The sequence below is a fragment of the Vicugna pacos genome, chromosome 2 (genome assembly GCF_048564905.1).
Source record: "Vicugna pacos chromosome 2, VicPac4, whole genome shotgun sequence".
Classification (NCBI taxonomy): domain Eukaryota; kingdom Metazoa; phylum Chordata; class Mammalia; order Artiodactyla; family Camelidae; genus Vicugna; species Vicugna pacos.
This window is the reverse complement of record NC_132988.1, coordinates 9,556,377-9,671,829: the sequence shown is the minus strand read 5'-3', so window position 1 is coordinate 9,671,829 and position 115,453 is coordinate 9,556,377. Positions and strand designations below refer to the sequence as shown.

Genomic DNA, 115,453 nt, shown 5'->3' with positions numbered 1-115,453 from the left:
GGTGCTGGGTGATCCCACCGTGGTGGGGGGGATGCCGGCCAAGCTGGGGTGGCCTGGGAGGTCTGAGGGTGGGAGGTGCTTACTGGATTCATTAACAACAGACCCTTGCCGGCTGCTTGGGTGATTCCCTGTGTGCAGAGGAGGACGGGGCTGGGGGAGGGAAGCTCCAGTGTGGGTGTGGTTGTGGCCTGACCCCTGCCTCTCACCTGGACCACGCCTGTGGGAGCCCCGGGCCACTCCCAGGGCCTCCTGCCTGGGGAGCCTTGTGCCAGGCACCGTGCTCACTGCTGTTCTATTTTCTTTCTCAATATGTGGACTCACTAGTTAAGGTTTTATGTATCTACATGTGTGGTTACTTTATGGAACAGAAATACTTGCTGGCTTTTTCATAAGGACATATACACACAGTTTCCTTTATGGTGTAATGAACTTCCTGGAATTTCTTTTTGTGATAATCATGCTAGATTTTAGGTATCCCAGGGAATTCAACGTGATTTTGTTCACTATTAATTTAGTTTTAAAAACTGTGTTGAGAATAGTCAGGAAATCTATAATTAAGCAACCCAAATGAGGACCAGAACTGATACAAACACCCTGAAATTCTGTGTCACACCAGTTTCTTGCTGTTCAAAACCAAACTATTCCAGGAGGCCTCGTCATATCTGTCCTTATGCCCACACACAAATGGAAGAGAAGATGAGGACGGTTCCCCGTCTTCCCTGTGTCCCTGAAAGGGTGGGGGACCCAGGAAGCGCCCTGGATGGCCCCGGCTCTGAGACCAGGCCTGGACGCTGCCCCCCAGCATCCGAGCACATGGACCCTCTGCTGCCTCCATCTCCCTTCAGTCTCAACCTGGGAGATTTGGGGAGGTTAGTGGAGTGGGCGGGGGAGGGAAGGGGGTTGGAATGGGAGGAGAGCCGGCCAGATGTGGATCAGCTGTGAGGAACAGGAGATGGATCCTCAAGGATCAGAGATCCCCGACATGGAAGGGAAGCTCAAAGAGGAGGGGAGAGAGAAGTGGAAGCCAACCCCTGGCATCTGAAGATTCATCTGTGAAGATGTCCTTATGTGTCACCTGAAAGATATTTTTCAATGAAGATGTCTAATACTGTGGTTGCCACTTAAGATAATTACCTAATATTTTTATAGCATCAGATAGACACCTTCCAAAATGGAATTGTTACTAGACCCTTTCCAGATTCTTGGAGAGCAATACCATAAAAATGAATATCATTTCCACAAGACTCTTAGACAAGCAAAGGTTTTTATTAGAAGAGATCACTTCTGCACAAGAGGAAGGCAGGGAAAACATGTCTACTCTGGTAGGAGAAGGGGTAAGAGTTGGTTTTATAACAAAATGGGTGGGGGCTGTCTCATGATCAGCGATAATTTCCAGAAATAATCAAAGCTCTTTGCTCAGCAGTAGGTGGCTCCCGGAGACCATCAGGACCAGGGAGCGCTTCTGGGAGGGGAAAGGAATGCGTCACAACTTTCTCCAAGAAAACAGGAGCAGACAAGGTTAGAAGTTGCAGTTGAGCTTCTGGTCTTGTGGCAGTTAGGTACAGTCCTGAGTGTCACTGAGATAAGGTTAATCTTTTAATCCTTTTTTCTTCTTCTGGGACTCAGGCCCCAGGGCCTGATTTTTAGCCTGCAAAGTGGGTTTTTCCAAGACCAATCCGGGGTCCTTTTCCAAAACGGCTGTGCTCTGACTTCCTGTCTCTTTCCCCACAGACTTTATGTCCTGTCAATTTTCTTTCCATTCTTAAACTGTATTTATGTATTTATTTTACAATATCATATTTTTAAATTGAAGTATAGCTGATGCATGACATTGTATGTTACAGATATACAATATAGTAATTCACAAGTTTTAAAGGTTATTCCCCATTTGTAGTTCTTATGAAATATTGGCTGTGCTCCCCATGTACAGCACATCCTTGTGGCTTATTTTACACCTGACACTTTGTACCCCTCAATCCTCCACCTCCATCTTGCCCCTCCCCTTCCCTCTCCCCACTGGTAACCACTAGTTCCTTCTCTCCATCTGTGAGTTCTTTTCTGTTATATTCACTAGTTTGCTGTATGTTTTTGATTCCACATGTAAGTGGTATCTTACACTATTTGTGTCTCTATGTCCCCTCATTCTTAAGGGATCGTTGGAGGACGCAGGTGGGTCTTCTGCAGGGGTGTCAAGGCTGACTTAGGGCCTGGGTGCTACCTGACAGGAAGCAGACAAGTCTCTAACTACCTGGCCTGGATGAGGCCAGGGCTGGGCCACATAGATGTTTGAAATCTCCTGGGATTTCTTTGGCAAAACAGGCCTTGTCTATATCCTATACAACATTTACACCTAGCTCTACAAACCAGGGCAACTACACAGAAGACAAGAATCCTAACTTCAAGTCCCACTGACATGGCTCCTCGAGTCGGAACACCCAGCCCAGCCACCCAGAGGGTCCCCTGCCAGCACTGTCGTGCTCTTTAATGAGGCCAGTTACATGCTTTCCCCCTTGATTTACTGTAAACAAGTGGTATTTCTTGTGTTATTTCTGAACAGTGGTGGTGTTTCTTGGACTAATAACCTGAAGTTTATAAGTCAGAGAGCACCATGGTTTCACTGAGCCTGCCTTCCCAGCATAACTGTTCTTTCCCCATCACCAGATAGCATTTTGTACTGGAGTCTCCACGATGGGCCAGGCTGGGGTGTCCTCTGAGCCCTACTGTGTTTAGGGTACAACCAAATACTGCTTTTCAGGGTGGAGCTGAGCACTGACTGGCATCCAGATTTGGGGTTCAGTCTTACCTAACAGGCCCCAGGGGCTCCCCATGGGGAGTATGCATTGTTTTTGAACTGTATTTCCTGTTTCAACCAACAGCACCACTGGGTATGGCCGCTTTTGACTAATTCAGGGAACTGAATTACTCAGGGCGCAAAAATGAAGGTTCCAGTTGCCACTTATCCCATAGTCTTGGGGGACAGTAAGTCTCCCAGGTGAGTCTCTGGCCTTCCGAGGCTGGTAGGGTGGGCCATTGTTTGGGTGTCACTTCTGATGTTATAGGTACCTTGTGGCCATAAGGTTGCAGTTGGCAGTTGCTAGCAGATACTATTCTGAGAACAGTTCGTGGTGTCCTTAAATGTGCTGTAGCTGAGAAATTCAGATTCTCGGTAATACCAGAAATGTGTGTGAGACCTCGTCCACAGTGGCCATCAAGCTCTATTTTGAATGTTTTAGCCACAGTTACTCTGCTTTAATTTTTAAATGTACTTTTTCTTTAAATGGTTAAAGCAGATGTACAATGCATGTTTAATTAGCCACAAACAATCTGTTTTGGTTAGTCTAAAGTGACAAAAGATTTGAAAAGCAATTATAGATCACTTAAAGGCAAAGTAATTGACAAAATCTGTTATCAAAAGCATTTTTCTAATAAAACTTTGTTCTTTTAACAGAAAGATAAAACCAAACTCCAGTCTTCTATCAGCTTACTTTTAAGAACACATTTCATTTACTAATTAAATGCAATCAAATCTTAACCAACGTTGACCATGTACAGAACTCTTCTCTCAAGGCTCCTTTTCCACACGCTTTCCATCACTTTTATCCACCTTTGGGATAAAACTATTCCTCTTTTTCTCCAACAAATGTATTTCCACTTTCCACGTCTTCTACCATCAACAATATTATTTCCTACTTTTTTACACACTGAAACGCTTCCTTTATTATTTTCGTAACTTCAATTGCACATTATAATTTGTAACCCTTAAAAAACCCACCTTAATCTCTAGTGAAAACCAAGAAGCAAGCAAATGCAACCTGTTTGTCCTGCCAGAATTTCCTGATTAGCAAACAACATATTCCATAACCTGTAAAAACATACGTTTATTTCATAGCATAATTTCCCTTTTTAATGTGGTAACAGTTGCGTGTCTAATAAACCCAAACATCTTTAGATTTTTTTTTTCTCTCACAAGAAGGCAAAAGGGGGCAAACTTAAACTTGCTTAACAATAAATGTTTCAATATTTTATCTTAATTAAAATGATCTAGACCTTTTCTTTTTGATGGCTGAAGTATATATTATCTTGATAAAAATGACCTACGCTTTTTAGGAATTTTGGTCAATTAACTTAATTTAGCAAAACTCTCTAAGGTTTCAAGTTACTAAGAATCTGGAAAAGCTAAAACATTTTTTCTAAACAGTTTATCTAAAAGCTTTTACATTATTTATCTCTATTTTATTACTTAAGACAGTATTGTCATACTGAGTTAATTTTCTTGCTGGCATTTTTCAACATACATAAAGTGAGTTTATTGACTTTCAGTAAACCTGGGTACAATAAAAGTAATATACTTAATAATGATGACTTTAAAGATGTCTGTATTAATTAACAAACCTTAATTCTAATACTAGATAGTAATTTAAATACTGAATATTCACCAGATCATATGAACCTGAAATTTATTTTGGTTAATTTTTTTTTTTTTGTATTTAGAAATGTTTGATTTGTAAGCCCTTACCTTTTTTTAAAAAATCCAGTTGAAAAGAGCTCCTTTGCAAAACAAATTTCCCTTTTTTTAACAATAAACAACATGCAAATAGAAAGATAAGAAATCATGACCACCCATGTCATGGCAATTTACCTGCAAGGTGTAAGACCAAAATTAACAGTTGGCATAAGTTAAATTTACTTACTTGAGTTTAAAAAGCCTCTTTCCTGCTTCTTTTCCTTTGGTTTGAAGTTTTACTAAATAACCCATTGCTTTAGTCTCAGGCAACGTGGGCTGTGCTTATTTTTTAAGGACATGATGAGATTTGTAACTTCAGGGTTTCTCCTAGGAATATTTTTGTTCCCTCAGGGTCAAAATTATGGGGAAAAAAAGAAGTGTTTAATCAAGCCAAACTTTTTAACCTGTATATACAAAAAGAATCAGTTTTGGATTTTTTTTTTTTTTTTGCATGCCGAGTTAAAAGAATATTACGGCTACTTAATGTTAAGGAAAAAAGAATTTTCTTCCTAAGCATAATTAAAGCTGTCCCAGTTTTTGTAAAATACACCCTAGGAAACAAGTGCAGGATGGAACAGGGCTCTCATTTCCCATTGTTCTTTCAAGAGGCTGGTGTGACCAGAAACAGGCAGGTCGGGACTAGAGCCCTGTTTCTTTCACCCCAGAACTGAAAGCACCGTGGGCAGTGATGCCTGGTCACAGGCAGCAGTCAGCACTGTCCCTGAGACAGAAGTGCTCAGGCAGCTGCTGGACAGAATCCCAGAGCCACCGGCCAGGGGCCAATGCTCCACAGGCAACAGGCCCAATTAACATGGAGCCCAGGACAAAAATGGTCCCCAGTTACTCCCATAGAGCTGCTCTAAGAAACCCCAGGGCACTGGCCACTGCAGAGAGCACTGCTGCCTCAGACCTTGACCTTCCCATCAATTTTTAACAATATACACTGTAGCCCAGGTCCAATCCCTGCTTCATTATATGTAACAGTCTATAGCACTCACTAAGCAGACAAGGAGAGAAATCACAGGAGTCCATGGCTCAGAAATGTTCCCAGGTGGGGAATAACTGATTTTCCCAGAAATAGCAGTGAGCTGAGAGCAGTCTGTAGCCTCTACGGCTCCACTGACTTACATAGTCACAAAGGTCCTTTCCCCACAAATACTGACTTTGCTTAGAAAAATAGCATTGGGGCTTAAAACGTGAAGTCAAACAAGGACAGTCATCCAGGTGCACCACAGTCAAAGAGACATGCAGAGGGGAAGCAATTCCAATGGTGCCCGAACCAACCCCTGGGGATCAGTCTCGGATTTTCAGATTCAGGCCAACCTTCCCAGTCAGCAGAATAGATAACTGAAGAGAACAGACCAGACACAACAGAACAGATGGAGGACTCCTGCCTCCTTGCTAAGAAAAAAAAAAGGGGGGAAAGGAAAAGAAGGGGAGTAAGAGAAAGAGAAGAAAGGGGAGAAGCCATGCCTGCCTGTGACAGATGGAGCAAAGCCAAAGCCCTGGCAGGGAAGCAGCCGCCCCAAGGACACTGAAACAAAAGCGCTTCAGGCAGCTCTGTCCTCTGCCCCAGAAGGAATCTCCTCCTCTGGGATCCCGGGAGCCTGGGGGCCCAAAGAGGTCCTGGCTCAGCCTCCCTCCTAGAAGGGCTCCCCATCTTACGTCACTAGGCTCTTTCCAGATTCTTGGACAGCAATACCAGAGAAATGACTATCACTTCCACAGGACTCTTAGGCAAGCAGAGCTTTGTATTAAAAGAGATCCCTTGTGCACAAGGGAAAAGGTGGAAAAACGTTACAGCTCCTCGAGCAGAAGGGGCAAGTTTTGCTTTTATAACAAAAAGGGAGGGGTTTGTTTCATGATCACAGACATTTCCAGAATGTGTCAAACTTCTTTGATCAGCAGCAGGTGGCTCCCCAGTGACTGTCAGGAATGGGGAGCGTTTCTGTGAGGGGGAAAGGAGGCATGAGAATTTTCTGCAGGAAAACACATGGACAAAAGGAACAGGAAACTGATAGTTGAACTTCTTGTCTTGTGGCAATTGTGTGCACTTGTTAGTGTCACAGAGATAAGGTTATTCTTTAAGCCTGTTTCTTTCTTGTTTCTTTGCTTCTAGGACTCAGGCCCCCAGGGCCTTTGTTCTTGAGCCTACAGGCATGCTTTGCTCAAATTGCTTCTGGGGTCCTTATCCAAAATGACTGTGCTCTTCTCTTCCTGTCTCAGAATGAAAGTATTGTTGTCAAGTATTTGACATGGCAGCCAACTCAGGTCAATTACTTGTAATGGTGGGTCCGGCCTTTGGGTTTGCTGTAATCCCAGCATTTCCCTAAGAGACAGAGATAGAAAGGATCTGGACCCTTGGATTAGAGGGAGAGTGTGGCTCACAGAAGGGAGAGGAGCTGGCCTGTTGCCTGGGGCAGGAGCACACTGGGGACAGTGGCTGGTGACCCTTGTGAAACTGTATCCACACAGAACATGCTCAGCTTGTAAAATAACAGATACAGAGTAGAGCAATGTATTCCTTTCCAAGGGCTGCCATGCAGAACACCGCACATAGCTGGGGTGACTTCAACAATGGACGCTGATTCTGTCACAATTCTGGAGGCTGGAAGCTGCCGATCAAAGGGCCAGGAGGTTCACTTACCCCTGAGCCCTGGCTCCGGGGCTCCCAGGGGGCCGCTTCCTGCCTGGGACCTCCTTTCCTCTGTGGGTGCCTGTCCCGGACGTCTCTTCTAAGGTGACCAGTCAGTGTTGAACTAAGACCTCTCCCCAGCAGCCTCATTTTAACTTAATCAACATTTTACAGCCCTTCTCACCACAAAGAGTCCCATTCCGATGTGCTGAGATTTACAGATTCAACACAGAAACTGCATGGGAGGAGGGGAGGACACTCAGTTCAGCCAACATGTCCCATGTTCACATCCAGTGAGTCTCCTCCACCCTTCCCTGCTCCTCATCACTGTGAAGCCGGTCCTGATATCACAGGGTTTTATATGTAAATAGTGTACTGGGTACCTTTCCTGTTGAGTCTCTTTTCATTAACAAAATCACATTAATTAACCATCACCAGGCATCTGCTATCCTAACTGACTACAATTCCTTTTTGTTTGGAAATGTATGTATCTGAATCCAGAAAAAAAAAAAAAAACCTGGTAAAACACTGTCGATTATGTACATGGTGTTTATCTCCTTAATGCATGTTCTTTCCCCCGTGTTAGCGTTTTCTGGAAGGAGCTGCTGAGCTGTGCGGAGACTGGCCCACGTCTGGATGTGCTGACTGGCCCACGCTGGGGATCCTCACGGCCACCTGGAGCTGGGCTGTCCCTGAAGGAGAGGACGGCCTCTCAGGCCTCGATTTCCGGCCACCGAGTGAAAGGGACCAAGGTGCCCAAGGCAGCGGAGGCTCCTGGGGCTCCGGGCCCTGCGGCTGCGGCTGCGGCTGTGGAGGTGAAGGAAGGGGCAGGACTCGGCCCGAGGGCACACAGCTCCCTGGGTCCTGGGAGACCCGCGGGCGGGCGTGAAGGGCAGAGAGCAGGTGACGGGTCGGAAGCTTGTCCCTGTCCCAGCCCCTGGAGAGCCGGGCTTCTCTGAGGGCGTCTCCTCAGACAGGACCCCTCCCGGCACGATGGCCCTGGCGGCCTCCCTGGCGCAGCTGCACGCGGAGGCCAGCTGCCCCATCTGCCTGGACTGCCTGAAGGACCCGGTGACCACGGGCTGTGGGCACAACTTCTGTCACGCCTGCCTCCAGCAGCGCTGGGAGGGGCTCCGGGACCTCTTCCCCTGCCCGCTCTGCCTGCAGCCCTGCCCTGAGCGCAGCTGCAGGAGGAACAGCCAGCTAAGCCACCTGGCTGACGCTGTGAGGCAGCTTCCCAGCACGAGGGCCAAGAGGGGCCGGCAGGGGGAGGCCCCCCTGTGTGAGCAGCACAGTCAGGCCCTGAGCCTGTTCTGTCAGGAGGACCTGGAGCTGCTGTGTCCCCAGTGCAGGCTCTCCTCTAAGCACCGCCACCACCCCCTGGTGCCCGTGGAGCAAGCTGCAGTGTGTCACAGGAGGAGGCTCAAGGGCTACCTGGAGCCCCTGACAAAGCAGCTGGAAGATGCTGGAAAGGGCTTAGAAATGCAAGTCTCCAAATCATTTGAGTTGGTGTCCAACATGGAGAATCAAAGGAGCAAACTGCACTCTGAAGTTGAACACTTTAAGCGTTTCTTGGGAACAGAGCATGATGAAATTCACGTTAAGCTGCTAAATGAAGAAAAGAGTGTTGAAGATAAAATCACTGGGAGAAAAATCCAAATATCAGACCACGGATCCACGTTGAAAAGCCTGCTTTATGAAATAACCAACAAGTGTTCCCAGACTGATCTGGATTTACTCACAGGCATTGAAAGAATCCACAGAAGCTATGAAAACCTAGAGAGCCCAGCAGCCATTTCATACGAAGTAAAGAAGGAGGTTTTCACTCTCCCCCCACAGTATTTTGGCTTGCACAAAATGATCAGCACCTTTCAGGTCCATTTGACACTGGAGCCTGAAACTGCTCACCACAGCCTCCAAATTTCACAAGATCGGAAAACTGCAACTTTTCGACGGATGGAACCAAACTGTGTTCATCCTCCCCAAGAGTTTACCTCTTACCCCGCTGTCCTGAGTTCGGAGGGTTTTGATGCTGGCAGGCATTTTTGGCAGGTAGAAGGCAGAGGCAGCGGGGAATGGTCCTTAGGGGTGTGTAAAGAATCTTTCCCAAGAAATTCTCTTGTGTCACCTTCCCCAAGCAATGGCTGCTGGCAAATTCAGCTCTGGGGAACCACCCGTGACACACGGGTTTCAGGAAATGCCTGTCGGATTGGCATTTTTCTGGACTATGATTTGGGAGAAGTTTCTTTTTACAATATGAATGATAGGTCTCCTTTGTATATATTCAGTGACATTTTTACAGAAAAACTTATGCCCTATTTCTCTATTAGACCTTCTTCTAAATCACTTACAATAAGTATAGTTGAAGATGAGTGCTGAGCCACCTTGGAAGACTTTCTGTATGATCCACGTTCTTGCTATGTTCTTGGCAAGTCCTTGCAATAAAGAGTCTGAGTCCATCTTTGATGTCTGACTGCTGATGTCTTTTCACCCTCACCCTCGGGCCTCCCCTGTGCCCCATATCTGGGCAAGCTGTCAGGACAGCCTGGGGGCTCCTTCACTGGGCTAAGCAAGGCGGTTCTCACCCAGGACGGTCCTGGCTACAGAGGAGCTTTCCCCAGCAACAACCCCCTCAGACTAGTGGCTTTTCTCCTTTCTCTGAAGACATTTCTGGACCAGTGGCCGCCCTGATTTCACACAAGGCCTCAGTGAGTGGTAATAAATGGTATGTTGTGGCAGTCTTGACACAGGTAAATTTTGAGTGGCTGGGGTTTTGCCTCAGCGGGTTGACCAAAGCACTCCTTAGAATATCGTTTGATTCCAGTTTTTCAGATATTCAGATCCCAGGGGGCATGCTACATTCATGTTTGTTTTTCAAGTATCAGAAGACAGGTAGTTTTAGCCTTTGTTTTTTAAAACTATATTTGTGATTCCTTTTTCTCCACAGAAAAGTGTGGGTGGGATTCTGTTACAAATTCCTTGAAATTTTTAGTTACAAAAATGTTTCACAACCGGTTCTTCTGAAAATTGCTACCACAAGACATCTAATTTGTCTTACATTGCAGTGAATGTCAGTGAATGTTTAAAAATAATACATGTAGATCGACATGGACAACTATGAAAAATCTCTCTGAAATGCATGGTTTTAGCTATTGTAAATAAATGGCAGGTGCAAATGGGTTCATTAAAATGTCCTTCCTAACAAAGTGAAGGACCTTCACAACAGAGTAAAGGATGACTCTCTGATAGGAACAACTGAAGGAAATTTGTGATCTACACATACTTGGGTTTTGAGGCCATGGCACTAGTTTATACAGACAAATTTGGGTTTGAAGTCAGGTCCTGCAAAATCTCCAGTAACAGGACCTAAATCTTTTGCCAAATAATGATGTCTCTGTAAGATTAAATAACGTGATTGCCACAGACACAAACATATTAAAAATAAAGCATAAATTGACTATTAATTTATCACCTATCAGGTTTATCTGTGAAATTTATTATTACTTTACACCCATACTTTCAAGGGAAATCTGAAATTTAGGTTTGCTTGTAATTTTGTCATATTTCCTGTTTTTAACCCAATGATCATTTTTTGCAAGTGTCGGCAAATAAGTTTCCTTTCCTTTTTTTTTTCTTGTAGCTCTAGATAATAGGTATATAAATGTGGTATATACAGTGTGGTATACTTTTAAAAATACTGATTAATATTGATTATTTTTAAAAGTTACCTGATTATAGTACAAATATAAAAATTACAGTATATAAGGTCATAATGGTCTCCCACTATGCTGGATCTCCCAGTCACATAGTTTTACTTTTCACAGATAAACACTTCCTAGATCTTCATGTATACCACACATATTTTAAACACATATGTACTAACACAAACACATCCACACATTCAAATGATGGTATATTACACACCATTATGATTTTCATTTTTATTTTGTTTACACCTTTACATTATTTTGGAAAGTGATATTTCAATACATATAAATGGTTATTCTGCTTAAAGCATCATCAGTCCAATTTGGATGCACTATAATTCACTTAAGCAATCCTCCAATGATGAACTTCACTTGTGACAGTATTTTCTCAAAATCAGTAGGACAACAAATAACCTTGGATATCTATCTTTCACATGTATGGGACACCACTTTATGAAAAATTCCTTAAAACCTCAGAATCCTTAACACAGCATTCCAGGCCTCGCCGCTACAAATCAATCAGCATTGTCCTGAGATGAAGCCTGTTTGTCATTATTGGCATAGCAAGTAATCCATACGATTTAATGTCCATTTCCTTCTCAAAAACAAACAAAAAAAAGATTTCAGGAGATACCTGTCGGATTGGTGTTTTGGATTGCTGAGTCAACGGTACATGCTGCATTTCCAATGCTCATATTGGCAGATTGCCCCGTGAGTAGGATATTGGCAAACTGCTGCCTGCAGACTGAATTCAGCCCAGCACGTGCTTTGGTAAAAAGGGCTGAATTGGAACACGGCAGGCCATTATGTGCTGTATTATCTATGGCTGCTTTCACGCTACAATGGCAGCACTGAGTAATTGCCAAGAGACCATATATACTATATAAAAAATTCTTAAATATTGTTAGTCTCTTCCTCAAAAGTCTCTAAGGACCATTTCATAGACTACAACAATGCCTATCATGGCCTTGTGACCCTACAGGAAAAAAAAAAAGGTTGGCTCTCCCTCTAACTCACCTCTCTGATCTCACTGTTAACTTTTTTCACTTCACTGACTTCCTCTATGTGTTGGCCCCCTTGCTGTCCCCGGCTTGCCAATCCCATCCCCATAACATTTGCTCTAGCCATTCATTCTGCAGTGCTCCACCAATGCTATTCCCTCATCCAGTTTTGCATTCTTTGTTCTCTAAGATGCCTGCCCTGACCGCCAGTCTTCACAGCTGACCCTTTCCCACACACAGTGCTCTCGTGCTCTTGACACTGATCAGCTTCTCCCTGTTCCTCCAGCACTTTCTCAGCCTGAAAGAACTGTAGCAGTTGTTTATTATTTGATTGTCTTTTTTCTCCATTCTAGAAGTACACTGCTCCAGGACAGGAATCATTTGTTTTGCTCAGCTAGTACAATTCTGGATTGAAGGTATCTGCTTAGTTTTATATGTCAGTGTTGCTGGGCCTTGGTGCCCATACATGTTGTCAAATAGTATTCTAGATGTTTCTCTGAGACTGTATTTGGATGAGGTTAACATTTAAAACGGTGGACTTTAAGCACACTGCCATCCAAAGTGTGGGGGAGCCTCACCCAATCTGAATAGAATAGAAGACTGACCTACAACGAACAAGAGGGAGTTCAGCCAAAGGATGACTTTCGGATTTCAGCTGCAGCCCAGAGTCTTCTCTGGTTAACAGTATACGTCTTATTGCTTGTTTCTCTGGAGAATCCTGACAAATGGAGTATCTCAGAATTCAGCAAGATAAATGAACAAACAAAACTCAAACTTTCAGGAATAAAAATATTTAAACACTATAAAAAAATCAGTATCCAAAGTATCAAGAATCAGACTGGTATCACTTCTCAAAATCAACGATAATGAATTACATGGAAACACTGTCATCACAACACTCCAAAATGAAGAGAAACAAGCAGGAAGATACAGGATTAAACCAACAAGGAATCCAAGATTGGAGGACAAGTCCCAGCATGGTGGGGTGGGATGATAACTATATACATATAGCTTGTCCAGATTGCAACATGAGATTCAGAACCATGTTCACAAGGGAAAAAAACCTTAAGATTACCTATGATCTGCATAAATGTGTATAGGGAAAGGGTTTTTAATAGGCAAAAATCCTCATTATTCATAAGTATCAGTCAATTGTGTCAACTGGTAACAGACACATACAATAAAGAAAGAACAGAACATGATATTAAGGTATATAAGATATATGGAGGTAAACAGAAAAATCCACTAAAAAGAAAGGTAGGTATATGGTAAGGAGGACTGTTGACAAAATTTATATCATAGTAAAGAAATAACTGTAACTAAAAAACGATTTACGGGCAATTTCAACAGCAAATCATTTATTGGATGTGTCAAGTAATATAATTCTCAACTACTTCATCTTAGAAATCCACAGAACTTGAAAACTGATACCTATAATACCTATGAAATTGGCATTACTACCATGTTTTTATTGTTACTGAAAACGCAGACTACAAATCTATTCTGGTTTTCAGCAGCAATCCTTAAAAACAGTCCCAGGATTACTGAAGCTAAATTCCCTAAGTTGCCGCTAAACACTGACGCTGTACTGTTTCCCAGGTACTTCAACTTTCATCATCTGTTACTGAAGATATTTTAAGAGGTTCCGAATCGATTCCAGTATAGAAGTAGGGGCAAATGGCTTCTGTAAATGAATCACTGAAACTATAGAGAAGAGATCTGTCACTCAGATTGTAAAAGGAAACCTCACCCAAGTCATAGTCCAGAAAAATGCCAATCTTACTGGGTCCTACCATGGGCAGGAGACGGTTTCTCTTAGGACCCGACACAACATAAATACTCTCAGCACACCGCCCAATTGCCCAGAATCCCCCCTCAACCACCGGCTGACTCCGCCAGCTCCTAGGAAACCAGTCTTGACACACCCCCAATGTCCATTTAGGCTTGTTTCCCACTTCTACCTCCCAGTAATGCCTACCAGAATGGAATCTGTTACAACCCAGGACAGCAGGGCAGAGATAAAATCTCCTTGGGTTATAACAAGGGCTTTGTTTTCTCTTCTCATATCGCACAATTTTTCTATCCTCAGAGACAATAAGCTGCGGATGTGCTGTTTCAAGGTCTAGAATCACATCTACTTGAAATGGCTTGATAATTCTGTCAAAGCCAGAATACTGTGGAGGAAGGCTAAACCCATATTTCTTTAGTTGGAATGAAAAGTGTTCAGGAGGGGTTAGGTTTTGATACCTGTGGTGGATACTCTTAGCCTGCCTCAGTACTTCCAGGTCTGACTGCACACACTTACCCTCTACCTCCCTCAGCAGATGTTTCAATGAGGAAACATGATCTGTAAATGTTACAAAGTTTTCATTTAGTTTTGCTAAAATCTCCATCTCTTCATCTTCCATCTGCCGAAGAATATCCTCTTGCTGATTTTGTAGAAATAGTCTAAGTTGCTCAAATTCAGAATGTATTTCTTCTCTCCTGTATTTCACCTGCTTTCTCAGTTCAACTGATTTGCTGGCTTGCAGAGTTAGCACTTTTTCAACTTGTTCCATATTATCCTTCAAGGGCTTAATGGTACATTCCAGAATTTTCCTGTGATGAGAGGCAGCTTTCTTAATGGGGCAAATGTAGTGTTTCTGGTGCTGAATGGAGAAACTGCACCGTGTACATAAAACCTCTAGGTCCTTCCCACAAAAAAGGGTCAGAAGCTGGTTGTGCTTCTCACACATGGAACTCTCTTCCTGCCTCTTCCTCTTGCTCCTTCTGATCTGCAGCAGCTTAGCAATTTCAGTCAAATGGCTGAGCTGGGAGTTGCTCCTGAGGTTCCTGTCTCGAAAGCAAACACGGCAGACAGGACAGTGGACGGGAGCACCCAGGCCCTTCCAAGTCCTGCTGATGCATGAGCGACAGAAGTTGTGCCCACAGTTGATCGTTACTGGGTCTTTCAAGTAGTCCAGGCAGATGGGGCAGCTAGACTCCTCCTGGAGCTGTACTAGCGCTGTCACAAACTCCATGGAGTCTTATCACAACAATGCTCCCTTTGGCAAGGCTGGCCTCAAGCTCAAGCCCAGAGGAGGAGGAGCTATCCTCGCTCAGAGATCGCAGATTGACCAGCTCTGGGTGTCACTGGACCAGCCTGCCGAGCAGCCACTGAAGTCCTGTCTAGCCCCCTGCACCTCAGCTTGAAGGGCAAGTAGGTTCACTGCTTGTAGCTCTATCACAAATTAGCCGATCTACATTTAACATGAAAGACTTGCTTCTTGAAGAAAGTAGCCACAGGTTCAAGCAAGCAGTCATTTCTACAGAAGAAAAAAGTTTTTAATTTCTAAATTTCCCAGGCTTGCAATTGCAATATCCTAATTCAGATAAAAATAAACGACTGCCGAAACCCTAAGGTAAAATTTCCTGGGTTATAATATATTCATACATCTCAAAATATCTCTCCAGAAATTACAGTTCTTTTACAGAGAGACGAAGCAAGTGCCTTTACAATATAGAGATCTAGAGAATAACTCCTCATCAATGAAGGGACAAATTGATGGCCTGCAATGGGAAGAAAATCGATTATGGAACATTTCTGCCAGCCCACCACTCCCAAAAAATCTAATCACAGGGGAGTAATCACCAAAATCCAAACCACTGCAACATTCAATAAGACAATAGTCTTAAAAGTCTGCATAAACAACAATGGACTGAAAAACATAGGGGAAATGTTCTACATTAAACAAACTAAACAACTAGGAGAAATTTATGATCTTAAGCTTTGATTCGAGATAGGCAGAAAAACTGCCATCAAGTCAATAGTATGGTACAATGGGAAAATTTTGGATATGTTCTATTTATTAGATAACAATATTATCAAAGTTAAGCTTCCTGAATTCAATCATTACACTTTAGCTACATTAAGAAATTATCCTACTCTTAGGAAATACCTCCTGAAACACTTATGGATGAGGGGTCATGATCTCTGAATGTTACTCTGAAATATTACTTTAAAAAAAGTGGATGGGGGGGTGGGGAGGTATAGCTCAAGTGGTAGAGTGCATGCTTAGCAAGTACAAGGTCCTGGGTTCAATCCCCAGCACTCCTTCTGAAAAAATAAATAACTAAACCTAGTTACCATCCTCCCCCAAAATAAAGAATTTTAAAATTTTTACAAAGGGGGGAGGGTATAGCACACACAATAGAGTGTGCTTAGCATGCACTAAGTCCTGGGTTCAATCCCCAGTACCTCCACTAAAAAATAAAATAAAAAATTAATTAAAAAATACATAAAGAAACCTAATTACCCCCACCTCCAAACTTTTTTTTTTTTTAAGTGGGTGGCATGCTTTTGGTCTGAAGTGGGAGTGACATGGGTGTGACTACAGGAGGGTAGTATGAAAGACTTCAAAGAGAGAGAAAGTTCTGTAACTTGACTTTGCTGGCAGCTATATGCATCTGTATGTGTAAGTGTCACAGAACGATACATATTCATTTGACCAATATCAAATTTCTGGTTTTGATATTTTATTGTTAAGAAACATGAGAACATGCACAGTGGGTATCAGGGTGTACTATCTCTGTACTATCTTGAGAAGTTCCTGTGAATCTGTAATTATTTCAAAATATTAAGGCTTTAGGAAAATCACCTGCAGGCTCATCCAAATGTTTAACTCAGAGGGAAGTGGTGCAGTTCATTCTATACAGTTCCCTGGGACACATGATCCATTACTATGTCCCTTGCTTTTTCTACTCATTGATTGTACCTTTTGGGGGCAGTCTGCTACCTTGTGAGATACATGGACACAGTATAGAGGCCCCACCCAGACCAAGCTGCCATCAGCTCTCGTACCACCGTCTACCTGGTCAGCCTGCTTCCACTCTCACTCCCTTGCATCCATTCACCACTCAGCAATCACATTTTTCCACTGAATAGACAACTTAGAATCTCTCTCTCCAGTGCTTACATTCCTCCAGTATCTGAATCCTCATCTTCTCAACACAGTATACAAAGCCCTATTAAATACTGAGCCCTACTAGCCACTTTGAGATGGAGTCCTATGATTCTTCCTACCTCGGTACACTGCAGCGACAATTATCTTGTTGTGGTTGAATATGCTGTAGATGAAAAGTCAATTCATGATCAAGTTAAGAAGAGGGGGAATTTTATTCAAGCCAAACTGAGGATTATAACCCAGGAGACAGACTCTCAGAAAGCTCTGGGAACTGTTCCACCTGTTAGAAGTTGAAGGCCCAGTTATATACATTTTCAAGACTAAGGATCATACAGCAAAATGATATACTGACATTTTACATAAAGTTCACCAAGGATGCATAGTTCAAGTAAGCATGTACAAAGGAAGCAGCAAGTCATTATGACCTCCTACAGAGTTGGGAAAGAATGCTATTCTTTTAAGTTATATTGCTAGGGTCAGAAAAAAGGTAAAAATTTGGTCTTTAAGTCGGAGCAGGCACTCCCATCTTTGCAGAGCCCTGGTTAATGTGTAATGCTGCACATACTGCACTATGAGGAAGGAGAGAGGTGGCCTAAACAGAGAGAGAGAATTTTATGCTTAAATTTTCTTGTCCTGCCTTAAAATATAAATTTTATTTCATCAATGCTGAGGTCATTGCTACGGAGTGGAGCATTCTCTTCAGGAACCTTTGTACACCTCTGTCTTTCTCTTCAGGTCTTCTCTCTCAAATGCTATCTCCTCAGGGAAACAGTTTCTACTCACCCAATCTGACTGCCTTCTCCCTACACTCTCTTGCTATCTCTATTTTCTTCCATAGAATGCAATCATAATCTGAAATTGTCTACTTCATGTATTTGCTTGTTAGTTACTCTCTCTTTTGGCCATGAATATTGAATAAGTACATTCTTAGTCTACCTTTTTCATCGGCATGTAGAAAATACTCAAGGACTTTTTATTAAAAACTGAGTAACAGTAATGCATACATAAATGAATAAACCCTAAAAAACACAAATATTAAAAAAGTCAATGTTATATAAAATAAAAAAGTGGCAAGACTGCTCAAGATTACGAGAGTTTAAAGAGACAACCAAATGTAATGTGTGATATCTGACTATAACTGGGAACAGAGAGAAAGTTATAAAGATCACTGTGAACATAACTGAGAATACTTAAACATGAACCTGTATTAGATAATTAAGGTATATCAATATAAACTGGGTACAATAAAGTTTTATAATGAAAAAGGAAACTATCCATATTCTCCAGAAATATTAGTTTAAGTATTCAAGGGAAAACTGACATATCTGTAATATAAACTGTTCAAAAGAGTCTATTTTACACTCATACACACACTAGCACTCACATGTAGAAAGAATACTGGTCATCCCAAATCTTAAAAAACTGGACACTCTAAGCAAGGGAATAAGAGGGTTTACTACATTATTCTTTTAACATCGCTGTAGGTTTGAAAAATTTCCAAAAAGTTAAAAGAAAAAAGAGGACACTAATGAACTCATCTATAAAAGAAACAGATTTGCAGACATAGTAAATAGTCTTGTGGTTACCAGGGAAAGGGGGTGGGAAGGGATAAATCTGGGAGTTTGAGATTTGCAGATGTTAAGCACTATATGTATAAACAGATAAAAAATTTCTTCTGTATAGCACAGGGAACTATATTCAATATTTTGTAATAACCTTTAATGAAAAAGAACATGAAAACAAATATATATGCATGATTGGGAGGTTATACTGTATACCAGTTACAATTAACACATTGTAACTGACTATATTTCAAGTAAAAAAAGTTAAGATTATAACTCAATAAAAAACGTTAAAAAAAAAAGTTAGAGAAACTTCTAGTTGATTTATCTATTCTATTACGCCCAATTTCTGGGCAGAGTTATTCTCTCAAATAGTGGGCTACTCAGTACACTATTCTTTTCCTTCTCCCTCACGCTACCAGGCACCATTCTTTTAAATTTTCCTGCTGCTCACATTTCACATAAAATGAGGCTTGAACATAGTAAAATTGTCTTGATTTCACATTTGATGTTGGATTTGTCTTTATGATCAAGAGGAAATCACCTCATTCTGACTCCCAATTCTAAACTACATCTTATTTTAAAATTAGTAAAATGTGAAAAAAAAAGTGCATCTTAGAATTGATTATATATACTTGTCGTGCATTTAACATCCTCTCCTCACTCATTTTAACCAACTCACTTTAAGAGAACATCAGGTTTAAGAGTCCTGAAGGAACTTAGACAAGCCAGTTGGACTGAGTGTGGCCTGCCTTCCTGAATATACATGCAGGTAGCCCAGGTAACCCTATTCTACAGGTAAATCACACCATCAACACCCTCCCCACCTCACCCCGACCCAGCCAATACATACCTTAAGTCTGAATTACTTGCCAGTTATTTTGGCTACTATTATCCACGCACGTTTGTTTGGAAAGCAGGGCTTGTGTCAGGTGTGTGAATGGTAGAAATGGGCTGGTAGAGGTGGGTTTTCAAACAGACTGACCCACAACTCCTATCTCCTTTTCCTCTGATCTAGCAGGGCTCACTATTTCTTAGACCCTCAATCTCCCATCTGTGCAAAAATTATTCCCTTTCCTCACTTTTTCCCTGAGTTGAGTTGAGGTTTTTTGGAAGGAATTCAAATCACCTTCTCTGGTAAGGCTGGCTGTGTGTCAGGCACTGTGGTAAGTGTGTGGAAATACAGTCACTGATTCTCAATTAAACAGAACTACTCTGTGAAATTAGTGGTAGGAGAGGCAATTCAACATAGGCCCTGAGCATCCCTGCATTCATCCTCTACATATGCCAGGAATGCAGGGCCCTGATTTCCCTTTACCCAGGCCATTTCTCAGGGTTGTGTGAAGAAAGCACCCTTGAAACAGGAGGTAAAGTCTCCCTGTGGAACCAAAAACAGGTTTTCTCTAAAAGTGGATCCCCCAAACTCAGGGTTACTTGGCTGTGTTATAAACCCACGGTGTACACAGCATCCACGTGGCCCCTCCATCACCTCTGTGGGACTTGGGAGGTATGGGGACCTGATGCAAACATGATGCTTATGTTGCTGGCTCTGCTGGTACTAAGAGTCCTCTGTGTCTGACCCAAGAGTTTGTGTCACCTGGTACCAACTATGAAACATTAACAGGCTAACTTATTAGCTTCCCAGTAGAGTAAAACCACAAATTTTGACAGTTGGGAGACAAGTCCTCATTGCAGCTGTGGAATTTATGAGAATCTGAATAGGCTTATCCAAAGTCATAATTAATTGATGTAACTACTGCCATGATTTTAAACCATTAAGCATCCTATACTTCTTGTTACTTCTGTACCTAATAAATATGAATTTGGTCTTCATATCAGGTTCCTAACACAGGGCTCTGAACACCCTGAAATCTCCCTAGTGACAAGAGTGTGTTTTGCAAGCTAAGTGATGGCCAAGGACTCCTAAACAGCTTCAGAATGGAGGCAAGTCGCCAGAAAGATCAAGGTATGATTAGAGTTGAGACTTACACTTCTAACCTGTGACTTCCTGGGGAGAGGGATTGGAGATTGATGTAATCACCAATGGCCAAAGATTTAATAAACCATGTCTACATAATGAAACCTCCATTAAAAAAAAAACCCTAAATGTTGGGGTTCCGAGAACTTCTGGGTTGATGAATACACCATGGTGCTGTGGGAACAGCATGCAGTACCTAACCCAGAACAGATGCTGAATAAGTGGTATTGTACCAAAAAAAAAAAAAAAAAGCCTGCTTGAAAGGCTGGCCCTTGGCTGTCTGCGAACTTGGATTTTGTAAGGATTCCCACCATTCCCTGATAATGCTTTACTGCACTCAAGCATAGATTTCAATGATGTGGCTTATGCTAACCACCAGAATTTCTTCTGAGAATCTGGAAATTTGATACATGCCAGGCAGAGGCTGACTATATAACCTGTTCCCCCCCAAATTCTTGGGCACCAAGCCTCTAAAGGGCTTCCCTGGCAGACATTTTGTGCATTTTGCCACAACTTGCTGCTGGAGGTATTAAGTGGGTCTTGTGTGACTCTACTGGGAGAGGATTCCTGGAAGTTAGCCTTGGTTTCCTCCAGACTTCACCTCATGCATCTTTTCCCTTTGCTGATTTTGCATGTATCCATTCACTATAATCAATCATAGTTCTGAGTACACTCCATGCTGAGCCCCATAAGTCCTCCTAGTAATGGCTGAACCTAGGTGCAGTCTTGGGGACCCCTAGGCACAAGTATTATTTGAGCTTATAAAATTTCAAAGTCAAAAAAGTTCTTAGAAATCAAGCACAACTGCCTAGATTTTTATTATAGTATGTAATATTGTATTAAAGTATACACTATAGCACTATTTCAGTCTAAAAGCTACTACGTATGTTGGTACTGCTTGCTCTTTAGTGAGGATAAAAGGTGTTAACTGCTCATAGCAGTAGTTTGGCAAATAAAGTGTGCATACATTCCAGTTATGAAGAAGCTGTAAGGTATCATTCCTTTAAAATTCTTTTTTAATATACTGTAATTGAATAGCAGAAGAAGATGCCACTGCAAAGTATGCTCATTGGCATAAGGACGATTTTGAGAAATTGCAGACACAGCAGCACTCAGAAAAGAGAAGTTAGCCTTCTGTAAAGAAAATTTACATTTAAAAGGGAGTCTGTACGTGGAAGAGATCTATTATAAAGATCACTTTTCCACCTGACTTATTTACATGGCAGAGCAAATTATGTTTACCAACTATTTCCTCTTCCAATGAACTGTCTTCCTCCTATTTGAAACCCCAGACCCCTCACCCTCTACTTAGCTCAGTATGGTATATAAGCCTCAATTGCCTGGATGCCTTTTGAGTCTCATTCCTTTGTGGAGCTCCTGCAGGTTCATTATGTCCATAGGTAATTAAAACTGTTTTCTTTTTTCTTCTGTTACCCTTTTTTATTATGGGACAGGGTAGAGGTGTCCCAGGCAACAACCTAGCAGAGGGGAAGATATTTTTCCTTCCCTCCACTATAAAAAGGAATGTATTAAGTAATGAAAATGTGTCTTCTAACTTTCTGACCTTCCAACCTAATTTTTATAAATAACACTGTCACGTCACATGGGTTCCTAATCCTTGTTTAAAATTCCAGATTTTACAAAGGCACTTTGACTGAGTAAAATATACAGAGAAAGTTTTAAGAATATTGCCCAAGACTATAATACAGGTAGCACATTTCAAAGCAGGACTGAAAATTTTGGAATCAGAAGAGTTATATTGCTTTAAAAAGAGTTATTTCATTTAAATTAGTGTTTCCGTACAGATTTCAAATGGGTCCTCCCTTCCCCCATACTTATCTCCCCTAACCCACTTTCTAGACTCAGGCCGTGGAATGAAAAGAACAGCGTTGGGGAACACTTTCCCGGTCCAAGCAACAAACATAGGCGACTATTCTGACTACCGTCTCCTACTCCATGTCATCAGTCCCTCAACAATACAGCATTCTAAACTCAAATATAACCTTCCGACTTCCCATTTCAAGCACTGCAAGCCCTTCTCCTTACTGTAAGAACAGCAAGATCCGGAGTACACGGCCATCCGGCCCCTGCCCTCATTTCCCGGGCCCACGCATCTCTCATACCACAAGTCACAGTTGGGATTTCCCATTCATTTTTCTCAACCTTTGGTTAATGACACTAGAATGTACGGTTCAGGGTCTGAATGCTTCCTTATTTCTCCTCAAAACTGATTACTCATTCTATTCTTGGAGCTGCTGAAAAGTGTTGGCGAGTGTGAGCTCCATAAATATCAGGTATGTGAAGCATCATCTAAAGTCACAATAAATACCTGTGACTTTAGATGATGTTTAACATACCGGAGCCTCCACCCTCTCACCTGCTGAAAAGACAACCTCCTGGACACAACAGTGCGGAGTACCGGATGGCTCAACCGCCGGGGTGGAGAGTCTCCCCTAATTTCCCACAGTAATGCCTCTGAGGCCTGCCACCTCCCAAACCGCGGTCCAGGTCGTCTCCGTCACTGGGTGCCGTCCGCCACGCCCCCCACAGTCGGAGGAGACCCCGCGGTGCGGCGCCGGGAGACGCCCAGCGAAGCCCCGCTCAGCGAAGCCCCCTCGGCCCTTCCTCTCGCCCTCCCGGCTCACCTGGAGCGCGTGGCTCGACCCTCTCAGGCCAGCGACCATGAGGCGCCTCCAGGCGTGGGCCCAGGACGCAGGCTTCGCGCCACCGAGGGGCCGGTCTCAGGAAACGGCGCGCACCGGGCGCGCGGTGATTGGCGGTTCCCCCAGAAGTGGGCGGGGATGTGCCTGCGCATGCTCAGTGACGGGGCGGGAGCACCAAGACGAGCGCCTGAGCTTGGGGAATGGGGTGGATGTGGTCTGGCCAGCGTTGACTTCTGCCGATCACCTAGTTCCCGGTGGGGCCTTTTCACGTTGTTATTGCTTCGAGTCCTGTGAGCAAGCTGAGGGTCAAAGTAAGGTTGGGGTAGTTGTGAAAAGCGTCACCGCCACCTCCCGTCTAACCGCTTCTGGTGGCCTGGGGTCGCAGGACGCAGCAGGGGAGGGGTGGTTTTGTTTCAGAAAGTGAAGAACAGTCTCCTGCGGGATCCGTTGCCTCAGGGTGGGTGACTGGGTGGGTCTGCCCCCGCCCTATACAGTGTGTCCCACCTGGACCCGGGCTCCCTGAGGCCTCTCCTGAGGAAACAATATTTAAGGTGGAATTTAAGGAAAGAATGTGAATTAGATGGACAAACTTAAGGGTAAAGTTTTAAAGGCTGAAGAACTTGTAATTGAAAAGCTTCTTGGCTCTAGTGACTTCATGCCTGGGGGACTGAAAGAGTCTAATATTTGCAGCAGAAATATTAAAATTTGCATATCACTTTTCTGTTGAGATCATAGTGCTGGATTCCCAGAGTAGCCTATTGTTCTGTGATCTGATATTTAGTGGAAGAATAGGACTCAATTAGGGGGAGCCATTGTGTGTTAGTGCAGCTTCTCTGACAGACATGATACTGTGATTCATAAGAACTGTATACTTAGTCATTCAGATGACTAAAATAAATATTTCTCATATATATTTAACCTTCATCCATGGTTTCTGGGTTATAGCTCCAAGGATCCTTGGAATTCCCTGAGTAATTGGAACATCTATTGTTATAATTTTTGATCACATGCCTTCAATTCCTGAACGATTCAGAGTCCGCGGTGACATGGGTGTCCTGTTATTCACAACAAGCCCCTCCCCACCACTGCTGGGTTTATGTTAATAAAGTGACTTTTGGAAATTCCCTGAACGGGGTGGGCATCTGCCTGCTGGTTGCCTGGGGAATGAACCGATAATAACACTTGTTTTGAACTGCTCTGCCAGACCCAAACTCCACAAGGACAGAAACTCCTTTGTTTGGGGCCTGGCCCTGTGTTTGCATTCACCTGGCTGTTGATTCATATCCTTTAATGTCCTTTGGAATAAACTGGTAGTCTAGTGAGTAAAGTGGTTTCCTAAATTCTGTGATCTACTTTAACAAATTAATTGAACCCAAGGTGGGGGTTGTTGGAACCTCTGATGTATAGCTATTTATAGGTCAGAAGCAAAGGTAGCAACCTGGATTTGGAATGAGTATCTGAGGTAGGAGGCAGTTTTAATGGATTGGGCCCTTAATCAGTGGAATCTGATGCTGTCTCCAGTAGACAATGTCAGAATTGAGTTGAATTGTAGGAAATCCAGTTGGTGTCAAGAGCACTGCTTGATAGTGTGGGGAAAATTTCCTCCCCCTATTGGAATTGGTACTGGAATCATCTCGACGGGGACAGGGAACTATCTATCTGTGAGGGTCCTGTTTTGGGAAAGATAAAGGGTGAATTAGACAAAATGAGAGCAGCGTTGTTGTTAAAGCAGAGGGAACCTACTCGAAAGGTCAGTCATGGGCAAAAAAGAGACTGGCTGCAGAAGCAGGTTGGGGTGGAGGCCACAGCATTTTAGGCCATGTTGAATTTTGCACTTAGTCCAAGAGCAATAAAAAACTATTGAAACTAAGTCCCCCTGAAACCAAGTTCCTCTGCTGAGTTTATGATTAACTTCTCTATCCAAAATGTTATTCTGTTTCTTGTCCAACACATGTTCTCTTCAGGATTGAGGCATAGCAAAGAAAAGGGGGGTTTGAAACCGAGCAGGACCATGTGGGGCCCTCCCAGGTACAAAAGCCTTTCTGGGTACCTTACTTCTAGTCTGTAGAAAATGGTTTCTGCCTCCTAGATCTTTCCTGAGTTCCAAGGAGTGGATTCAAGCTCCTACTGATTAGGGAAGTGAGGGAATGCAGAAACAAAGGGAAAACAGTAAAGAAACAATAGTGCAGAGATAACAGAGTCCTAGTTCCTCTTCAAGGAATATACATACCAATGTATTTTGAGTTCTGCAGGAACTAAGGCCCCCCACCCAGGTGGAGGATGGTAACTGTGGGCTGAGCACCAGATTTCTAGAACACCACCCTGTTACCTCACCATCAACCAATCAGAAGAAAGTCACGCATCCTGCAGCCCTCACCCCAAATTTTACCTATAAAAACTTCCTCGAAAACCAAGGGGGAGTTTGGGTCTTTTGAGCACAAGTTGCCCATTTTCCTTGCAAGGGCCTTGCAATAAACCTTTCTCTGCTCCAAACTCTGACACTTCAGTTTGTTTGGCCTCACTGTGCATCAGGCACACGGACTTGGGTTTGGTAACCCTATTGCAATGTTTGAAAGACAAAAGAAAACGTGATCAGGATTGCTGGGTAAAAGGAGATGGTTTACTAGAACCCAAAGTGTGGGCCGTGCCAACTGGTAATTGTCATCTGCCACCTGGTTCTGTAAGACTGAAGTCATGAGACACTACAGTCGCTGACCTTCAACATGCCCTGAAAGGGGTTTAGGGTGGAGATCAGGAATGAGGTACTCTGTGCTCTGAGAAAAACTGGCAAAACAGGCCTTCAGATGGTTAGATATTTTCGGAAGATTTTATGAGCCCCATGTCTTGCATCTTCTCATGTTTAGAAAAGCACGTAAGTCATGTATAGGGACGTCTGCTCCTCACGACTAGCAGTAAACTTGTGATAAGCAGGAATCTTCTGCCAAAATGTGTGCTTCATTGTATGTATCCCCCTTCGCCAAAATCACGTATATATTGACCTCCCCACTTACCTCTTCAGAGCAGTTCCTCAGAGCTATTTGAGGGGCTGTCCGCCAGGCTATAATCCCTATTTTGCTCCAAATAAAACTTAACTCACTACTCTAACGTTGTGCTTTTTTTTTTTTACCACTTGGGAAAAGGTTATTGGAAATACAGAGGTAGACCTGATGCCAACTGGTATTTGGATGATCTCTTGGACTGCATAGTTTGAATTCAGTTGGCTATACTATCTTGACTCACTGTGGTGTGGGAGATGATAAATATTTACGGTTAGTGGTTTATTGAAGGGCTTAACTTGGTATGGGGTAAACATGAATGAATGTAATCCCATATTTTATTACTGGGATTCCCCTATGAGCCTGTATCTGTTACCATCTAATCCAGTCCTTTAACTTTTATCGGAATTACCTCAAATACTTGTTAAAAATCTGAGACCTAGAAATCACCTTAGAGCTAGTTTGTCATAAGTGGGGATTCCCTAGTAAGGGATGAGTTTTTGATGAGACCAGAAGACAAGAAGGATTAGAGTTTTTGAGAGCCCACTAGATAAGTGACTCTAAGCCCCATAAAATGCATTTTATTTAAGTCTTACAACAAGTGTGAATATTTATACATGGTCAGGCTGAAACTCAAGAGAGGTTGAATATCACTGAAATTATTGATTAAATTTCATTGATAAGAATTTTAACAGAAAAATCTTTTTAACAATGCCCAGTGAAACATAGTCATTATGCCACAATTACTTTTTGAGAATTCATTATGAGTTTATGGTGATCACTTTCATTTTGGGGGAATAGAATTCTTATAAACCTACATGGTCCATTCATGCTTTTGTCCAACATCTACCTTTCAGGAATGGCTGTGTGAATCAGATTGCTCACATCACAGGTCAAATATGTAAATAAGAAATCTCTGGATTGTAGCATTGTATTTATAGACCTCGAGAATCATAACATTTGCACTCAGAATTAGATATTCTTTAAATGGTTTTTTTTTCTGCTGAACATCCATCTTTTTCAATTATAAGAAAAAGACTGCTTATGTTTCCAAGTTTTCCTCTAGCATTTTGTGTGTGTGTGTTTATGTAACTTTCAAACTCTTAAGTATCCTAAAATTGTTCTTTTGCATATATAAACACAGAATCTTTTTTCTAACAAATTAAATGTGTTCTTCAACTTGCCTTTTGACTCAGTGATATATCTTACAAATTGTTTAATATCCGTGCATATTAATATACTGCACTTTTTGGAAACCGTTTGTTCCTTGTTCCCTTGCCTAAATGAGATATATTGATAGGACAGTATTTGTATTGTATGCTTTTGTCTGTATCACTGTTACATAATTTTTTCCTTCCCCAATGCTTTTATAAGAAAATCTACACAACACTGTAAAATGATTATGAATCAATAAAAAATGTAAAAAAAAAAAATCTAATTTTGAGAAGTTGGGATTTTAAAAGTATTTTCTCCACTTTTACATGACGTGTGATAAAGTGATTTTAGAGAATATTCTATTTTAGATCTGTATATTTACATTTTAATTATATTTCATTTTAATAACATAGTCTTCAAAAATATTTATTTTTTTCTTTTCCATGTTAGCAGGATACATGATGCCTGTTGCTTTACATTTTTATGAATAATTATTTCCTGGTAAATAAAGTAACAAAAAAAACCCAGAATCATAATGGATTTAGGGAAAGAATTAAAAATAAAGTGCGTGTATTAAAACAGATCACAACTGCATCCATGATCTGATATTTAATGATATTTATATTTGATTTTTAAAATACAGTTAGTTGTGTAATTTAAAATGACAAAATAAGAATCTTCCAGGATGCTATTTGGAAACTATTTTTAGTAAATAACAGGGTTCAGTTTTTTTGTAACAAGTCTGTATTTTCAAAGAAAAAATGGTAATGGTTATATTTTTGCTTTAAAAAGAAGTCTTCTTTCTTATTAATTTGAAAGAAATTTGAAAACAAAGTTCTGAGAATAGACAATTATAATATTTCGTAATATGTCTTTAAGTCCCCTTAAAAAAAAAAGACATGAAACATCACAGATAAAGATAATTGGATATCTATACTCATAGAAATTATGTTTTTTAATGTGTATAAATTAATATATTAACATATGCATATCTATAAGGTATGTAATCTTTATATATTTGTATTAAATTACGTATGGTATGGTATGGTATGTTATCACACTATATACTTACACATTGTTTTTTCTGTCAATATTTTGTTTGAGAGATCGTGGGAGAGATGATGGTGACTTGAAAAGTTAGTATCACTAGAGATATGGCAGTTGAGTACAATGTCTATGCTTGTATATTTTAACTTTTTATTATGGAAAATTTGCAAAATGTAGCAAAGTGTAGAAATGGTATAATAGACTCCCCCCCCATAGACCTGTCACACAGCTTCAACAATTAACATGATCGATATTTTTTTAATCAATTCCATGCCCTTTCCACCTTCCCTAAAACATTTTGATGTAGACTTCAAAAATCATTATCATTTCATCTGTTAAGTACTTTATTTAATTTTAGTTTTGGGGGGAGGGTATAGCCTAGTGGTTAAGGGCCTGCCTAGCATGCTTGAGGTCCTGGGTTCAATCCCTAGCACCTCCATAAAAAAAGAAAAAATTTTTTATTTTTAATTTTTTGAGGGGGAGAGATGATTAGGTTTATTTATTTATGTATTTGTAGAGGAGGTACTGGGGATTGAACCTAGGACCTCATGCATGCTAAATGACAAAATAGCCATGTGACCTTGGATAAACTGCCCTTTGTAAGGCTCACTGTCCACTTCCCTATTTTGAGATAATGATCACTACTTCACAGGCTGCTTTGAAAATCCATTGTTGAGGTGGAACATTTGACACAGTGCATGTAACCTGAGTTAATAACTCAGTAAATGGAAGGTATTTTTAGCTTCAATTAACAAATTGAAGACAAAATATTAGGGAAATAATAAAGAAGAGGAGAGGACAGCCTACAAGCTTTTCAAAATACATTGTTTGTAATACAGCTCATTTAGATATGTACCCAAGTTTGCAACACATTTTAAAATATAAAGAACTACATGGACAATCTCCTGAATAAAAAGAGAAACAGACATTTCTTATTATTTCACAGAAGAGATTGCAAATACTCTTCAGAAATTTTTCTTTTCAGAAATTTTTAAAATCTCTGCCACACCAAATTGTTTTAAACCAAGTGTTCCAAGAGGCTTATCTATACTCACTCCAAGTTAAAAGAGAAGGTGAGTGTAGATATCCTTGTTACCTGTGTCCCTGAAAGAGAGGGGGAATCAAGCAACCAGTCCCCAATGACACGTGTAGTCTGAAATCAGACCTGAAATCCAACCTACATAATATGCAAGCACATGGAACCCTGTGCCTGCCTGGTCTTTCCCCAATCTCAATTTATCTCAGTTTGGGAGAGGAGAGAGTGGGGTAAGAAGTGGGGACAGGGAAGAAGAAGATGGACTGGATTGGAAAAGAGAGGAGACAGGTTTGTGATAATTGTGAGGAGGAAGAAAGAAGGCACTGAAAGAATCTGAGAGCTTGGAGATGGAACAAATATTAAAGAAGAGAGTAAGAGAAGCTGGCTTGGCTAGAATGGAGCAGAGATAGTGAATTCAAAAATTGTTTTTAGGGGATGATTTAATTATAAAATATTTTAGTCATATATAATATTAGAGAGAATATTATAATGACCTGATATACCAAGAATCCAGCTGCTCTGAAATTGTAAACTTTTGGCCAATCTCTACCTTTAGTCCTGCCAACTTCTTGCCATTATTTTGAAGGAAATTCTTAGATACAATATGATTGCATTCATAAAATATTTCATTATGTATTTCTTTTAAAAAAATTTATTGAAGTGTAGTTGATTTACAATGTTAGTTTCAGGTGTACAGCAAAGTGATTCAGTTATACATAATATATATATGTATTTTTTCTTTTCAAATTCTTTTCCATCATATGTTATTACAAGAAATTGAATGTAGTTCCCTGTGCTATACAGTAGGTCCTTACTGTTTATCTAGTTTGTGTCATTATATGTTTCTAAAGGAGACTTTTAAGGACGGAGGGTTTAGCTGAGTGGTAGAGTGCCTGCCTAGTGTGGTATCTCTGACAAACTTCCCCAAATCAAATTCTAAATGAGTCAGATGTTTAACCATGCCATTTAAAGTTGTCATTTATAGATAGATATTATTTTATTCTAATGCTTTTAACCAAAAAAAAACTTTATCTTAAGATTCATAGAAGGGATTTTTTTGATGAATGTAGGTTTCTGATAACTTTCAGATGATAATACTGAACTGGGTAAGAAATTACAGAACTCTAATGGAAAAATAGATGGCTTCATAAAACTAACAAAAATCAAAATCGACAAGAATTAATCCACAGGACTGAAAGAACTAATGAATATGATTATAATATTTGTGACATTTTGTCTGAGATATTACTGGCTTTTTAACTTTCCCGGATATAAGGAAACCTTTCCTCTTAAGCTAACCATGATTTTCAGCAGTTTGGTAAATTATGCTTTTGCAAATAGAATTGGAACACTTATCTTTTTCTCCCTACCTTATTGCTTCAGAATATGGAATCTCTTAGTGAGTATTCTTATATTCACGGCAATATATTTATGTACATGAGTTCACTAAGAATCTGTTTTCCTTGTAACAGGAAATAATTGAAAATACTGGTTATATTACCAAGGCTTGACTGAAATGCCATATTTGAGAATGTGCATTGAATCAGTTATGACCAGGCAGCTTTAACGAACTGAGATTGACTTTATGGAGTCGTTAGCCCCTTGGAAAAATAGCCTGGTACCTTGCTACCAGGGTTCCCAGCAGCCTTACCAGGTGAGGAAGGAAAGTCACTTTCTGGCAGATTTAGGAACCTCAGGGTATTCTGGAGACCTTGAAAAGAGAGGAATTTGCCCAAAACTATATGTACTACAGGCAAGTCTGATGACAAGTCTTTTGCTTGGCTTCCTGGCCTCAAGAGGCATTTAAAGTTCAGTTTAGAGATTCTTTATGAAAACTTCCACAAAGTAGATATAAACAAGCCTATGTGGTCAATCGCTGTTTTTGCTGGACTTACATAAATAATCAGGCCAAGACTGATGAGACTAAACTGAATATGCAAACAAATTACTCTTAATTTGGCTATCATTAGTAAAAAGGAAGGTGATTTTAGAGAGAAAAAAATGTTTCAATAAAAACTATCATGTACAATTGTGAATATTAAATTCTAGTTCTGTGAAATGTCTTTGTTTTTAAGGTTTTGTTTCTCAGTCCATAAACTGGACTGGACCCTAAATTCTAGTTTCCTCCAATACTTGGCTATAACTAATGTTTCCAATTTTTCTCCCATTATTGACTTGGAATCATTGAGATCTAAAGCTGCCTTTTTCCTGAAGCCCTGCAAACGGAGGTTGAATGACTTGCTATAACCCTAAGAGCCATGAGCACGATAGGCCATTCTGGTGAGTTACTCAGTGTTTCTGGGTCTCTCCCATGTACCCGTGTTATTAAACCTTGTTTGATTTTTCTCCTTTAATCTGTCTCATGGCAACTTAATTCCTAGACCAGCCAGAAGAACTTAGAAAAGTAAAGGGAATTTTCTTCCTTCTCAACAAAATAAATTATACAACAGTAACAAAAAAGGATGCTTGTAAATCAACTATTTCAATGTAAAAAAGGGGGGAAGCTGATTGGCTTTTGTTCCTCGACAACCTAGATGCAGTTTTAACTCCAGCGTCTGCTGGAGTGCACCAGTTAGAAAATGATCATGAACTTAACCAGTACTGGGCCTCAGGTTTATTACACATGGAGATCCCATTACATTTAAAGAAGAGACCGTTACAATTGTTGAGACCAAGAGCAGGCTGCCAGAGGATATACCTCAATGGCATATTGTTTATTTTGGATGAAGTTTACTTAAGATACAAGAGGGACACTCTGACCATCCTTTCTTTCTCCCTGAAAACTGGAAGTAAATCTCCCTGGGAAAAGTGCGCTCCCTGCGTCTGGAGCTGGAAGGGCACCCTCATCGCCAGAGACAGGGAATTCGGGCAGAGAAGCCTAAATAAACAAACCACGTCACTTCTTTAATTTACTACCTCAAGCCCAAACTCTGTTTACAGCCTCGCTACTTAAACCCCCTAAAGCTTAATTTTCTTAAGTTTCTTTGTCCTGTCAATTCCTCACAAATTTATTATATTTTTGTCTAAAAAGTGTAAAAGGTGCCTTTTTTGGCCACTTGTTAGGTCCCATTCCTATGAGACCTCTGTGCACGTGAATTAAAATTTGTTTCCTTTTCTCCTGTTAGTGTGTTTAGTGTCAATTTTATTATTAGTCTAACCATAAGAATTTAAGATGGGTAGAGGGAGAAATTTCCCTCTCCCAGAAATCTTAGTGATGTCCGGAATATAACATACAGGTCACTGTCTAACAGCCTGTCCACCGGGAGGGTACCACCATGTTCTCTTGGGGGGCGGGGGGCATCGTGGGGCTCTCAGCCAGGGCTGTGCAGCTGCGATGGATCCAAGTTCAAAATATGGCAACTTTGAAAGATATTACCAGGTGACTAAAGTTGATCAAAAACATGCAGAAAATTACCAACTGTATGAAAATGGTAGCAGCAGCAAAATAAGCCCAAGCTGAGAGGGAGCTGAAACCAGCCGAGTGTAGGGAGTAGGATCCTTGGCTCTGCATGAAAAGGCTGACGTAAAAGCGCCTGAAGACAAGAAGAAACACCTCCTCATCGGTGTGTCCTCAGACTCGGGGCTTTGTGGTGCTATTCACTCCTCAGTTGCTAAACAGATAAAGCGTGAGGTGGCCGACCTCACAGCAGCTGGGAAAGAAGTGAAGATTGTTGGCGTTGGTGACAAAATCAGGGGTCTACTTCACAGGACTCAATCTGACCAGTTTCTGGTGACGTTCATAGAAGTGGGAAGATGCATCAGTCATCACCCTTGAATCGTTAGATTCTGGATATGAATTTGATGAAGGGTCTGTCATCTTAAACCAATTCAGGTCTGTCATCTCCTACAAGACAGAAGAAAAGCCCCATCTTTTCCATTGATGCCACCGCAAGTGCTGAGAGCAGGCGTGTCTATGATGACACTATGCTGACGTGCAGCAGAACTCCCAGGGGTACAGCCTGGCCATCATCTGCTACTCGCCAGCGAGCAGACGGCCAGGATGACGGCCATGGACAGCGCCAGCAGGGACTCTTCTGAGATAATTAACAAATTGACTTTGACATTCAGTCATACCCGCCAAGCTGTCATCACAAAGGAGTTGATTGAAATCTTCTCTCGTGCTGCAGCTCTGGATTAATGAAAATCAAGTTTCATCCTAAGACAAGGGGTAAAGAAGAAAAATTCAGCCAGCTGGTTCTGTTTTTAGCTTACTGCTGTCCTTGTCGGAAGAAATTCTCGGTCCAGTGTTTAAATTACTAAAGACAGCAAGATATTTGTATATTATCTTACAATAAACCACTCACCATAAGAAAATAAATTAACAAAATACAGTTCAAAGAGATAAGCCTCATCTTAACCTTCAGAACAATTACCTTGCCCAAATTCCCATAAGCACACGGTACATGGCCCTAAACATCTCAGAGAAGGTATAGTTGCTCTGACCTGATATAATAAATTAAAATTTAATTGATTTTTTGGAGATTACTAATTCGCTTCACTAATGGGACCCCATGGGTGCTCCTACACCCAGTGAAAATAGATAATGTCACTAAATGTTAATTGAAACAGAGCATTCAAGTTTGAAACCCATAATGCAAGACTTATTTAGAGTAGAAGTGGTTAGCCTTCTCCAGATAACCCCAATTTGATCTGTTCTTAGACTTGAAAAGAGAGAATGGAATCTCACGGTGCGTGACCACAACCTAAATGCTGTGTTCTCACCCAGTGTTGTCTACTTCCTGCTTCCATTCAACCAGCAGCTGGTAAATATCTGGCTGTTATAGATTTGGCCCATATGTTCTGTTCAGGGCTTATTTCAACAGCTTCCCAGCCATATATTTCCTTCACCTCCAGAAGGAAACCACGCACCTCTATCTGGCTATCCCAGCGCCTCAACAGCCTTGCCTTGGCCCATGTCTTTGCAGGCAAAATCTAAACTGCAATCAACTTCTCCAGAGGCACAAATATGACTTACCTTGTTGATATCATCCGCCACAGAGATCCATTTGAAAAACTCAGGATGCACAAAGGACTCACAAAGGAGTTCACAGCAGGGGAATGAGTCATCACCCCACACATATTGCAAGGTCCTCCTACTTTGTTGAAACTCTTGAAAATTATTTGGTAACTGAGGGCAGCTCCGTCCTAGACACTGTCAGGAAATAGCTAGTGACCCTTTCTGCACCCACAATGTGAAAACAAGCCCAACATCTTCTAGGACTTTTTGGGTTCTGAAGGCAACATATTCCTCATTATAAATTTTACTTCAGGCCATTTATGATGTTACTTGGGGATCAACCCACGTTGAATGGGGCTGCCACCATGAAAAGGCTCTAGACACTGTCTAGGCTGGAATCCCATTAGTGCCCCAGGGACATCTTCTCTGTGGGGCTTCAGCAACTGCCTCATGCTTCCTGGAGACTCTGGACCACTGTGACAGCCACAGGTTCCCCTGGGCTCCTGGTGCTGCACCCTGACCTGCTTGGATGTGTGCCGTGGCCGATGTCGACGTAACCCTCCATCCCAGCCACCCACAGTGCCTTAAATTATGGACCAGAAGCCCACCAGCGCACCACAGCTACCCAGACCACCTTGCTACCAAACGGAGCCAGCCCCAGGCCCTCTGGCACATCACCCCTGCAGGAGGGGTGGTCTTTCCTCTTCTCAGTTGCTATTTTGCATCATGCCGTGGTATTAAAGGAGGTCACCCCTCCCAGACTGCTTGGTTAGCAGGGAGCTGCTTCGGGCCACTTGAGGGAACAGCAGTGAGCGTCCCTGTACTGCATGGATGGTAGCACCTCGGTCACACATAATGAGCTCAGGGGAGATTTGTTGCTTTTCATTCTTTTACAGGACTGTTACTGATAAGTGATGGAACCCAAGGATCAGTATAATTGGCTGAACCTCAGACAGTCATTCTAGCACACATTTAACCAATAATCAGTCCACATGCACATTTTTACAGACTCTGGGGCCATTGCCTATAAAGAGTTGCCCCCTCCGGGTCAAGAGCTCTGACTTCACAGATACTCAAGATATCAGTCAATGGCACAGAGACCTCTACAGGTACCACAGCCCGAATGCAAGTCCTCCCCTGGGCACTCTTCTTCCCCTATGGAGTTTCAGACATTCCTGATGGTGACCAAAGACTCATTTCCCTTCTGGGTGTACACCATGCTGAACTCCTGAACAAGGCATTTGCTGGAACTTCCTACCAGATGCATCAGCTGGAAATTTGTTAGAACTGCAAGTTGCCAGACCTCACTGCAGACCTGATAAATCCAGAATCTCTGGGCTTGACCCAGCAATTTGTTCTCAGTAGCCCTCCAGGGAATTCTGACTCTGGCTTAACTTGATCAAAAGCATCATTTTCAGGGCTGAATAGTGAACAACTATATGACCAAAATACAGTTTACTTAATGCATTCTACTGTCTATGCAAGGATCTTTATGACATCTGCTAAAAAACAAAATTCAAGTACGTAAATTTGAAGACTAAGGTGACTTTTTTCAAAGATTCATGAATCAGGCAGCATGCTATCTGGAAACTAGAAGGGCACTTAGGTAGTAAATCTAGGTTTGGTGTCATGGCTTTTAGCATGAGTGACATCATTCTGGAACCGTGGTTTCCATTTTACACATCTTACCTTGTGTCTTTCTTTCACTGTGCCAAGTGGAACACTCATCTTTAAAGGTCCTTTCATTTGAAATCCTGGCTGGAGGCATACTTTTTTTTGCATTTCAAAGAATCATGCAGAACAAACTTGTTATGAATGAAAAATAAGACAGAAAGCAAGAAAGAGAGAGGTGTTGGGGTAAGGGTGACGTACAGCCATTTTACATGAACTCTTCATGGAAAACCATTACTAAAGTGACATTAGAACAAAGCCCCAGAGGAAATGTGGGAGTGAGGGCTACAGATGATGGAGAGAAGTGTGGTCCAGGAAGAGGGAACTGCAACAGCAAACACCCTGAGGCAGGACCATGCCCCACATGTCAAAACAGGAAGGAGTATAACTGAGCAGGACCCTATGGGGGATTCTGGGGACACCCCCGCCCCGCCCCCACCATGTCCTCTGCCTGCCTCTTGTTTATAAAAACACTGTAGTCTCCCAAGCCTCCCCTGAGTCACAGAAGCCTGGCTTAAGCGTTAACGATTGAAAGAATATGAACATGTAGTGACAACAGAATATTGGCAATTGGGCCAGGAGAACTGGTAACAATTTAAATAGTAAATCAGCCTTACAGCCTTACAGCAGTCACAGAATCTTTAGTTCCTCCCTGAAGGACATAGATAACAGTGTCTGATGCACATTCCTGAGTTGTTTTACAGATACTGAAACCTCTACCAGATGGAGGAAGTAACTGCACATCAGCATGGAGCAACCAAAGCAGCTGGAGTCTGAGGGCTGATGATGGCTACCCCTGTGACACCACCCTGTTACCTCACCATCAGCCAGAGGACTGTGCATGAACTGATCATGTGCCCTGGGATGCCTCGTTTCACCTTATCTTTACAAATGCTTCCCTGAAGCCCATTGGGGAATTTGGTCTTTTGAGCATTAGCTGCCCCAGATCCTTGCTTGGCACCTGCAATAAACACTGCACGTTCCTTCAACACACTCAGTAGATTGACTTTACTCTGTGTAGGCGAGTGAACCCAAGTTTGTTCAGTAACAGATGGATTCAGCAGAGTAATTAAAGGGAGGGGAAATACTCTGTGACTGCAAAAGGTGGCAATGACCAGGTTGTACTGGCTTGGAGACCACGTGACACGTTGGCATGATTTCTGAGTGAGATGAAGAACCACGGGTGGGTTTTGAGGAGACAAATGACAATATTTGGTTTATGTTTAAGGGATCACCCTAACTGTTATGCTGCATGGGGACTACAGTGGGGAACAGGACAGGAGGCAGAGGAAGCAAGAAAAGTCCCTAGGAGGCTATTGCAATATTCCGAGCATTTCATGATTGTAACTTGAGCTCGCCAGGTCATTGCAGATGGAGAGGTAATAAGAGATCCAATCTTGGTTTATTGCACGAATTATCGTATAATGATCTGATCACTAATGTGCTCATCCAATCTGTAAAGAACTATTCTAGGGATCTGGGAAGCTTACAAACTAGAAATTAGTCTAATTTTCACGCTATCCAGAAACTCCTGGAAAATTCTACTAAGCCAGCCTCCCCATTCTAGGCTGAGATGGACTAAAATAACCTACTTCTGGAGGCAGCCTCAGGCCTCAGGGACTCAGCCTGGTTTGATCCATGTCTGGTAGCTCTCAGATTTCTCTCAATGTCTTGGTTCTCCTTCACATAACCCCACCCCTTCAACCTTAATTCAGAATCAGTCTCTGTCTCCTCAGCTCTGGAAAATGGGGCATTGGAGAAGAGCATGCTCCGATTTAATTTTTAAAGGAACACTTGGTTATTAAGGATAAAAATAGTGTGAAAGCACAGAAAGCATTTAGGAGACTTTTATAGGAATCTAGACAAGACAGGATGATGGCAGAGTCTACAATGTTAGAGTAGAGATTGCAAGCTGAAAGATTCAGCAAGTGTCTGAAGAACTTTTTAGTGGAAAGGATAATTGAAGAGTAAGAGAAAAAAAGAAATGAAGCATAAAACATACCATTTTTGGCTTCAGCAAACAGGTAAGTGTGGCCGTTGTTGGTAAACATGATGACAGATTGGAGGAACCCAGGCTTATGGGGGAGATATCAAAAGCTGTGATTTTCCCATGGACGGTACAATGGCACATCTATCTGAATCCATCTGTGCGCCGTGTATGGCTATCCACACACGCTCCCCTCGACAAATGTTAACATGCAGGAATAGAGAAAGGATTACAGGGGTATAAACCAAGTTTTAATCCTATTATCCACTCCTGAGGGAAGTAAGATAAGAACTAAGTAAAGAAGGAAGCTTTACAGTTTTTCCCTATTTTTGTCTGAGAAGGTTCTAATGGTTTTATAATTCAAACATTAAATAATAAATGATGCAGTTGTGATAGTATCACTGAAGATTCTAATCTGAAATAAAAATAAGCACAACACTGTAGTCTGCCTAGTTCCCTGATAAATCTTAAGTTTGATAAGGCACTGGGCTTCTAAAGATATGAAGAAACAAGTACTTTCTTGTATTTCTGGTGAAAGTGTACGTTAATGAAACTATAGTCGAGGTGGGAAAATTCTCACTAAAAGTATCACGGAGTATTTAAGATTTTGTGGGCCATAGGATCTCTACAACAACTACTCTAGGTGGCCACTGAAGCATGAAAGGAAGTCCTGGACAATACAGCACCAAATGACGCGGCTGTATTCCAGTTCAGCCCTTGTACCAAAGCCTGCCCTGGGCTGGATTCAGTCTGCAGGCAGTAGTTTGCCAATATCCTACTCAAGAGGCAATCTGCCAACCTATGTCAACATTGTAAGTGTGGCATGTACCTTTGACTCAGCAGTTGATTTTGTTCTGCAAACTTTGAGGAGAAAATGTTGGGACAATTTAGAAGACCATCATGAAAGGATTGCCTAAATGAACTACAGAGCGTCCAATTGGAGTGATGACGCTTTAAGCAGAATGAGTATTTACAAGCGTTGATATGTCGTCATATTTAAGACAATGTAAAGGCATTAACAAAACTAAGCGTAAAACAGAGTCAGAATGGTGTATATAACACACCATCATTTGAATGTGTGTCTGTGTTTGTGGCTACATTTGTGTTTAAAATATGTATGGTAATACATACATACGTACACACATACAAATAAATTTAAAAAGCAAAAATAACAAATAAAATATGTATAGTATACATGACCAGCCAGGAAGTGTTTATCTCTGAAAAAAAAAATGTGACTGAAGGATCAGATTAGTGGGATTCAATTATAACTTTACATCCTTTTGTAATTTTTATATTTGTACTATAATCAAGTGACTTCTAAAAACAGTTAATTTTTAAAATATAATTCCTATATATTACAGTATTTCAAAATATTAACTATCTTTAAAGTATGTAACTACACATGCCACATGAATATAGCTATGTCCTTTGCAGGCAGGACCTTCCTGAGTTGGAACCACCCTCCTCAGCCCAGTGAAGGAGCCCCCAGGCTGTCCTGATGGCTTGCCCAGATGTGGGGCAGAGGGGAGGCCCGAGGGTGAGGGTGAAAAGACATCAGCAGAGGGTAAGGGTGCACTTCCAGCGGTAGAGCACACGCTTAGTCTGCATGAGGTCCTGGGTTCAGTCCCCAGTATTTCCTTTAAAAACAAACAAACAAACAAACCCAAATTACCTCCTCACAAAAATAAACAAAAAATAAAATTAAAAAAAAAACAAAACAGACATCATCAATCAAGACATCAAAGATGGACTCAGACTCTTTATTACAAGGACTTCCCACAAACATAGCAAGATCGTGGATCATATAGAAAGTCTTTCAAGTTAGATCAACACTCGTTTTCAACTATACTTATCGTTAGTGATTTAGAAGAAGGTCTAATAGAGAAATAGGCCATAAGTTTCCCTGTAAAAATTTCACTGAATGTATATAAATGTGATCTATCATTCAAATTGTAAAAGGAAACTTCTCTCAAATCGCAGTCCAGAAAAACGCCATACTGACAGGGGTTTCCTAAAACCCGCGTGTCCTGTATCACAGCCCAGAGCTGAATCTGCCAGCAGCCATTGCTTGGGGAAGGTGAGACAGGAGAATTTCTGGGGAAAGATTCTTTACACACCCCTAAGGACCACTCCCTCATGCCTCTGCCTTCTACCTGCCAAAAATGCCTGCCAGCATCAAAACTCTCTGAACTCAGGACAGCGGGGTAAGAGGTAAACACTTGGGGAGGATGAACACAGTTTGGTTCCATCTTTGAAAGGTTGCAGTTTTCTGATCTTGTGAAATTCGGAGGCTCTGGTGAGCAGTTTTAGGCTCCAGTGTCAAATGGACCTGAAAGGTGCTGATCATTCTGTGCAAGCCAAAATACTGTGGGGGGAGAGTGAAAACCTCCTTCTTTACTTCGTATGAAATGGCTGCTGGGCTCTCTAGGTTTTCATAGCTTCTGTGGATACTTTCAGTGCCTGTGAGTAACTCCAAGTCAGACTGGGAACACTTGTTGGTTATTTCATAAAACAGAGTTTTCAACGTGGATCCATGGTCTGATATTTGGGTTTTTTTGTCAATTATTTCATACTGAACACTTTTCTCTTCAGTCTGTAACATGAAGTCAATTACATTGTGCTCCGTTTTCAAGAAATTCTTAAAATGTTCAGCTTCAAAGAGCAATTCACTCTTTCGATTCTCCACGTTGGACACCAACTCAAATGATTTGGAGACTTGCATTTCTAAGCCCTTTCCAGCATCTTCCAGCTGCTTTGTCAGGGGCTCCAGGTAGCCCTTGAGCCTCCTCCTGTGACACACTGCAGCTTGCTCCACGGGCACCAGGGGGTGGTGGCGGTGCTTAGAGGAGAGCCTGCACTGGGGACACAGCAGCTCCAGGTCCTCCTGACAGAACAGGCTCAGGGCCTGACTGTGCTGCTCACACAGGGGGGCCTCCCCCTGCCGGCCCCTCTTGGCCCTCGTGCTGGGAAGCTGCCTCACAGCGTCAGCCAGGTGGCTTAGCTGGCTGTTCCTCCTGCAGCTGCGCTCAGGGCAGGGCTGCAGGCAGAGCGGGCAGGGGAAGAGGTCCCGGAGCCCCTCCCAGCGCTGCTGGAGGCAGGCGTGACAGAAGTTGTGCCCACAGCCCGTGGTCACCGGGTCCTTCAGGCAGTCCAGGCAGATGGGGCAGCTGGCCTCCGCGTGCAGCTGCGCCAGGGAGGCCGCCAGGGCCATCGTGCCGGGAGGGGTCCTGTCTGAGGAGACGCCCTCAGAGAAGCCCGGCTCTCCAGGGGCTGGGACAGGGACAAGCTTCCGACCCGTCACCTGCTCTCTGCCCTTCACGCCCGCCCGCGGGTCTCCCAGGACCCAGGGAGCTGTGTGCCCTCGGGCCGAGTCCTGCCCCTTCCTTCACCTCCACAGCCGCAGCCGCAGCCGCAGGGCCCGGAGCCCCAGGAGCCTCCGCTGCCTTGGGCACCTTGGTCCCTTTCACTCGGTGGCCGGAAATCGAGGCCTGAGAGGCCGTCCTCTCCTTCAGGGACAGCCCAGCTCCAGGTGGCCGTGAGGATCCCCAGCGTGGGCCAGTCAGCACATCCAGACGTGGGCCAGTCTCCGCACAGCTCAGCAGCTCCTTCCAGAAAACGCTAACACGGGGGAAAGAACATGCATTAAGGAGATAAACACCATGTACATAATCGACAGTGTTTTACCAGGTTTTTTTTTTTTTTTCTGGATTCAGATACATACATTTCCAAACAAAAAGGAATTGTAGTCAGTTAGGATAGCAGATGCCTGGTGATGGTTAATTAATGTGATTTTGTTAATGAAAAGAGACTCAACAGGAAAGGTACCCAGTACACTATTTACATATAAAACCCTGTGATATCAGGACCGGCTTCACAGTGATGAGGAGCAGGGAAGGGTGGAGGAGACTCACTGGATGTGAACATGGGACATGTTGGCTGAACTGAGTGTCCTCCCCTCCTCCCATGCAGTTTCTGTGTTGAATCTGTAAATCTCAGCACATCGGAATGGGACTCTTTGTGGTGAGAAGGGCTGTAAAATGTTGATTAAGTTAAAATGAGGCTGCTGGGGAGAGGTCTTAGTTCAACACTGACTGGTCACCTTAGAAGAGACGTCCGGGACAGGCACCCACAGAGGAAAGGAGGTCCCAGGCAGGAAGCGGCCCCCTGGGAGCCCCGGAGCCAGGGCTCAGGGGTAAGTGAACCTCCTGGCCCTTTGATCGGCAGCTTCCAGCCTCCAGAATTGTGACAGAATCAGCGTCCATTGTTGAAGTCACCCCAGCTATGTGCGGTGTTCTGCATGGCAGCCCTTGGAAAGGAATACATTGCTCTACTCTGTATCTGTTATTTTACAAGCTGAGCATGTTCTGTGTGGATACAGTTTCACAAGGGTCACCAGCCACTGTCCCCAGTGTGCTCCTGCCCCAGGCAACAGGCCAGCTCCTCTCCCTTCTGTGAGCCACACTCTCCCTCTAATCCAAGGGTCCAGATCCTTTCTGTCTCTGTCTCTTAGGGAAAAGCTGCGATTACAGCAAACCCAAAGCCAGACCAACCATTACAAGTAACTGACCTGAGTTGGCTGCCATTTCAAGTACATTGTAATTATTATTATACATTATTATAATGTGTAAGTCAATGGAGCCGTAGAGGCTACAGACCGCTCTCAGCTCACTGCTATTTCTGGGAAAACCAGTTATTCCCCACCTGGGAACATATACTTTCTGAGCCATGGACTCCTCTGATTTCCCTCCTTGCCTGCTTAGTCAGTGTGAATGGTAGAGATTGTTACGCAAAACTTGATAGGAAGCAGGGATTGAAACTGAGCTAAAGTGTATATTGTTAAAAATTGATGGGAAGGTCAAGGTCTGAGGCAGCAGTGCTCTCTGCAGTGGCCAGTGCCCTGGGGTTTCTTAGAGCAGCTCTATGGGAGTAAATGGGGACCACTTTTGTCCTGGGCTCCATGTTAATTGGATCTCTTGCCCAGTGAGCATTGGCCCCTGGCCGGTGGCTCTGGGATTCTGTCCAGCAGCTGCCTGAGCACTTCTGTCTCAAGGACAGTGCTGACTGCTGCCTCTGACCAGGCATCGCTGCCCATGGAGCTTTCAGTTCTGGGGTGAAAGAAACAGGTCTCTAGTCCCGACCTGCCTGTTTCTGGTCACACCAGTCTCTTGAAAGAACAATGGAAATGAGAGCCCTGTTCCATCCTGCACTTGTTTCCTAGGGTGTATTTTACAAAAACTGGGAGATCTTTAATTATGTTCCTATAAAGAAAGAAAGAAGATTGTTTTTAACACTAAGTAGCCACAATATTCTTTAAACCCAGAGGAAAAAAAAAAGAATTCCAAAACTGATGCTTTTTGCATATACAGTTTACAAAGTTTGGCTTGATAATGTAGTTTCTTTTTTTCCCCCAGAATTTTGATCCTGAGAGAACAAAAATATTTCTAGGAGAAATCTTGATGTTATAAATCATATCGTGTCCTTAAAAAATAAGCACAAACCACATTGCCTGAGACTAATTAAAACTTCAAACCAAAGGGAAAAAAAGGGGGAAAGAGGGTTTTTTAACTCAAGTAAGTAAATTTAACTTATTCTAACTGTTAATTTTGGTCTTACACTTTCCAGGTAAATTGCCATGACATAGAAGGTCATGATTTCCTATGTTTCCATTTGCACGTCATTTGTTGTTAAAAAAAAAAAAAAAAGGTAAAGACTTACTAATCAAACATTTCTAAATACAACAAAAAGTAACCCAAATAAATTTCAGGTTCACATGATCTGGTGAATATTCTGTTAAATTAATATCTAGTATTAGAGTTAGTTTAAGTTTGTTAATTAATACAGACACATCTTTAAAGTCATCAATGTTAAGTATAGTACTTTTATTGTACCCAGCTTTACTGAAAGTTAGTAAGTTTACTTTATATCTGCTGCAAAATATGCCAGCAAGAAACTTAACTTGGTATGATAATATTGTCTTAAGTAATAAAATAGAGATAAATAATGTAAAAGCTTTTAGGTGAACTCTTTAGAAATAATGTTTTAGTTTTTCCACATTCTTAGTATCTTAAAACCTTGGAGTTTTGCTAAATTAAGTTAACTGATCAAAATTCCTAGAAAGTAGGTCATTTTTATCAATAAAGCATACTTAAGGCATCAAAAATTTTTTAAAAATCTAGATTATTTTAATTCAGATAAAATACTAAAACATTTATTGCTAAGCAAGTCTAAGTTTACCCACTTTTGCCTTCTTGTGAGAGAGAAAAAAAACTGAAGATGTTAGGGTTTATTAGACACACGTCTGGTACCACATTAAAAAGGAAATTATACTGTGAAAAAAATCTATGTTTTTAAGAGGCTATTCCAGCAGGACAAACAGATTGCATTTGCTTTCTTCTTGGTTTTCACTAGAGATTAAGGGTTTTTTTTTTTTTAAGGGTTAAAAATTATAATGTGTAATTGAAGTTACTAAAATAATAAAAGAAGCATTTCAGTGGGTAAAAAAAATAGGAAATATGCTGTTGGTGGTAGAATATGTGAAAAGTAGAAATACATTTGCTGGGGAAAAAAGAGGAGAATAGTTTTAGCCTCAAGATGGATAAAAATGATAGAAAGCTTGTGGAAAAGGAGCCTTGAGAAAAGAGTTCGGTACATGATCAAGATTCATTAAGATTAGATTGCATTTAAGTAGGTAAATGAAGTATGTTCTTAAGGAAGCTGACAGAAGACTGGAGTTTGGTTTTATCTTTCTGTTAAAAGAACAAAGTTTTGTTAGAATACTGCTTTTGATAACAGATTTTGTCAATTACTTTGCCTTTAAGTGATGTATAATTGCTTTTGAAATCTTTTGTCACTTTGGTTAAGTGAATAGGCATTGTTTCACAGTGCTCCTACTTGACCAAGTGTTTTTGAACCTTTTTGATATTTTTGAAGAACTTCCCAAATATCAAGTTCTAATTAAAGTTCTTTTGACCTCCAGCTAGCTTTGGGATGATTCAGAGGGCACCTGAATCATCTCAGAGAGAAATATTAAGTTAATTACACTTTTTGATAGACTAAATGTCATGGAAAGCATTGCCAGATAATAATGATAAACATTCTTAGGTTATACTGTGTGGGTAAGTGTCATTAATAGAAGTCTTCTAGATTTTATCTGAAGTCCCATAATTTAAATATGTCCTGTCATCATGTTATCAGTTATACTTTTAGTTATTCTCTTAAAATGTTGTTTGTCACAGCAAGATGGTTAAGTTTATCAATTACATTGTAATCATATCAACCTTTCCCCTTAAGCTAATTATGATTTCTAGCAATTTGGTAAATTACACATTTGTAAGCAGAATTGAAGCATTTATCCTTTCTCTCAACTGGATCTTTCCAGAAATTAGAAACTCTTAGGTTCCCAGCAGCTCTTCCAGGTGAATAAGGAAGGCCACTTCCTGACAGATGCACGAACCTCAAGATATTTTGAAATTCAGGAAGAGAGGAATGTGCCCAAATCTGTAGATATTTCCGTTGAAATCTGTGGCAAGCCATTGACGTGGCTCCTGGATTTCAGATGCCTTTTTAAAAGTTCAGTCTGCTGGGGGTTTTAGTAATAAATATATGTTTTCCCTGTTACCTTTCGAAAATCTGAAAACACAAGGACTGCGAAACACATCTAGTTTCAAGTATTTCCTAGAAGGGACTGTGGGCCAGTGAAAGCCAATCAGATTTTCCATGATCCTTTTTTTTTTTCATACCTGTTTATATGTGAGGACGTCCCATGGTGTGTGGTTTATTATTAAGGCAATTGCACACCCCCCATGGAAATCAGAAAAGCTTATGACACAAGGTACCTATAACATCAGAAGTGACACCCAAACAATGGCCCACCCTACCAGCCTCGGAAGGCCAGAGACTCACCTGGGAGACTTACTGTCCCCCAAGACTATGGGATAAGTGGCAACTGGAACCTTCATTTTTGTGCCCTGAGTAATTCAGTTCCCTGAATTAGACAAAAGCGGCTATACCCAGTGGTGCTGTTGGTTGAAACAGGAAATACAGTTCAAAAACAATGCATACTCCCCATGGGGAGCCCCTGGGGCCTGTTAGGTAAGACTGAACCCCAAATCTGGATGCCAGTCAGTGCTCAGCTCCACCCTGAAAAGCAGTATTTGGTTGTACCCTAAACACAGTAGGGCTCAGAGGACACCCCAGCCTGGCCCATCGTGGAGACTCCAGTACAAAATGCTATCTGGTGATGGGGAAAGAACAGTTATGCTGGGAAGGCAGGCTCAGTGAAACCATGGTGCTCTCTGACTTATAAAAATAAAACTGTTAATGTCAGAAGGACAAGAATCTGCTACAGCACTCAGCCCATGGGAAACCTTTTTTGTTCCAAGTGAATAAGACTTTTAACAACCTAGATGTTGAAAGACAAGCTATTTCTAGAAACCAGCTTGTCTCTACTTCTGGAAATCAGTCTAATGGAGGCTCAATGGCCAGAAAAGCACTTCAGGTTATTAGTCCAAGAAACACCACCACTGTTCAGAAATAACACAAGAAATACCACTTGTTTACAGTAAATCAAGGGGGAAAGCATGTAACTGGCCTCATTAAAGAGCACGACAGTGCTGGCAGGGGACCCTCTGGGTGGCTGGGCTGGGTGTTCCGACTCGAGGAGCCATGTCAGTGGGACTTGAAGTTAGGATTCTTGTCTTCTGTGTAGTTGCCCTGGTTTGTAGAGCTAGGTGTAAATGTTGTATAGGATATAGACAAGGCCTGTTTTGCCAAAGAAATCCCAGGAGATTTCAAACATCTATGTGGCCCAGCCCTGGCCTCATCCAGGCCAGGTAGTTAGAGACTTGTCTGCTTCCTGTCAGGTAGCACCCAGGCCCTAAGTCAGCCTTGACACCCCTGCAGAAGACCCACCTGCGTCCTCCAACGATCCCTTAAGAATGAGGGGACATAGAGACACAAATAGTGTAAGATACCACTTACATGTGGAATCAAAAACATACAGCAAACTAGTGAATATAACAGAAAAGAACTCACAGATGGAGAGAAGGAACTAGTGGTTACCAGTGGGGAGAGGGAAGGGGAGGGGCAAGATGGAGGTGGAGGATTGAGGGGTACAAAGTGTCAGGTGTAAAATAAGCCACAAGGATGTGCTGTACATGGGGAGCACAGCCAATATTTCATAAGAACTACAAATGGGGAATAACCTTTAAAACTTGTGAATTACTATATTGTATATCTGTAACATACAATGTCATGCATCAGCTATACTTCAATTTAAAAATATGATATTGTAAAATAAATACATAAATACAGTTTAAGAATGGAAAGAAAATTGACAGGACATAAAGTCTGTGGGGAAAGAGACAGGAAGTCAGAGCACAGCCGTTTTGGAAAAGGACCCCGGATTGGTCTTGGAAAAACCCACTTTGCAGGCTAAAAATCAGGCCCTGGGGCCTGAGTCCCAGAAGAAGAAAAAAGGATTAAAAGATTAACCTTATCTCAGTGACACTCAGGACTGTACCTAACTGCCACAAGACCAGAAGCTCAACTGCAACTTCTAACCTTGTCTGCTCCTGTTTTCTTGGAGAAAGTTGTGACGCATTCCTTTCCCCTCCCAGAAGCGCTCCCTGGTCCTGATGGTCTCCGGGAGCCACCTACTGCTGAGCAAAGAGCTTTGATTATTTCTGGAAATTATCGCTGATCATGAGACAGCCCCCACCCATTTTGTTATAAAACCAACTCTTACCCCTTCTCCTACCAGAGTAGACATGTTTTCCCTGCCTTCCTCTTGTGCAGAAGTGATCTCTTCTAATAAAAACCTTTGCTTGTCTAAGAGTCTTGTGGAAATGATATTCATTTTTATGGTATTGCTCTCCAAGAATCTGGAAAGGGTCTAGTAACAATTCCATTTTGGAAGGTGTCTATCTGATGCTATAAAAATATTAGGTAATTATCTTAAGTGGCAACCACAGTATTAGACATCTTCATTGAAAAATATCTTTCAGGTGACACATAAGGACATCTTCACAGATGAATCTTCAGATGCCAGGGGTTGGCTTCCACTTCTCTCTCCCCTCCTCTTTGAGCTTCCCTTCCATGTCGGGGATCTCTGATCCTTGAGGATCCATCTCCTGTTCCTCACAGCTGATCCACATCTGGCCGGCTCTCCTCCCATTCCAACCCCCTTCCCTCCCCCGCCCACTCCACTAACCTCCCCAAATCTCCCAGGTTGAGACTGAAGGGAGATGGAGGCAGCAGAGGGTCCATGTGCTCGGATGCTGGGGGGCAGCGTCCAGGCCTGGTCTCAGAGCCGGGGCCATCCAGGGCGCTTCCTGGGTCCCCCACCCTTTCAGGGACACAGGGAAGACGGGGAACCGTCCTCATCTTCTCTTCCATTTGTGTGTGGGCATAAGGACAGATATGACGAGGCCTCCTGGAATAGTTTGGTTTTGAACAGCAAGAAACTGGTGTGACACAGAATTTCAGGGTGTTTGTATCAGTTCTGGTCCTCATTTGGGTTGCTTAATTATAGATTTCCTGACTATTCTCAACACAGTTTTTAAAACTAAATTGATAGTGAACAAAATCACGTTGAATTCCCTGGGATACCTAAAATCTAGCATGATTATCACAAAAAGAAATTCCAGGAAGTTCATTACACCATAAAGGAAACTGTGTGTATATGTCCTTATGAAAAAGCCAGCAAGTATTTCTGTTCCATAAAGTAACCACACATGTAGATACATAAAACCTTAACTAGTGAGTCCACATATTGAGAAAGAAAATAGAACAGCAGTGAGCACGGTGCCTGGCACAAGGCTCCCCAGGCAGGAGGCCCTGGGAGTGGCCCGGGGCTCCCGCAGGCGTGGTCCAGGTGAGAGGCAGGGGTCAGGCCACAACCACACCCACACTGGAGCTTCCCTCCCCCAGCCCCGTCCTCCTCTGCACACAGGGAATCACCCAAGCAGCCGGCAAGGGTCTGTTGTTAATGAATCCAGTAAGCACCTCCCACCCTCAGACCTCCCAGGCCACCCCAGCTTGGCCGGCATCACCCCCCACCACAGTGGGATCACCCAGCACCCAGGGCAGCTCGGTTGTCCCCACTCAGGCCCGCGGGGGATTCTGTCCCCCCCGGAGTCACGCTCACCTGCCCAGCTCCTGGGTCCTGGCTCTGTGCTAGGGAAGCTGCACTGTGTCCTCAAGGCCCCGGGGTGCCTTCCACTCCCCACACTGGGCCTCTGGGCTCCTCTCTTCTTCTCAGAGCAGATGACCTGCCTCGATGCAGGTCTGAGCACTCAACACAGCCTGCTTCTCAGTTCACCACTGGGGCCAGAATATGGCCCCTTGGGCTTTATAAGCCTGGAGGGAGGGTCCTCTCCTTCACTCCCATTGGACAGAGCTCGGATGCAGTCAGCCTTGGGAACCTCCCATCCTCCTCTGATTGCATCTTTTATCCAGCTAAGGATAAGACACACCCACCTTAATCCCCTCTAGCTAATTCCATCAGAGATCAAGTTTATGACACCATCCAATACTTTAGAAAGTCCTGGCTTTGCTTCTCTCCAGTGAAACTGCTCAGCAGTCTTGGCCTGTCCCTTCAGAGCTTGTTGGAGTTCCACCTGCCCCTGGAAAGAGGTGTTTCTGGAGACTGGCGTCACCTCTGCTTGTGCATTTCCAAGGGCTTTCTGCAGTTGTCCACGTGGCAGACCCCCAGGCAGCTGACAAGCTCTCAGGAGCAGCCCCTCCCCTTCAGGCGGTGGGGGCTCTGGGGGGGGTGTTGGAGCCGGTGGGGGAGGGGCTGTGCTGGGGCGTCACCAGCACAGGCAGGGGAGCAGGAGGCCCTGGATGCAGTGAATCAGAAGTTTGCCTTGGGGAGCCATTCAGTGTAGTTTAAAGAAGTCCCCCTGGTGACGCTGACGTTCTGTGGGTTCCTCAGTAATCCTGAGTGTCCGCCTCCGGATCTGACCCTTCTCAAATCTCTGTGTTCCTAGAAGACTAAGTTACTGTAGCAGGACCGCCTCCAGGCCGTCCCCTCCCTGACAGCCCAGTCCCTCCTGTGTCACCGTCACACCTGTTGAGCGCTCCTGTCCGTGGACTCTGACCCGCAGCCTGGGACCCGAGGATCCCAGCACCTTCCCCACAGGCGGGCAGCTGTGGTCCCCGCGGAGGGCGATGGGCCCAGAGGGAAGGTTCCCCTGGTGTCCGCGAGGACAGCCGTCCACTCCGAGGAGAGCAGGATGGTTTTCTCACTCAGGAGCACACAGGCCTGCACTCCAGAGCCATCCTGCTTAAAAGTGTTTCAGGGAACAATGAGATGGTGCCGATGCCAGAAAAGTCTCCCCAGGTAGAAGCGTCACGTGGTGGCCTCCTCGCCTCTGTTTCCCTTTCTAGATGAATCCTGACTAATGGCTTTTTGAGGAACCTTCCCAAGTAGTCTGTACACATAAAACTTAGCATTTGCGTGGTGTCTACTTTGTACAGAACACTCCCCTGTGTGTATCTGCAAGTGAGGGCAATTTGTGGCACCTTCAACCTCCTATTTTTCACTTACTTTTCTCCTTCATTGCACTGCGTTGGTAAAACATGTTGTCAACACTAAGAACATAGTGTAAGTAGAACCCGTTTTTCCTGAGGCTCCCATAGGCTACCCTCTCCTCTAAAATAATATTCCCCTGATGATTTGTCCGCTAGTTATCCCTGAATACGGCTATCAGTGTAGCAATTAAAACCATGTTTGATTATTAACACAAGGTCCTTGTGGATTTTATTGGGGATTTCATGGATGCTGCAATCCAAACTGGAGAGAACTGAAACTTACACTGAGTCATCCAGTGCGTGGGGTTTTGCTGTATTTTTACATTTGTAAGTGTCTTCTTTAATCTCTTCAGCTAAATGCTTATGATTTTGTTCATGAAACTTTTGCTTTTCATGTTTAGACTCATTGAAACCAATTTCACATTTTGATGCAGTTGTGAAAGATTCACTTTTGACTCCTTTTTCTTTACTGAAGTGAAGTTGCTGCACAATATTATGTAAGTGACGGCTGCACAATATAGTGATTCAAACTTTTTAAAGGTTAGACTCCTTTTGTAGTTACTATACAATGTTGGCTATGTTTCCCGAGTTGTACTGTTTATACTTGTAGCATCCGTCAGAGCTTGTACCTCTGTCCCCCTCCCCTTTCGCACCCCTCCCCCGTCCCTCTCCCCACTGTAACCACTAGTTTGTTCTCTATATTTGTGAGGAAGAGATTCACTTTCAACACTACATTTTCCTGTTTGTTGCTCACATGTTGATATACTTAAAAAATATATATGTATTGATTTTTTACAAAATAGCCTTGCTGTAATCCCCTGAAGCCTTTACAATTTTTCTTTAGTTTCTTCGAGTTTCCTAAAAGGCAGTCATATCTTTTGCAAATAATGAGAGCTTGGTTTCTTTCTCTCAGTGCCTGGGCCTCTTCCAGCGTCAGCGTCCTGAGCTGGTAGCCGGTCTGGCGGGGACGTGACACCCAGGCTCTCAGTCCTCGGTGTCCTCTCGCACCAATCACAGCATCCCCAGTGGGGCCGCTCCCGGTTCCGTGCACGCGTAGTTGACGTCTGTGGAGCTAGACTGCATCGCCTCTGAATTCTCCTGGCCGCAGGACGCTGAGCCTGAATTCAGGAGCCTTTGTAGGGTCCTCTCAGTTTATGGTAAATGGAGGCAGTAGAGGAGGAATAAGTTATTGAACTTAAAAGAAACAGCACAAAAATGTGGGAAATACTGTCGAACAATGACCTGGTCTCCTCAACAGGTGAATGATGGGTTAAAATGGGCAAAAAAGAAAAAAAAAAAAAGACAGAGACAATTGAAACTGAAAAAAATTTGTACATGTCTAACATGAAACTTCTTAGCATCCTGATTTGAGCAAACCAACTTTAAAAAGATATTCATGAGCCAACTGGGGAATTTTGAATCCATATTAGATAGTAAATGCTATTAAGGGGGTGTGACTTGTTTTCTAGGTACTGTAGAGGCTTTATTTTAAAATGTCCATAGTTTAGTTGGGTTGAGGGAGACAGGTGTGTAATGAGAGTAACCAAAAAGGGAAGAAAAGCAAATGAATTAACGAAACTTTAATAAATGTTGAATGTGAGTTGATGGGAATATTTTTTAATACACGCTTCTCTGCTTCTCTGTATCTCTGAGATTTTTCATGATAATTAGTTTTACAGTGGACTGAGAGGTACAATCTAAACTCAGCTGCAGAAGGAATGAGAATGAGGACTGGACTGTGGTACCTCAGAATTGTCTGTAATACTAAAGTTTTTTGTGAATATTAAATATTGAATCAAATGTGAGAAAGTGTAACAGGTATTAGTAATACATGATTAGTTCTTCATGAGCTTGGTGAGGAAGCATTTATGAAGGAAAAGCTGGCAATACTGATCCTGTCTTTATATAAGATTTTGACATTTTGTTCGTCATGGATCTTTTACATTGATTTTGACTTTTAAAAATACTCTGAAGTATCGGTCTTGATTCTGAGTGTTTCGGCACCCTTCCAATTGTGCTCCTGGGCTGAGGCCCTGGCTTCCCTCCCCCTGGAGCAGCCCTGCCACTCAGCACGCGGAGCAGAGCTGGGGCCCTGGCTGGACGGCAGTGACTGTGGACGCAGCAGAATCTTGTCTTTCTTCACCACCTGCCCACCTGCCCACCTGCCCCAGGCCCTCCCCCTGCACTGAGGGAACCCTGGCTCTGCCCTCCCTTCCCACAAGTTCTATCTCTCCTCCAGCCCTGTCAGCACTCTTAAGCCAAAGAGTGAGCACCTGCATTTGAGCACCTGGTTCACTGCTGTCAGCAACAGAGAATAGACCCCATGGGGAATTCTAGAGCACCACAGGGAGGGGGTGTTAGAAACGGTTATGTTAGGATTTGGGTCTGTTATGTGACGTGGGGAAGGGTTAGGGACGATGCCGTGACAGGATGCGACCAGGAGGAGATGTCATTCTGTGACTGGGTGTCTTGCTAAACCTCCTGCAGAAGGAGGGAAGGCTAGAGGCTGACGCTGTGATGGGCGAAGTCACAGCCGTCACTCCTGTGGGCCAGGACAGGGGAGTCTGTCCTGGATGTTGGGTCATTTTTGTGGTTTGAAGAATATTCGTGTTTTGTCTGCGCCCAGACGTGGGTCTAGAGTGGTCTTGTTTCGTCTTGTCCACCAGAGTCACAGAGTGGCCGTAAGGGACGACGGTGCTGCTCTGTGACGTTGTGGATGTCCCCAGGAGACCCGCAGGACAGAGCGGAGGGGGCCGGGCAGCTCCCGCTCCGGGGGGGCAGGGCGGGCGTTCCTCGTCCAGGCTCCCACTCCTGAGGGTCTCCGGGCAGGGATGCGAAGTGCTTGTCTCCGTGCACAGCAGCCTGTGGGGAGAGCACAGGTGGAGGGACCTGGTGGAAGGCGACAGGGAGCCCAGGGCAGACCCCGGGGACCACAGGCACAGTGCCATCAGGAAGATAAGCCAGCGAGAAACAGCTACTGAGAGAGCCGCTGAGACTGGGTGACAAGGTCCAGGTCCTGCGTCCTCAGGTCATGACATGTCAGTGGAGGAGGCAGAGTCCCCACGAGGAACCATCTGGGTGGAAAGGTAGGACCGGAAGTGTGAGGAGTGTGGGAGCTGGATCGTGGGTGTGGGGTTGATGCGTGGAACTCACAGTGGTCATTCCCGATGCCACCAAAGTCGAACAACTCAGTGTTCCCATCAGTTCTCTCAGGGTGAGGAGGTCCGACTCTGGTCTGCCCCCTACTTGCTGGAAAATCTACATTGTGTACCCGGAAATGTGCGAGGCTCTGAACTGCTAGTAGGGACTCAGACTAAAGTAAGTGAGGGATCCTATCCAGAAGTTTCTATCCAGATCTGAGCTTCTCAGCAGAGCCTCAGAAGTGCACCTGCTTCAGGGGCGATGACACTCCCCTCCTGACAGGGGCCCCTCATCCGCCCTGTCTGTGTTCTGACTGCTGTGAGCCCTGCCACTGCCCTGGGAAGAGGGTCTCCGCTCACTCTCTGTGCAGGGGAGGGTCTCGAGGCTCGGTGCTGAGCTCACCAGGCTCCGGAGCTCAGAGCTCACAGGTGACCACCGGCAGATCCCGGGCTCCAGCCCAGACTCTCCTTCCAGTGTCCGCTCCCACACTGACCACTTGCCCAGCTCCCGGGGACAGGGCAGCGGGCAGGGTGCCCTGGGCAGCTTAGAGGTTGGGCTGGAAGGAAAGCTGTGTGAGGCCCCACTGTGACCCACATCTTTGGTCACACAGTCAGTGAGCGTCCAGGAGTCTGATCGCGGTTTCCTCTCACTGCACTTGGAAGTCAGTCCCTTTCACGGGTTTCCCGTTGCTGGCAGGCACCAGAATGCTTGTTGCAAATGCAGGTTCCCTGGACCACTTGTGGAAACGTTCCAGAAGCAGTTTCTTTTTTTAAGTAAACCTTTACGGATGGAGACCACACAGACAGACACACACTGATGCTTTTGCATCACCTGATGCAGGATTACAAAGCAAACACAGCCCTGAAACCTCCACCAAGTCCACCCACAAAACAGTACCTGCTGCCTCCCCCACCCCCACCCCCACTCTCCATCACTGTCTCCACCCTCCTCCGCAAAGATAACCGCCACCTGCTGCTGAAGCACACACTGGTCTGGCCTGGTTGTGACCTTCATATGAGGGGAAACATACAGGCTGTTTTATTTTATTTCTGGGATCTTGTGCTGAATATGATGGGTGGTGGGTTCATTCTTATTTCCATGTTTCAGATCCTTTTCCTTGGTTAGTAGTGCTCACCTGTGTGCCTGCACCACTGTTCAGTATGTCCTTCTGTTGCTGGATCCCTGGGTTGTTTCCCGATTTGCCCTGTGGGTTTTTTGCTGCTATGAGCATTCTTGCTTACAGGCCACATTTCCACACGTAAATCCTGGGAGTGGAATTGCTGAGCCATAGGTAGGGTAGGTACTTGCACACCCAGCTTAAGCAGAAAGAGCCAAATGATTTCCAAGGGGTCTGAACCAATGTCCTGTCTCATTTTTCTTTATGTCCACTGTCTTCACCTGATACATTATGTTTGTACTGGTCAGATGTTAGGAAAAGTGTTAAAACTTTTTTCTACCCTGAATATATGCACAAGACTTGCACTTTTGGTTTCCATCTGCACTGCTCTAGGAGACCAGAAACTTGGTTGTGGTCACTGCAGTTTCCCTAAACATCATGGACACTTAGTAGCTATCTGATGCTGATGTGAACATACATAAATACAGGAGAAGTTGTCCATGAGAGTACAGTATATATTTTACAAAAATGCTTAAATTAAGCCATTCACAGAAATTATTGGTGGCATTGGTAGACTTCTTTTTTGGTCCTTTATAAATATTACCAATATATTTTACTTAAAAAATATATATTTCCTATTATAGAAGGATTTTATGACAATAAAGGATGCCATTTAATATAATGGTAAGTGGAGGGAACCAGGTTAAGGAACTGTATGTAAAATATACTGCCATTTATGCTAAATAATCTGTCACATGAAAACATGTAAAGATGTGGATATAGGAACATTTCTGATAGCACACAGCTGAGAACGTGAATCCTGATGATGTATCAAAGTGGTAGGATTATGGCTGATTTTCCCCCCGTTGATCTTCCAATACGTTTTTGCATCTTTCTTCTCCTGTCGTCAAATAAAATACTACTACAAATAATATTAATCCTAACAGTGCAGTAATGGCACTCAGAAAGGGAGTGCTGCGTGTGATTGTACGCACTTTGCACACATTCTCACCTGAAATATTCACTGAACTTCTGGTTATTGGGCCAGAGACACTCTACGTGTCAACACGATTACTGTCCTCCACTCACAACCGGCAACGACTTTCAGGGGGCGGAGGAGCCCCTGCCCCTCTTCCCGGGGTGTAAGGCAGCTGAGCCTGGTCCCAGTCGTGTTACTGCGTGTGAAAGGGTCCTAGTAAATCCTCGCTCCCAGCCGGGAACGCCCAGCCCCGTGCGCAGCGGCCTTGTTCCCTCTCAGTAACTTCATTTACTTAACAGCCCGCAGGCCGCCCGCCGCCGGGGGCAACCGCCGCGCAGGGACGGGCGATCCCGCAGCCTCCCGGGCACCGTGCCGGCCGAGCTTGATTTCTCCGCCGGACCCCGCGGGGCCCTCCCCGTGGGTCCCCCTGCAGTGGCAGTGATGACGCTGGTTAGATGCCAACCAGAGATCTGTCCTGCCCCCTCTTCCGACCGCACTTCTCTTCCGGGGGACTCCCTCCCCGACGTCCCTGCAGGGGCGGGGCCCTTGGGGAGCCCCAGCGCCCCCTGCCAGCCCCTCGCACTGACTCCTGAATCTGGTGGTCCTTGTTACCCTTTCTCACCTGTGAGACTGGAAGTTCTGTGACAGCTTTTTCCTTGGCCACAGTGTCTTGTTAAAATTTTATGCTTATCTTCTTTTTTTAGTGGAGGTACCAAGGATTGAACCCAGGACGTCGTGCATGCTAAGCACGTGCTGTACCACTGGGCTGTCCCTGTCCTTCCCCCGGGCACCGTACAACCACCAGCTTGGAAATTATGCTCAACAAAGTATTTGACAAAGAAATTCACTCAAAATGAAAAAGATACCTGCACCCCAATGTTCACAGCAGCACTATTTACAATAGTCAAGACATGGAAACAACCTAAATGTCCATCAACAGAAGACCTGAGAAAGAAGTTGTGGTATGTTTATACAATGGAATACTACTCAGCCATAAAAAGATTAAAATAATGCCGTTTGCAGCAACATGAATGGAGCTTAAGATTGTCATTCTAAGTAAAATAAGCCAGAAAAAGAAAAATACAGGATATCACTCATAAGTATAAATCTAAAAAAAAAGAAGAAAAAGAAAAGAGAACATTAATGATCTTATCTACCAAAGAAACAGACTCACAGACATAGAAAACAATCCTGTGGCTTTGTGGTTACCGGGGAATGGGGCAGGAAAGGATAAATTTGGGTGTTTGAGATTTGCAAATGATAAGCACTATATATAAAAATGAATAAAATAACAAATTTCTTCTCTATAGCACAGGGAACTATATTCAGTATATTGTAATAACCATTAATGAAAAATAATATAAAAATGAATACATGCATATATGCATGACTGGGAGGTTATACTGTACACCAGAAATTGACACACTGTAACTGCCTATACTTCATTTAATAAAGAGAGAGAGAGATCAAATGGTAAGATCAGGAGGGAGCTTGGCTGAGAAGTCCAACTACCTGGGGGCCGTGGCAACTCCTTTCCATGGGGTCCAGAGTGTGGGGAGAAGTAATTCAGGAGTCAGAGGTTTCCCCTCAAAGGCCTGTGTGCTTTGGCAAACTGAGAAGTTATGGTGACATTATTTTCCCCGAAACGAGGGCACCGAGATTTACTCTCCTGAAACCAGTATGTGAGCCGAGGGACAGCTGGCTGGGGGCCGTGAGAGGAATTTTGGGTTTGGACCCTGAGAACAGTGGGAGCTAGTGGCGGATTTCAGGCAGAGGGACCCCGAGAGCAGCAGGGACTTTTGAACAGCTCTCCAGGCTGCACCCTAAACTTGGTGGATAAGAGGTGGATACAGCAGCCAGTGGATACAGACTGGGCGGCAGGAGGCTCCCGCTGGCCCCATGGTGCTCTGAGGCCTCCTGGTGGACGAGATGGGACGTGCACTCAGGAGGTCAGTAAAGGGTGGAGAGGGACCCCAAGGCAAGAGCTTCAGCCAGGTAGGTGACAGCTCGGGACCAGGGCAGAACTGAGGGGAAGTGAGGGCAGTCTGAGCACAAGGCGTGTCTGGTCCTCGAAGAAACAGAAGGACCTAGTTTGCACTTGGATTTACTGAGGCTGAAGCTCCAAACACGGACTCCAGACCCTTTAAGAGAGAGACGGCGGCGGCTGAAGTCTTCAGAGTGGCTGACACCTGAGCGTCCGCGAGCTCTCTGACGTGCCATCCCTCCTGGTTTTACTCTAAAAATAACTCCTTTTTCACATATCCAATTTTCATTCAGAGAATCTCGCCTCTCAGTGCTCCTCCTGTCAGAAAAAAGCAGAAACAGCCTCTTTTAACCCAGGATCCTCCCCTGCTGTGTGACCTACCCGTGTCATCTGCTGCGGCCTCCTGCGGGCGGAATCACCCAGCAGGGCGGGGACTGCGTGTCTGCTCTGGACGCGCCCTGCAGGCAAGTGCAGCCGCCGCCCTACTCTGCTTGCCCCTGGGAGTCTCTCAGAGAAATTAGCAAGAGGGAAGCAGGGAATGGGGGCCGCAGCGCCCCCTCGCTGGAGGAACCTAAAGGAAACGGAAGCCCCGCGGAGGCTCAGAACCCCGCTTATAAAGCAGCTTCGACAAACAGGTCATTTGTAGACCAGAGAGAGGAGCTGGGAACAGATTTAGGCTTTCAAGGGAGGCGGGATGCGGGATGCGGGAAATTCAATCCATGGAGGAGAATTAATGGAGGAAGGTTTGTTTGCAGCTTCCTCTGGCGCCCTCCCTGGGCTGACAAGGGTCTGTGTCCACTAAGAGGAGAATTTGTATCCCACCGCTAGGCAGAGAAGGGGAGGGTTTGCGGGTTTGCTGCTTCTTAATTGCCTTCAACTCAAAATAATTTTTGTGTCAAAAAGGCATATTCTGGGGTGACATATTCTAGTTTCCTTGAAATGCAACTTCCAGATGAATGGTTCTCAAAGGTTGGGATGCACCAGGGTCACCGGTAGGCTGTCTGTAACAGTGGTTTCTGGGCTCCATCCCCCACCCCGTGAATTTCTGAGTCAGTAGTTTCGAGGTGGGGCCCAGGAACCTGTATTTTAATAAATGTCTACGTGGTCCTGACGCTGCTGGTCTGGAGAGCGTGCTTGGAGACCCCTGTGCAGACCCCTTCTTGCAGAGGTGTCCTCCCTGGCCCTCTCCACACCTCCCCCTCCCACTTCCTAAAAGTCTTCTTAATGATGTCCTCAGAAACCTAGATGTCCACACCCACAGAAGAGTTGTCTCAGTTCCGGTTGTAATGCTGCTTCCTGGTCTGGGCAATGTTGGGAGAATGTTCTGTGACGCAGAGGCACTGGCTGCCATTTGGTCCTGCACGCTTTTTCCAAGGATGCTTCCTGAGGAGGTGCTTCAGAAGCTGGAGAGAGAGTCACCCTGCAGAGCAGAGGGAGGTGTGACCGCTGTACATCATGTTGAAGGCGACTCCTCCCTTTGGGGCAGAGGCTGGGCAGGTTTGCCCACAGCGCAGTGAGGATCTGGCTGTCCTGGGCTGGGAGTTCCCGTCTGTGCTGCAAATCCCCTGTGTGCACCGTGCCCATCTAGGCTCACCCCACGGATGGAAGGACCCCGGGTACTGAGACTAACATAGAGCTCATGCTGCCACTGTGCCACGAGTAAGAAAGTGCTTTGTGTCTTCAGCCAGCATCCATCATACAGGGGCAGGCTAACTTGTTAGCTCAGAAGTAAGGTAAATATCAGATCCTTCATGGTTCTTAACACGTACACCCTGACTTGTTTTACATCACACATTAAAAGCGTTTATTCCACCAGATCCTAATTTTTCAATATCCTTCATCTATAAAGGCCCACAGGGTGTCATGGAGAAAATGTAGGTTCTAGGTCTGGTCTTGGGAGAGAACAAGATGGGACTGAAGGCTCTTGTATCTCACAGCAGGGAAGAGCTCAAAGACTAGTGAGGACTGGCCAGGAGGATGCAGAGGCAGCACAGAGAGTGCAGCTGGCTCCATGTGGGGCTCTCTGGACCTCAGCAAGGAGAATGATGGGTATACACGTTGGAGAGAAAGAGAATTCATGAGTCAAGGGAGTGCCTTTAAAAACACAGAAGGGGACATCAGGAAGGGAAAGGTCTTCTTTAGGGAAGATGCCAGCAGTGAAGCGTAAGGGTGCAGAATTAGAGAACCTCCATCTGCCCCCCCAACACCATCATTGAGCCTGCTGAGTCCATCACTGGTGGTTAAAGCCTTCGGGGGCGCTGATCCACTGACCTAATGCTGATATTTACAGAATAACTGTGTTGTTCCTGATACTGATTTGTGCCAGATAACATCCATCCTCACCTACTGCTAATCACATCGCAGTGACTTCTGTCTTATCCCATTGGGCAGAGAACCGAGATCGCCCCAAAGCTCAGGCTCGGGCTGCTTCCCCTGCTCATGGTGTGTCTCTCCTCCTGCCGTCTGATAAACGCTCCTTGCATGGAAATGTTACGAATCACAATTTTTTTCTTTCTGGACTTTTGGGAGAGTATTCTCAAATCGGGAATTAGCTGGTCACGGGGAATAAAATGTATTTTGGCTCTCTCGTGTCCTCGCCTGGTGACCAGGGAAAGAGGGAACCGTGGTCTTGCCAAAAAGGCCCGCAGCCTCGTGCAGCTTATTCGCTGCGTCAGATGCCTGCCCAAGGACAGGGTCACTGAGAAGTTTGTCATTCGAAACACAGTAGAGGCTGCAGCCATCGGGGACATTTCTGAAGCAAGTATCTCCACGGCTACGTGCCTCCCAAGCTGTCTGTGGAACTGCATTACTATGTGAGCTGTGCCACGCAAAGCAAGGTGGTCAGGAGTCCTTCTTGTGAAGCCCAGAAGGGCCGAACACCCCCACCCAGATTTAGACCTGCAGATGCCGCCCCACGGCCTCCACCAGAGCCCATGTAAGGAGCTAAGTCCTTAATGACTGAAGAAATCCTGTTCTCTGTAAAACAAAACAATAAAATGGAAATTATACTTTTAAAAAAAGTATTTTGAAATACTCAAGTATTTTGAAAGAGACGGGCTGTTGTGGCCCCAGTAGGGTAAAACTGCATCCTGGTGGCCCCGCGGACGTCACCACTCTAACCCTCCTTTCCACTGCTGTCTGTGGGAGGACTTGCCTCCCACAGTAGAGAATTCTCGTGAAGTTTTCACGGGATGTTTGAGTAAAGCACGGAGCACGTGGTCTAACCTGGTAAAGCACTCATTAGACAGCACCTCTGATTTGGAACTGAGAGGGCGAAAGGACACTGGAGGAAACGCCGACCTCGCAGAAAGAGCGTCCTTTTTCCAGAAACTTTCTCTTCCCACCATGGAAACAACACTTTCCATTCAGGCTTCTGCTCATAGTGAAATATGTGTGTGGATGCGGAACAGTTTCTGAGACCCTGAGTTCAGTGAACAGAAGGGGCTGGGCTGGGGTTGGAGGACACCTGTCCTCAGCCGTGGTTTAAAAGAGGGAACGGCCGCCTCCTGTGTGTGCGCAGGCCGCTCCCGGCTGACCAGGAGCTGGGAACGCTCCGCCCCGTGGTCCTGGACACGCGCTGCTGTGGCCGCAGGGGCTGAACCGCCCAGTGTTATTTTTGATCCAATCATGTGGGTTTGGTTGTTCAGACATTTTCCAGCAGATGGTGCCAGACATTTTCCATGCAGGATCTGCAGGAGGGGGGCAATCTGTGTTCCTGATGAGAAGCAAAGCCTCATCCTCTCTCCTGACCCGAAGGTCGTCCACACTGAAATGGGGCAAGGAGGCAAATATGCCCTGCTTTCCTATGTCTCTGCTCCCTGGATGGTCACAGGCCCAGCTGGGACGACACTCAGGTCCCTGGTTCCAGGACTCTAACGATGAAGTGAGTGAGAGAGCTCCGGAGGCTGGCTGGGTGGGGGACTAGGTGATAAGCCGATCAGGGGATGATTGGGTCTATGAAGAAGATGCGGGCAAAGAACAGGACTGAGGGTCAAGACCTGGCAGCCATTCCCCTCTGCTGTCAACTGAGAAGAGTCATCTGTGTCTGAGAGACCCCGGATCTCCTGACCCATCAGAATGGTTTGAAAATAGACCCGCTCCCAAAGTCCAGATCCAGGTACAGCCCTAAACAAGTGACTGCTGCACCTCCCTTACTGCACCCCGCGGGGCAGCCAGCTCCCCCTGACCCTCTACAAAGGGGACAGGCCTGGAAAGGACCCTCCTGACAGGAGTTGTTAAGGGAAACCAGGTCATGTTGGCAAATTCTGGGGGACTGGAGAGGGGGCGGGCAGCCTCCAGACTGAAGAGAAGTGGGGCGGAGTCAGACCTGGACTTGCTCCCAGGGACTGAAAGCCTCTCCAGCAGCTATGGAGATCTAGACCCTCCAGCGGTCCTTTCATATGAATGGGAGAAAAATGGATCCATCTGTTGAAAACATTTTAACCTACAGAAAGTGTAAAATCAACCTTTCCAAGGTCAATTTGACCCTAGATACTGAAACTTGAGTTCCCAGTCTTCTCACCTCAAAAGACAGAAAAGGCATTACAGTGGAAACGGTGAAACCACGCTGTCCTTACAACCTCACAAGGTTACCTGTGTACCAGCTGCCCTGAGTCTTCAGAGGGTTGGCACCATTAGTTGGAGGAGGAGGCAGTGGTGAAGGCGCCGTGGTGTCTGTAGGGGTCTGTCCCCTGGGATGCTATGGCTCTGCCGTCCCCCAAAGGGGAAGCTGACAAATCCTTCTCTGGTCTTAACCCCTGTGTTGCACCGCATACACCAAAGTCCAGGGGGACTGGCACTTTCCAAAGTATGAGTTGGGAGAGGTTTCATTTTGCACTTTGAATAACAGCTCTCATATCAGAGCAAAAATACTTACACCAATACTTTTCGAGAAAAAGGCAGGGCTTATTTCTCTACCAGACCCACCTGGGTGACATTTGCCGGTTGGTACTTTTTCCCTGTGGTTCATGAGAATGCAAATTAATACAATTAATAACTGTGGGATAATATCATCTCAAGAATTAGATGGTGTTTGGGTTTTGGTTGTGTATTTGTTTTAACTTGTTTAGAAACAATTGTATTTTCACAGGAAGCTGCGAAGCTAGTGCAGGTGTTCTGTTATTTGCAGTCATTTTCTGTCTGTTCTCACTAACTATGTTACTTACCAGGATTATTGTACGGAAAAGTTGCAGGAAACAAATGCAAACTGCTTTGGCAGTTCCAAAACAAGATATATCAAAATTAAAGGTTTTTCCCACCAAACAATGTGTTTTCGATTTTCATCAAGGCGCTGGAATTCTAATCCCTGCTGCGCTGAGGCCGCGGGGCGCGCCAGGAACAGAGTGGGCAGACGCTCAGAGGCCACCGCCCTCCAGGCACTGCTGCCCTCTGGCCCCCGGGTTCCTGCCTCACTCCGGGCTTCTCCTGGGTGCGCGTCCCCTCCCAAGGGGTCCCTCCCGGCGGCGCCCTCGGCTCTGGGAGACAGTCACGCCGGGAACCTGAACCTTGGGCAGCGGCACAACTTCTCGGGGGCGCGGACTTCGCACAGTTTGTCTTCCGTGTGTCAGGCAGGTCCGGAGCTGGGCTCTGTACGCTGCCCTGTCCGCGGTCGGGGTTCAGCGGTCCTGGAATAGGGAACCGCTCTTCGTGAGGGTGCAGGGGGCTGGATGGACTCACCCAGACCCCGGACCCTGAGAGGGGCGGCTGCCCCTCCGCGTGCACGCGCAGCTGGAGATCGGGAAGGGCGGGGGAGTCACACCTCCCTGGGGAGGAAATGGACAGACTCACAGCGCCTTTCAGAGTTCATTTCCCCCATCGGAGAAGATTAAAGTTAAGTGGCGTTGAAAGGATCATGGGAGGATCTCAGATCTGCAACTGGGATCCCGTTATCACCGGGACAGCGGCCGCCCATCAGCTTGGCCTCATCCCAGGCTGGGTCCTCCCCCCACCCCCACCCAACTCTGAGCAGCACCTCTAAACACTCTCATCCAATCCACTCTCCGGGGGAGGAGCCACAGCCTTTAGGGCGGGACCCCAATAGCTCCACCCTCCTGGTGATTATATATGCCTGGGTCACAACCGGCCCACACCATTTGGTGGGACAGCAGACTGAGGACCAGGCGTTGGGACACCGCCAGAGCCGCACCAGGTAAGTAGGGAGCAGAAGTGGGGAGCGGACAAGGCCAGGGCTTCCTGAGTCCCTGCTCTGGGCCCAGCCTAGGGACCCACCTCCTAAGGAATCTGGGCTCAGGTTTGGCTTCTGCTAAAACCTGTCCTTTATCAGGGTTCCCGGTCCTTTAGCCTGCCTTGTCCTAAGTCACCTAAATGCTTACTGAGAGCACAGATGCCAAGTTCCTACCCTGTCCTGGGGGCCTGAGGATGAAAATACTTGTGTGTGACAAACCCCCAAGGCTGGTCTGAAGCTGTGGGATCCCCCTCCAGGAGGTCTCAGTCCTGGGCAGTGTGGGGTGTTAACCAAAGCCCCAGAAACCCAGACCTCACTGAAATAGAGACGTTTATTGGGAGTCGTTAGGACTGCAGCCCCGGAGACACAGATTCAAAAAGCACTTGAATTGTGTCCCCAGGGTACACAATGGGAAAGGCTTATAAAGGCATGAAACCTGCAAGGTTCCATCAGTTGGCTGTCAATAATTAGGATGGACCTGGCAAGAAGGGTGATGGTTAAACAGAGAAGGACTGGTTGTTGCTCAAAATGATAACACAATTGTGAGGGTAGGGGTGAGGAGGGGTTTGAAACTACAAGGCTGCAGCTAGAGCTGTCAGCAGGTACTGCTTTGTAAACAGCTGGTGGTGTCCTTGAGTTTGATCCAGTTCAGAAAAGTCAGGTTGTTACTGGTGCAGGGATGTGTCTGAAACCACATCCACACTGGCCACCAGCTCCATTTTGACTTTTAAGTGACTTTAAATCTCATCAGTATGCAGGTGGGGAGGGACAGCGATTAGAGCTCCGGGGGCCAGGGAGGAATTTGGTCTTCCTCCATCTCACCATGCCCCAGAGAAGCAGGTTGCCCCAGAGTCACTCAGTCCCTAAGGGAGACCCAGAAACCTGGCAGGATTTTAGAGATTCAACAGCTTAGCCAGGGACTGAGGTGATTTTCGGAGATGCAATCATGGCAGACAGCACGGAGGTGACAGCTCTGTGTGGGACGCAGTTTTTCCAAATCTGTGTAAATTTATATCAGTCGGAGTGAAAAGAGTTCATGATCCTGTCCTTACTGCTCTGTCACATTTTGTTGGGGAGGTGACCCTCATGCAGCGGGGAAGCTGGGATCTGGAGGAAGTGACAATGAGCTCTGAGCCAGGCAGCACCGGAGACCACTGAGGGCTCTGCTGGTACAAAGGCACTGGGCCCAGAGGAGCTGAACATACTACAGGAGGGCAGGAGGGTGAGAGGTTGGTGCTGGGGAAGCTGGAGCTGAGGGAAGGACGGGGTCCTCTAGATGGAACGCAGTCCTGCAGGAGAGCCCTGTGGGAGGGGGTGTGGTTAGATCTGGGTGTGGGTGGCAGGAGACTGGAGGGGGGCCCAGAGGGTGGTCGTGGGCTGGGCAATCAGAGGCTGGAACACTTTGAAATTCATTTGTTTATCATTCTGGATCAAAATACTATTTTGAACCAATCAGGCACCAAGATAATTAAATCAACAGACTCCCTCACACCTCCCTCCATCTGCCATGGATACTCAGCGTCCAGCTTTGGGATCACTTCACTGATCTCAGGAAAGCTTGGAGAGTTTACCAGGACGCATCCTCTGTGGGTGCCCTGACTTGGCCTCTCAGCTCTTTGAGAATCAGCAGCAGCTTCTAAGGGAAAGTGCCACACCTTCTAGGGATTCTGACCTCACAAAGCCTCACTAGCTGGCAGCTCACCAAGGATGTCAGGGAGCAGTTGTGTGTACGTGTGTGTTTCTCAGCTTCAACTTGCAATAAAATCCTGGTCTCAATCTCATTCTGTGCCTGATGTGAAAAGTCAGTGTTCTGACCTGGCAGGGTATCCAGATAAATTTCTTCTAGTCCAAATGAAATCCACTTATGCACACAGTCTGATGTATCTGATATATCCTGTAGTTGAGAACCTTAAGTGAAAAGTAAATTTTTATGTATTATGAACTGAGTGCTGTCAGAAATATCTGTGGTTTAAGCCAAAAAGTAGCAGGTTCTTTTATTAGACTTTTGACAAGAACTGAAATGATTGAAGCTGAGAATTTTGTCCTTTAACCAGATCCTCTTAGAATCAGGGATGCTATGTAACTTTGCCCAGGTCCACAGATAAGCAGGTGACTGAGGGGGACCCCCCACCCAGGCCCGGGGCTTTCTTCCTCAAGCCCACACACATTCCACAGTGCCAGGACATCATCACATCAGCCAGTGGTCCCTGCGGGTGTAAGTGGATCGTGGTGGAGGGTAGGGTAGCAGATTCCTCAAGGTGGCATGAGCTGGCCCCACAACACAGGGCAGCCTTTTCACAGGCAGGATTATTTTTCTCATCCCCAGGAAGGAAAAGGCACTTTCGACTTGTGCCTGCTTTCCGACCCAGAGAGCTGCTGAGGGCAGTGAGTGGCCCAGCTGCTCTGCGATCAGCTGCAGGAGGTGAAGGAAGCCACTCTGGGCACCTGCCCGCGCCACCGAGTTCTGACGGCCCTGCGGGGCGCAGCGTCCTGGACAAGGAGTGAGAACCGAGGGTGCGCCTGCTTCTCAGGGCGGACACCCTGCAGCCCGGCCTCCCGAGAAAACCCCACCTCGGTGCAGCCCCGATGGCGGTGGCGGCGGCCCTGGCTGGACTCCAGGCAGAAGCCAACTGTCCCGTGTGTCTGGACGGCCTGAGCGACCCCGTCACCATCGACTGTGGGCACAACTTCTGCCGCCGCTGCATCCAGCAGTCCTGGGCTCACCTGGAGGACAGGTTCCCTTGCCCCGTGTGCCGCCACCCGTGCCAGGAGCGGCACGTCAGGAGCAACACCCAGCTGGGCAGGATGATCGACATCGCCAGGCAGCTGGGCGGCCGCAGGAGCAAGAGGAGGAGGCGCGAGGAGCCGCGCCTGTGCGAGCGGCACCACCAGGTCCTGGGCCTCTTCTGCGAGGACGACCTGGAGCTGCTGTGTCCCCTGTGCACGCAGCCCCCCGAGCACCAGGGCCACGTGGTGAGGTCCGTGGGCGAGGCCGCCGCTCACCACCGCAAGAGGCTCGGCAGTTACGTGGAGCCCCTGAAGACGCGGGTGGCCGACGCTCAGAGCCTGGTGGCCGCGCAGGACAGGAAGCTGCTGGAGCTGCGGGAGCAGGTGCAGCGCCAGCGGCGGGAGCTGGCCTTGGAGTTCGGGCAGCTGAACCGGGCTGTGGACCGCGAGCAGGAGGCCGTCCTGGAGAGGCTGGTCCAGGAGGAGCGGGACATCCAGGAGCAGCTGGGCGCCAACGTGGCCGCCTTCTCCGACCACATTTCCACCCTGAAGGGCCTCCTGCAGGAGGTGGCCGAGCGGAGCGTGCTGCCCGGCGTGAGGCTGCTGAGAGGCATCGGGGGCGTCCTGCGCAGGTGCGAGGGCCTGCGGTGCCCCGCCGTCTACTCCTTCCAGCTGCGCCGCGAAGGCTGCAGCCTCCCCCCGCAGCACTCGGCTCTGCGCAAAATCATCCAGACGTTCCGGGAGGACGTGAGCCTGGACCCCGAGACGGCGCACCCCAGCCTGCTGGTGTCGGAGGACAGGAAGTCCGCGACGTTCCTGGGGAGGAAGCGGAGGGCGCCCCGCGGCGCGCGGAGGCTCAGCGCGGAGCCGGCGGTGCTGGGCGCCCAGGGCTTCGCGCGCGGCCGGCGGTACTGGGAGGTGCGGCTGGGCGGGGCGGCGTGGGCGGTGGGCGTCTGCGCGGACCCCGCACACCCCGCCCCCGGGGCGCGCGCGCGGCGCCCGGCGGGACCCGGCGGCCGCTGGACGGTGCGGCTGCGCGGCGGGGCGTACGAGGCGCAGGGGCCCGGGGGCGCCGTCCCCCTGGAGCTGAAGGACCGGCCCGGCGGGGTGGGCGTGTACCTGGACTACGAGCTGGGCGCCGTCTCCTTCTACAGCGTAGACGACAGGTCTCACCTCCACTCCTTCTCCGCGGCGTTTTCGGAAGTCCTGAAGCCCTACTTCTGCATCGGGAGCGCCTCTCTCACAGTCTGCGCGGTGAGAGACTACGGGGGTGATCCCAGCCAACAGGGGCCTGGAGGTAACTGATGTATTTCCGGAACTCTAACGTGGAGCGTGTAAAACTGTAGTTTCACAGCTGCAATAAACTTGTGAACATTTGCATGTTTCGTCTACCTGCACTTTACCTGTTTTATAAGCACCTTACACGTTCCAGGTGGGAGAGAAGACAGTTGTGCGGGGACACTTCTCAGAGGGTTTCTTGCTTTACTGCAAGTGTCGGGAGCGAGGAACTGAGGGCTCCACACTGTGTTTCCTGGGATGTTTAAGATAGAAGTGGTGTCTGCATCCAGACTCTTAGGACTTACCTTTCTTTATTCCTTTCCCCCACACCTGGGACAGATGATAGGAAAGTCTGTGTGCTCCCTCCTTTGGTGCAGGGGGAGCTTCAAACCAAGCAGGACCCCAGTAGTGCCAGAACCCTCACACCAGCCCCACCCAGTAACCAGCAAAACAAAACAAAACCCCAAGTTAGTCAGTCTTCCTTCTCTCTCATTCATCTTGCACCTACTTAGTAACCACTGTGGTCACCTCATAAACCTTATTGTGGGAATAATAAATGTTTTCATATTCTTCTGGTATGTGTGGCATCATCAGTCCCGACACTGATCCAGATTTTGGGCCGGAACCCACCCTGGCTACAGACCCTAGTCCTAACATTTGGCACTCTGCGCAGGCATTTCTCCTCTGTGGTTTGGCGTCAGACTGGCTCTACTGCCCCAAAGCAAGCATACACTTTGAGCTTTTATGCCTTTTCTTGCAAATCAGCCCAGCCTTAATGGTGTCCCCTCCCAGGGTTGGGTGAGGGGAGGGGAACACAGAAGAAAGATGGAAACCTGAGGAGGAAACAAAACTAGAACAGAGGTCCACAATTTGAACTAATTGGAAATCCACGATATACTCAATTTATTGAACGAAAAAGATAAAAGTGTGAGATTCTCTTTTGTGCTCCCAGTAAGTTAAAACTGGGTGCCCCCAACGATGTTAGTACGTTACTGAACATAAAGTGGACATCAAAGAGGTATGCAGCATCTTATCCATGGGAACTGTGGCCGTGCCTGAATTCCCCCAGTTCATAGCACATGTTGTCCTAAACTGTCCAAGAGAAGGCATGGATGATCTGACCCGTGAGAAATAGATAAAAATTAAATCGAACTGTTGGCACCTACAAATTGGCTTCACAAAATGGGATCCCATGGAATTTCAAGATCTATTTTGGGTAAGGTTTAATTATCCCCACTGCTTTTGTTTTACTTAAATTTTGCCTGTTTTTTAACTTGAAGAGGGAACAGTATCTCACAGTGAATGACCACAACCTAAATGCTGTGTTCTCACCCAGTGTTGTCTAATTACTGGTTCCATCCAGTCAGCAACTGGTAAAATATCTGTTATACGTTTGGCCAGTATGTTAATCAGAGCTTATTTCAACAGCTTCCCAGCCATAATTTTCCTTTACTTACAGCAGGATACCAGGCAATCCCAGGAACTTCAACAGCCTTGCATGGGCAGTGTGTGGGAGCAAGATTTTCACTTCATCCAGCTTTCTCTGGGAGTACAGTTATGATTTACATTTCTGATGCCCTTCTTCAGAGAATCATTTGAACACTCAGTCTTGGTTAATTTCCTGACAATTACTTGGTAAACTGAGAGCACCTCTATCCCTGACACTGTCGAGAAATAGCCGTTGACCCTCTCAAAACCCACGATGTGGAAACAAGCCCAATGTCTTTTAGGCCTTTTTGGGTTTTGGAGGCAACATATTCTTCGTTTATCAGTCTTACTTAAGGCCATTCATAGTGTTACTTGCAAATCAGCCCACCTTGAATGAGGCCCCTTCCAATGAGGGCTCTAGAATCCGTCAAAGTTGGAATCCGTTAAGTGCTCCTATTAGTGCCCCAGGAACACCTCCGTGGGGCTTCAGCAACTTCCTTGTGCTTCCTGGAGACTCTGGACCACTGTGACCTCCACAGGTTCCCCTGCACTCTTGTTACAACACCCTGCCCTGCTTAGATGTGTGCCATTGCCACACTCATGACTATTGACAGTTACTGTTGTCTATTGAGAAGAGCAAAATCAAATTGGTTTAGGTCCTTTTATAACAGACACGATAGATAATAAATTTGTGTAAATAATGTATATGTGCAGTTTAAAGGAAAAATACCATACTCAAGTGTCTACCATTCAACTTAAGAAATATACCTGTGGCTTCAAGTCCTTCCGTACCCCTCCTCAATTTTATTCCATTTCCTCCCTGGAACCCAAACTAATCACTAGCCTGAATTTTGTGTTGCATCCCTTGTTTGCTTTTCTTTATGGTTGTCATATGTATCATTAATAAATTGTCTAGTTTTGCCTGATTTGGGGCTTCCTATAAATGGAAACATACAATAGATTTCCCTATGGCTTGCTATTTTCTCTAAACGTTACGTTGAGATTCTGATACATGTAACTTTGTCTATTTTTAAAATTGCTGCAGAGTATCTGTTATATGATCGTATCAGTTTGTCCATTCTATAGTTTCTACAGTTAATAAGAGGGCCCATATGACATTTTCTATTGCCAGAGAGAAAAACCTTTCTCTAATTGTCAACTTAATTAGCTACATTAAAAGAAAGAAATCACTGGTTTCCTATTGAAAGAACCATGGGGAGCAACTTACTAGTTTGAAAAAGGGTAAGCACTAATTGCTATGAAGAGAAACAAAGCAGGGATCTGTGACAGACAACACTGAGGACAGGATAGCAACTTAAAGCAGCTGTGCAGATGTCAGATAGAAGAGTGTTCCAAGCAGAGGGAATGGCAGGTGCAAAGCCATAAGGAAGAATCACCCCTGGCCTATGGAAACAGCAAGTTGCTAACAGTGGTTGGAGCAGAGCAAATAACGAGTGATAGGAAACAAGAAAAGGAGTAGCAGGGGCCCAGACAGTGTAGCAGTGTCTGTGATATAACCGTAGGGGCCACTAAGTGCTTGGTGGATTTTGAGCACGCAAGTGGCACATTTGTTTTCAAAGGATCGCTTGGCTGCTGTGTTGCTGACAGACTATGGGGAGCAAGGATAGAACCAGGGAGACACATAGAATACTGGAGTAATAATCTAGTTTATGTATTCCTTGTACATTGTTTGCAAATGTTAGATATGGTCTAAACAAATACCCACCAGTGGGGAAATCACTAGGTAGCACTGACAGCATTAATTATTTTATGTGAAGAACAGGAGGTATCAAAGGTAACAGAAGTAACAACAGAAAAAAAAAAGTACAGAAACTAAGTGAGCAAATATGAGTAATAAAATGAAGGGTAAAACCAATCATAAAATATGTCAAGAATCAACGTTGTACTGGAGGTCCCAGCCAGTGTGATCAGGCAAGAAAAAGTACCTAGATTGTTAAGAGAATTTAAAATGTATTTGCTGATGACATAACTCTGCATAAAACCCAATGGATCTACTTAGGGATAACCTGACAAAAGACATTAAGGGCATGTACAATGAAAAGCTACAAAATACTGCAGAGAGAAGTTAAAAGACCCAAATAAGTCAGTTCACGGGTTAGAAGCCTTGATATCAAGATGTCAGTCCTCCCCAAATTGGTCTAAAAACTCAACACAATCTCATCAAAAACTTAAAAGTCTTTTTTGATGATACAAGTTCTTCTGAATTTAACCTATCTGTGATCTACTGAAAACTGTGGTTCCCTGAGGAGAGTTAGCCTGAGGAGGAAAACACAGAAATCAACAGGGATTCTGGGAAAAAGGTCAATTCCCCAAAAGGGTCAAGGATGGCAGCTAAATGGAGCTAAGGACATGTAGTCCAAACGGGAAAAAAGCGAAGATTATCTTCTGATTGCGTGCATATATTTAAGTATATGATGCATGTACATAGTGGGGGCACCACCCCATCTTCAGTAGTACTAAGTGAAGATTGAGAAAGACAGACACAGAATTAGAAGGAAACATGTTACTGAGAAATACTGAGGTAAAGAGATGAAAGTTGAATGTGGCTACCTTCACACAGCAGTTGGTCCTGTATGACTTTAAAAGAGGCTTATTTATTTTTTAAGGAAAAAAAAAGTAGGCAATTAATACAGAAAAAAATTACTGGACTTTTATTGACAATTAGTGAACTTCTAAAGTAATGTATTTCATAAGTATTTCATCTTAGATTTCTAAAGCACTTTCCAATTGGATCCCTTAATTTATCTGTAAGGTAGGCATTATAACCACACTCTTCAGAAGTTTCTAAAACTGAGAAAAACTGTTCTAGTTGTTTACAGGAAAAACTAAAATTAAATAAAGAATTGCTGAGACTAGGTTCACTAGCTTAGTTTTGCCCAGTCACTGACAAAAAACAAACCATTTAAGAGTCTTACAGTAGTCCATCATTCAGAATCTGCTACTGTACAGATTTTAAGAGGTTTAGAGTCAGTTCCAGTATAGAAATAAGGCCAAAGTGCTTCTGTAAAACAATCATTAAAAATATAGAGAAGAGCTCTATCACTCAAATTGTAAAAGGAAACCTCACCCAAATCGTAGTCCAAAAACACACCAATCTTACTGGGTGTTACTCTTGGCAGAAGATTAATTTTTTTAGGGCCCAGTGCAACATAATTACTCTGGCTGCATCGTCCAATACCCCATAATCCATCCTGTACTAAAATCCACTGATTCTGACTCTTTCTCCTTCTGGGAAGCGAGTCTTCACACACACCCACGATCCATTCAGGCTTGTCTTTCACTTCTACCTCCCAATAATGCCTGCCAGCACTATAGCCCTGAGAACCCAGAACAGCTGGGCAGAGATAAAATTTCCTCGGGTTACGAGATAAGCTTTTCATTTTACATCCATAATGCACAGTTTTTCTATCTTCTGAGACAATAAGTTTACGATGTGCTGTTTCAGGATCTAGAACTACATCTACTTGAAACTGCTTGATAATTTTGTTTAGGCCAGAATACTGTGGAGGAAGACTGTAACCATATTCTTTCAACTGGAATGAAAAAGGTTCAGGAGACTCTATGGTTCTATACCTATGGTAGATATTTTTAACATCTGCCAGTAATTCCAGTTCTGACTTCACATATTTGCTCTCTATCTCCTTTAACAGATATTTTAATATGGAAACATGATCTGAAAATTTTGTTAGATTTTCATTTAGTTTTGTTAAAATATCCATTTCTTCATCTTGTAATTGCCGAAGAACAGTCTTCTGCTCGTTTTGGAGAAACAACACAAGTTGCTCAAATTCAGCCTTTATTTCTTCTCTCCTATATTCCACTTTCTTCTTCAGTTCCAATGATTTTCTGGTTTGCATAGTTATTACTTTTTCAGCTTGCTCCACTCTCTCCTTCCAAAGCTCAGTGCAACGCTCCAATCTTTTCCTGTGATAGGGGGCAGCTTTTTCTATGGGCCAAATGTAGTGATTCCGGTGATCAGTGGAGAAACTGCACTGTGGACATAAAACCTCTCGGTCCTTCTGACAGAAAAAAATCAAAACCTGATTGTGCTTTTCACACATAAGCTTCTCTTCTTGCCTCTTCCTCTTGCTTTTTCTCATCTGGAGCAGCTTAGCAATTTCAGTCAAATTGCCCAGCTGGAGATTGCGCATCAATTTCCTTTCTGAACAGCAAAATCTGCAAAAAGGGCAGGGGAAAGTATCATTTAGATCCTTCCAGGACATATCAATACAGGACCGACAGAAGTTATGCCCACAGATGATAGTCACTGGGTCTTTCAAGTAGTCCAGACAGATGGGGCAGCTCGCCCCTGCTTGGAGGTCTGCCAGGGCTGTCACAAACTCCATGGAACCACGTGAACAGAAGTGGTCAGGTAATGAGCCCTTTAGGAAGACTGGGTCTCTGGTGCTCAAGACCCAGTGAGCAGTGGATGTCTTCCCCCAGACCTCACACACGGACCAGCTTTCAGCTTTAATGGCTTGGTATGTTGATGGCAGCCTCTATAGACTACTCCTCTCTCCCTTAGCTCCAGGGAGGAGCTGTTGCTGTTGCCAAGAAGACTCCAACTCCACAGGCTGCAGTCTACTGCACACTAGAACACAGTAGCTGGGCCGCTGCTCTTCCCACTCATGTGAAGTCAAGTTCAATGGCTTTCTACTGTAAGAAAGTAGTCTTAGGTCCAAGGCAAGGAATCCTTCCTATGGGTGAGAAAAGACATTAAGTTAAAAATACGGTCCCACAACCACCAATGTATTAAAACATTAGCACAAGAATCATCAATGAATGCTAAACTCATTAGATGGAGGTACATAGAAAAAATGGGAATTTACAGTTGTAGACATTCAGCTCACATTCCTTATTAATCAAAAAAACAACAAAATATGGCACAAATTGACTCTATGTGCTTCCTGATACGATGCAATGGGAAGCACACAAAACTGCCTATAAAATATTCTATCTCAATCTAATCACGAGAAAACAGTAAGTCTAATTTAGATTGTGGGGCATTTACAAAAAAATTGGTATGCGTTCCTCAAAAATGTCAATGTCGTGAAAAGGCACAAAAAAAAGATTCTAGATTTAAGACTAAAGAAATATGACAATAAAATACGATGCACAATCTGATGAATCTGGGATATAAAATAAAAAAATTAGACTAAACTAAAAGAACACTTTGGGGAAAAATGTGAGCATTTTAGTATGGACTGTATCTCATATAACATTGTATGAGTACTAAATTGTGTTTAATTTATCATATTATTTATAACAAGTAAAATGTCTTTGTTCTTAAGAGATAAAACTGCAGCGGTGGGAGTGGAGGTGGGGACCCAATGGGTGCAACTTACTTTAAGAAGGTTCAATAATTTTAAAAGGTATATATACATAGAGAAAAGGCAACTATATAGCAAAAGGCTAACAATTGGTGAATCCGGGCAAAAGGGATCTTTATGTTCACTGCCTATCCTTTCAACTTTTCTGTAGGTATGAAACTTTCAAAATAAAAAGTTAGGGGGCCATCATCAAAAAGTCTACAAATAATAAATGCTGGAGAGGGTGTGAAGAAAAGAAAAACTCTCTTACTGTTGGTGGGAATGTAAATTGGTGCAGCCACTATGGAGGACAGTATGGAGGTTCCTTAAAAAACAAAAAAATAGAGTTACTATATGATCCAGCAACCCCATTCCTGGGCATATACCCAGAGGAAACTACTTTGAAAAGATACACACACTCCAATATTCACAGCAGCACTATTTGCAATAAGCAAGACATGGAAGCAACCTAATGTCCATCAACAGACAACTGGATAAGAAGATGTGGTATATATGTGAGTGTGTGTGTGTGTATATATATATATATATATATATATATATATGAATATTACTCAGCCATAAAAAAATGAAATAATACCATTTGCAGCAACATGGATGGACCTAGAGATTATCATACTAAGTGAAGCCAAAGACAAATATATCACTTATATGTGGAATCTAAAAAAAAAAAAATACAAAGGAACTCATTTACACAACAAAGACTCACAGATATAGAAAACAAACTTATGGTTACCAAAGGGGAAAGGGGAGTAGGGATAAATTTGGGATTAACAGATACACATTGCTATGTATGAAACAAACAATAAGAACCTACCATATAGCACAAGGAGCTACATTCAGTATCTTATAATAACATATAATGGAAAAGAATCTGAAAAATAATATATATATGTATAACTGAATCACTTTGCTGTATGCTTGAAACACTGTAAATCAACTATACTTCAATTTAAAAAAAAAAAAGATGCTATACTTTCCGGACCAATAAAGAGGCAGGGGGAAAATTTCTTGGCTTGTTTTCAAGATACACCCAATTTTTAAGCAAATCAAATTCCTGTAAGCTTATCATCAACACAGTATTCTTTCCCTTCTCCAGAAACTAACACTTTCTCAACTTTTCTTCTTCACAACACAAAGGCAGAATAATATGGGCATGGTTTTGACCTTTGAAACTGGCTTTGCCGTGGTGACCTAGCAAGTTCTTTTACTACAGACTTTCTTTTCCTACCAGAATAGGAAAAATGCAGTAGTTCTAGAAATTCTCTATAAAGTATCCCAAACTCAAGGCTTGACTGTCTTGTACCTGCATAAGCAAAAGCTATCATAGCAACACGCTATGGGAGGCAGTGTTTCACAATGGAAAGACTTAACATTTTTAGAAGGATACTAGGTTTGAATCCTGGTTCAGCTACTTATTGTGTATCTTCCAGAAAAGTCATGTGCCTTTTTTTGAATCCCATTTTTATGACCTATAAATAAGAATTATAGTAACTTTTTAAAATAAGGACACCATATAAATTACACTTAATATAGGTCCACTGTTCTTGGCCAATAAGGATCTATTTATTTGAATCTGGATTGAAACGTGGCCCACTCATTGCATTTGCTTAATAGTTCTCTTAAATACCTTTCAATCTAGAATAGTACTCCCCTGTCTCCACCTTTGTCCTGTAGATTATCCCAAGTTCTTTATTTGCCTATTGCTTCTTGATATAATTTATCCCTCAAGCCTTTACTTTTTTAATGGAGGTACTGGGGATTGAACCCAGGACCTCAGGCATGCTAAGGACCCACTCTAACACTGAGCTATACCCTCCCCACAAGCCTTTATTTTTCAAGCTGATTCAATCTTCCCCTCATTTAAACCTGTCAACAACTCACCAAAGTAAGTCAGGACAAGTGCTCCACCTTTTAGCTTACAATTCAGAGTCCTTCATACCTCATTATCTCCATCTGGCTATGGTACCACAAAGTACTTGGTTTTTATTTATTCATTTATTTTTTAACAGAGGTGTCATGCTCTCCTTCCTCTTTGCAACCACTCACTGCTTAGATTACTCTTTTCTCACTTCTTGGGACTGATTTTTGCTCCTTAGGGAGACTCAGCCCAAGAGAAAGGTTCTCTAGGATGGTTTATCACTTATCAGGCACTACTAAGGCTCTTTCATTAAATCATTGATTCAGTTAAACTTTGAGAACAATCTGATGAGGAGCTATTTTCCTCGGTTAGAAGTGTAAAAGCTGAGTTTACAATCCTTTGAATACACTTATACAACATCACATTAATTGGCATAACCACTGAAACAATACTCAATCACTACGTTGTACTGCCTACTGCCCCTTCTTCATATGCCCGCAGTATTCTCTGCTTCCCTCTACTTCTATTTCAAAGCACCTTGTATTTTTCATATTTGATATGTTCACCTTTATTCACATTTGATAACATATTCCAAAAATTTTTAAGGAGAAAAAACAGGGGCTTACTGACTCCAGCATTATAACTGAAAACAGATATAACACAAACTGAGAGGTAGCAACACCTGAGAGAACTGGGTTTGCATCCAACCGCGCCACTTAACTAGCTATATGTCCCTGCCAAATTAAAATTTCTAAGGTTCAGTTTTCTTTTCACAAAGTGAGAAATAATACTATCTCACACTGTAATCATTAAATGAGAAAATAATGTAAGGCACATGTCACAGCACCTGGCATTTAACACACGTACGGTAAAAAGTTCTAAGACCATCTTATAAAATCTCAAAAGCTCTTAGAAATCTAGCCGAATCCACATACTTAGACCGTAACATTTCACACTTCATTACATTACATATTACATATATACACACGTATGTATGTATATTGATTAGCATACAAAAAGCACCGATATTTAACCTAAAAGCTGCTATGTGTCCTGTAGTTGCTAAATCCTCAACGACTAGTAAAGGCATTAACTTGCACACAGTCTCTTCCAAGCCAATCTCCCTACCTGCCCATGCCACATTATGATAGCTATGAGCCAAGGCTTCGGTGACTTCCAATCCTTGCCTAATACTTTCAAATTGGTACTTCTGAGTAGGCTAAGGAAGAAGGGGTGGGGGTGGGGGAAATGGGATTGGGGGTGGTCAGAGATTAGAAAATGGAGGCTGAAGGAAGTTTTAAGCATCTTGCCAATGTCACACAGCTAGTAAATTGCAGACCTTAACAGGAAAACCAAAATCAGAAGAAAAAAAAAAAACTTTTAAGAAAGTATGTATAAAAAAGGACTCTAGCACAGTGCAAGGACTATAAGGTACTCAAATCCAGTATTACTGTGCTTTCTTTTCCCAGCATACATACAAACCAGTCTTCCTAGCTTCTCAGAATCAAGCCCTTAAGTACACAGACCCTGAGCTGCACAGAACCAGCTTCGTATGCACTGTTACCACCCTATTTCAAGCCACCACGTCTCTCCCTGGATTACGAGCCGTTTTCTACTCCGAAACACAACGGAGCCTCCAATCAATTCCCTAACTCTGTAGCTAAACTGATCTTTTCATATACAATATAATCCTTTCATCTTCCAATTTAAAACAGTCTACTGGTCCTTTACTGTTTTAAGAAAATAGTTCTCAAACCGTAGCTGGCATCATAACTACCTGTAAGTCTCGGCAAAAGCCTGCTAGGTCACAGGGCCACTTTCCGATCCAGCCGCCCTCGGTATTTCTAATATGTCCCCAGGGGATGCTGCGGGCCCGGGGCCACGTGTGAACCACTGCTTGGTGGGAAACAAGGCTTAAAAGACCCACCAAGGTAGGCACTGTGCGGTCATGGTACCTAAACGGTGGCCACCACCCTACTCCCTCAGCATCCCCCGTTTTCCTCACACCAAACAGCAATTCCTTGGAAATAATGCAGCAATTCCCAAACCGCGGTCCAGGGCACAGTCTCCATCACTGAGCGCCGTCCACCACGCCCGCACCCCCGCAGTCTGAGGAGGCCCCGCGGTCTGGCGCCGGGAGACGCCCAGCGAAGCCCCGCTCAGCGAAGCCCCCTCGGCCCTTCCTCTCGCCCTCCCGGCTCACCTGAAGCAAGCGGCCCGACTCTCTCCAGCCCGCGACTGTGAGGAGCCTCGAGGCGCAGAACGCAGGGCGCAGGCCTCACGCCCCAGAGCGGCCGGTCTCAGGAAATGGCGCGCACCGGGCGGGCGGTGATTGGCGGTTCCCACAGAAACGGGCGGGGGTGGGCCTGCGCATGCTCAGTGACGGGGCGGGAGCCCAGGACGAGCCCCTGAGCCTGGGGGATGGGGGGGGGGTTTCCAAAGTGATTGGGCCGATGTTGGCTTCTGCCGATCATCTGGTTCCCAGTGGGGCCTTTTCGCGTTATTACTGCTTTGAGTCCCGTGAGCACGGTGAGTGTCAAAGTCAGGTTGTGGTAGCTGTCAAAAGCGTCACCGCCATCTCCTAACCGTTTCTGGTGGTCTGGGGTCACAGGGTGCCGCAGGGTAGGAGTGGTTTGGTTTCGGAGAACAGGCATCTCCAGGATCAGTTGCCTCAGGGTGGGTGACTGGGTGGGTCTGCCCCGCCCTGCACATTGAGTCCGGTCTGGACTTGTGCTCCCTGAGACCTCTCCTGAGGAAGTGACGGGGGTGCCGTGGAATTTGAAGAGTGAATTTAGTTAGTTGAAGTGAAGGGTAAAGTGGTCAAGGATTAAGGAGGAGCCAGCGAGGAGGCCATCAAGGCTGAGGAACTTGGTACCTGATGCAGGAGCGAGGTTGGTGTGGCTGGCACCTGGGCGGAGCAGGGAGGTGCAGAAAGCAGGAAAGGTGAGAAACGGCCTTCAGGAAGCTGGGGAGATGGGCGAGAAACACTGCTGGCAAGACCTTTCAGTCAAAGGTAAAGAGTTTGGTCTTTATTAAGTGCAAAGGAAATCTAGTGAAGCATTTTTAACCATTAACGTGATATAATAATATTTGAATCTTGAAAGAATGGCCATGATTCATGAAACAGGTCTTTGAGTGCCTTTAAGAGATCCAAGAAGTCGTGCGTGGCGGGCAGGTAAATACAGGTGCAGGTTAGAGAATCCTCAACAGATACTGTGAAAGTTGTGGTCCCTAAACATTTTGAATTGCTGGTGGCAGCAGCTTCCCCTCTTTTTGTTCTTTTACTGTGGGGTGAGTATACGGTTTTAATTTAAATACTCTAAGATACAAAATAATTACTATATTATCATTCCTATTCACAGTTGATGACATACAAAATTCCTTAAGAAGGGAACTTTTTCCTTTTGATACTGAATCCTGAAAGGTTGACCCTGCTTTGCAGGGTACAGCAAAATTCAACAGGATGGGGCCAGTTTACCTATAAGTGCTAATTAACCTGAAGAGTTCATTGTTATACACTGAATCCTTCCTCTGGACCCATGGCTTTTAAGAATGACCGTTGTCTTCCCGACAAACTACTTCAGAAGTTATCTGGCTTTTGTTACCGAGCCCAAACTCATTCTGCTGTCTGCTCGACAGGCCAGGAAATCCAGAGATGAGGTGTTGGGACAAGGAATAGCAACTTTATCCAGAAAGCTGGCAGACCAATAAGATGGCAGACTAATGTCCTGGAGAACCATCCTACTCAAGTCAGAATTCAGGCTCCTTTTATACTAAAAAGGGGAGGGGGTGGTTGTTGCAAACTTCTTGGTGTAGGAATTTTTTGTTCTTGGAATCCTTTGTTCTTGAAGCTGTCCACCTGGATCTGGTCACGGTGCCCTTGTGAAACTGCCAGCAAAACATGACACTTTCTTTTCTGCAACTTGTTGTCTTTATATAAGTGCAAAAGTGTTAATATCCTTAAAAGTTAGAGCCTTGAGAATGGACTGTTCTGTATATTTCAGGCTATAGGCAACATTCTTTAACAAAAGGTGCAGAACCAGCAAGACAGCCTAGAAAACAGGGCACAGGGTTAAAGTCAAAGGAACAAATCTAATATGATGTCAGATTTGTTCTTTTCTATTACAATTTTACCCCCTTACACCTTCTTTGTAGAACTAAAGCTGTTCTAAATTTATCAGTTTCTCAACCAAGGAATATTGTTTTATGCGTGTTGCTCTCTGGGATGCTTTATAGTCTTGAGCTCTGGGTGCTTCATCTTGTTTTAGCAGGTTGCTCTTCCAATGCCTGCCCTTCACACATATACATAAAGGCTTGCAAAGGCACATGACAAGCTTTTTATATGTAGTGTGGAACATATATATGTATGTGTATATATATGAATACACACATGCATCTATATCTATAGATATAGATATCTATATATGCACATATACATGAATTTATGTGTATATTCATCTAAATGCCTATTTCTGTTTCCTACAAAAGTGAGATTTAGAGGGAGCAGGTCTAAGTGTCTCATTTTGTTTTGTATCATTTGTAAAGCTTTAAAAAATTTTTAATTAAACAATTAAAAAATTTAAATTTAAAACAAAACAACACTAAAATATATGGACTTTGCTATTTGAAAAGAACTTTTTAAAGAAAAAAAGCCAAGTTCTTTTGATACAATTATTTTTAGAATAAATATTCTGCGTAAGTATGATAGTAAATAAAAGAAAGAAGAATTTTATGCAGGTACTTTTTTCTCTTCTTAAAAATAAGTAAACAGAATGATTTTCAAAAGTCCTTGAAAAGAAAGGAGAGAAAGTTGAGAGGGACTGAATTCAGACTTTGTTAATACAGAGAAGTACACAGGTCTCTGTTTAAGTAAGCTGAAGTGGTCATCACTACACCATCTGCTTCCATGAGGTTCCCAACACAGGTTCCCACGCCTGACGCACAGTGAGGCCAAACCAAAACGTTTGGAGCAGAGAAAGGTTTATTATAGGGCCAAGCGAGGGGAACAGGTGCTGTGCTCAAAAACCCAGAACACCCCAATGGTTTGGGGGAGAAATTTTTATAGCCAAAACGTGGAGGGGAGAGCTGCAGGGTGTGGGACTTTCTTCTCATAGGTTAGTGGTGAGGTCACAGGGCTGTGCTCCAGGAATCTAGTGCTCAGACTGAAGTTACCATCCTCCACCTGGGTGGGGCCTTGGTTCCTGCAGAAGCGATTGTTGTGTATATTCCTTCTGAAGCAGCCAGGAACCTGCCTCCTCATTGCACTGTTGTTTCTTGAGTGCTCCTCCCTTGTTTCTGCATTACCTCACTTTCCTGATTAGCAACTGTTTGAATCTGCCCTTTGGTACTCATAGAAGGAAGGTCTAAGAAGCTGAAGCCTTTTTTCCTACAAACAAGAAATAAGGGACATGGAAAGGACCTGCACCTAAGAGGGCCCCACAGGGTTGTTCTCAAGTTTCAGAGGCATAAACCCATGGAGCAAAAATTTTTCTTCGTTTTTTAGTTGCAGATCAGGAACCTTTTTTATTCTATTATAAAATAGGTGACTTTAATAAGCTGTTTAAAACTCCACTTATATCCTAGTGCTTAAGAGCTCATTTGGAAGGTACTTGGCTTTGTATTCCAACTGTATCAGTTTACTAGCTGTGTGACTTCAGGTTACTCTCATTTTCTTAGTTCCTGTTTTCTCATCTAACGATGGGCTAAGTGGTACTTAATCCCATAAGGTTATTGAGAAACCACTTTGCAAAGGCTAGACCCCTTCTTTTTTCTCTCCCTTCCTTACTAACAAGTGTTCTCTTTAAATTAAATTAAAACTAAATAATGAAAAAGAAACAAAGGCTCAGACATTCCAAAATCAGAACTCCAAAAATCATGATATGAGTAAGTCATGTACAATCTCATCACAGGAAAGAATATTTAGAAAACATCATTAAAAAAAAAATCATATTGCAAGTTTAGAACTTTTTCATTTTTCAAAGCTAATATTATTAAAAGATTTTTTCCAAATGCTGAAGAATTGGAAATATTTTTGTTTTGTTTGTAGTATTTGAACTTTCCATGACACTTGAGTCTCAGTTTATACAAGTCATATTTAGTTAAGTGTAACTGTTTGAGTTATGGAACACAAAAGCTTTGTGTACAATGCACTGGAAGAAGATAGTTTGCAAACTGACATACTAACACACCCTTACAGGAAACATTCCATTAAAAATAGAAAAACTGAGAAATGGCTATATACCAATATATTTTTTGCTCTTACTCAATACCAAGTTAAAAACGTTTTTAAGCAAAAAACAACTAACCAACAATAACTTCTGGACTCCAGAAGACACCAGCAGTCAACTTCTCAACAGTGAGACTTTGGGGTTTTTGTTTTGTTTCGGGGGGCGGTAATTAGGGTATTTATTTTTTGTTACCACTTGAGCTATATATACCCTCCAACAACAGTGAGACTTGATAAGGGCCTGGTTACCTGATAATATTTACTATCCTTTAATTCTTAAGGAAAAATCATAGAGATGAACAGATATTTCTAAACATATAGGACAAAAATTTCACCTCCCCCCATAATATTCACAGTAATTGGGAATTCCAGAATAGAAATATTGTTATAGTAAAAATCCTTATAGGTAACAAAATGTATGTTTTGTTCTAAAACAAGTTAAAGTTGTTTACAAATTTGAGTATCGTCAGAAGCTCCATGCAGTTCACATATATTATAATCTTAGATTCCTCATTTACATAAAATAACTAATATGAAGGATGCTGAAACCCCCACAGTGAGACAAAGGCAGCATCTGCTTCCAGCCGCAGCCATCAGTGAGGAGGAAGCACACAGATATACAAGATCACCTCCTCACATGCTTCATGATGGCTTTATGCTTATTCTGTGGGTAAATGTAAGGACAGATAAGCTTTAAGAAACTCCCAAGTTAAAAATTTTGAAGGATATTATACGACCTCTTACATTGCAAGTGCCACAAAACAGTTGATATAAGATACTATGAGAACTTGCAAAAATAAGAGTATTGTAATCATCCAAAAGGTAGAGAGTCAGGAGATGGTGTAGGTAGTCCTTATACGTTCTAGTGTACAATCAGATGACAAATTTCCAGAGGTGGTTGACAGGGGCCAGAGCCTCAAATTATCAACCACATTATCTCTTACCAAGACTCCTCAAAATCCAATTATATAATTTTATAGTAGGGTGAGAGCTTAGATATAGAAAGAAGCCAGGGCTAGAATCCAGTGTTCTGTCCATGATCACCCTGGCCAGGTGGAAGCCAATCATGGAAGATGGGATATAGATCCAGAGTTTAGGGAGTGAAGTCATTTGGTGATGTGAGAACAAAGGGAAGAAAAGGAGGGCTGGAACTAAGGGTCCAATGTCCTAAGACAAGCTCTAGTTACTGACAGGATGACAGCTAGTTTACTAATTTTTAACTTTTGCCTCAGGCTCTGACATGGCTCAGATCCTGTATTTACCTAAAGTTTGATATTTTGCTCATCATGCATTGTTTGGTGTTTAATTTTTTTACATGGCATTAAAAGATACACATTACTATATATAAAATAAGTAAACAACAAGGACCTACCATGTAGCACAGGGAACTACATTCAGTTTCTTGTAATGAGCTGTAATGGAAAAGAATCTGAAAAAATATATATGTATGTATAACTGAATCACTTTGCTTTACACCTGAAGCTAATATTTTAAATCAGCTACATTTCATTATATTTAAGAAAGGCATTAAAAAATGGTGTTACTTATCTAGATTACTGAGGTTTTGAGCACACTGTTAAATGTTGCGCCTACTTATTCAAGTACTGGCCCTGGGAAAGAGTGAAAATGGTGAAGGGACCAAAGCCTTCACTGATTTCACAAAATTTGGAAGGGACTGAGCCAGGAAAGAAGGGATCAACATTTACAACTCTTCTTTGATCCACTACTCTGCTCCACTTCAGTGACTCATCCCATAGCCCCAAATTGTGGTGGCACCATTATTTCTGGTCCCCTCAACCATCTTGATGAAACGATATAAAATTTTTCCTTTGTGTTCTGAAAATGCTAGAAATTGCAAAGAACTTTTAATAGAAAAAAGAATAAAACAAACACCAAATCACAAAGAAGGTAAAGTACACATAGTTTAACACTCCTCTGGTCTCCCCCTCCAACTTGCCAGTGAAAAAAATACGGCTCCATTGCCATGGACTTGTTCTGGTGTGCCACCTTCAGCAAATGTGTCACTGATTGTTGAGAGACTCTTTGCCTTTCCTCTGATAATCTTGAGTGAGGTAAAAGATCTGCAGTGGCAGGGTACGATCAGTCTTAAAAAGGAACAATGGAAACAGAGACAAGTATCAGGAACACATCTACCATACTGTGTTCAACAATCTGAATGTTTCTTATACAAGTAAGGACAACTAGAACTCAGATCACTGAGTGTTTTATTGAACAGTTATTGAAATTATATGAGCAGATGTGCATAACCATTTAACTACCTTACAATGGGAGGGGTGGTTTTTAACTTTTTCTGTGAATATGGGAACCTGTACTTGCAAAAGTGTAGGCTTGTAGTCCATGAAATATACCTGAACTGTATATTGTTTTTTTTCTCTTTTTGTACAAATTACATAAATAAGTACATACATGTTTTAAATATAATTGTAAATGGCTTGTGTTTCTACTGAAATGCACTTGTGTAAAGGAATTATAATTCATCCAGAAATCATTTAGAGTTTCCCCAAAATATCCAATTTAAATAATGAAATAACATGTTTCATAAAACATCTTTTGTGTGTGAATTTAATTACAGTACTTTGTATAATCACCTCCCATTGCAAAAGACACTGTTAAGAAGCTATGAAAGGGAGACAAACATTCATGATGTCAGAATTTCTATTTCAAATTCTTCATACATTAATCCCAATCTTTTATTTTAGCCAAATAAGAGATAATGGTTTATGGCTCTAGAATGTTTATAAAGTAAAATTTCTAGTCAAGACATGAGTATGTAAATTTCATATCTGGAATTATCTTAACTGTAAAATAATAAAAACTTTATGGCGCTGAGCTAAACAGTCTTTGAATAAATACAAATTAAGAGCATATTTAACAACTTTGGAACAACTGATTATCGTATCAATACAGTTCAGACAGGATAGTTTCCTTCTTAGGTAATCAAATATTTGAATTCCTTCTGATTTTTTATTTACACGTCTCATCACAAGTTGAATAACATCAAAACAAAGCCTAGCAGAGTGCTGAGCACTCATGTATTAGAGACAGACCCTGCCCTGCTTGAGACTTCATTGGCATAGGTGTATTTTAAATGTCAGTTTTAAGTTAGCTTTTCTAAGAAGCTGTCGACACAAATGAATTAAGGACATAAAACAGAACTTCAAAGGAAATCAAACATTGGTTTCTTATGACTACATGTGGAGAAACAGGTTTTTGAAATGAACATTTCAGTTATAATATAAAATGAACTACAAGTATTTCAGACTTTGTTTTACAACTTTAAGTGGGTATTATTCAAAGTAAAAATAATGTACATAAACATTAAAGCCTATTATATAAAATCGGTAGAAATTAGTAACTTTTTTCTTAGTCTCTCTATATAATCAACGAACCAATTATTTTCTCTCTAAACTTTAAAGTCAAATAGTCAATGGAATTGATTTCAGATGTAGAATAAAAAGAAAATCACTCAAACATATATAAAGTAATTTTAATGCCTTTGGAAAACAATAGGAATGTGAAAGAACAATTTTAAACTCTTGCACATTTTACTATCAGAGAGTTCTAAGACATTAAAACAGTTTTTCTTCTTAACTCAGGTAAGAATAATAATGTGCAGAAGAAGAGAGAATTTTGTTATGCAAGCAAATAAATATACTTCAAACTGGACTGCTTTTGAATTTATGTTATTTTGCCTCTAAAGAGAAACCAGGAAGAAGAGAATCCTGTGAAGCTAATCAAACATCCCAGGTGCTTTCAAACAACTCCTTTTCGTCCAGGAACTTCTAAGCAATCACACAATTACATCTTTTCCTTCACTCTTCTTCTGACAGACCCGGTGAGGTTAGACAGAAAAAACCCTGTATTTGGAAGCAAAAGAGAAACAAACGTAATAATAAATGCTATGCAGCAGACCAGTTTACTCATGCTTAATTTCTTTTTCTACCCACTGAGTTACGAAAATTTACCAGGTTTTTCAGTGCTGAAAGATATTTTCTTACCTTTCAATATAAATATAGCAACTGTATTTCTTAAAAGTTTCAATTTATACAATTAGAGAGTTTTTTTTTTTTTACATTAAATGATTGTTCCCCTAATAATCTTCACTTCTCAACGACCTACATTGGTAGTCTCAACTATTTTTCTTAATGCTTTGGGGTTTTAATTTTTTTTAATTTTTAAAATTTATTTATTTATTTCGAGTTTCATGGTTTTATTCACACAAATACAACGTGCACGAGCTGTCTATTCATTTTCTTCGCTGCGCAGCCTGGCGTTGGGATTGGTGACTGATGGCCAGCTAGGCTGTTCTTTCCACAATGGCTTTGCGGTTCTCGGAGGAGACGTTGGGAGCAATCTCAGCACAGTAAGATTTGTTGCACATCAGCAGCACTTCGAGCTCCTTGACGTCGTGGACCAGGAATTTGCGGAAGCCACTGGGCAGCGTGTGTTTTGCTTTCTTGTTGCTCCCGTAGCCGATGCTGGACATCAGGATCTGGCCCTTGAACCTCCTGCGCACCCTGTTGTCGATGCCTCTGGGTTTCCGCCAGTTCCGCTTAATTTTGGCATATCAGTCTGACTGGTGCCGGATGAACTTCTTGGTCCTCTTTTTGACGATCTTGGGCTTCAAGAGGGGTCTGAGGGTGGCCATGATGCTGACTAGGAGATGGCTTCCACCTCCACAGGTAGTGCCGAGGAAGAAGGGTGCGGATTTTTTATTTTTTAATATATGCTTTTATTTATATTTTGCATAATGTAAAATTCTACTAAATAAAGCAGCTTGGCAAAAACAAAACAAAACAAAAAAACACATTCATTCTGTCCTGTAAGTGAAAGCACTCATCTTTTCTCTCTGGAAGGAAGTTCTAGGTCTCTCTTTATTGCCTGACTTTGATCATGACCATGGACGGCAATAGTCAATCTAGAATGGTATGGTTCAACGTTTGTTTCCAGTCTTTCTTTGCTTGCTTTTTATATTCTCCAGTTTAGAGTTTGGCATTGTCTTCTCTGCTGTCAGAACATTAAGCTGTCCACTATGTTGGAATAATGTTTTCCTCATTCTGTTTTACTGTCTTTTGAAGATCATCATTCTTTTCTTTTACAATTTCAATGTCTCAAAATATTCATTTTCCTTTTCTTGGTTCTGATTTTTTGTTTCTCTTTCTTGTTTCAGCCTGACAGTTTCTTTCTGCAACATGTGGGTTTTATGCAACAGGTCTTTTTCATGACTATGAGAAACCTCAGCACTCCTTTCCTTATTAGCCATTTCTGTCTCCTTTTGTTTGGAAAGGTGATTGGCCAGGATTTCATCTTGTAATATTTTGCATTCTGCTCTCGAGAACGTTGCCTCTGAGAGTCATTTTGCTTTTCTACAACCTGATTTGGATTATTTCTTATACCCTTCAGTTCCATTTCCAGGGCTCGGAGAGTGAGTTCAAGCTGCTGCTTCATTTCAGCTTCTTCACTATATCGCCCTTCTTTTCTTCTTAAATGCTCCCTAGTTTTTTCATCTAACTTGGTATTTCTCCTCTTCTCTTTCTCTTGTTTTATGGTGAATCTGACTCAGAACAAGGCCTGCTATTTGATATTCTTCTGGATATTTATCTTGTTTGTTTGTAACATATTCCTCCATCTCCTCATTTTGCCTGATTCTCTGTGTTTATTTCTATGTCTTAGGTAAGTATGTTACATTTCCCAATCTTGGAGAAGTGGCCTTATGTAGACGACATATGGGGCCCAGCAGCACACTCCTCTCTGTCACCAGAGTCATGTGCTCTAGTGTGCCCCCTAGATTGGTTGTGTGGGCTCTTCTGTGGGTGTGTTGGTAGGTGGCTTCAGCCCACAGCCCGACTGGCTGCCAAGCCCTGCCTCATGTAGTGGCTGCCAGTCCACTGGTGGGTAGGGCCAGGTCATGGTGAGGCTAGGTATGTGGCCTGGGGTCCCAGGGCTTGTGCCAGCCATTGGGTGTTTGGGGCTGGGTACCAGCATGGCTGCCTGTGTGTCCAAGGGAGTCCTGGGGCTGGTCCTAGGCAGTTTGTTTTGACCACCTCCCAAAGACATGAAAGCAGCCTCTTGCTTTATTTCTAGAAACTTCTACCTCCTTCATTTTTCATTTACCTGACAGTCATGATGGGGTGTTAACTATAATTAATTTAGCAGCAAGAATATGCAGTATGCCTCTTCTAGGAGTCATCTCTCAACTCAGACTGCCAAAAATTTGAACATAATGAGATGGGTTTTTTTGCTTATGAGACAGGCAGACTAAAAGTATTGATGATACTCAGTTTTGGGAAGAGTATGGGGAATAGACATTCTCATTACTTGTTATTGGAAATGCAATGTGGTGAAGTTTTCTAGACAGCAATTTGCCACTAAGTACCAATGTTTAAAATATACATAACCTGGAGGGTTACTTAAAGTGGTGATATGAAGAACTCTGTGGTCCCTGTTCCCTGTGAATCAACCGTAGCTGGTGAAAATTATTATTATTATTTGTAATATTTAAAGCCTCTGGAAATTGTTCTAAGAGAATAGAGCAAACAGAGAAACATTTATTCAGGTGCTATAGGATGGATGTTTGTTTTCCCCCAAAATTCATATGTTGAAACCTAATTTCCAATGGATAGGGGCCTTTGGGAGGTTATTAGGTCATGAAGGTGGAGATTGGGATTAGTACCCTTACAATGTAGAACCCACAGAGCTCCCTTCCCTTACCACCATGTGAAGACACAATAAGATGACCATCCATGAACAAAGAAGTAGGCTCACACCAGACATTGAATCTGTTGGTGCCTTGTTCTTGGGTTGGGTAGTACAGTGGTACTTATTTAGTGAAAAAAAAAATCCACATAAGTGGACCTTCACAATTCAAACCTGTGTTATTCAAGGGTCCATGTTCATGTGTTGGAAAACTTAATTGTCAAGATGACAGTACTTCCCTGCAGATTAAACAAAATGCTATTCAAGTCACAGCTGGCTCCTTGTAGAAACTGACAAGCTGATATGGAAATTCAGGGGAACCAAAATAACCAAAACAATCTTGAAGAGCTACAAAATTGGAGGACTCACACATCCAGATTTAAAAACTTGCTACAATACTGCCATAATCAAGACAGTATAGGATTAGTTCAAGGATTGACATATAGATCAATAAAACAGAACTGAGAGTCCAGAAATAAAACCTTACATTTGTGGCCAACAGATTTTTTACAGTAGTTCTAACATAATTCAATGGGGGAAAGAATAGTGATTCCAACAAATGGTGCTAGAACAACTGGATAACCACATGCAAAAGAGGCTGAAACCCTTCCTCACACCAAATACAATATGTAACTCCAAATGGATCATAGACATAAATGCAACAAAACTATAAAACTCTTAGAAGAAAATATAAATGTGAATATTTGTGATCGTGGGTTAGTCAGAGGTGTTTTAATATAACATCTAAAACACAAGCAACCAAAGAAAAAATAGACAAATTAGGTTTTAACAAACTATAAACTTTTGTGCTCAAAGGACACCACCAGGAAAATGAAAAGACTACCAACAGAATGGAAGAAACTAATTTGTAAATCATATATCCAATAAGGGCCTTGTATTCAAAATATATAAAGAACTTTTACAACTCAAAAATAAAAAGACAAGTCAATTGGAAAAAATGTGCAAAGGATTTATATAGACATTTCTCCAGAGAAGATAGACAGATGGCTAATGAGCACATGAAAAGATGCTCAGCATCCTTAGTCATTAGGGAAATGCAAATCAAAATCACAATGAGACACCACTTCACATCCATTAGGATGACTATAAAAACAAGTATTGGTGAGGATGTAGAGAAACTGAAACCATTCTGTATTGCTCTTAGGAATGTAAATTGCTGCGATCACTGTGGAAAATAGTTTGGCAGTTCCTCAATAAATTAAACACAGAATAACCATATAATCCAACAGTTTCACTCTTGGGTATACACCCAAGAGAACTGAAAGCATATGTTCAAGCAAAGACCTGTACACAAACATTCAGAGCAGAATTATTCCTAGTAGCCAAATAGTGGAAACACTAGATGACTGGATAAATGAAATGTGATTTCTCTATACAATGGAATTTTATTCAGCCATTAAAAAAGAATGATTTCCTAATTCATGCTACTACATGGATGGGTCTTGAAAACATTAAGCTAAGCAAAAGAAGCCAATCACACAAGAAAAAAAACACATTGTAAGTCTATTTATATGAAATGTCCAGAATAGGCAAATCTATAGAAATCTATAGAAAGTAGACTAGTAGCTGCTTAGGATTAAAGAGTTGGGGAGAAGTGGGGAGGACCTGGTAATGGTATGGATTTTGTCTTATGGGGAGATAAAAAGGTACTAAAATTGATTATGATGATGGTAGCACAACTATTTGACTACAGTAAGAACCACCGAACTGTATAGTTTAAATGGGTACATTATATGGAATGTGAATTTTATCTCAAAAAAATTGTTTTAAAGTGCGTATCTTAGTGATTCTACTTCTAGACAAGTTTTGTAAGAAAGTAAGCATACAGGTGTTCAGATGTGCATACATGTTCAATGCACCATTGTTCAAAACAGTATAAATAAGTAAATAAATATCCATCAACAGAGTTAAATATCCATTTAACAGAAGTTAAATGAAGGCTGTTCATACAATGAAAAAAAAAAGTCATACAGAATGACTGTCTCTGTATCTACAAATAAGTACATCTAAGTTTAGCAAGCTGTAATGAGGCAAAGTAGTAAGTGCATTCCACATGTGTTTACATAATATGTGTACGTATCATATATATAATTTTTGTATATATAAAAATGTTACTACAGGAGAAAAAGTGAGGGATAAGTATAAAGTTGAAAGCTCTAACACAATTTCAATGCGAACAAAATGTGAAATCTAAAGAACTCCAAAGTGACCCAAAAGTCACTCGGGCCAGTGTCATGAGAGACCTTCTATTTAATACACGTACACAGACATACACACTCATGCTCATACACACACATACAAAGTGACAATTGATCAGAGCCTTGACTGAGTAGGAATAAACTTGATAAAGAGAAGGGAAAAAAGAATCCTAGATCCTAGGTAGAGAAAATAAAATGTGTGAAAATTCTGAAGTAGAAAGGAATAGGACACATTTACAAACTCAACAGTTAGCTACAGGGAGTCAGACAGGGGTTGGGATGAGAGAGAAGTGCTTTTCCATGCCCAGTTTTGTGAGTTACATTAAGAATTTTATGTGAATCTCAAGTAGAATGAGAGATAACTAAAAGGCATTAAAGCAGCATGAAGCCATAAGATGAGAAATGGATAAAACAGCAAAAGTAGATATGAGGAAGTTGGTGCAAGGCAGACAGTACGTAGGTGTGGGTGGTGGGAACTGAAGACGAAATAAGTTCAGAGCTGGAAGACTGAATTTACAAACGGACAATGGCTAGACCATATATTAAAATAGAATTCTGACCCACAAACTCTGTAACAATTGGCCCCACATGGTGAGAATTTGGTCAATAACTGTCAGCTTCCCTAATATTTGCCCCTAATTCTAATTCAGGACTATCCAGAGAAAGCCATACAGGTTCCCCAAACCAATCACACAGGAAGCCCCACTTCTAGGTAACCTGCAATCAACTGTCCCTTACCAACAACCTGCAATCAAATTAGGTTTGAAGTTTTCCTTTTTTTTCTATGTGTTTTCCCACTCTCCTGCCTCTCTTTAATCCTCTGTCAACGCAAGTGATGGTGACTCCCTTGCTACAGCAAGCTATGAATAAATAGGCTTTGCTTCTCATTTGGATTTTTTTTTTTTCCTGCAGAGTATTAGCAGTGTAAAGAGGTAATTGAATCTAAAGGAATGGTTGAAATAGAGCAGGAGAGAGTAAAGAAAAACCCTAGCATGCAAGTCGTCCCAAGTAAGATTAAGCCTGCCTAGGAGCCAGAGGGTCAGCTAAGAATTTAGCAGGAAAGTTTAAGTGTGGTATCCTAGAATTTAAGAGAGGGATTTTACAGGCTGAGTCTTCAGTTGCTAAATTCTGCTGAGAAATCAGAGGGAAGGCCAAGAAAATGAAAATGATTGGTTATTTTAAAGAAATTGTAAGACAGATGAGAGTAGATTGAAATGTGAATGGAAAATAATGCATCGGAGACAAGGACAGAATCCTCGAGAGCTTTGACTGCGGAGTGTGTGCGTGTGTGTGTTTTACTGTGTAGTCTTACCAGCATTTAAACCTGTGCTGACATGACAATCCAGAGGGCAAGAGAGAATGAAGACAAAGTGTATGTGGCAGTTTTAAGATTCCTGAGAAAGTGGGAAGGGAGGGGGGGAGTCCACTCATGGATGGAGGCATGGTCCCGCCTTCGTGGCACTCAGAGGAAGAGGGTCGGGGTGAGCAGAGTGGGAGGCGGGTGAGGTGGGCTTTATACTTGGGAGCTGAGGGATATACCATGTGATGACTTGCATTTTCTCTGTGACGTGAGGCAAGGCCCTCTGCTGAAAATGAGGAAGATAAGGGTCTAAAATTTGAGGTGCGAAGAAAAAGTTAGAAGCCGTTAAGGTGGAGCGTAAGGCAAGTTGACCACAGAAATGTAGGTTTGCTAGACAGCATGGGATTGGATGAAGAATTCAAAGGGTTTCCAATCTGACTTCTTGGGTATACTCCAGCAGCAGTACCATGCCTGGTTGAAGACTTTAGGATTCTTCCAGAACAGTGAGATGAAGATAGAGTGGCAGGAAACTTGTAATACTGGCAGCAATTATGGAGCTAATCACAGTCTTAGCAGGAGAAAAGGACCAATCAATGGTCAATGCTCTGGAAGGCTGAAGGGGCTGGAATAGTGACAGTGGCTGACCAAGCTCCTGGCATGACCATGGGTGTGCAGGTGGACATGACCATAACCATGACCCCGTGGAGGAGATATAGCTCAAGAGAGTGATACTTAGCCTGCATGAGGTCCGGAGTTCAATCCCCATTATCTCCTAAATAAATAAATAAATGGAATTACCCTAAAAAAGAACCAAAAACCCCAAAAATAGTCATTGAATTATACACCTGAAATTAGTGGATTGCATGATATGTAAAATATGCCTCAACAGAGGCATATGTTGAAAAAAAAGAAATGTAGAAAGCACAAGATACATGGTTTGCATGATTAATTATTTTACTTACAAATATTTATAAATAATCTGAGTGGTAACAAGTAAACTATCAAGGATTTTAACTGTAAATTAGCAATATTCTGAGGAATTGTAGACACGCTTACAAGATTTTGACTGTGTCTGGTGACAACTGCGTATAATTTGTTAAGATCAGGAAGTTTAGAACTCATCTAACATTCTGATATTATTGGTATTGCGGAGGGAATTGTGGCGTTCAATACCACACATCACTATTAAAAAAAAGATACATCCAAGAATGAAATGTACTGAAGAAGTTAATAACAGGTGATTTTGTTTTTCTCAAGTCACCTAAAAAATAAAAATAAATAAAATAAATATTCTCTTGCTCTTATCTAAGATTAATCAATTTTTCAAATATATTACTGCCCTGTAATAATACAGTTAACCTGCTATCACTACATCACTAATTGAATACTTAACTGAGAACAAACAGAAAATTTATGCTACAAAGAAATTTTAGATTCCTGAAAATGACAGCGAACAGCTACTTTTTTTTTTTTGGTGAGGGGAAGTAATTAGGTTTTTTTTTTTTTTTTGGAGGAGGTTCTGGGGCTTGCTAAGCATGCACTCTAACGCCTGAGCTATTCCCTTCCCCGAGAACAGCTACTTTAAGTAAATATCTGCAAAAAGAATTATTCCACACTTTGTAATGAGAAATCAGTCTCCAAAGTGAAGAAAACTCTGAAATGAGGCTTTAGTCCATCATATACATATTTCGTATAGGGGAATATACATTTATTATAATAATATACAAAACAGCTATATTTTTATGCATTTATATATTCAATATGTTATAAATATTACCATTAAGGCATTATGGTCTTTATAGAAAAGTTTTATTTCATCAGTAAATTAGGGATTTTTCTTTAACATGGTCTTTGGATGCTGGACTATGTTTAAATGAGAAAACAGTAATTTTCTATATTTTGTTCAGTTTTAAGCAAGACATCCCACAGATATTATAGTCCATGCAGGAATCCCCTATACTTAAAGCTGCTCTCAGGCTGCTCATACACTATAAAGGTTTATAATCTAAACTTTAGGGGATGTCTGGTCTTCAGGGAGCCCATATTCCAATGCTGATAAAACTTGATGAAGTAAAGTAGAATATGATAAATGGCTTTAAAAAACCTACAGATAAAAATGTAGTGCGGGGGGGGAAGGTATAGCTCATTGATAAAGTTCGTTCAACCCCCAGTCCCTGTGTTAAAATAAACAAACAACCTAATTACGCCCCCCCAAATAAAACAACAACAACAAAAACAACAACAAATAAAAATACAGAGATTGTTAAGAGTGGAAGATTATTTTAAGCTACTTGGATCAGGGCAGGTCTCATACAGAAAATGGAATCTGAAGAGAACCCTGGGGGAGGGGAGGGGTTTCAGCTTGGTGAGATGAGGGAAGGATTTCTGGAAGAGGAAGCACCTTCCAGAACAGCACAGACGTAGGGAATCGAGAGTTCAGTTTGACAATTAATATCAGGAAATAAAGCTGAAAATGTGTGTTGGGGCCTGATGGTAGTAATTCCTGAATGCTAAGATAAACGTTTAATTGTATTCCATTCAGCAAGGTTTATGGAGTGCCCAGGCACCTTTTTCAGCTGAAGATACAAAGATAAATAAATACAAGCCACCATCGAGAGTTTAGCTCAGCTACTCCATGATATTGCTGCCAGGTGTGTGCTTTATGTGGCCCCCCAGCCCCTCCTGCACATGCCCTGGAGAGCAGTGCAGGGTCACAAGCAAATGGAAGTTCCTGATGTGACACACCCGCTCGACAAACAGCCCTTGTGACCAAGAGTCTCCCTGCCTCCCAGGCCCTGTTTACCTAATGTGCCCCTTAGATAAGACTCCCTGGGGCTGACCAAAACCATAACTCTTTTGGTTTGAAAATGAGACAGGAGGGAAGGGGGCAGGGCACAGCCATTCAAGGAATGACAGCAGTTAACACCAGGATGGTGGAGGATTCAACTCCCAGTTGGCCTTGAGGATTAAGATGGTGGGAGGTTTGACTTCTAGTAGACCTTGAGCTTCATTATATGCTCATTGTAACATATTAACATGGTGAATAACATGCTCACAGGCGCCATGATAGCCCCAAGACTAACCGCAAAAGGCCAAAGAATGTGTGGTGGCCCAGTTCCTGGGAGTCCCAGCCCCTCTCCCAGGGTAGTTGGCGTGTGAAGCTACTGAGCCCATAAAAACAGGTAACACCATGCCTGGCCTCCCTTTCTCACTCTCTCCTCTTCAGAGACGGCCAGCACTCTAAGAGCAGAAGAGAATAACCTTTGTTTTGTTGGAGGTTTAGCAGGACACCATGACTTAGCCCACAGGGATGGCTGCAAGAACAAAGAACGCCTGCAGCAAGAAGGTTACAGCAACCAACCACACCCCCTCCCTTATTTGCTGTATAAAAGGAGCCTGTATTCTGACTAGAGCAGGATGGTCCTCCAAGACATTAGTCTGCCATCTTCTCGGGCTGCCAGCTTTCCAAATAAAGTCGCTATTCCTTGCCCCAACACCTCGTCTCCCAATTTATTGGCCTGTCGTGCAGCGAGCAGAATGAGTTTGGATTTGGCAACATAAGAAGTGTGTACCTATTTTTACCTTAATGTGAGCACCCACCCACTCCCACACCTTGTGGCTTTCGAAACAGCCTGCACTCTACGCAGTATGTATGTCTCTAAATAAATCTACTTTTACTCAACGGTGGCTCACACTCGAATTCTTTCCTGCATGAAGCCAAGGACCCACACTTGGCGGGGCACGTCGCAGGGGCTCAATCGAAGCCTGGGACACGGCCCTCCTCATGCCCCACATCCGTTTTTCCTGCATCAAGTTCACCAATATGGCTCCAGCCCTGGAACCCAAAGCGCTCCACCCACAGGGCCTTTATAAGGCACATACCCCAGGTCCTGGCTGTTGTCTGCACACTGCCTTCTTCCCAGGGGGCCCCTCCAGGCATGCCGGCTACCTCCTCCAAGACCTGTAACAAACTTCTCTATTTCAACTTACCAGCGGCTGAAAAAAGGCTTACTGTTCTGCTCCACTTCACAAATGTTAATTTAACAAAGTCTGGACCCCTGCACTACGCCTTCAGAGAATTTTCAGGAAAGAGGGGAGGAACCCCATTAGCGGACATATGATTACCATGCAGTGAGTTCAGTACTTGCGCAGAAGTGTGCAAATGGTGCTGAGAACAAAAAATGGGCATCTAATATTGGTAGAGGTATCAAAATCAGGGAAGGTGTCTTGACGGATGACTTGATAGTGAGGGGAGAGAGTAAGGAAAGGACCCTGCAGGCAGAAGTGTAGCTTGAGGATTGGCAAGAGGTGAAGGATGGACTGACATGAAAGTAATGGTAACCACTCTAGCTACTGTGTGTTTATCACCTACTATGTGGTAGCTATGACGATGATAAGGTAAACACCATTACTAGCTCCACCTCACAGATCTGGAAGGGGAGGGAGGCTTACAGAAGATAAGTAACTTACCAATGATCAGCAGCGAGTCAGCCGTGTGGCCAGAGCTAGAATCCAGGCAGCCCAGTCTTAACTCTCCTCCCCTCGGAGAGAGGGCAGGGGAGAAGAGGCGGGGCTGGGCAGGGGCATTTTGTAAGGTGGTCCTTGCTAAATGATGGGCGTTCTCACTGTCCTGAAGGCCTCAGAGACAGTGGAGGATTTTAATCAAGTGATCATGATCGGATTTACAGTTTAAAAAGATCAGATGCTAAAACAAAAAAATGGACTTTCCGGAACCAGTGCTGGAGGCTGGAGTGATCAGGTGTGGAGGTGATACTGGAGAGACATGATGGCACCAAGACAGTAGTAACAGAGATGAAAAGAGGAAGCAGGGGGTCAGGTAGAAGGGGCAGGCCTGGGCAACCAAAAAGAGCTGAACACTAGGGCACCGTGCTCAGAAACTTCTGCTGGGACAGGAACATGGGTGTTTCACCGCACAGGGCCTAATATATAGTAAACATCTAGTACATGATGGCTTTATAATCATCTTCCAGGTTTTGAGAACACAGGAGAAATACTTGAGAGAGAGGAATTAAAGACTTTACTTTCAGGTATTCATTCAATCACGCATCAAATATCTCTGGAGGGCTGACGACAGAGTCACTGGGCACATAGATGGGATCAAAGCAAAGTCCCCATTATCCTGGCACTTACGTTCTAATGGAGAGAGGCAGACACTAAACAAACAAGAAAGTAAACATATGTTCCGTCACATGGCGTTAGGTGTTATGGAGAAAAATAATCCAGGAAAAGGAAAACAGTATCGGGTAGGGGAAGGAACTGTTCTTTTTTTCTTAAAGATGTTGAAGGAGGGTTAATAGTGGCCGCACTTAGGCTAACAGATGGCTTATTCTTATGCTTGCCCTTGAAACGGTCGACTAATCTGACTGACCGGTTGCTGCTCACAGTCCCAGGCCCGCTGTTAAAACTAAAGCTATTGATCTTACTGCTTCTGCTTTATTCCAGTAATCAAAAGCAATACTCATACTTGGTTTCTGAGTTGTTCTCAGGGAGGTCACAGAACTGTAACCTTACGAAGTAGGCCAAACACCCAGAAGACCACGCCCTGGGCGCTTGTGAGATAAAGAGATGGAAAGAGTGACAACTGCTGGCGTCTATAGAATCGGTCACCTGGAGGCATCATGACGCCATTCTAAGTCTTCTGCTGAGAAAATGATTGTTGATTGTTATCAGTACTTCATTGTTTGAGCTATGGCTATATAACCGCCCCGCCCCATCCCCAAGGAGGGTTCACAGTTTTAAAGGCACCAGCCTGCTGCAAGTCCCCTTTGCCCGGCAAAGCAATAAGGCTGCCTCTTTTCTTCTGAGACCCAAGACCTGGACTCTGAGTTATTTGGCTTGTCAGGGACGGGGGCCATCTTTCAGCAAGAATGTGACCCTTCTTTTTTTAAATTTTATGTAATCTTTTTAGTTTTTCGGGGGGGTGGTAATTAAATTTATCTTACTTTATGCTGGGGATTGAACCTAGGACCTCAAGCATGTGCTCTACCACTTGAGCTACACCCTCCCCTCCGGCCCTGTTTTAAGACTTTATTTTGGTACTGCTTTTTTGCCAGCAGGGAAGTCCTTCCTGATGGCATCTATGGTATTGGAACAGAGAGTCGAGTTACAGGAGTAGCTGTGTGGAAGCCGTGTCGGCGACATGCCCGTGCACTGTGGCCATGGGCTTCCAGAATCTGCAGGGCAGCAGAGGTGATGCCAGGTTGGCAGCTGAACACCCCGTACGGGTCCTAAGAGGAAAAGTATCTCTTGTTCCAGAGATAGCCAGACGGAAGCATGCTGTCACTGAAACCAGGGAAATTCATTCTATGTTTTTCTTTTTTTTAATTAAAAAAAAATTTTTAGTTTTTTCTTTTTTGGCGGCGGGGTGGGGGGGGATTAGGTTTATCTGAGGTACTGGGAATTGAACCCAGGACCTAGTGCATGCTAAGCATGCGCTGTAGCACTTTGAGCTCTACCCTCCCCCCTCATTCTACCTTTTGACCCACAGAGACAACTGATGTGTTCACTGGATTTCAGAAGGAAGTCACTAGGGAACTTTCCCTGGGAAGCAGCATGTTGAAGACAGACGGGAGGAAACAAGTCACCAGAGTGCACTACGAGGTCAATGGTGCACCTTTTTTCTTTTCTTTTTTTTCCTAAGATGAAATAGATCAGTTTGGGTTTGTTTCTTTGTTTTTTGTTTTATGTTTTCCTTTTGTGTGTGGGTGGGGGGGTAGGTAATTAGGTTTATTTATTTATTATTATTTTTTAATGGAAGTACTGGGGATTGAACTCAGGACCTCGTGCATGCTAAGCGCATGCTCTACCACTGAGCTATCCCTCCCCCTGAAAGAGATCAGTTTTGACATCTTGAACATTCTGGGGAAGCGAGTCATTTCTGGATCACGGTGCTTGAGGTGTGGAGAGAGTAACCACGCCCAAGAGAGGAATCTCTTAATGGAAGACTAGGAAGGCAAAATAGGAGAAGTGTTGCAGATGAAGATGTTTGTAGTTTGAGGGCAGTGTCTGATTTTGAAGCTTAATTATCTCCATTTTCTCTGGGAAGAGGAATTATCTCTTGCTGTGAGTTGGATGAGGGGGTTAGAAAGTTTAAGGAAACTGGAGGTCATTAAAGGTTTGAAATACAGCTGAATGGAAATCGGAGGTGCATCAAAGAAGAGTTAACTTCCCAAGAGCCCTGCTAAAGGTGGTGATGATGTGCTCCACTGAAGTGGAGGTTCTGGGTGCAGCGTTGGCTTTCAGTTAAGCCAAAGAGGCAGAATGGAGTGAGAAGGGCCAGGACACCAGGACAGTTGAGTAAAGATTTTGGAGACAGAACAGAGGTTTGATCAGGGGGGTCAGAAGCCCATGACTGTAAGGGGGTAAGATTCAGGCAGAAAATAGACAACCAGAATCATTTACATTTGAATGGCAATCAAGGGTGATAAGAGAGTATTAACTGGTCTCAATTTAAGCTCATGTATTGAAAGGAACCTTTACCAAAAACATTTTCATAGCCGTTATCTCTGGGAAATGAAAATGAGGTAGGGTGACAGACTTTTACTTTGGACTTGACATTCTCCTAGACTGTTAGAAAAAAATGTCCTACCGTGAACATGTATTATAATAATTATTAAAAAGCTGGAAAGAATACATGTTAGCAGAGTGTGTAGTTACCAGGAGAGCGTATTTATAAATAAAATCGAGGCTGTAGTGAGACAATACTGTTGGAACAGGACAGCATTAGCACCAAAGCCCCTACCTCATTTCCGCTCTACTTCTCACACCGACCTATAAGCTTGGGTTTCACCCTTCTCTTGCTTTCCTTCACTCTAACCACTGAGGGCTGAAGGTGATACCAAAATATTTGTGAGAAAAAAGAAGCACGAAGAAAATTAATTTTACACAGCATAGATTTTCTATTTAACTACCTCAATTGTTAGGAAATCTCACTGAAGATCTTTGACAAGGACTCTGGGAGAAGGAAAAATTGACAGAGTAAAGGTAATAGGGCTTTCCCATCCTAAACCACACTAAAGGGTTAATCTGTAAAACTTCAAAGTCAACTGTTTACTTTACCTATCCTTTTACCTTCCTTGACCCTAACTGAGTCAAGTAACTTGTGATTTTTATCTAAAGCATGTAGGAAACAGAGGGGGGCAAATGAACAGGAGGTTCTGCGCCAGAGTTCTAACACCTGCGTTTACAGTGCTTTTATCCAGTTGTCAAAGTACCTGGTCGCAAGACATATTAAAAATGTGCAAGTATTTACAACAGTGAGAATCACGCTATCAAACCTGAAGGTAGCATTTTGCTGGCTGAGCAAGATCTTGGGAAACTATCTTAACGTTTATTTTGCACCGGCTTTTTATACTATCGCTGGATTCTAAAATGTGACTTCTACACATTCTTTAAAAAACTGTTAACTGGAATGCAGGACTGGTCTAAACACTGAGAAAATGGATGCTGTAACCTGAGCCATTCTTTAAAAGGATTACCCAACTTTTGTAAAGGATTGCTGTTCTTAACAGACTTATGTGGCTTTGACTCAAATTTCCCTTTGGTTTACAAATTTGGTTTACAGGTCAAAATTTTCCTTAGCTTTGACAATTCAAATGTCCCTAGTCTATCTTGTTTACTGGCAGCAGAGTTTTTATGGCAGGTGGTTTGTGGAGAAAACCAATATAACCTGTGGCCGACTAAGGGCTTTTGTTCACATTTGTGAGGTATCTTTCCCTGCATATGCAGGAATTCCCTCGCTACTGCAAGATGCCTCTTTTGTTATCTGTGGAGGGGGGCTGGAGAAATCTTGAACTTCTCCACCCATCCTAAGCACAGATTTTATCATTATTTACATAACAGACTGAAATGCATTATCTACACATACCAAAGGATGTTTTTCACATATAAAATCCTTTTAATGCATGTTTGAGTCCCTGTTAATTGGCTTCTCAAGAACTTTTTATTGTATCTTACTGGATTCCTCCACCAAATTTATTTTTCATGTTTTACTAGCAAAAACAAATTTGTTACAGATACAGGCATAGAGAACTTGGCTTTTTGTCTTGGTTCTCGTAATAAATGCTTATTACTGAACTGTTCTTCCTTCATCTGCTGTCCGACGCCAGGTGTTCACTGGCTGGAAAAGCGCGTATTAAAACAGGCACAGCAACCATTCTTCCCTCTGAATGAAAAATGCCATAAATACCCCAGTCCACAGGCCAACTCAATACACGAATTTAGCCATTGCCTATGTTCTGTTAACCAGCTGAAGGATATTTCTATGACTTATTTTTTTTAAAGGAAGATACATTTCATATAAATTAAAGAGCTTAAAATCATTACAATGGAATGTCTAGTTCCTTATTTTTTACTATGAAGTAACTTAAACAGGTGTTTGAAGTTAGTTGATTCAAGCAGTATTCCTGGTGGTGGTGGTGGTGTAAAATCATTGCTTTTTCCGTGAATGTTAAAAAGAGGGGAAAATGCTATTCAGAATTTATCCTTAAAGATGCAACCATCCAGACCAATTCTACTAGTGAAGCTGGAAAGCTGCCATGTCAGTAATATTAAGTTGATTTTACATATTAAAAGAAATGTTTTCAGAAAAAATTAACTACTAAGTATTGAGGCTAATACATCATCCATTTGGTGATATTGGGCAAATGTGTCCAAAAAATTTTTAGCACACAGTGGTCTTGATGGGAAATGTGCTTGTTCTGGAAAACATAGGGAGCTAGTCAGTGTTTTTCAAAACTCATTTTTAAAGATACCTTTATAATTAAATTCTCCTAGTGCTTGGTTCTTCACTTATGAAAATTCTCAAGCACATGCAACAATATTAATCCTCATATAGCTATCATTCAGATTCAACAACTACCAAGATTTTCCTCATCTGTTCCATTAAATGATGAAAGTAATTCCCAAACATCATTTCATGTCACTGTTACTATGCCAGCTGTGAGTATGCGTTTCTGAAACAGACATCACTGTCAAGCCATGATCACACATGCAAAATATGAATAAACATTCTCAGGGATATCTAATCTGGAACATTGCCCAAATGCAGTAAAACTCTTTCTATCAGAAGTACCTCAGGGGAAGGGGACTCGTGAATGGAGGGGTATACATCTCCTCTGAAGACAGTTGTATCTGGGCAGCTTTCTTCTCATTGCCAAATTAGCTGCAGGGGAAAAAAACGGAAAATATGAGAAGCATTTACAAAAAATTAATGTTGTTTAATTTGGAGGATGTGAGGGAACATTCTCGATCCAAATTATACTGTGATTATTTGCTATTTGTTCAGATGTGACTGTGATAAAACAAATTCAGGTGATGCAAATGCATGACAGGTATCCCTAACAGTTCATGTTTCTGGTATACACAGTGATTCAGTTATATATAGAGTCTTTTTCATATTCTTTTTCATTATAGGCTATTACAAGATATTGAATATAGTTCCCTGTGCAGAGGAGAAACATTTGAATAGCAATTGCTGGAAACAGTAAGAAAGGATCAGATGCTTTTGGAGTTGTTAATTTGAAATTTTTTCTTACTTATGTAAAAGGGCAGACCAGGAGCCCTCATTTGAAATAATCTCAGTGATCAAACTTCTGATTAACTAAAAGGAAGAGACTGAATATTTAATCACTTATGCACCATCTTCTGTTCTAAATGGGGAAGTATATTATCAACTGAATAATCTAACATATTTGGATATAAATATTGTCACCTTTCTATTTAAATTTGGTTGGCTTTTTCCTTAGAAAACTTTATATATAGATTATATATATCTATATATACTCTTTTTTTAAACTTGCCAGTGCTTTGAAATCTTAGATATTTAGTTTTGAAGTAAAAGCACTTTAGAATAACTTTGTTTACTAAATTCCTGGTAGTTAAGAACAACACAATTGATGGAATCCTTGAAAAATATGTCAAGTGAATTAACATTATTTATCTTGACCAAACATAATACTAAAAATGGCACCTTTTAAAGTGGCACATCTGACTATATATCTAGAAATAACAAATGTCTTTTTACTTACAAGGATAACATACCTATGCTAGCTTTGGGGTCAATTTTCTCTGAATTTAGAAAAATAGTGGTAAAATATTTATCACCATTTTAAAATCCAGCTATTTTTAAAAACATGCAAATAACAGACCTACCAGGATAGACAACAAATTTCTGAAATCCTACACACTTATCCTCAATTCCCCGAAGCACACCTCAGTGGTTTTTTAAAATTGAAGTATAGTCAGTTACGATGTGTCAATTTCCGTGTACAGCATAATGTTTCAGTCATACATATACGTATATGCATGCGTTTTCATATCCTTTTTCACTATAGGCTACTACGAGATACTGAATGTAGTTTATTTTATATATAGTAGTTAGTATCTGCAAATCTCGAACTCCCAATTGATCCCTTCCCACCCCAAGTGATTTTCAACACAAACACAGTCATGCTCGGAGGCCCCTGGGCACAAGCAGGCATAAAAAACAAGTTACTCGGTACAAAAGTGTCAAAGTCCTACCTGATCTCTGTCCGTGGATAAGGAGAGGACTCATCATAAAAATTACAAAAAGGAAAAAGAATTGTTGAAGTCTCATTTTTCTGCCACACTGCGCTGGAGCGACGGCGCGCGAGGTAAAGCGAGCGGTCCGAGCGGCCTGTGCGGTGTCCGCGGGGCTGTCCTCACATTCTGAGCCTCAGAGTCGGGCAGCCGCGTTCCCCAGAAAGGTTAATGATCACAGCAGACAAGGTTGCTGGTGCTCGGCCCGAGCCCCTCGGCCTCAGGCCCCTCCTCCACCCGCTCCTCCCGCCCTGGCCGCGCCCCTTTATTTCCATAAGCAAATATTGGTGAAATAAACCATTGAAGCGCCCCGTACTTTGGGAGGAACTGTCCCCGGCAAGCTCCGGGGAGAGGCCCGACCTGGGCCTGGGGAGTGTGCAGCGCAAAGCCTGGCCTGGCCTCCTCCCTCACCATTTACATCTGTTTACACTTTGCATTGTCCACCCAGGTCCCACATGCAGAAACACAGAGGAATGACAGGAAGTCTCCCATCCCTTTCGGAAGGAATTCTGAAGCTCTCACTTAGCCCGCCAGATGCTTTGTGGCAGAACATGTGCTGAAATGCTTTCTCTTTTCCAAACCTACTGCAAAGTGGGGCCCTCTTGCCCCAAATCTCTAAATTGCTTAATCTGTGTGGCCTGGCATCCATAAACATTCCTGGGATTTAGAATGCTCTGAAATAAATCTGAGAAATGTTTATATTTTTCTTTTGTAAAGTTCAGTTTCTAAAGCAGTGGAGATCATTTTCATTTTCATCTGTGGTACATCCAGGATTTTAAAAAAAGTAAGTTCAGGCAAGGCACAAACTCATCAAAGCTGTGTTCTGTTAAATGATTTACACATGGGTGGCAGATACAGCTCAGACACAGAAATTAGGAACGAGCTCAGAAGACAAAAGCAGTCTCGTGTCATCTTCTGCACACATGCTCCAAGATGCCTTGTTGTTTGAAGTGCGTCCTTGCCTGTTACACGTAGCTGATACCAATGAAAATGTCTGTACTTACTGTAAACTGAAATGCTAGTGTAGATACACTCAAATACAGGTAGATCCAAAATAGCAAATCCAGAGCATATGCAACTTGTGAATTGCCAGGAAGATTGTTGCATTTCCTGTCTCTCAGTTCAGGGAGTTGGTACACAACCTTGGGCTTCCTGAGTTTTGAAATGAATGAGTAATTTTCTTGATCTTAGATATCAGTGTGTAAGAAGCCCTGCCTGCATCCTTATGCGTGCACTTTGTAATGGGCAAGAGCACACAGAAACTCTTAAAATCACCTTCTTTAAATCCTGAGATTATTTGTCTGGGGGCTGGAAGTGTGGTGTTAAAGGGCACCATGTTGCCTCGCTGTATTTGTACATCACACGGTAAAATCAACGGAACACAAGTGTGGACTCGATATAAAAGTGCCTCGTGAATAGCAAAGGAATTGTTCGGATTTCCCTCCCCAGCAAACTTCTCTGTACACACTGGCAAACTGTGAGCTGACAAAGTGGAGTGTTGAATCGAGCAAACCATCAGGAAACCAATATAGATTTTGCCAATGTAACTTCAGGCCAAGCCTTAATACTATTCAAACGTATAATAGTGAGCTTTCTTTGTGGATAAGACGGTGACCACTACAAACTGCATATACTGACTACAATTTTATATTCCATTACCATATCATCGACAATGAACTCCTACCTAGAATATGGCTAATATAAGCGGAAGATATCTCCACTGGTCAGGATACAGCAAAGTGCTGTATTTAAGTCATTTAATCCATTTGAACATCAGTTTTCTTATTTTAAAAAGCTGAAATAAAATATACTAGCAAGATAATATATTATATTTATGGAAGTTAAGACATTATTTATTTATATAACTTACCATTATTCTTTCCAAAAATAACTCAAGGAAGAAATTGATGAGGTTGGTGATGGAGAAGCAGCAGTTGTTTTTTGGAGAACAGTAAGACAGTGTATAAAGGCGATGGGCAAGCTGAAATGCTAGACACCGAAGGGCAACGACATGTGACCCGGCATTTCTATGGGACGTGGGTCACCAGCGGTGGTCAATCATTCCTGTTCGTACTGAACAAGCAGCCTGGGGAAGACTGGTAGCAGAGTGCTAAGTCATAAAGACGCACATGTCTCTGCACACAGCGCCAGGCTCAGCCGGATGAAATTGTGTCGTCTGGTTCACGTGAGCAGAAACCCCCACTCCCAGCCCACCTGCGGCACAGGTTGGCTTCCTTGGAGTGAGCCACGCACCGTCCCTCTGGGCCAGTACCACGCTAAGTGCACTGCGCACGTCCCTTCACTCAGTCCTCCCCAAACACTCGGAACTTTCTGCTCCCTGTTTATCAGATGAGAAAGCTAACAACTGGAGAGGGTGTAGCCTCCAAGGCTACACAGCCGGGAAGAGGAATAGATGGAGTTCAAACTCCCTGACCTGGGCCCACAACCATTTCATTGTCCTCCCCTCTGAGGCCCCACCAAATCCTAGTTCTTATAATAATAGCCCATTGCAGTGAGTCTAAAAACAAGGATACATTAGGAATACACATCTTATGTTGGGTTGAAGAGCGTTCCCCCCAAATTCAGGTCAACCTGGAACCTCACGTTGTTTGGAAATGAGGTCTTTGCAGATGTCATTCGTGAAGATGAGGTCATACTGGAGCAGAGTAGGTCCTAAAGCCAATATGACTGGCATCCTTAAGAAAAAAGGACAGACACGAGGGCACACAGGGACAAACAGGGAGAGAGCCACGTGACAACAGAGGCAGAGACTGGAGTTTGCCAGCAACCACCAGAAGTTAAGACAGAGGCATGGAACAGATTCTCTCTCTGAGCCTCCAAGAAGAAACCAACCCTGCCAACGCTGATTTTGGACTTTGGCTGCTGAGATGGTAAGAGAATACATTTCTGTTGTTTTAAACCACTCGTTTGTGGTACTTTATTACAGCAGCTTTAGGAAACCAATATACTACTATATATTCACATGTTCTCCAAGTAGACATATTCTCTATATAATTCTATAAAAACATACTCATTTTTATGGTGGCATGCTGTGTATGTCGGGTATTTAACAAAATTTGTCATATTTAGACATGATAATATCATGTAAGTTTCATCTCCATTTTACAGATGAGAGAACAAGCTCAGGGAAGTAAGTGACTTGCCCCCAAATTAAAACAAAACAAAAACAGCTAATGGCAAGGCCAAGATGAGGCCAGTGTCCACCCAGCCCAGAGCCTCTTCCTCCTGTGACTTTGATCCTGAGAGGTCCTGCCCCACCTCGCTTGTCGTCTTCCTCACCTGCATCTCACTCTTCGTTCCAGCCTCGGGCTTCGCTCCTGCGCCCCTTTCAAGCCCTTTAGCCAGACATCTGAAGCAGAGTCTGCCTGGGTGTCTCACACCCTCCCCGCTTCTCCTAGATATTGGGCTCACACTTTTCACTGGATGCTGAAACCAGTGTGTCTCACGTAAAGTTATTAAACTTTCAGGCAGGAGAGGGAGGTAATTAAGTTTATCTATTTAGTTTTTGATAGAAGTACTGGGGATTGAACCCAGGACCTCACACGTGCTAAGGACACACTCTGCCACTGATCTATACCTTCCCTTCTTCAAACAGACCTTTTTGGTGAACACTACAAACAATCCAGATCAGGCTAACTTCTGCTCACATTTTCTCTTTGCTTATTTTTGCTTATGTTGTGCGTGTCTTTTCTTTGAAAAGACCTCCTCTGTTTGTCCTAGTTTTACCTATTTGAAGTCCTAATGGTTCAGGATTTAATCCAGTCTAAGATCGGTTCAACAAATATTTCACTAATTCACTTACGTCCAGTTCCAGTCTCTGATTTTAGAGACTACGGAAAATGAGGAATCAGATGTAGTCCCTACTCTTAAATTTAATGTTTACTCATTAAATTTTATCTAATCTAATTTGATTTTCTTATACATTTGATAGATTTCTCTATAAGCGTTTCTTGATTCCTGCCAACTGAAAATGATTTCAGTTCTGTTCTGGGAATCTGGAAAATATCCTCTGTTATCATAGCCTTTTCACCACCGTAGTACTTAGTGCCTCCCTTGTGGCCCATCACTCTTTCATCCTGATCTGACAGTTTCCTGAGGACGTATGGACTCCTGCAGAAATAAAAACTCCTTGAGTGGACAGCCTTGCCCTTTCTCCTTTTGATGTCTTCTCTGGAGCCTAGAAATACTGAATTCGTACTGATTGGATGGAAATTATGAGATACTAAAAAATGAATGCGTGAGAACTTAAAACCAATATGGCTCCAGAAGTGAATAAAGGAATATGTGAAAAATATTTACCTAGAAAAGTGAAAAAGCAAAAAAAAAAGACAAGTTCAAGAATTGATTACAGCAAATACTAGGATAGCAGTTTTTGGAACTTGACCTAACTAAGGATAGAAACTGAGTTACCTTTCAAGTCTGAAAAGTTGTGTTCTGTAACTATGCTCATAATGTAACAGAGGAGAACAAATCTGTTCCCCTGCTTTAATCCTATGCTGTTTCCTGGGCTTAGTCACACTGGTTCTGCACCTTTTTAATTACAAAGAATGTTGCCTACAGCCTGAAATATACAGGAGAGCCCATTCTCAAGGCTCTGACCTTTAAGGGTGTAAAGCTTTCCCATCCATATAGAGAGAAAAGTTGCAGAACAGAGAATAACAATTGCCTTGTTAGAGGTTTACAGGGACACCATGACCTGACCGATGTGGACAGCTGCAAGAACAAAGGATCCAGACACCAAGAAGTTTGCAACAACCAACCACACCCCCTCCTCTTTCAGTATTAAAGGAGCCCAAATTCTGACTTGGGGAAGAGGGTTCTCCAGGATATTAGTCCCCCATCTTCTCTGTCTGCGGTCTTTCTGAATAAAGTAGTTTTCCCTTGTCCCAACACCTCGTCTCCCGATTTACTGGCCTGTCATATGGTGAGCAGAACGAGTTTGGACTCAGTTACAATAACCTGTGATTTACTTACCTCTATAAAATGTAAATTTCGTGTGGGTAGGACATTTTGCCTGTTTTCTTCATTGCTGTATCTTTGTTACCTAACTTATTGTTGAATAAAATTCCACTCTAAGCATCCTAGTAAAGTCGATCTTAACATTATCAGGATCTGCTCTTGATTCCTGGTTAGACACCTGTCTCTCTTTATGGTGGGAGTAATCCTTGCCCATAGATGGAAACATTCAAAAGTGGAGACAGACCTTGGCTTACTTGAGAGTCTTTCTTTCCCAGAGTGTTTTCTTTTTGATTCTCAATTGCATGGATGATGTCGACTTCCCCTTCCAACACCTTGCTCTAACTTCAATTATCTACTGGGGGCCTCGTTTCCTTTTGGCTGCCCATTCTTCCACTTCGCTGCTGTCTGATTCTCTGGATTTCACACCAGTACATAACTTCTGGTTTTGATATACGTTTTTCTTTCTTTCTCTTTTTAAATTGAAGTACAGTAAGTTTATGTGTCAATTTCTGGTGTACAGCATAATGTTTCAGTCATACATATACATACATATATTCCTTTTCATATTCTTTTTCTTTATACTACAAGATATTGAATATAGTTCCCTGTGCTATACAGAAGGAACTTGTTATTTATTGTATATATACTAGTTAATATTTGCAAATCTTGAACTCCCAATTTATCCCTTCCCACCCTCTTTCCCAGGTAACCATAAGAGTGTTTGTTATGTCTGCAAGTCTGTTTCTGTTTTGTAGATAAGTTCATTAGTGTCTTCTTTTTATTTTTTTTAGATTCTTCATATGAGTGATATCATATGGTGTTTTTCTTTTTTTTTTCTGGCTTACTTCATTTAGAATGATGATCTTCAGATCCATCCATGTTGTTGCAAATGGCATTATTTTATTCTTTTTTATGGCTGAATAGTATTCCATTGTATAAATATACCACATCTTCTTTATCCAGTCATCTGTCAATGGATATTTAGGTTGCTTCCATGTCTTGGCTATTGTAAGTAGTGCTGCTATGAACATTGGGGTGCATGTATCTTTTTGAAGTAGACTTCCTTCTGGATGTATGCCCAGGAGTGGGATTGCTGGATCATATGGTAAGTCTATTTTTAGTTTTTTGAGAAATCTCCATACTGTTTTCCATAACGGCTGCACCAAACTACATTCCTACCAACAGTGTAGGAGGGTTCCCTTTTCTCCACACCCTCTCCAGCTTTTATTGTTTGTGGACTTTTGAATGATGGCCATTCTGACTGCTATGACGGGATATCTCATTGTAGTTTTGATTTGCATTTCTTTGATAATTACTGATATTGAGCACTTTTTCATGTGCCTATTGGCCACTTGGATATACACTTGTCTTTTGATCCTTGGTTTCATTTTGACCACTTCTGAGTCTAAACCCATTCCCTGCTTTTTAGTTTTTATTCCCTATATTAATTCTTCTAGTCCTCCCTTAATTGTCTGCTGCTATTCCTAAATTAACACGGAAGAAGAAACTAACAGCAGAAGTTATAGAAAACAAACGTTGTAAAATGATTATAAATCAATAAAAAAAAGTTTTTAAAAAAAGAAGTTATAGAAAACAGTCATAGTAAATTTTAAAAAAATATTGTTTTTGAAAACGTGTGTGACAAAAATTGGCATTCTCTATGCTTAGAGGAAATGGTGAATTAGACATGGTTAGAGATATCAAATGTATAAAATTAGGCTATCGAGCATGCTAAGACATTTATTCAGTATGATGCTCACTCAAAAATTTTCCCAGGATCTTCCTGGGCACATGTGCTAGTTAAAAAAACATTACTGATCATAAATGCTGCATCAAGCTAACATCTGAGCCAAAAGATATATTTTCACAAGAAACCATAACTCCAAAAAAGGCATGCACTTTTGACAGGATGGATATCTTTCTATTCTTCATATGCCTGGCAAATCTGAAAAAAAAAAAAAAGGACTACTACATAGATATGGATGTAGCAGACTCTCAATTATATCAGGTACAAAAATAATAGAGGCAACAACATATGTGTTGCATTCATATGTGCCAACATTCAAACACCCCCTGCATTGTGGTGATTCTTACCCAGGCTGCTGGGTTAAAGTGATGGACCAAATGGCATCAAGAAAACTTTTGTTCTTGTGAGACATTGAAAAGGGATATTGGTGAGATTTACATAGTTTTCTAATGAAGAATAAATGAGGTAAAAAATCGTTTGATTGACATAGGAGCAATCCCACTTCATAATGTTTCTCACTTTAAAAATAAAAATAAAAAAAAGAAATGAGACACTTTGGGTTTATCTTCTCTACTCTGACTTTTAACCCTGGTTATAGGCTTATTTTTTTCTTTATCAAAAACAGTCTTAAGAATTTTCATAATAAATCCAAATGACTTCTAGACAACAATTATTGTTTACTAGGTGAATTATATGTGATGTAGAGCTGCTAATAAGCCTGGCGTGGAAGTTCTTTAAAGGTGTATTTAAGACTTTGAGAGTCATGGAGTTCTGAATCTTTTCTGAACCACAGAGCTTGAGGGGGCTAGAGTTTAACACTAAGCTGATAGAACAGAAACTTGATCACTGAATCTTGGCTTGTGATGGTTTTGTTCATCACCTAAAGTGAAGGTCATTTGGTGTAGTGGAAATAGCATGACCTTAGGAGTCAGGCAGCTTGAATTTTTAGTCCTGCCTGGCTCCTGTCACCAAGTCATATGGCTTTGGTCAGGTTAATTTATCAAATCCCTCATTTAAAATATGAGGTATTTAGTCTTGAAGTTTACAGATTCTCAGGTTCTCTGAAACCCTAACTTTTGGCTCTACTTCAGTTTCCTTTGGCTGAAAATTTAAGAAGTTTCACTAATTCATTTAATAAACATGAAATGAACAGTTGATGTATGCAGAGATTTTGTTGCATTTTATGAGAAAGAAAAAGATAAGCCCAAAGCATCCTTGTCTCAAATAGACCCCTTGTGTGGTAGCTTGCCAATTGATGTGTGGTTGACAAAGTACAGAAAACTTTGTTGATCAATTTCCAAGCATTTCATCCTTTCAATCCTGACCTTCACTCCCTAGTAACATCCTGCAAAATATCACTTCTCTTTCCCAGACAATCCAGTCCAATTAATGTTATCCCAAGGTATTTGGACGAGTTGTCTAGCATTGCTGCACTTTGCCTGACTTTCTTCCTGGTAATTAGTCAAGAACAGTGTTCAGCTTCCTCTTTTCTACAGTGAGTGCCCACATGAACTGCTTGACAAGAATGTTGGAAAGAGTTCCCTGTTGCCTTCTGACTGGGCTGAAAGGGATATTTTATTATTATTTATTATCATGGTGCTACCTCTGCATTCCCCAAACTTGGCATCCCAGACTAGAATGTTTGTGATCAATTACTCAATTACTGTGACTTCTTTAGATTTGTTGAGCCCACATCACAAACAACAATATTGAAACCACTTTATGTGCTACTGAGGTCCAATAAAAGTCCTTGAAATATAAACATATGTTATATATATGGAATGTTAGAAATGAAATCTGGTGTCTTCTTTTATACAAATGAGAAAACTGGCATTTATGTGGGCTCTACTGAGCAATTATCTGTTGGGGAGGGTACAGCTCAGTGGTAGAGTGCACGCTTAGCATGCACGAGATCCTAGGTTCAATCCCCAGTACCCTCGTTTATAAAAATAAAATAATAGATGGCTTGCCAAAAGCCAAAGCAAGTTAACGATAGAACAAACGTGCACCATAATGGATCTTGTTAGAAGCAAGTTTAATGCGAAAGAATCTCTCTATCACCTACTATATGATAAGCATTATTGTAGACCTTTACTTGAATTAACTAGTTTAATCCTCACAACAACCCTCTTATGTCTGTTTTAGAAATTAGGCAATTTATATAGAGAAATGAGATAGTTTCCCAAGGTTACGTAGCTAGTAAACAGCAGACCTAGGGTCTGACCCCAGAGTTCCTCTTCCGAGCTGCTTGCTACCTCTACAGCTGCAGGAATAAAACCATCCTTTTCATATGTTAAACTTTGTGGAGCCCTCCTTAATATTTAATGAAAATGATTTTGTATTTTTAATAAAACTTTATTTGAATTTAAATTTTATTCGTGCTTTTGTCTTCAAATGAACATACAGATTTCTGACTGAGGAACTCCCAGTCAAACGCTATTTTTCAGAAATATAATGGCGATAAGAGTTATAGAATATGTACGCACGTATGCATGTACTTAGAGACACTGAATTATTTAGGTTCGGCTACTACTTTCTTGAGAACAGCTTTAAGACAGCCACTTACTCTGTAACACAAGCACAGGACTCTGTAGAAGACATGATGCTTATTTGCCAAGAAATAAACTAGATGGAGAGTTGTAGGTGTGTCTTTCAACTTCCACCCCTTTTCTTACTCAAAGCAGAGCTCCATGTTGAAGTTAATTTCTTTTTAAGCATCTATAAGTCAGCACATATGGATCCAATTACTTAATTGTCTGCAGAGTTGTAAGGGCAGTGACTTCCACTGATTTCAGCCAGCCTGTCAGATTTCCACCGCACACTGAAGGATGGCTCCTCTAACTGACCCTTTGTCCTTTTTGGAGGAAGCCAATCAGTGCAGATGCTGTTGGGTGAGCGGTACCAGGTGTGTGTGTGTGTGTGTGTGTGTGTGTGTGTGTGAAGGAAAAACATTTATGGTGATCTAGTCATTTGAAAAGGTAAAGAATAAAGTGTCAAGTAAAAGGGGAAAATGAGAAGAAAGAAGTGGAGGGAGCAAGACAAAAGGAAAGAGAGCTTACCTGTTCAGAAATTTCAATGGAGTCTTTGTTTACTTTTAGGAAAATCAGTTTTACAGATTTAATTACCACACAACATGATTATTCCTGGTAAAATGGAACCCTAAAGCCACACCAAGTTAAACTAGAATTGAAGGAAGTTGGAGAGCTGGAATCATAGTCTCACAGAAACAAAAAATGTGGAAATACTTTGCTAGGCATCTAATCAGACCTCAGCACGAGAGGTAAAGAGGCTCATTAACATAGTAATGTTTCCTCCTGATTATGGCAGAGGACAATACAGTGCCATTTTCCATAAAAATCTCACCTTAAAAATAAAATTGACAGAAGTGAGCAACCTCCTCACGTCCAGTTTTCTGCTGAATCTCTGCTTTGTTTCTCTGTTTTTCATCTCCTTCTTTTAAAAATATCTAATGCAAGAGTACTGATGTCAGCAAAATAGAGTGGAAGGAAATTCTCGAGGCAGAATCACTAAGAAGCTGGCGTGCTTCTCTACCATTTTGGAGACCATATCCCTCTACTTTTAATGAATTTTCTGTACTACCTACAAGTAAGGAATGAAGCACAGATAATTGGCAGGTGGAACACACTTAAACCATCCCTCAAATTGTCATGAAGGTCTGGGTTAGCAAGATTCTCTTGTCTCATAGACAGGGGTTCATTAATAACAGGGGTTACATTTTTTATTCCCACACCAATGGCCTTTTCCTTCCCTCACCTGGGAGAAAGAGTTGATCAAGTACTAGCCAGTCTCTCCTGAACACAAACCAAGCATAACATAGCATAAATATAGCATTACTAAGCAGTGCTGTTACCAAGTCCAAACTCCTTCTGCTTGCCACATGAGAAGCCCGTAAATTGGGAGACGATGTAATGGGACAAGGAATAATGACTTTATTCAGAAAGCCAGAAGGTCTAGAAGATGGTGGACTAGTGTCCCAAAGAGCCTTCCTCCCTACAATAGCTTTTCCTCCTGGTCTTGGCTACTCCCTCTCATACTCTCCTGTTTACTTATCTTTGGACATTCAATGTGCTCTTTAATGTTGTAAAATATATTTGTTTGTCTCTGCCCACTAGAATATAAACTCTGTGAAAGTGGGAGTCTTGTCTCTACTCATAGAGCAGTTGAGCAGTTGCGTGGTACAGAGTAAGACTCAGTAAACACTTGCTGAATAACCGAATGAATGCAAGAGGATCTGCAT

The 115,453-nt window shown here is 42.9% G+C and overlaps 6 protein-coding genes, 1 long non-coding RNA gene and 3 pseudogenes across 12 annotated transcripts; 5 read left to right on the top strand and 5 right to left on the bottom strand.

Annotated features, from left to right (window-relative positions):
• The first annotated feature begins 7,157 nt into the window (after positions 1-7,157).
• Positions 7,158-9,605, top strand: LOC140699817 (tripartite motif-containing protein 60-like). The gene is made up of 2 exons (XM_072972336.1): positions 7,158-7,244; positions 7,726-9,605. Exon 2 carries the CDS (start codon positions 8,133-8,135, stop codon positions 9,516-9,518), a length of 1,386 nt encoding a protein of 461 aa, XP_072828437.1. The 5' UTR covers positions 7,158-7,244; positions 7,726-8,132; the 3' UTR covers positions 9,519-9,605.
• A 3,244-nt stretch (positions 9,606-12,849) lies between these two features.
• On the bottom strand, positions 12,850-23,063 carry LOC102536726 (tripartite motif-containing protein 60-like). 4 transcript variants are annotated; one of them, XM_072972349.1, is made up of 3 exons: positions 22,976-23,063; positions 14,153-15,152; positions 12,850-13,551 (listed from the first exon to the last, which is right to left on the bottom strand). In XM_072972349.1, the coding sequence occupies exons 2-3, from the start codon at positions 14,865-14,867 to the stop codon at positions 13,469-13,471; spliced, it is 798 nt and encodes a 265-aa protein (XP_072828450.1). In that variant the 5' UTR covers positions 14,868-15,152; positions 22,976-23,063; the 3' UTR covers positions 12,850-13,468. The 4 variants fall into 4 exon arrangements, with proteins under 4 accessions (XP_072828450.1, XP_006219663.2, XP_072828442.1 ...); XM_006219601.3 differs by having other exon boundaries at positions 12,850-15,152; XM_072972341.1 differs by lacking the exon at positions 22,976-23,063 and adding an exon at positions 22,708-22,752 and having other exon boundaries at positions 12,850-15,152.
• Positions 23,064-32,529: 9,466 nt separating this feature from the next.
• On the top strand, positions 32,530-33,365 carry LOC102536973 (ATP synthase subunit gamma, mitochondrial pseudogene; annotated as a pseudogene).
• Positions 33,366-39,584: 6,219 nt separating this feature from the next.
• Positions 39,585-42,031, bottom strand: LOC107035325 (tripartite motif-containing protein 60-like). Its single transcript, XM_015252566.3, has 2 exons — positions 41,945-42,031; positions 39,585-41,463 (listed from the first exon to the last, which is right to left on the bottom strand). The coding sequence occupies exon 2, from the start codon at positions 41,054-41,056 to the stop codon at positions 40,037-40,039; it is 1,020 nt and encodes a 339-aa protein (XP_015108052.3). The 5' UTR covers positions 41,057-41,463; positions 41,945-42,031; the 3' UTR covers positions 39,585-40,036.
• An 11,119-nt stretch (positions 42,032-53,150) lies between these two features.
• Positions 53,151-60,580, top strand: LOC140700764 (small ribosomal subunit protein eS26-like; annotated as a pseudogene).
• A 3,115-nt stretch (positions 60,581-63,695) lies between these two features.
• LOC140700763 (tripartite motif-containing protein 75-like) lies at positions 63,696-67,902 on the top strand. Its single transcript, XM_072975103.1, has 3 exons — positions 63,696-63,748; positions 66,111-67,429; positions 67,666-67,902. Exons 2-3 carry the CDS (start codon positions 66,371-66,373, stop codon positions 67,783-67,785), a joined length of 1,179 nt encoding a protein of 392 aa, XP_072831204.1. The 5' UTR covers positions 63,696-63,748; positions 66,111-66,370; the 3' UTR covers positions 67,786-67,902.
• A 3,964-nt stretch (positions 67,903-71,866) lies between these two features.
• LOC102533356 (tripartite motif-containing protein 60) lies at positions 71,867-78,723 on the bottom strand. 2 transcript variants are annotated; one of them, XM_072972331.1, is made up of 3 exons: positions 78,630-78,723; positions 74,819-74,872; positions 71,867-73,935 (listed from the first exon to the last, which is right to left on the bottom strand). In XM_072972331.1, exon 3 carries the CDS (start codon positions 73,582-73,584, stop codon positions 72,163-72,165), a length of 1,422 nt encoding a protein of 473 aa, XP_072828432.1. In that variant the 5' UTR covers positions 73,585-73,935; positions 74,819-74,872; positions 78,630-78,723; the 3' UTR covers positions 71,867-72,162. The 2 variants fall into 2 exon arrangements, with proteins under 2 accessions (XP_072828432.1, XP_006211002.1); XM_006210940.4 differs by lacking the exon at positions 74,819-74,872 and having other exon boundaries at positions 78,630-78,718.
• A 97-nt stretch (positions 78,724-78,820) lies between these two features.
• Positions 78,821-86,584, top strand: LOC140699793 (uncharacterized). Its single transcript, XR_012078032.1, has 2 exons — positions 78,821-78,955; positions 86,270-86,584. It is a non-coding gene; the product is annotated as an uncharacterized lncRNA (long non-coding RNA).
• On the bottom strand, positions 86,394-104,771 carry APELA (apelin receptor early endogenous ligand). 2 transcript variants are annotated; one of them, XM_015244983.3, is made up of 3 exons: positions 104,430-104,771; positions 102,982-103,071; positions 86,394-86,530 (listed from the first exon to the last, which is right to left on the bottom strand). In XM_015244983.3, the coding sequence occupies exons 1-2, from the start codon at positions 104,503-104,505 to the stop codon at positions 102,983-102,985; spliced, it is 165 nt and encodes a 54-aa protein (XP_015100469.2). In that variant the 5' UTR covers positions 104,506-104,771; the 3' UTR covers positions 86,394-86,530; position 102,982. The 2 variants fall into 2 exon arrangements, with proteins under 2 accessions (XP_015100469.2, XP_072828430.1); XM_072972329.1 differs by lacking the exon at positions 86,394-86,530 and adding an exon at positions 102,050-102,072.
• Positions 86,916-87,330, bottom strand: LOC102533121 (large ribosomal subunit protein eL32-like; annotated as a pseudogene).
• Positions 104,772-115,453: the final 10,682 nt, after the last annotated feature.

Coding starts and splice junctions, on each gene's coding strand:
- LOC107035325 (XM_015252566.3), bottom strand. CDS start 41,056: ATGGCCCTGGCGGCCTCCCTGGCGCAGCTGCACGCGGAGGCCAGCTGC.
- LOC140699817 (XM_072972336.1), top strand. CDS start 8,133: ATGGCCCTGGCGGCCTCCCTGGCGCAGCTGCACGCGGAGGCCAGCTGC.
- LOC140700763 (XM_072975103.1), top strand. CDS start 66,371: ATGGCGGTGGCGGCGGCCCTGGCTGGACTCCAGGCAGAAGCCAACTGT. Junction 67,430..67,665: donor GCGGCCGGCGGTACTGGGAG/GTGCGGCTGGGC, acceptor CTCCTTCTACAG/CGTAGACGACAGGTCTCACC.
- APELA (XM_015244983.3), bottom strand. CDS start 104,505: ATGAGACTTCAACAATTCTTTTTCCTTTTTGTAATTTTTATGATGAGT. Junction 103,072..104,429: donor TATCCACGGACAGAGATCAG/GTAGGACTTTGA, acceptor TTTCCCCTGCAG/CTAATTTGGCAATGAGAAGA.
- LOC102533356 (XM_072972331.1), bottom strand. CDS start 73,584: ATGGAGTTTGTGACAGCCCTGGCAGACCTCCAAGCAGGGGCGAGCTGC.
- LOC102536726 (XM_006219601.3), bottom strand. CDS start 14,867: ATGGAGTTTGTGACAGCGCTAGTACAGCTCCAGGAGGAGTCTAGCTGC.